The sequence below is a fragment of the Phodopus roborovskii genome, unplaced genomic scaffold, assembly GCF_943737965.1.
Source record: "Phodopus roborovskii unplaced genomic scaffold, PHOROB, whole genome shotgun sequence".
Classification (NCBI taxonomy): Eukaryota; Metazoa; Chordata; class Mammalia; order Rodentia; family Cricetidae; genus Phodopus; species Phodopus roborovskii.
In genome coordinates, this window is record NW_026126460.1 from 29184270 (window position 1) to 29327373 (window position 143104).

General features: G+C 44.5%; 3 protein-coding genes across 19 annotated transcripts in view; 2 read left to right on the top strand and 1 right to left on the bottom strand.

Annotated features, from left to right (window-relative positions):
- Window positions 1-1997: 1997 nt before the first annotated feature.
- Window positions 1998-21281, bottom strand: Sp110 (SP110 nuclear body protein). Of its 3 annotated transcripts, XM_051190613.1 has the most exons (15): window positions 21051-21267; window positions 20549-20617; window positions 18685-18832; window positions 16858-17026; window positions 16060-16326; window positions 15505-15588; window positions 14325-14402; window positions 14145-14216; window positions 12989-13066; window positions 11708-11776; window positions 9985-10137; window positions 8493-8573; window positions 4412-4510; window positions 3811-3953; window positions 1998-2660 (listed from the first exon to the last, which is right to left on the bottom strand). In XM_051190613.1, exons 1-15 carry the CDS (start codon window positions 21071-21073, stop codon window positions 2613-2615), a joined length of 1581 nt encoding a protein of 526 aa, XP_051046570.1. In that variant the 5' UTR covers window positions 21074-21267; the 3' UTR covers window positions 1998-2612. The 3 variants fall into 3 exon arrangements, 2 of the variants coding, with proteins under 2 accessions (XP_051046570.1, XP_051046571.1); XM_051190614.1 differs by lacking the exon at window positions 20549-20617 and having other exon boundaries at window positions 21051-21263; XR_007834886.1 differs by lacking the exons at window positions 1998-2660; window positions 3811-3953 and adding an exon at window positions 5270-6495 and having other exon boundaries at window positions 4452-4510; window positions 21051-21281.
- Window positions 21282-23285: 2004 nt separating this feature from the next.
- Window positions 23286-91385, top strand: LOC127226522 (nuclear body protein SP140). Of its 14 annotated transcripts, none has more exons than XM_051190619.1 (17): window positions 23288-23379; window positions 29284-29446; window positions 30351-30519; window positions 32638-32721; window positions 36845-36928; window positions 40447-40551; window positions 42532-42585; window positions 45677-45742; window positions 48424-48513; window positions 51219-51320; window positions 51962-52104; window positions 55879-55926; window positions 64865-64980; window positions 66054-66159; window positions 66430-66507; window positions 66708-66851; window positions 87247-91385. In XM_051190619.1, exons 1-17 carry the CDS (start codon window positions 23348-23350, stop codon window positions 87343-87345), a joined length of 1683 nt encoding a protein of 560 aa, XP_051046576.1. In that variant the 5' UTR covers window positions 23288-23347; the 3' UTR covers window positions 87346-91385. The 14 variants fall into 14 exon arrangements, 12 of the variants coding, with proteins under 12 accessions (XP_051046583.1, XP_051046576.1, XP_051046577.1 ...); XM_051190620.1 differs by lacking the exons at window positions 66054-66159; window positions 66430-66507; window positions 66708-66851 and adding exons at window positions 85160-85265; window positions 85536-85613; window positions 85814-85957; XM_051190621.1 differs by lacking the exons at window positions 64865-64980; window positions 66054-66159; window positions 66430-66507; window positions 66708-66851 and adding exons at window positions 83979-84094; window positions 85160-85265; window positions 85536-85613; window positions 85814-85957.
- Window positions 91386-97309: 5924 nt separating this feature from the next.
- Window positions 97310-143104, top strand: part of LOC127226524 (nuclear autoantigen Sp-100) — a 49059-nt gene continuing 3264 nt past the window's right edge. The window contains exons 1-17 of one of the 2 annotated variants that reach the window (XM_051190628.1): window positions 97310-97426; window positions 107235-107394; window positions 109327-109495; window positions 110339-110410; window positions 112044-112109; window positions 113674-113763; window positions 115066-115140; window positions 115560-115640; window positions 118026-118169; window positions 118979-119050; window positions 121109-121162; window positions 130894-130944; window positions 133023-133127; window positions 136022-136164; window positions 137688-137726; window positions 137977-138015; window positions 141141-141256. In XM_051190628.1, coding sequence (XP_051046585.1) covers window positions 107242-107394; window positions 109327-109495; window positions 110339-110410; window positions 112044-112109; window positions 113674-113763; window positions 115066-115140; window positions 115560-115640; window positions 118026-118169; window positions 118979-119050; window positions 121109-121162; window positions 130894-130944; window positions 133023-133127; window positions 136022-136164; window positions 137688-137726; window positions 137977-138015; window positions 141141-141256 — 1469 coding nt within the window. In that variant the 5' untranslated portion in view covers window positions 97310-97426; window positions 107235-107241. The remainder of the gene's footprint in view (window positions 97427-107234; window positions 107395-109326; window positions 109496-110338; window positions 110411-112043; window positions 112110-113673; window positions 113764-115065; window positions 115141-115559; window positions 115641-118025; window positions 118170-118978; window positions 119051-121108; window positions 121163-130893; window positions 130945-133022; window positions 133128-136021; window positions 136165-137687; window positions 137727-137976; window positions 138016-141140; window positions 141257-143104) is intronic. The other variant, XM_051190629.1, reaches the window with a different exon arrangement.

Consider the following 143104-nt stretch of genomic DNA (forward strand, 5'->3'; position numbering starts at 1 on the left):
AACAGTCTTCCCCTCATTAACATGGTGTCCTCTGTATCTTATTGCTGTGTTAGAGTGTGGTGAGTCATCATGCTGGCCTTTTTCAGATTGGTGCACATAAGACGTGAGTATGGGGTGTGCACAGGCGCGTGCGCATACACACACACACACACGCACATGCACACACGCACACACACCCGGAATTAACTTGGACTTGCCTTGTTCCCCTCCTCCCTGGGTCCTGTCTCTGGACAGCCTGTGTCAAGCCTGCTGCCCTGATTATACTTGGCTGGAATGTGACTCTTGATGCCTGCCTAGGAAGTGCAGAGGGGCTCTCTCCTGTGTGGACTAGCCTTGCTTCAAATCTAAAGCCACAGAGCCCACATGGATGTCCTGAGAGGGGGTTCTTGTGGGGGAGCTCAATACATTTGGGAAATATTAGACAAGCTTACACAGAACTCTCGAGTGAAGACTAAAACCCTTAGTTCAGGCTCATTTGGGATCTTCAAAGGGCTGTGCCATCTTTACCCTGGCTGGGGTGGGGACGGAGAGGATCACCTGACTACCTTTGATTCCCCTTCCTCGTGTTAGTGTGTTAGTGTGTGTGTGTGTGTGTGTGTGTGTGTGTGTGTGTACATATATGCAGCACCCTGGAGGCCAGAGGGCAGTGTAGGATCACAGAATTCGAGTTGCAGATGATGTGAGGTCTCTCACTCCCTAGGCAGTTTTTAGGAACCAAACCCAGACCCCCCCAATACATCACTCTCTCAATCCATATCCTGCTCTTTGACTTTTTAAGACGCACATCTCACCCAGTCCAGTTGGTGCTGCCCATGAGCTCAGGGCTGTGGGGCCATCTGCTTGAACAGGACAACCTACTAGTGGCCACACCCCCAAAGAGAAAAACAACTCTTCTTCCCCTCAGGGCTCATCAACTGGCAATGGCTTGCCCACTGCTGAGTCTCATTGGATGACACAGAGAGAACCCTGGTTCATCTGTATCCCAGGGCCAGTCCCCTCACACACAGTCTCCGCTCAGTCTCCGCGTCTGAGCCCCCATCTGTTTAATGGGCGACCCTTGCCTTTTTCCTTGTGAACGATACAGTCCCTGCTGTTCTTGACCTGCCTGTGACTTCTCCAGCCACCCCATCCCACCTCCACTCTTCACCCTCATCCACGCCCTTGGTCCACAGGTCACTCACTCGGTGTGCTCACATCTTCCCCGGGCATTCACCTTCTCAGGTGTAACCATAATCTTGTCCTTGTACCCGCCCCCTTCCTGGAAGTTCTGGAAATGTCCAGGGGCTGGTCTTTGGGTCACTAATTAGATACACCCTGTTGATTTCCTCCATGGATGCTGTCATGTCAGGAAACCACTTTTTTAAAAAAATGGTTTCTAGTTGATTGCTTACACTTTACTAATGAGGGGCTATAAGTCAGCTGCTACAGTTTCCTAAGTGCTAGGACTGCACGGGTTGGGTACCAACCTGACCTCCCCACCTTCTTCTTATATAGGCACAATCCTAAGAGATGAGGATCCCACCTTCACAGCCTCGTTATCCTCAATTACCTCCAAATACCATAAGTTGGTGGTTCTCAGTCTTCCTAATGCTGCAACCCTGTAATACAGTTCCTCATGTTGTAGTGACTCCCAACCACAAAATTATTTTCATTGCTCCTTCATAACTGTAATTTCGCTGCTGTTATGAATTGTAATGTAAATATCTGATATTTCTGATGGTTTTAGGTAACCCCTGAGAAAGGGTTGTTTGACCCTCAAAGGGGTCACGACACACACAGGCTGAGAAACATAGTCATAAGTGGATTAAGCATCTCTCTTACTAACTCATAATAGAGATTCAGTTTCAACATTTGTCTTGGTAGGGAACATTAAGACCATAGCAATGCCTACGGAATTTTATATGTATGTGTTTTAAAAGTTTACCCCATACGGGTACCAATATATTTTACAGTATCAGTGGAATTTGGTAGCAACTGCACACCAAGCATCCTGAATCCCAGTGTCTTGCCATCAGCATGAAAAAGAATGGTTTATATTATAAGTGACACTGAGAGTTCTTTGCTTTGAACTTTGAAGGAAACTGGCCAAGGTTCAGGTCAGTCTCCCAGGCAAGGAGACACAGTATCGCCTCTGCTGGGAGGTCTCATCTGAAAGGAGCTCACAGAGGAGACCAAGGTGGAGGACTCTGACCTGGAGACATGTTTGTGGCTGACAGGTGATTACCATGTACCCTGGATCCCCGGGATGAAGGCACTGTAGACAAAGCCCATTTGGATCACTGTCCATGCTGTAAGCAATAAGCATGTGGCATTGAGCAACACTTGGCATCATATTTGCTTCTTGCACTAAAGCCTTCTCTTCTGGCACCTTTAGTTTGTACTCATCCTCATCTCAAGACCATTTTCTAAGGTGCATAGACACCACAGCTTTGCCTTTAATTGCCAGGATCCAGGTAGGTTTCCATTGCATATCAGCTGTCAACAGAGGCATCATGAGTATGTACCCCAGTGCTGGACCAGCCATGATGAGTTGCCTTGACTGACTCAGGGGCTCAGGTCAGACACCAAGAGTCCGTGACACAGCAGCTGAGCATGCGTCAGGAGTTCATCTGCTAGTCACCTTTGTGGTTACTGCTAGAGGTGCAGAGCAAAAGTCCTTTCTGAAAGAAAGAATGTTGACAAGTGAGATTATTCTGGAGGCTGCTCTTCCGTGAGCATCCATGCTCACCCCTTTTAGGAAATGCCTGTACTTGGACATCAGACTAGGAAACCAACAGTGTGGGGGCAGAAATGAGCTTCTTCCCCTAAGGGTTAGGGCCTAACTGCTTTCTCTTTTAAATCCCTTAGTGATAAAATAATTTTCCCCTTTAATTAAGCCCAAGACCCAAGCTCTCCCCTTAGTCCTCTCCCACTTTCTCTTTCCATTCTTTCCCTCCAGGTAAAATCTTTACACATCCATCCATTCCTGAAATGTTTGAAGTTTCTTAAAAAAAAAAAAAAAAAAAAAAAAAGCTTTATTATGGGGGTGAGCACATGCGACAGAGCACTCACGGAGGTCAGGGGCAATGTTGTGCATTCAGTCTCTCCTTTCATATTTACTTGGGTTCTGGGGATTGAACTCAGGTTGCAAGGCTTGCACAGAAGGCACGCATATTTACCCACTATTCTTGATGCCCCCCCCCCATGATAATGGTTTGAGTATTACTGGGAAGCTCTGCCCAAGAATCACAACTCATGCCTTCTGAAATTGTTACAGGCTAGAGAGAGAGAGAGAGAGCCACAAAGGTGTGTGTGTGAACCTGCCACAGTTGAGGTGGATGAATATGTCTCACAGGGTGCACATGAACTAGGTCTTCTGTAAAGGCTTAGCAGATGGGGACACAGGGAATTCTTTGCCTGCGGTTAATTTCTTGCCAATGCAGGGCGAAAGGGCCAAGCTTTGTTTCTTTCACTGGCTCTGGTTTCAGGGTCAGGGTGGCTCTGACTGGCTGGTGGTCTTTGGTTGGCTCTGGTTTCAACCTACCTCCCTACCTACCTAAACCCACTAGGCCAAGGTTCTCAAATCTCACTTGAGCACAAAAAACTTGGCCTGCATTGAAATTCTCTGCCCATTTTGCTTGTGCTGATGGTCTTCATCTTGTGCACCCGTGTTTCTAACTTGGTCATTTAACAACTTTTTCTGTTTGAACATCGAGCGCTTTGTAAGTCATGCTGTTGAGTTACAATGGGAATTTGTCCACAGTTTTTGCTAATGAACTTCCTGCTCACTCTTTCAGGATTTGAACCCACTACCCTTGGCCATTATAATACCTGCTCCAGGAATCTTAATGTCCTCCCCTTGCACCGTACAACATTCTTCCAGTCTTTTGACTTGGGCCTTTCTCCTTCAATTAAAAATTCCTTTGGTGTGAGCCAATCCCCTGCCTCATTCTGAATGCATTTTTCTGAGGGTCCTGGAAGAAAAAGACAGCCCATTGCAGGCCCCACCTGGATCCTCAGTGAATTTACACAGACCTTTGAGTCTCCTCATTGTGGCTTTCCACCTTTGCAGGTCAAGAGATTTGTTAGTGGTAGAAGCAGAGGCAGGGAAATCTGGGCTCTTCTTTCAGATTCAGGGGACCACAGACACTACAGGACATGAGGGGATGGGGCAGAATCTGCATTGTTCTGTGACTCATAGCAAGGACACAGGTGTCCCTCTTACAGGGCCAATAGATGACTCATGTGGTTTCCAGACATACCTATGGAAACGTCTGGGAACTCTTTCCTGGAAAGCCTTTTTGTTTTTGTTTTTCCCTTGCAGCCTGGCCAACAGGGTCTGTTCCCTGATGAGCTGCACACAGGACACTCCCTTCCCATCCAGCCCACTGGGCCTCCAGGCAGCAGAGCATCAGAAGAGCCAGGCACTCACCTTGCTTCATTTTCGCCTTGAACAAAATCCCTTTGGCCTTACCGCAGGTCACAGGAAGTGTAGGAGAGAGAAGGTCCACAGCGTCATCTTTGGGCTTTCCTGGAAGTGTGACAACGGACAGACTTGGGTGAGAGAGATGGCCAGCACTGACAGTGTTGCCCATCACATCACCTGCTGCCACTTTGCACTTTATAGGGTCCCTGTTTCTTCCTCTGCAAACTGAAAAACAATAACTAACTAACAAACAAACAAACAAACAAAAAACCCAACTCTGGGTGATTCTAGACGAATCTGCAGACTGCACCTGGGGAGTTCTGGCAGCTCGGAACCTCAGAACAGGTTTCTCAGGTTCAGGCTCCAGGGAAATAATTGTGAAAGAGTTTAAAAATAGCTGTCGATGGTTCCTGCTTCCTTCCCCATTCAGCCTTGCTCAGGGAGAGTTCATGTAGGGTTGTCTCAAGTGCAGTAAATGTCTGTGTTGAGTTAGAGGCTAAGCGTAAGATAACAGCATTGGGCTCAGCTCTCTCTCTCCTAACATACTAACAGAGTAAAAGAAAAAAAAAAAAAATGTCTACTTCCCTTTCCCATTATTGGGCAAAGGAAAGAATGATGTTGACACGAACATGCTAATTACCATTAATTACCTTGGAGAGGTGGATCCTGGAGTCACACTGTGGGAGGAGGGAACTGAGGGCATGGATATCCCAAAGGGCCCCAAAGGATGTTCAGCTTAGGAGGAAACAGGCTGGCATCCAGGCTAGCATGTGGATAAAGGTGTGGAGAGGCCTGCCCACCCCCTGTCTCTGGGCTCCTCTCAAATATGGTACAGTAAATGAGAATCTGGAGTCAGAGGCAGACCTGGTCAGAGGCAGAATCTTGGCTCTGCAGTTTCCTGCAAGGACCACTGATGTTGCAGTAGTGTTATCCAATTTGAGTGGGAGATTGAAGCAGTCAGGTCTTCATTTGAGAGAGAAGCAGAGTTACAGGTAACATTGAATTACCATTATAATCCCCTCCCCCGGGGGAGAGGGGCGGCGCAGGTAAGCACAATGTGGGGATCTTCCACAGTTCTCTATCTCCATGGAAACATCTTTGCTAATTCCTTGTGGTAAGTATAGCTCTAAAGCAGACAGATGTCCTGGATATATATGCCTACAGCAGATGAAGGGTCAGTGGGGGGTTTGAGGGTGCTGTGAGCATCAAGCTAACATGCAGGGTCAGGCCATAAGCATCACACTTTCACCTGTTGTAGGTACCCTTGTACTTCAAATGTGATGAACCCTTAGACCCAAGGACTTCTAACGCCATGTACCCTACCCCTAAGGGCAGTTCGCTGGTGACTTCTCAGTGGTGCCTAGTTTGGCTTAGCCTCCTTTGCCTAAGGGAAGGCCTGTGTGGCCCTCAGCATCAGCTGGCCCCATTCTAAGGGAGCTAGCTATAGCAGCTGATTTAGAGCCTCATTAGTGTGAGCAAACAGCCAGGAGCCTGCAAATAAGCAATTAAAGAGAAAAACAATTTCCTGAAGAATAGAACCTCTGTGGAGGGAGCCTGATAGGGAAGGGGAGTAGTGGGCTGACAAATAAAAACCTAATTAGCGACCCCAAGACCAGCTTCTGGATACTTCCAGAACACAAGGAGAAACACAAAGGTAATGGTTACACCTGAGAAGATAGGATGCCCAGGGAAGATATGCACACTTCACAACCTGTGGACCCAAGGGCCTGGGTGAGGGCGAGGGGTGGCTGCAGAAGTCACAGGCAGATCAAGCACATCAGGAATTGCATCCTTCATCCTCACAAGCTGAAGGCAAGGGTAGCCCATTTAACAGATGGGGCGGAGGTTCAGAGGTAAGGAGACTGTGCATCAGTGACAGTGTGTGAGGGAGCTGGCCCTGGGATGCAGATGTGCCAGAGAGTCTTTGCTTTGTCCCCGACATGCCTCAGCAGGAGCGGCTGGAAGTTGATGGGGTGCCCGTGGCTATTATTAGGTTGCCCATGCTCCGGTGGCTGGTCCCACATCCAGCAACTGGACCAGTGTGCACTGAAGATGGGAGGGAGATTGCCGGGCCTGGAGGGCAGGGAAAGCTGTAGGAGGGAACAGGAGGTGGGCACGATCAAAGCACATCGTTCGCTTACATGATGACGTTTTAAAAGAATAAATAAAAGCATTTTTTTTTAAGTCAAAGTGACTCAGCAGTGCTCCTAATAGCGCAAGCACAAGCACTCAGGCCAACTCAGAATTGGCCCAGGGTGGAGGGAGGCTGAGCTGAGGGACAGTGCTCAGCATGATCTGGGTTCCTGCTCCCTCAAGGGGTTTATAAAAGGGCATTTGGGATTGTTCACTTGCTTTTTCACTGTAAAGAACAAAACATTTAGAAGGACCTACGTGGATTTTTAGCTCATTTGACTCTTTTAACTTTTAATTGAGTCCAATCATGACGACCAAATGACCACATAAAGGGCAAATACTTTGTCAATGTACCTACTTGTCCAGGCCTCTGCATAAGAAATAATCTACTGTAGGCTCAGTACAAGGATATTCCAGCAGAGGGCAGCATAGACCCAGATATGGGCATTCTCATTGGTGTCGATTCCTTTGTGTTCTGATTTGTTAACTAAGTATAAACAGAGGCACGGAGGAGCAGGAAGCAAGGCTGATTCACCCCCTCCCCCGACCTCACGTGTCACTCACACAATAAACTGGAGGTACACCGACGACCAGTGACAACTCTGAAAGAGCCAAAGAGCTACAGGGCTTCCTGGGGATATGTCATCTGGGAGACCTGTGCCCCTGACCCTGGACAGATAATGGAGGCGATATTTATTTAAAATAATTCCTCCGAGTGTGGAGCAGACAGGGGGCAGGAAGACGGGATTTATTTTGGGTGTGTGTGAGGGAGGAGGCCCTTGGGAAGGAGGAAGGAGGGAAAGAGGAGGAGGAGGAAGGGGGAAGCACATAGCGCTCCACCGCCCCGCTCCTCAGGGAATAATCCACAGCTTGTTTTATGAAAGGGCAATTGCAGGGCTGACTAAGGAAAACTAACCCGAAGGACTGGAATTTGCAAAGCAGCGAGGCGCTGGCTGCTCCTGGGAGCTGGGAGAGTGCGGGTGCCCCAGGAAGGTATAGAACATAAAAGAGAATCGCCAGTGATTTGAACAACCTGGGTCTGAGTAAAAGAATTAAAAAAAAAAAAAAAAAAAAAAGGAGGGTGGGCAAAGGGAGAGAGAGAGAATGGGGAGGAGGGGCAGAAGAATCCAGAACTCTGTAGGGGATCGTTTTTTTTTTTTTTTTTTTTTTTTTTTTAGACAAGCAGCAGCTGTGTGGTGGGGCCTGGCAATCCAAGTTTGATCTACAAGGAGGGAACCGCTTCCACAAAAGTCATTCTCTTTCCTTCACACGCACACACGTTTGGCGCACGAGTCCTTTCACAACCAGGCAGGGCTGTGCATGCACAGTGTTCTGTTTGTATGTGCGTGCTCACTTTGTGTTTCTAAAATATTTAATCTCTGTGTAGTGTTTTGCCTGCATGTGTAGCTGTATACTGTGATCATGCTTGGTGCTCTTGGAAGCCAGAAGAGGCCATTGGATCCCCTGGAATTGGAGTTAAAGATGGTTGTGAACTATCATGTGGGTGCTGGGAATCAAACCCAGGTCTTCCGGAAGAGCATCCTGTTCTCTTAATCCCTGAGCTGTCTCTTCAGAGGGAGATTGGATTTCTAGGAACAACCATGACTCCTGGCTGGGCATTTTCAGGGTTTTTTTTTGTTTTGTTTTGTTTTTTTAGCATTCAGGGTAAGCAATATTGTCAAACACAGATTCTCAGTGGTGGTGATATTGCCCCCACTGGGGTAAAAATGGCTTCTTTCATGAAGGAGGGGGAAATGATGCTATAACACACACACACACACACACACACACACACACACACACACACAGTCTATGCATGGTTATACATAAGTGATGCTAAGCTATCATGGGAAGGTTGTGGTGAGGGTATATACCTACAGGGCTCCTTAGGACAGTGAAAGCCTGGCTTAGAGAGGGCAGCTCTGACTGTGGCTGCTGCTGGCTGCATCCCTACCGAGTGAGGTTCTTGATGGTAAGCTGGACATCCTCCGAGGCCTGCTTCTTGCATTTGTTTTTGAAGCCCCATGGCTGATCTCTAGAAAAGAAGAAGGAAGAGGAGGAGGAGAAGAAAGATAGGCAGACTTCCTTGCCTGTGGAAGCTCCTGACCCTGGAAGGACCTTCAGAGCCGAGGACATACATCAACAGGTCACCTCCTCACCCGTGGGTGGGAAGTAAATATAAAATACTTCTTTTCTATTTGGAAATGCCAGTTGTCCCAAGAAGAATGTGTATGTACTTGTGTTGCTAGCTCACTACGTAGTTCAGCACTTCCCAAATGTCCGAGACATGATAAAATCTTATATGAGCAGAAGATCCACTGGCGATGTAAAAAGGGAGCCAGGTGTGGTAGCATACACCTTCAGTCCTGGTACTTGGTAGGCAGAGGCAGGTGTATCTCTCTGAGTTTGAGGCCAGGTTGGTCTACATGGTGAGTTCTAGGCCAGCTCTCCCAGGCTGGCTTCAAAGAGCTTAACCTCAAAGACATCCACCTGTCTTCATTTCCCAAGCACTGGGATTAAAGGCATGGGCTGCCACACTCAGCTGGTATAATATTTTATTGTAACAGAACTACAGTGACAAAGATATGGAATCAGCGTCTACCCTACTGCTAACCACTAAGAGTGACTGCGCTGGGGCTGCTTAAGAGCTCTTACAGAGGACTGGAGTTCAAGTCCCAGCACCTGTGTGGCTTGCAACCCTCTACAACTCTAGCTGCGGCATCAGATGGTTCTGGTCTTCACATGTACCTGTGTGCATGTGTATATACCCCTTCACCCTCATAATTAAAAATAAAATATATCTTGAAGAAACTATGAGTTTATGTAAGTTTATATAGTGTTAGAGATGTATGCCCAAAGACAGCCAAAGACAGTTTTTGCTTCAGAAATACTTTTTGTTGTTGTTTGTTTTCCCAGACAAAGAGTTCTGTCTTGGAACTCTCTTTGTAGACCAGGCTGGCCTTGAACTCAGAGGTTCCTCTCCCTCTGTCTCCCCTAGTGTTGAGATTAAAGGTGTGTACCACCATTGCCTGGCTCAGAAATATATTTTTATATAGAGTTATATGATCAAACAACTTATTTCACTCTAAATAAAGATTTTTAAAATTATTGGTTTTAGCTATGAATAATGTACAAATAGGTAGACACAAACAACACAGACACAGACCTTTGGAAATTCTTAGTAATCTTTAAGTTGTAAAATTTGAAGGGTTGAGACCCTCTGACTTAGGTCTCTGCTGAGGTGACCCGTGGCTATGACGTTTCTTTAACGAAAATTCCTCGGCCACAGTAGATCATTGCCTCTTTGCCCTTCTCACACCCCATCCTCATTCTCTGAACTTCTCTCTCCTAATATTGAGTTCATGTATCTCCCCACCCCTATGCCAGCTCTAAGAGACCCTGCCATACTGAGCCTTTCCAATGGCAGGTCCTACCCTCAGCCTTACCCCGTGATCTGGATGTCTGAGCACATTCAGTCCTTGCCTTCTGAGTCCTGGTCACCACCTTCAAGTTCCTGGTTGAGGAAGTCCTGGTCTTCAGAGTCCTCTCACCTACCACTTTGAGCTTCTCTTGGACTCCGTGTCCAGATGAGGCCACCCCTGGGCCAAGAGAGACTCGTAAATGGAGGTCCCCAGTGTTAGTATTCAGGGCATCAGTACTGGCCTGTCCTTGGGGTTCTGACAGGATTCGCCCTCAGCTGCAGCCACTAAGAGCACCACCTGTGTAAATTCACTATGTTCCCTTTTAAAAGGGCCCTGCCCACCTCCAATCCCCCCCTTCTCTGCCTGTCTCTCTGTCTCCCCACCTCTCTCTGCCTCTCTCTTCTCTCCTGCTGCTTCTGTCTCCAGAGACCAGTCTCCCTTCTCCCCTCCCCCTTCCCATTCACTTTCCCCCAATGAAAAGCCCTTCCACCCAAGCTCTGTCCCATGGCATCTTTCTCTGACTTGTCGTTTTTTAAAATGACAACACCCAGTGAACCTTTCCTTCTTTCACAGACTTCCCTTCCCATCCCATCCTCCCTCCCAGACCTCTGTACCCACATGTCTCACTTTGCTTTTATTGCTTGTTCTAGAAGAATTAAACAGAGAAATATGGGAGGACTTTTTTGGGGGGGGTGCTTTCTGTTTCTAAGACTCCTGAACCATGAGGTGGACCCATCAGAGCTGAATGGCAAAGCCTGGGGATTCTTCAGATGGGGAGGGAGGACCTTCCATGTAGTACCCATGTGCAGAACAGACACCACCCAAAAGGCACCAGGCACCTCTTGTGGGTAAGGTGTACAGAAGGGACAGGTGTAGTGCCTGCCATGAAGGCAGCTCCCAGGAGTGTGGCTGGGGCCCTGAGGCTCTGCAGTGTCAGGGCTGGTGACCAGTGGGCTTCATCGAGGAGGAGGACACAGTACTTTTCATTGCTAGGACTTTGGAAGCTGATGCCCACAAGGACAGCCACAGTCCACTGGCACAAGGGTACCTCTTCAGTGTTCTATTCTTCTGGGGTTTGTCCCTGTGGTGCTTTGAAAGAAAACGCTCCCCAAAGAGAGTGACACTAGTAGGAGGTTTGGCTTTGTTGGAGTAAGTATGGACATGTTGGAGAGGAAGTGTGTCACTGTGGGGGTAAGCTTTGAGGTTTCATATATGCTCAGGCCATGCCTGCTGTCTCAGACCACTTTCTGCTACCTGCACAGCAAAATGTAGGGCTCCCAGCTCCTTCTCCAGCACCATGTCTGCCTGCAGGCTACTGTGTTGTGCCATGATGCTAAGCCACCCCACTTAAATGTTTTTCCTTTATAAGAGTTGCCATGGTCATGGTGTCTCTTCACAGCAATAGACACCCCAAGACACTGCCCCTCAGGGCTGGGACCCAGGCTCTTTTCCATTCCAAGTAACTGAGTTGTTTACTCTCCCTTTGGTTCGGTTGTCATCCTCGTGAATATAAAGAGGAACCCTGGCACTCTCCATCCTTCACCTTGAATTGTAACCTGCCATCAGAACAGAAGGATTCCAGCATGTTCTAGTTTACCAGCTACTCAGTGGAAAAACTGGTGTGGTGAAATTTAAAACCAGATCACCACACTCCCCAGACAGAGCTCAGTGAGTTCTGAGCAAACTCCACCCTTCTCCGCCAGATCTACAGCCCCTCAGGGGCCTCCAACGGCCCTCCCCATCTCACCTTGAGGGGGTCTTTTCTTCCGATGTCTTCTTTTGGGAGATGACGAGGTGCATCTTTTGTTTTTCTTTGCTAAGAAGAAAGGACACAAAGTCTTTTGTAGTCACAAATAGATCCATCAATGTTTTATTTTAAAAAATTAAATTATTTTTTTCATTAATTGTGTGTGCGTGTGTATGTGTGTATTTATGTGCATGTGTGTACATGTGTACTTATGTATGTGTGTGTGCCTGTGTGTGTGTGTGTGTGTGTGTATGTGCGTATGTCTTAACCTTGAACATCTTTCCATGCTCACCCCTATCCTTTCAAAGGGTTAGCTGGAAAGGAGAGATCGGAGCAAACTTCAAGGACAAGTGTTAAAATGAGAGATCTTGGATCCATTATTGGGGAATTAAGCTAGACTCAAATATGGATGGCTTTGGGGCAGGAGGAGACAAGAATCTGTGAAGAAAAAAATCACCAGATGTGAGGAGATAAAGGCTTAAGAAGTTGGAGTACTGGGTGGGTTGCCTGCTACCCATGATGCCTTGAAGGCACCAAGCACGATGACAGAGGGTGGAGAAAATTAGGCTTAGGAGGCTTCCAGGCAGCAATGGGGAATCCAATGGATGACAGTGCCAGAGAGGTCACAGTGTTTACTACTATCACTACTATTGTTATTACACTACTATTATTACGTTTATTGGCGGTGGGTGGTCACATGTACCATGGTACACATGTGGAGGTCAGGAGACAACTTGAATGAGTTGGTTTGGTTTCCCTACCTTATGGGCTTCAGGGATCAAGTTCAGATCATCAGGCTTGGTGGCAGGCACCTCTAGCCAGTGAGGCTTTGCGCCGAGCCAGTAACAATGCACGTTTTAATTGAATGGTGACACCTCAGAAAAGGAGCTGGGAGAGCCAAGAGTGAGATAGGGAATAGGTGGCCAGGAGGACATCCAACCTGCTTACCACCATGGGGTGTAAGTGAAGGGTGGCAGAAGTTGCCTGAATGTGACTTTACCGGGAAGCAGTGTCCTCCTGGGAGACCAACTGTGGTTAAAGAGGTTAGTGGACAGACACTGCAAGCAGCTATGGGATAGGAGTCTTGTGATTCTGAGGGATGCTTGGTTCAAATGTCTAAGTGGCTGCTTGTCACCTGTCATTTTCATAAGCCCTTAGAGGAAGGGGGAATGAAGAGAGGAGGCAGAAAGACAGCAATGGCAGAAACTGGTTGCACCATAGGTGCTAGGATATGGTACAGCTGGACACACAGACAGCATCTCAGGGGCAGGAGGTCTATACCTTTCTTCTTGGCAGGTGTGCTGGGTGCTTCCTGGGGCATCTCCAGGTCATTTGGTGCAGGGGGCTCATCTTTTACTGCTGGCAAAAGAAAAAGAACCCATCTCAGAGCTCAGAATGGATGGAAGAGGAAATTCGGAGGGAAATCAGTAGAACTTGAATGGTAGGGAGTGAAGGCAGGGATCTGATAGCCTTCATCTGACCTTGTTATTTTTAAATTTTTTCCTGTATGGATGTTTTGCCTGCATATGTGTCTAGTGCCAGCAAAAGCCAGAAGAGGTATCAGACGCCCTTGGGGCTGGAGTTACAGAATGTTACAAGCTACTAGGTACTTTGAATTAAACTCAGGTCCTCTGGAAGAGCAGCCCATAATCTTAGCCACTCAGCCACCTCTCCAGCCCTGGCCACCTTTTTGTTGTTACCTGTGCATCTGCAAACAGCAAATATGTTTTGAAATTCTGCCAACTTTGATGCAATAAGAAAAACAAAGGGACTTAAAACCATTAGAGATAAAGGTCCATCTCCTTAAGGCTGTCTGCTGTTTACATAACACTATGAAAATTGTCTTAAATTCTGGCCTCTTTAAAGTCAGGTAACTAAGGCACACTGTAAATTGTCTACAGACTTTTGAAGTAATTTCTTTCTTTTCATATCTTTTTAATAACATATATTCTTAGTATTCCATTCTATGTAGAATTGACCAGCAACAAAGGACTGTTTCCACAATCAGGGTGACAAGGCTAGCCACACTAGTTACATCACCCACCACTGGGGACACATGGGATTTTTCTTTGTCTGTCTGACATTTTGTTAGCGCCATTTTGAGCTTACATATTGCAGTGACTTCATCACAGCAACAAGGTCACATAGTCTAGCCCTGCCTTGTCCTCTTCTCTCCTGGAGGCTACCACAGTCCCCTGTGGCTGAGGAATATTCTCTGTTTGCTGACACCTTATGCATTTTAGAGTCTATCAGGTATGACCTCTGTGATTGGTTCCTCCAAGTCTACCTTTCCAGTCCTGACTCCTTGCCTCCTCCTACAATTCTCCCTCCCTTCAGGAGTACAGGTCTACTGTCTCCCCAATCATCCAAGGAGAGGTAAGTTTAGGTTATCTAAATCAAAACTACTAGGAGTTAAGTCAGCCTTAACCAGCATTACCTTGCACAGAGACAGGCTGTCCTCCCGAGTCTTCTTTCTCTTTAGCCTTGGGTGTTAAGTTGTATTTGATCACTGGAGGAGGAAGGGAGATCTTGGGTTACCAGATTTAGATCTCAAGGAGGAGGGTAGATAGTGTAAATGACCAGAAAAGAATGTACACTAAGGCCAAAGGAAGATTACCTGGCACGGGGCCTGAGGGGCTGTGGGGCATCTCTGAAGAGTCATCTTTGTCATTTCTCCAGGGATCCTTGGAGGACTCTGAGCAAAGGGAAGAAAAAGAATTGAGGCTTTCAGGATGAGCAAGTAGGGACCAGAGTAGTAAAGAGAACAAATGTGATTCTAACTACACAGTAAGGAATGCAAGGGGCCTGGGTAAAATAGGGTAGAGAAGGAACAGCAGTCACTCTTAATTAGAAACTCATTAATTTAATAGCAGTATTTTTTCTTTTTGAAAAAGTGGAAGATGAAATCTTCTGTTGTCTTTAGCTTTCTGATTATGTTAAATGTATTTGAGGGGCATGCATCAGAGGAGTGGAGGAAATGTCACTGAGTTCAAACAGGACTCCTTTATTCTCAGTCCTGGAGATATAATACTATATCGTTGACAATATCAATAACACATCCTGCTGTAGTTTATGTAATTAAACTTCATTACAATACTAATGATGGTTTGGGGATGGCAAGTGTCATAAGTCTGGAAGCTAAATTAGGTTCAATAGACCTTTAACATTTTTATAATATTTTCTAATAATTTTAATAACATATATCTTGGAATCTAATTCATCTAAGAATAAATAAAGAGGGTTGGGGGTGTAGGTCAGTGTTTGTCCAGCATGCAAGAAACCCTGGGATGTACTCTTAACACACTATGAAATAAAAGAGAATGAATAAGGTTGAAACTCGAAGGCTTCTGTAGTCAGGGGAGAATCACCACTGTAAGTGGTGTCGATTCACAGCAGGGAGTGGGGTTCTATATACTACAGACCACTGTAAGTGAATAACAAACTATGTGTCGATTTACAGCAGGGAGTGGGGTTCTATATACTACAGACCACTGTAAGTGAATAACAAACTATGTGTCGATTCACAACAGGGAATGGGGTTCTATATACTATGGACTGAACCTGGGAGTCTTGCATCTATAAGGGGAGTGATCCTCCAGCAAGCTATACCCCTAGACACACAACATTTTTGAAGGTTTCCTTTGCAGTGTGAGTCTGTGGAAAGCTCACCCCCCTTCTTCTCTCCCCATCCATTGCCATGCCCATCTTCTCATGCCTATCTGTTTCTCTTGAGGTTTCAACCACAGCCTTCCATTTGGCATGTGTATACTCCCCCTCCACAGCCCAGTTAGTGTTACTTTGCACAGTGTCAGGGGACATGCTGGACATCCTTTCCGAGTCTTCTTCCTTATCAGGTGTAGCTGTTAAGTTGTAGCAGGCAGCTGAAGGAGGAAGGAAAACCATGGATTACAGGATTGGCTATAAGGAGGAGAGTGAATGGCCTAAAGTAGCAGTCTCAACCTGTGGATTTCCATCCCTTTGGCAATCCTTCATCTCCAAAGACATTTACAATTCATAACAGTAGCAAAATGACAGGTATGAAGTAGCAATGAAAATAGTTTTATGATGGAGCATCATCACAACGTGAAGAATTGTATTAAAGGGTAATAGTATTAGGAAGGTTAATTGCTCTAAGAGCTCAGGGAAGGCCTAGTACCAAGGCCAAGGGCAGAAGTTGGGGTGCCCAGGTGTAGGAAGAAGGTGGTTCTAGGACTGAGCCTTCCCTGCCACTGGTAGGTGGGTGCATAGAAAGGGACAGATGAACAGAAGGCAGCAATTTGGGGTTCTAAGTGGCAGGGAGCAAGCATTCCTACGGAGGATTACAAGTTGAAGGAGAAAGATCTGTTTCTTGCCTGGAGTAGTCTTTCCTTCCTGAATGAAGCCAGGGGGAGGCACAGCTGGGTGAGAAGGGCTGGTCTGCTCATCCAGGATCTCAGTGATTTTCTGTGAGGCTGCTCGGGGCTCACAGACTTTTGGTGCAGAGGGCAGATGACTTGGTGGAGATGGTTGGGGTGGGGGCAGTGACAGCAGAGCCTGGAAGGAGCACCCTTCTGCTGGGTCAGTTGGGGCTTTGTGGAGGGCCTGAGCAGTTCTTTCATTCTCTCCATAGGCTGTAATAACTGGAATTAACAAAGGAGCACACATCGTGACCCTGGGGATTCAGAAGGCACCTGGCAAATAGGATTGCCTAGTGTATCTTTCCCCACAGCACAGGAGGCAGAGTTACTGATTTTCCCCAGGTGCGAGAACCCTAATGCACCCACAGGTCAGTGCAGCACTCAATCCCCATCAGAGAAGCTTCTCCTTGCAGGTGCTGTGAATTAACACAGAGCTCACCATCTGGACAACATTCAGAGTGGGAGATGTGTTAGTTAGGGTTTCTATTCCTGCAACATGACACCATGACCAAAAAACAAGCTGGGGAGGGAAGGGTTTATTTGGCTTATACTTCAACATCGCTGTTCACTAAAGGAAGTCAGGACAGGAACTCAAATGGGGCAGGATCCCAGAGACAAGGGCTATTGTGAGTGTAATTTACCTTTACACAGGAAAAGCAGGCAGTGGAATGCATATTCCCACACTGGAGACAAACCCAAGCTTTCACTGTGGCAGGACTGCACATGTAAACAGTATTGGAGAAACCACATTACCGTTTTTGAAGCGTCTGTAAATTGTCACTAGGCTGGGATATTCGCAGAGGTTGACGTGGCTGAACAGTGTCAATAGCACCGATAGGTCGAAAGTTCGCTCTAGACTGGTGAGAACATTGTGCACCACTTTGGATAGAGGGACCAGATTTTGACAGGCTTGCAGAGATTCCTTCAAAGAGTGGAGCAAGGATTGGTGTGAGCAATTCTTTGTTGAGCTGAGGGCTCTGTATTTGTGGTTTTCTATGTTGTAAGAGAGCTACTTTTGGGCTGCTAAGGATGGCTAAGTGAGTGGAGGAGTTGACCATGAAGCCTGATGCCATGAGTTTGATTCCCAGGATCCATAGGGTGGAAGGAGAGAACAGATTCTATGAGCTGCCCTTTGACCTTCATCTGCCCATCATGCACTTACCCACCTCTACCCCCAATCAAATAAATGGTTGTAATTAAAAAAAGAAAAAGTAAGAAGCCAGGCTTGGTGACACATGCCTTTAATCCCAGTAGACAGGTAGTCAGATCTCCAGTGTTTAATATTTGAGGCCAGCCTGGTCTACAAAGTGTGGTTCAGAACAGCCAGGGCTACACAGAGAAACCCTTTCTCACAAAACAAAACAAGACAACAAAATTTAAGAAGTCTTTTTTTTTTAATTTAAGAGGAAATTTAATATGAAATGGAGAATTAAATTCTCAAACAGAAGACATAGGAGGAGAGGATTAATTGCAAAATTCTTCCAGCGAGTGTCTTTCAGGCTTGGTGAGCTAGTCCTTAGACACAGTGATGGGGCAAATTAGAGTGCTGCCCAGTGGGGCCTGCCCCGGTGGGAGCACTGTCTAGGTAGAAGCTTTGGCCAGATGGAGGAGGAGGACGTCCAGCCCTGAACAGAAACTCAGTAGAGCCCATCACTGAGAACAGGGCCATAAAGGAAAACATGGGAGTCTCAGAAGGATGAGTGGGTACCCTCCTGAGCAACATAGTGTGGGATATCTTGTGATGAAGGGAGCTGAAGCTGCCCCAAGGCTTGGGAACTGCTGCTGTAATTTTCCTGATGCAAGATGATGTGTCAGGTAAAGGCATCTGCTGCCAAGCCTGATAACCTGAGTTCAATCCCTGGGACCCACAAGGCAGAAAGAGAGAACCAGCTCCCACAAGTTATCCCAAGGCACATGTGTACAACAACACACTCTCATTCACATACCCACACCACAAAAACATATAATTATTTTTAGCATGACCTGTGAGCCCCATGTTCTTATGCATTAGGATAATGCCTGTGATGGGCTGAGCAGCATCTTAATGCCAAACAATACATCCTTTGGAGCTTGAGAGTGTGAACTTATTTGGAAAAAGGGTCTTTGAAGATGTAACTGAGGATGCTGATACTATCCGGATTAGCTCAGTCCCTAAACACAGGTGTCCTCATCAGAGGAAGGCAGAGAAGACAAAAGAGAGAAGATGACGCAGAGAATGGAAGAGACTGCAGTGAAGTATTAGTCTAAGAACCCCAAAAGTTGCCAGCTGCCACCAGAAACTAAACAGAGACAAGAAATGGATCCATTTCTGAGCTTCTAGAAAAAACCAACTTATCATTTGGGGCCTTCTGGTCTCCAACTTCTGAATTCTGGTTTGTGGTCCTTTGCTATGGTAACACCTACATATACCACAGCCCCATGGCACCCTTTCTCCTAGACAGCTCCCTGCTGCAATAATGATCACAGTCAAGTTGGGCCTTTCATGTTCTAGAAGCCCTGGACAGTTGTGGTCCTAGATGTAAACAGTAGAGCATACTTATGGAGGAATGGACTGCCTTGTGGAAGGTCCACAGGCCTCACCTTGTACATTTTCTCAGTGATGATGGAGTTGTCCCGGAGGGCTTCAAAGAAGGGGAACGGCTTGTTGATGGCATAGGCAATGTCCAGCTTTGTGTATATGAAGTGCTGGAGAAGGGCCTTTTGCAAGGCCTTGCTGACAGTGAACATCCTAGGGAAAGAAGCAGGCTGAGGAAACAGAGGCAAAGGCTACCAGGAACATGGGGGGTTGCTCTAGCTGCAATGGGTACTTGAAGGTAGACATCCTAGTCCTCAAGCATCCCTTAGCAACCTGCAAACCCAAGTCTGGCTTAAATATCTGTGGATACAGCAAACAAAGGCCCCAGCAACCACAGGGGCGGAGGGAAGGACAATAGCAAACTACCATCCTGAAAGGGATTTTGAAAATATCCATATTCACCAAATGGTTCCTATGACCAGTGTTCTTTCTGAGGGTTTCATAGGTAGTAACTTACTGAGTTCACAGAGTGTTGCAGGATTGGTCACTGTCATTGCAACTATGAGAACTCCAATGCAGACAGAGGTGGGGTAACACTCATGCTAGATTATATAATGTGGAAGGGGCAGAGTAGGTATCAACTCCGACTTCCTGGTTACTGGTTTGCAGTTGAATGAGTGCTTGACTACACCAAGCAGTGTTGGAGCAGACCACCCACATTTAGACACTGAGAAATCACACATTTTGTCACAAACAGGCAACACAAAAATAAAATCAGGAAGGACGTGAAAAATAGGATTGGTCAAAGTGACATCACCATTTGGACTTATGAACACATTTCATTCTTCAGGACAGACCTGTGCCTTTCCCCATCTCTCCCAGTGCGTGAGAAAACAACCGGCCAGTTATAACTGTAGAAAACTTCCAGGTGACAGTCTTGGCAAAGTGTTGTGACAGGTGCCATGCTCTAGGGGGCGCTTTTGTTGTTGTTTGGCAGTACTGGAGATTGAGCCCTTGGGCATCTTTGATAAGTGCCCTATTAAAGCTTTCTTTTCTTTTCTTTTCTTTTTTTTTTTTTTTAAGCACAAAGCACACAAGGATTCTTTCCCCCTTTCATCTTTTGTTAAATAAAATATTAAACTGTAATGAGTGTGTATTTCTAGGAATTTATTCCCAGTGGCAAATTAAGCAGTCCTGTTCATTTCTGCTAATTTCCAAATTCCTTAACCTTGGCAGGAGAAAATTTGAAGAAAGAAGGAGGAGGAGGAGAAGGAGGAGGAGAACCCACAGCAGTTTGTTTGTGTCGTCAGCAGGCTTCAGTAAAGTCATGGGGGTGGGCGAAGAGACCAAAATGGACACAATCTCTGGGCTCTGTTTAAGATGACTTACTATATAAAAGCATACAGAATAAGACAGTGACAGCATTCACATTCACCATCTGCCACGGTTTCCAAAGGGTGAACACTAGGCCCCAGAGGGGGTAAGTAACCAAGCCCAGGGAAACCAATGGCACGGCAGAGTCCGATGCTGATATTTTGTTTCTCACTGTGCAAGATGCTGTGTCTCAAGCCTGGCAAAATGACTAACAATCTCTGTGAGTTTGAGACCAACCTGGTCTACATATTAAATTTCAGGACAGAGATGCATAGTGAAACTCTGTCTTGAAGTAAAAACGGGAAGAAAAAAAAATACTGTATCTCACAGATACCTGCATTTGGGTTTTTATTATGTTAAGGGGTCTTACAAATAAATTAGGGAAAGGTAAACACCCAGTAGGAAAGACAAAGCCCAAACATGAGAAATCAATAAAATAAACTGCATGTACAAAAAAAAAACAATGCATTAAGTGGGAGTAGCCAGAAAAGTAGGAACGACTTGACAGTGCATATTCATACCAAAGTGATCTACAGAGAAAAGTAGCAATAATACCTGATAATGGTAGAAAGGTAAACCAGCTCAAGTGTTCCGTGCCTCATTTGGTAATCAGTGTTATGAGCCCTAAAATACAAATCCCCTTGAATTTTCATGCACAGGAATGTATTTCAAGGAAACGAACATAAATTTGCCAAACAAACGAACGAACAAAAACCTCGTGACATGCTACAGAGAAGTAAGGACGCCCCTCACTTTCTCTTTCTCATTAGCTTCAAAATTAGGCAGATTCCTGGTAGATGATGAAGGCACTGCCCACCATAGGCAAATGCAGGGTTTAACCTCGGGAGCACGCACAGGACACTATCCCCAACAGCCTTTAACTTTCAGAAAAGGAACTGTGTATAGTTTCCACTGCACTCCCCTCCATGCCCCTTATCCACCTCCTAGGCACCGTCCTTTGCCGAGAGCGAGCCTGGGGACCCTAAGGTCCAGCAGATAAAAGCCGATCCCCAAGAATGAAGAGTCCAGCGCTGCAGAGCCCAAGAGCAGAACGCACCTGTCACCCAGGCAATTGATCATCTAAGGAGATCCTGGACCCTGCTGGGATACGCCTTCTGTGTCCAGTCTGGAAGTCCTAGTGCCCTGGTCACGTCGCGTCAGATTTCCAGAAAAGAAAACCGAAAGTGATCTCCGCACACAGAGCAGGAAGCTGGGCAGCTCCCAGCGCGCCACTTCTGCTCTCCTCCCATGGTGGGGCTGTTAGTAGTTTGGGTTGCAGAGGCGCTGCTGTGAATCCAAATCCTACTGGAGTGGAGTGACAGGCGGGGGAGGCTAAGGACCGACACTGGGGAGCCTAGGAAGGGGATTTCCACTGTCCTTCTCTGCCCATCTCTATTTCCCTAGTGGCCCCATGCTAACTTTTTTTTTTTTTTTTTGAGGACTGAAATGTTCTCAAACTGGATTGTGGTGAAGGTTATACTGAATAAGTTTGCTAGCAATTGTCAAATTAAAAAAGCCACAGCTGACATGTTTGGCATGCCTAGAATTGGTCAGGGGAAACTATAGGAGAAAATTGAAATAAAAGACAAGCAAGTGAACCCCACCCTACCCCATCCCCCGCAGGTGAAGCCTGTCAGACAGTTGCTGCACAGCCCTTCAAAGATCCAAATGAGCCGGAACTGAGAGTTCTGTGTAACCCTGTCTAATATTTCCCAAAAGTATTGACCCACGAAGAACTCCCTCACGGGACACCCAAGAGAATTCTGTGGCTGTAGATTTGAATCAAGGATAGCCCACACAGGAGAGAGCCCCTCTGCACTTCCTAAGGAGCTACCAATAGTAACCTTCCAGCCATGTACAGTCAGAGCAGCAGGCTTGACCCAGACTATCCCAGGGATGGGGACTGTGGGAGGAGGGTGTGTGTGCGCCCATGAGCATGCTTGTGTGCCAGAAAAGCCCCTCACCCCCAAGGCACCTTTAAAGCAGGAAAAACTATTAAATCAGACAGATGTGAATCAGGACAAAAGATGTTATTCTATGACAAACATACTCAAGGATACAGTAATCATGGCAAAACCTCACCTGTTAATTCACACCAACTGAGAGCCCAGTAAGATTTTATTTTAGCACGGTTTTATAGATATGTAAAATGCATTCATCTAAAGTGATGACTTTAGTGAATTCCACCAAATAACATCATGCCACAATGAAGACATGAGCCACCCCTACCCCAAGGGGGAAAAAAATCCCCCTATTCCTGGCAAAGAAAACCCCTCCCGCATTCCAGTTCTGGGTAACCACAGATCAGCGGTTACCCAGCTAAGTTTGACTGGTATGAAAATGTCATATATATATATAGACTCATGAAATGTACTTTTTGGCCTGCAGTTGGTTTCCTTTGCTCACCACTTGGAACCTGGCGCTTCTGGCAAGGACTTTTTCTCTTTAGCAGAGCTCTGAGCCTTGAACTCTGCGCAGGCCCTCAGCCCCATCACCTTGCCTTTGATGATCTAGTTTGCGTGTATGTCCAGTCCTATGCTTGTTTGTCTTATTTGCATTTTTACTCCTGTTTCATTACCTTCCCACTTCAAACTAGTTTTCTAACTTACAGAATGCGGGGTAGGTGTAAGTGGAAAGGTTATGCAGAATAAATGTAGTGCATCCATATAGCCCTAGCTAGAAACCCCTTCCTCATCCTACAAGAAATCTTTTGTTCTTAAGACCTCGGTGAAACCACTGGAACCCTTTGTTGCCTACGTCAAGGACACTTGCTCAACCTGTTCTGCCTGGATTCTCACTGCCCTCGGTTGAAGGAGGCAGGCTTCTGTTATATTCAGAAGCTCCAACACTTTAGGAAGCCACACTTGCTGACTTTTCCTAGTCTGGGGCTCAAGTATCAGGTCCACCTCCTTGAGCTCTGGCTCACTGGGATTCTGGGACAGCCACAGTCAGAGAGATTGTGGACAACCTACTCCCCCTTGTCCTACCAGGCACCACCCCAGCCACTTCCTTCCAGTACTTCACAGCCAGCTCTCCCCAGAGGACTCTGAGCCCTGAGCTGAAACAGACTCATCCACCTTTCCTTGGAGTGAACCAGGGGTCCCAGGTTTCTAGGGACTTGGGCTCTCTTTGCTCCTCCCCTCTGGGGCAGAGATTGGGTGGGGGCAGGATGTGTGTGCGGGGTGGGGGTGGGGGACAGGGGAGGATGAAGGAACAACACACTAATAGTGAGTGAGTGCAGCCACATCACAGCTGAGCAATTTCACTTTCTATTTCCTTCTGTTTAGAGGGCCCTCTAGGAGTTCTCTCTGCCCTGAGTCAAGTTCAGGGCACCTTCAGGACTGTATAGAGAGGATGGCAGGAAAGGACAAGGGATCCAGCAGCAGGTAAGTCCATTCTCCTCTCGGCCTGTGTGTGTGTGTGTGTGTGTGTGTGTGTGTGTGTGTGTGTGTCTGTGTGTGTGTGTGTGTCTGCTAAGCTGCTAAGATCGATGTTTTTATGAGTTGCTAGGGCCTCCCAGGCTGGGGCCACAAGGCCATGGGTACTTGAGACAATGAGATCACAGGGAATTAAGAACCTGGATAAGCAGTTTTCACTGCCACAGGCTAGCTGTTGGAGTCCTGTGGTTACCCAGTGCACCTCATTTCATTTCCTTGCCCCTGTCACATAGCTGGGCTAACACTGTGTCGACTTCCTGGGAGCTCCTGTAGGAACAGCTGGTTCATTGGGACTCTGACCTCCCATCTCTCCCTCATTATCATTTTAAAAGACAACACTGCCCCCACCCCAAAAAAAGACCATTTAGAAGAAATTCAAACCTGATTCTGTCTGTCACCAACCTTTTCTCAGTCTGTAGTTGGGGACAGTTGAGCTGGGAGTCCATTTGTGTGGTTTAGGTCAGCTCAGGAGTTTGATCACTCAAATGAAGGAAGTGAGAGGTGGTGAAGACCAATGACTAATGGGGAGCGGGTGGGGAGTGGGTGTTGCCTTTAGCCTTCCTTCCTTCCTTTCTTTCTTTCTTTCTTTCTTTCTTTCTTTCTTTCTTTCTTTCTTTCTTTCTCCCTTTCTTTCTTTCTCCCTTCTTTCCTTCCTTCCTTCCTTTCTCCCCCCCCCCATCTGTGCTGGTTACAGAGCTGATTAGAAATAGTTCAAAATCCCTCCCACACACACAAACACACACACACAAACAGTGGGAAGATGCCCAGTGGTTAAGAGTCCATGATACTTTACTAGTGGGCATGAGTTGGGTCCCCAGCATCCATCCTGGGGCTTCCAACTGCCTCTGACCCAACTCTAGGAGATCAGACATCCCCTTATGTCCTCCACAGACACTGCACTTACATGTAGTAAACACACACTGAGACAGACCCATACACATACAATTAAAAAGGAAAACAGAACAATTAAGCCAGAAGTGTATGGAGCTAATCAATCTCTAATGGAGACTCAGTCAAGGCTACTTCTGGTCCTGAAGAAGTCCTAAGAAAGTATCATTTCTCCAGTGAAATTTGGTCAAATCCATTAGTGATACCAACAATTTGATGTCTCTTTTGAGACTGGGATGGCATTAATTAGAAGCTCAATTTCTTTAATACAAGCCTGTTCACATGATCTGTTTTTCAGAGAGTGAGTTTTGGTAGCTTTTGATTTTTTAAAACATTTAGTCATTTTTGTTGCTGTTATTATCAAATCTGCAAATCTAGGGATGGTTGTTTTATTTAGTCTTTGCTGTCCTTTCAATGTAAGAGGAATTTATAGCTTGTGTCTTTTTGTTTATTTTTCTTTGTTAGCCTGAATAGAGATATAATAATAAAAAAGATTAAGATAACAACTTGGCTGCTCTTTCCAAAGGAGTAGTTTTTGGTATGATATATAATCATACCTCTTTGGTATAAGTATAATGCCAACTCATTTTAATTTTATGGGTTCTACTTGAATTTTTATTGCATCATTTGTTTTAATTGGAAGGAAATTGCTTTTCTTATTTTTCCTGATTCTTCAGAAGATTTTCATATAGGCCTCTCAGCTTTTGATATACACATTTAATGCTATACATTTCCTAGCTACTGCCTTTGTTGCATCTCAGTTTTAATTTTTTTTTTTATATTTCAAGGTTTTATAGTGCAGGAGAAAGAGCCACAGTTTTACCTGTCTACACCCATAGTTTTTTTTTTTTTTTAATTATGTTCATTTATTTTTTGTGTGCAGGTGCCACCCAGGCATGTTGAGGTCAGAGAACAACTTTTCTGGAGTTGGTTCTCTTCTTCCAGCATGTGGGTCTTGAGGACCAAATGCAGGTCCTCTCTCAGTATTAGTGCAGGGCCGCTATACACCAGCCCCCAAAGTGGCTCTCTTTTATTTACCACACTAGCCACAGTTTTCAAATGTATTCTGTTTTAACTGTTATATTTAGACCATTCACATTTAGACTGATTATGAACACAGGGTAACATCAACCATGTTTGTAAATATTTTCATTTCATTTTTTTGGTCTTCCTTTTTTTTTTTTAATGCCTTTTGGTTTTAGTCAACAAACATTTTATGATTCTCTTTTCTTTTTTGAATTTCAAAGGACAATTTATTAAGTATAACTCATAATGAAGTTATTTCTTAGGAAGTTGGTAATATCATTAGAAAAACAAGCAATAATTAGTTAAACAGTTACAACAATGCAAGATGTGTTATTCGAGAAAGAGCTATATGCTACAGGTTTCACTATAGCATGTTATGATAAATCAGAATTTATGACCCTTCCAGAGGAAGACGGGGAATATAGAAAGCATGCAATAAAAACAGACTCTTAAATACACCATGATTAGACATGACAGCAGCCAATATTAAATTATTCTGCAGTTTTTCATCAATAAGTGGTTTAAGTAACTTGAGATGTCATTTATATGGCGTTGGCAGCATTTGTCCATTTCGCTGAGTATTCACAAACACTGAAAGATGAGTTTCTTTGACAGGCAAAGAATACTGTGATATGAAAATGTGGAAGGGAAGACGTGCCTGTAAGACAAAGAGGAGTTAGTATAGTTATGTTTGTTGAGTGTATACAAGGATTGAAGAAGAGGATGCATATATATATATATGATTCTTTTCTCATGAATTTCTTACTTTTTTTTCTTTTGTCTTGTTTTGTGTTTGTTTTTTGGAGACTGAAGAAATTTTGTATCTTATGTCTATTTGTTTCTGCTAAACTGTTTTTTTTTTTCTCATTATTTTGTGGCATTTTTAGCTTAGTTTTGACATCTTGGCACTCTTGGGTTTCTGATTAATCTGCTATATTTCTCTAGGTGAGTTACAATATCAAATGTGAAACTTCACTATTTGAATTTACAGAATTTACTGTTTGAAATAATGCAGCTCTAATTCCAGTTTTTGAATAAGTTCACTTATGAGGAGCTGAGTTCAGATCCCCAGAACTCATAAAAGCTTGATGCCATGGTGTGTGTCTTTAACTCCAGAATTAAGGGAACAGACACAGTTGGATCCCAGGAGCTCGCTGGCCAGCTAATCTGGCCGAATTAATGATATTTAGATTCAGTGAGAGACCTTGTCTCAAAAAATAAGGCGAAAGCAATTGGACCCCTCACCCCCACCCCCACTGGGCACATACACACATGAAAACACCCCCCAAACCTCCTTAAGTTTAAGATATGAATTATTGTATAGTTTTGTCATGTTATTACATGTGGAATACAGATTCTTTTTAAAAACACAAATGTTTCTCAAGGTTTTGGTAACATAAACTTTGATATCTTTTGTGTTTGTTTGTTGTGTATCCCTGACTAGTCTGGAGTTTACTATGTAGACCAGACTGCCTTTGAATTCATGGTGATCCTCCTGCCTCCCTCTCCAAAGTGCTGGGATTAAAGGTGTCTGTAACCACACCCCTTCCCCCCCCTAAAAATTATGGAGAATATCCAAAGCTAGCATTTTGGGTTAAATCTAATGAGATTTACCATTAATTATAAATTAAAGCTTCAGACATTCAGAATATTTATCCTTAAAAGTAGTAGCAATGAACTTATCACTATCACAAGAAACATATTTTTAGAGAAAATAACAATATCTTCTAAAATAAAAATAAAGGGAAGGATGTAATCTTGCTTTATCTTCTTGCAAATGCCCTTATTCTCCTGCTTAGGCAAAGTCACCAGACTCCCCTGTTTACTTCTGTGTTTAATCTGCTGCGATGCCACAGCTCAGGGAACCTCCGAGAATCCCTCTGAACACCTTTGGGAGGAGGAAAGAGATAGAGGCCAATCTCAGAATTAGTATGAGAATAGTTTGTCCTCAGTGACAACTGAAAAAGTCTTGTGCAGTGTCAGGGTCCCTCAGGCTACACCCTGAGAGCCACCATTCTCAATTATTTAGCATTTAGGTGACATTTTAAGTGGAAAAAAAAAAAAAGTGACGGTACCAGTTAATGTGCTAGTGTGGATGGGAGGAGCAGAAATGATGTAAATACAGTATTCATGTATGAGATTTTCAAAAAAGATTATGAAATTCTAAAGTAAGCAAAAAGCAAAAAAGAAAAATGAGCCCTATTTTAATTTTTTAGTTTTATTTTTAATTAACTATTTAGGCTAGCATACAAAATGATGGGTCTTATCATGGTGTCTTCATACATATGTATCATATTTTTACTCATCTCCTCCCTCACTTTCAGGAGTTGGTTCTCTCCTTCTACCCTGTGGGTTCCAGGATTGAACTTGCATCATTATACTAGAAGGCAAGCACATTTATTTATGCACTGAACCATCCCACCAGCCCTCCTGCCATTTATTTTGTTGTAGAAATTTGCTGGTACTGATTTATTTTCATTTTTTGAGACAGGGTCTTGCTACATAGCCCAGGCCAGTCTTGAAGTCACTAGGTAAGGGCTAACAAAATGCTTCAGTGGGTAAAGATGCTTCCCGGGCAAGCCAGGCAACCTGAGTTTGATGCCTGGGAAGTCTGGGAAGTGTCCTCTCACCTCTACATGTGCTAATACTATAACAGTACTAATACTAAATAAAGTTAAAAGCTCCAGGCTGCCCTGACTAGAGCTTCCAGGTTGCCATGACTACAGACAGGTGTACTAAGCCCAACTTTCTTGCTTCTGTCATTGCACTATATGCCATAATTTGTTTCCATCTGTGTGCCAGAATGGAGTCAATAACATGAACAAACAACTCCCATGTCTCCTTGGGCTTCTGGGCCTTCCTTTCCTAAAAGATGCTCTCCCTGCACTCTGTCTCTGGGTAGGGAGCAGTGGCCACCTGAGATGTCAGTCAGGCCTGGCAGTGGAGGACAGCATGGTTAAAAAGTGCTGGTTCTGGGCTGCTAGAGAGACCCCATCACTGCAAGGAGATGGGGGATGGGAGAGAAGAAGGCTTATGGAGCAATGGAGGATGAGCTGCACTGTGTGTGTGTGTGTGTGTGTGTGTGTGTGTGTGTGTGTGTGTGTGTTTTCACAGCCCTGAATCAAGTACTTACCAATTTTGCCTTCACACATAAACTGGAAGAAGAGGGTATTTTGTTTGTTTGTTTATCTGTTATTGTTGTTTTGTTTTTCCTTTTACCCAGAAGTCTGTAGATTTTGTTCCAGTTTCATTTCTGTTGCTGTGATAACATGTGATAACATACCCTGACATAAAGTGACTTGAGCGAGAAAGAACTTATTAGCTCACAGGTCCATGTTAGAGTCCATCATTGCAGGGAAGTCTAGGACTTGAAGGAGGTAGTCATATCCACAGTCAGGAGCAGGGAGAAGTGAATGCAAGAGTGCCTGTCAGTGCTCAACTTGTTCCCTACACTTAATGCTGCCGAGGATCCCCTACCTAGGAATTGGTGCCTCCCACAGTGGGCTGGATCTTACCATATTCATGAAGCATAATGAAGACAACCCTGGACAGATGTACCCATAGACCACCTTAATCTAGACAGTCCTACAAGACTCACTCAATCCCAGATTATTTTAGAGTATGTCAGGTTAACAATTAAAACTAATCATGTTGGCCGTGGTGGAGCATGATTTGAATCCCAGCACTCAGGAGAGGCAGGTGGATCACTGAGGCTAGCCTGGTCTATATAGCAAGGTCCAGACAAGCCAGACTTACAGGCTGTCTCAAACAAATAAAACCCAAAGCATCACAACTTGCACCACGATTTTAGATGTTTAAAGTTTCAATTTTACTTCAAAAGTTTTCTTTTAGAGGACCATCCATCATGCCAGAAATTATTCAGCCATTGGTAGCATCTTATAAGCTAGTTTATGCTTCTATATGGAATCTGTCCCCTAGGTCAACCACTGAAGATGAGAGCAAAGAGGAGTCAGCTGAGTATGGGCTCATTTTCAAGCGCTTCAAAAAAAATAAGGTGGAAATCGCAAGCGCCATCACAAAGCCATTTCCTTTCCTCATGAGTCTGCGAGACCATGACTTCATCTCTGAGGAGAAGTTCCAGGTGAGTGAGGAGAATGAACTCAGCCCTGACAGTAGGCCTGCCCCACATTGTATTATGCTGAGCCTGTGGATGATGCCAACAGGCTGAAGGGCCTCCAGGGAGGAGGGACCTTCCCTTCTTGGAAGTCAGAGGTGACATGAGAAGCAGGCGTCACAGGGAACGCTCATATCCATCTCTGGTGTAACCAAGGCTGAGGTACCTGGTGACAGAGGATGGATAGAAGTGGGAAAGCTCTAAAAGGCAGAGCACCCCAGGTTAACATGTGCAGTGTAACATCTGAAACTAGGGTGTGGGTGGACATGTCCAAGCTGGGCTTCCTTACAACCTGCTTATTCCAAATTCTGGAGCCTGAGCGTTAAGAAAGCCACAGGCAGTTGGATCAAGTGAAGCTAGAACCGGAAGTCGTGCTTGCTTCTCTCCTAACTGTTCCTTGTTCCTCAGGCACCGCTGAGGCCCTAGAATGTAGTAAAGGTCAGTGATGGGGTCCCCTGGGCACAATGAAGACAAGCCTTCTCTTCTTTGTGCGAAGTCTTTGCCTTGTGGCCAGGATGCTAACTTGGTTGCCTTGAGCCCTGCCGACTAGGTCAGTCTCTGGGGAGTTACTGTTTGGTCCCCAGACAGCCTCTCATGGCCTGTTACAGCCACCGTGGAGCATCTTGGCTTGGCTCTTACAGACACATCATTGGATTACTTTCCAGAATACTATTTCCTGTCAATGGTGTGTGAGTATCAGAGATGCTCTTGGACAAGCACGGGTCGTCATTAGAGAGGACATGTAAGATATCACCTGATATCCACAAAATGCAGATACTTCAGAAGCAATCAAACGGTGTTGGAATCACTCTAAGCCTCTCTTCTAATTCATGAATCCATTATAACATAATTTCCACTCAATATTTTTAAGATTTCTAGAAAAAAATGTGAGAACCCGGATGCAGTGAGAAATGAGGTGTATGACATCCTCTGCGACCTGCAGAAGGACTTTAGCCTGTCCCTTCTGGAAGTGATCTTCAGCCCAACACATCTGAAGGCCTACCCAGACTTAAATGAGACTGTAAAAATCTTCCGAGATGGTAACTATAGCTCTAACCTACTTCTGGGAATTCAAGACAATTTCATTCATTAACTTAATCACTCATTCTTTTTTTCCGTGATAGCTGACATATAACTTATTGAGGGACTATGACATGCTAAGCATAGGGGTAATGTAGGAAATCAGGAGCTCACACATAGGCCAAGTAACACAGAAGTGAATGTTTAGCCCACACCCGAGTTTCATGCTATAAAACACACTACGAATGGTGAGCTTTCTTAAGAGGAGCAGGTTCTCTTAAACTTGCAGACATGTCCAACAGTCAAAATATGTCCTTCGTATCAGAAAATGTATCATTCGGTGGAGTCCTATATCAACTTCCTTCTCTGAAGAATAGAAAAATTACAAGGGAAGCCCAGCATGGGCCCAGGTACCAGGGAGGACAGCTTGTGTCAACTTAGAGTATGAAAAGAGAGTGGGCTTTTAGAACCAAGGGGCTGGCTCCCTGAAGTCAGCAGGTCCTGGGTAGAGCAGCCTCTGTAGCTCCCACTGGTCCTCTGTGGTCTCACCCTTCCTGCTTTCGTCCCTCTAAAGCCTCTCTCTTCCAGAAGGAACACCAGCATCAGACTTCTTGTGAACAATGTTTCTGTATTTCTTGGTCTTTTCCTTTTCCCTCATGTCCTCTGGGGTCTTGTCTCTCCATCTGTATCACTGTATGACTTGGTCACCTTGAAGTGCAGGGTTGGTATTTCCCTCCTCACTTGCCACCCGAGGGTCATTGGCTGTCTCTTCCTGTGTCGCCTTTCAGAGCGTAGTTTTTCATTTCACTCCACCCATCTTGCCTGGAGAAGCACTGCATCCTTTTCAGGTCTGTATTTCTCTGTAACCAATGTCTTAACTTCCCTCTCCCCCTCCCTCCTCCCTTCCTCTCCCTCCCTTCCTCTCTCTAAAACTTACTTATACAGAAGTCCCTTGCCTTTCCTGCCATAGCCATGTCGCTTATAAATGTTTTCTACCTTTGCTTTAACTTAAAATTGGCTTTCACTTTCCTCTGACAATTTTGAGGAGATACAAACCGTGATTGCTATGCTGCCTGCTCCCCCCGCCACTGCCTGCCGTCTCTAACTTCCCAGGGTACCAGAAGGAATAGGAGGTTGCACAGAAACTCCAGAGTCCAGTGTGCACCTGGACAGAGCACCCTGAGATGCAGTTTAGCTCACAGTTGAGATCCCTAATTGCTTTTTTTCCCCCGCTTTCTCGCTGGTTCATGTCTCCTTCTATTACCCGCTCTGCATGGAAACAGCAGCCCAGCTGAGGTTCATCACCCACAGAAGCCTGTTGAGCAGGCTAGTTACAGCTTGCTAAAACCTTCTTTTTATATTGAGTGGTTACTCAAGGAGTTTCTGCAAATCGATTCATTTATCTCCACAAGCTTGAAAACAGAGGGACAAATTCTGCTTCATTCCATGTTATATGTTAAGGAAATGCATAGACATGTGTAACTTTGTCAGGCCAAAGTCAAGCAGGAGCAAAAGCTAGCCTTCCCATCACCCTCCCTATGGAGGGGAGGGGGAATAGGATGGAAGGGTGTGAGGGAGGGAGGGAGAGGGAACTGGGATCGATATGTAAAGTAAGAAAAAAGTTATAAAAATTAAAAAAAAAATAAAAGCAGGACACACTGTGGTGATGATGTCTGAGGTTGGCAGAAGTTCGGGGTGGCCAGGAGCACTGAACAGTGTTCTCATGGGAGACCTCAGGGACATGAGGAGTGTGATGAGCCTGATACAAAGGAAAAACAGAGAGAGATAATAGATTGGAGCCTGTTCCATGGAGATGAGATCTCTAGCGTCAAAGGAAGCTCAGAGGTACAACTAGGATGAGCTAAAGAACATTGAGATCAACAAAGCAGAAAAGGACTGAGGCATGTGGGATGCCTTCTGTTGTAGAAGAACTGCATTGGGGTCCAAAAGATGAGAAGAAATTGCCAGGGATGAGCAGAGAGAAAAGAGATAGAGCACAGCTCTGAGTGGGTGGGGGTGAGCATTTCAGACAAGGTGAAGTAATTCACCTGTGTGCTGAGGGCCAGCATTCAGTAAAAGTGCATGGAGATCTTTGCCTCATCACTGTCTGATTCAGTCATTGTCATGTTTCTCTTCAGTTTCCAACAATCACAGGACTCTCCATAGGATAAATGGAAGACACACTGAAGAGAGGCCCGGACTGCCAGAAGTTGTTAGAGAAGGTGATTATGTTCTTAGATTACAAATTACCTCACTGAATCAGTATTCTTGTCTTTACCCTTCTCTCCTCATCACACACACACACACACACACACACACACACACACACACACACACACACACATTTTTGTTCAGCTTGTGGTTGTTGACCCCAGTGGGAGACAAGAAGGGAAGGAGTTGAATCTCTTAACAGAAGAGCTCCTGGGTAATTAAAGGATGCAAAGTCATAAAAACGAAGATTAGAGGCAGGGATAGGAGATTCCTAGCAGACTTGAGTTTATCTAAATCAACCTGGCTTTGCATATAGTCATGTGTCACTCAATAATGGCAATGAATTTCTGAGAAACGTGCTTTGAGGTGAGTTCTTTATTTCGTTGACACACTGTAGAGTGCCCTGCCACTAATGATCCCAGTTATCAGGTCACTGCCCATATCAGCCTATGTGATGTCTATCTTATATGTGATCCATCCTGGGCTGAAATGTCATCAGGTGTCACATGAATGTATTCTCAGAATGGAGTTTGATAAGAAAGTGAAAATTTTAAACATGCTTGCTGGAGGTCACATAGGAACAACAAAATGTGGCATTAAGTGAAATGCAGCGGAAGGGGGTATAAAAATAAATAGATGATTGGACAAGAGGTAAAACCTTGTATATAGAGAAAAAGACAGAAATGGAAAGATATTGGAAACAATCAGCAAGAGAAAGTCAAATCAATAAGCTCCATAAACAGACGCATGGTATAGAGACAGCAGTGTGGGAAGATGGTGTTGGAGACGGGAAAAGGAGATGGGGCCAGGTAGGTTGCTCAAAGAGATTTGTAAATCTTGGAGGTGCAAGCATGCTCACTTTAAGGCAGCAACTTGACACTCTGTCAGAGTCCAACCCATTTACATCAGGATGTATTCAGGTCATTACCAAACTATCTTTCATGGTTTTCCTTTCTTCAATGTCCCAGATACCCTCTTTACAAATGGTTGGAGGAAGAAAATCATAAGTACAGAATGTGATACAAATTCAGTGACCTATTTTCTAAGTAGCTTTATCTCTCAGTCATCACAGAGAAGAACCTCCATTCCTTTTACCTCCTTCCCTGTTCAGCAATCTGTCATCCATGAATCCACTCACTTATGTACCAATACAACCATCTAGCCACTCATCTACTGCCAGTCTATTCATTCATCTATCCACCCGTCTATTGACTCACCCACATACATCCATTCACCTCCCTATCTATCTATCTATCTATCTATCTATCTATCTATCTATCTATCTATCTATCCATCCATCCTTCTAACCATCCATTCTTTTCTTCTACCCCTCCCCACAGATGGCCAGATTATGTTCAGCTTTTGAATTGCTTTCAGGAGACATAAGTGATATAGAAGTCTGATTTCAGACTGGTTAAGATTTTGCTGAGTACAGACCATACACCAAGAGAGGGAATTTGAGAACTCTGGATGGAGCCATCAAATCTTGAGCTCTGAGTGGCTGCCAGTTTTATCTACATAGACATGGAACCCTAACATCACCATGTGGAGGACACTGCTGAGGAGGACTGGTCACCTTTAGCTACTTTCCCTTTGGTTGGGCTAGTATAGACACGATGAGTACAGCTGAAACTGAGACTTTGGAAGAGGACTTGGAGAGGGAATCTACTCCTTTGTCTACAGTGAACAAAGACTTCATGACTTGAAAGGATGATGAAACAGAATATACAGAAAGGGCAGGAATGAAATGTTTGCATTCAAATTTAATTTGGAAAAAAAAAAATCAGAAACAGCAAGCTAACTAGAGAAAACAGACTAAGCTAGAGAAATGAGAACAATGTGGCGGGGCGGGAGCGGGAGTTAGTCTCAGTGATAAAACTAGAGTTTAAAATGTGAAGAAAATTATGTAAAGGGGAGTGTGTGAGAGTCACCATCCCTACATACAGAGAAAAGACAGAGGAGAATGGATTAAAAAAATAGTAGAAGGCATTTGCTGCCAAGCTCGATGACCTGAGTTCTATCTCCAGGACTCACATGAAGGAGAGAGAGCTGATTCCTACTAGTTGTCTTGTGACCTCCATGTATGTGTCACATTATATGAGGCACTCCTGTAGTGAGATAGTTCTGTGACACTGACCACGCCCATTGGGGGGTGGAGCCATGGGCGGATACACTCCCCTATTCCAAAATAAGCATGACAGTGACACTAACAACAACAAAATTTTAATTCAGTTGAGAGCAAAAATTATCCTCAAGGAAGAGAGAAAAAGGGACTGAGTTACCAGCCAAAACCAACTTCTGGCTTAAGGTGAATTCATTAGTTGTGAGTTTTCAGATTGGGTTGTCCCCAGTTTTTAAAGTAATTTGGAAAACATGCAAGGGTGACCAGTCTCTCCCAGGCATTCTTATCTATCTGCTCGGGTCTCTAAGTTAATGATCCCCAAACACAAACCTGCAGACTTGCCTGTCAACCTCCTCATCTGCATGCCTGAATGTCTTCCTGCAGCTGCCTCAGAGACTTCTCTATCCAGATGTTTTTCAAGAACATCAGTGTGAGACGCTTGCAAAATTGCATGTGATATCTGTCTTGACAGCAAGCCTGCCTCCTCGGTCTCTGTCTTGGCATGGGACACTGTTTCTCCATTCTCAAGCAGGGTTGTTACTGACTGCCCCTTCCCAGTGTAAATCAGTCTTCCATGCATCACCCCTGTCCACTTTCTCCTTTTCCAACAGAAACACCAAATCAGATCTCTCGTTCTTATTTTAGGTATTGAGTGTTTTGCCTGCATCTGTCTGTCTGTCTGTCTGTCTGTCTGTCTGTCTTCTGTCTATCTATCTATCTATCTATCTATCTATCTATCTATACCACATACTTGATTTGTGTCCAAAGAGGTCAGAGGAGGGTGTTGAATCCCTTGGTCCCGAAATTGCAGTCAGTTGTGAGCTTCCATGTGGCACAGGGAATCGAATTTGAGTCTCCTGGAAGAGCAGCAGACCCTCTTAACCACGCAATCCTCATCTTTCCAGCCCCGCCCCCTCCACCACATCAGGTTTCTTGTTTCACCTTAGCACCACAGAAACAACTGTTTCTGTCTTGTTCCATCAAATTCATCATCTCCAATTCAACCAGACAATCAGACTTGAGGTGGGCACACCTTACTCTCTCTCCCCTTCAGTCCAACAACTTCCTGCTATTGTGAGGATTGAGTCCATCTTCCTCCCTAAAGTTTCTGACTTCCTGTCTGCCTCTTTTGTTCTTCAAGAAAATAGTTTATATAAAAGTTCCTTAGTTCCTTTGATTCTCTGGTCCTTCTTGGATCCTTTATCTTTTGTGTGAGACAGGCAGAAATATTTGTGACTCCTGTTTGGAATAACCTGATTCTTATGGGTAGAATATGTGGATTCTTAATTTTTTATTTTTTAAATTAACTTTTATTTAAATTAAAAACAATCTTATTTTACATGCCAATCCCCAGTTCCCTCTCCCTCCTGTCTTCCCATTCCCCCCACCCTCCCTCCTTGGGATTCCCCCCAATCCCACCCTCCTTTCACTTCTGGGGGTGGTGGTGGGTTCTTTATTCATGTTGAACTAGCAGTCACTGGGAAAAGACAGGGTGTTGCTCTTCTCACTGTGTTACAAGATAGCTTGTACTCCTGACTCCAACTGAGCTAACTGAGCTCCCTCTGCATAACTTGTTGTATCTTTGTTTCCCTTCAGCACGCTGTAGTCCCAGAAATACCCCAATGACTGGTGAACAGGCGGAGGGGATGCATAGCCTCTCACAATGCAACGGAGATGGTCAGCTAGTGAACCTGTGAGAGAAAGTCCCTTCCCCCACTTATCCTGTTCTTTATATCCTCAGAGAGAAGAAACCATAGAGGCAGCAACAAGGGTCTGAGAGAAAAGGGGGAAATAAAATGTGCAGAGAGGGAACCGATGGGTGGCCAACGTTCTGACTCTGGTGGCAGAGAAGGAGTCATGTCAGCCTCCCCTTCAGAGTCCCAAAACAGAAGAAGCATTCATTCTAGGAGACACTAAGCCAGTTTGACCTTCTTGGCTATCTCAGATGGCTTCTCCTGCTGTGATTTTCCTTGGCCATGTGAGTCCACCAGGCCTTTCATTCTTTTCTACAGAGGGAAGTAGTTCTCATGAACGAATGTTAGATGGACAAGAGCCCCAGGATGACTTATCCTCATCACCGCTGAGACCACAAGCAGGTGAGCAAGGGGTGTGCTGTGTGGTCTTCAGGGGTTCTTGGGGCTGAATTCTGAGCTGGTTTTCCTGCTGTGTTTGCTCTCCGCACATCATGATGTTCAGGCCCTGGCTAATGTTCTTCATATTTGCCCATGGCATTCTGGGGGGATTCAAGTAGGAAAAAAGTGTTACTTGTAGTTAGGTGCTCACATATCACTTTAGGAGGAATGTGCTGGGCCAGACAATACTTGTTGCCTTTGTCTTTTCAAAACCACTTAGCCCATCGAATATTGAACCCATAGGACAATTTCTTGCTCTCATCTCTCAGTCTCCATGGAAATCAAGAAGCTTATAATTTCTATGCAGGTTGATCATTTTGTGTTTTTCATAAACTTGCTAAAATGCTCAAAGAGGGCTGGAGAGATGGCTCCACTGTCAAAGGCTAGGCTCACCAAAAATATGAAGCACTCAATGAGGAAATAGTGGATCATCTGGTGGATGTATTTTAATGAAACCCAAAGCTATATGATCAATATATTTCATGTTATTTGGATTATATACTCTTCCTACACTCTTTGATACATGTGTCATCCCTTTATTCTTAAAGCTCTTAAGACTTTGCTCGGGGGGGGGGGGATCATTACAGTTTTAGCTCTCTAGAAACATAAGAGTGAATAAGTTGCTGGCATGTTACAGAACTTGACAAAGACAAGGAGCTAAGAGGTCCAGTTTCTGGATGGTTCTACCTGGAATCAAGATTTGATGATGGTTAGGTTCCTATGATCTGAACCCAAAGTGCAAGTTCAAGGGTCTTTGGCTAATCAGGGGAGCCTGCTAGGGTTTAGTGGAAAGAGGCTCTAGTTAGCAAACAGGGATGCTTAGGGAGAGGAGAAGAAAAACCATTGCAGAGAATTAGAAAGTGTGTGGATATATTACATGAGATAGGGGAGACCCAGAAGAATCGAGCTAGGAAATATGAACACAATGGCAATACAAAATGTAGTGCATACTGCAGAGATGAAGACAGATGATGAAGAAGACAGTAAACGCCAGGGAGAGACAGTGAGACTACCATGATTAGGCGAGGCACTTTGGGGAAGGGATGGGGCCTTTGTCTACGTCACACCTAGTCGGGCTGCTGGCTCAGACCGATTACACAAAGACAGGTGCGGGCAACACATTTCAGGACCTCTGAATGACGTCTGTGTTTGCTTAGCCTGGCAGTTCCTTTTTTCTAAGTGATCTCAGCCTCATGGTTTGTCAAAGAAAGCCATGTTTCCCAGAGAATGGTCTGCAGTGACAGCTACTGGTGGGAACATGAGAACACTGGAGACTTTCTCCCTTGTTTTATAAAGTTACCTGACAAACATGTGAAGTCCCTCCATCGTGAAGTGGATGGAGTGAGATCCTGCCGTTTATTAGGTGCAAGAGGTAGAGTCATTATGAGAGTGCCAGGAGGAAGTGTAAGTTCCTCCTTTGACTCTGAGGGAAGGACCCCATGCTAAGTGGAAAAAGGATGCTTGGTTATAAGGGTGAACAGTGTGTTGCCCTGTGTGGAGCACTGGGCTTCCTGAGAGAAACAGAGGCTAAAAAGGGATGTGTGATTGTTTCCATGACAGTATTTGACTCGAAACTACATACACAATGAGAGAAATGTCTTATTACATAGACTGACAAGTCACCATGTGTCTTTGTGAATGTCCCAAGATAGAGTAGGACCAAGAATCTTTGCACAGTTTGGCCACCGACTGGTGGATCCACACTTATTATCTTTTGAGATCTACTTGGCTTGGGGACTTGTTAGACCTTTGTTTCCATCTGTTGGGGGAGGTGTCATTATCTTCCAATATTCAGAAAGAATGGGAGAACCAGAGGCAGACACAAGATAAAGACTTTAAAAGTTGATGAGACAAAATAAAGCAAGAATAAACAGAGAGAATATTTGCTAAATGCTATACCTACGAATCAAGATAGCAATTTATATTTATTTATTTTACATAATAAGCACAGTTTCTCCTCCCTCCTCTCCTTCCATCCCATCCCCCACTTCCCTTCTTCACCCCCCCCCACTCTTCCTCTATCTCCATAGAAGGGGTAAGGCCTCCCATGGGAGTCAATAAAGCATTACATACCAAGTCAAGGCAGGACCTGCCCCCCCTCCCCCTGCATCAAGGCTGGATGAGGCATCCCACCACAAGGAATAGGTTCTAAAGAGCCAGCTCACACAGGCACAGGTCCTGGTCCCACTGCCAGTGGCCCCACAAAAGACCAAGCTACACAATGGTCACCCAAATGCAGAGGGCCTAGGTCAGTTCCATGTCAGCTCCCTAGCTATCTGTCCAGAGTCTGTGAGCTTCCCCAAGCTCAGGTCAGCTGTCTCTGTGAGTTTCCCCAACATGATCTTGAAGGCTCTTAGAAAGCAACTTCTTTATACTGAATTACACGTGCATCTTTGACTAACATAGCTCAGAAATAAGAGCATAATGAAACAAGTTGCTGTTGAGACTGAGTCTCTTGGCAGTGGTTTGGGAACACCATCTGAGTTGTGCACAAGAGGTCTAGAATTTGCACCTGCAGGGCACTACCAGCAAGTCTTCAGATGACCTGGTGGGATACTTAGAAGCTAGAGACCATCACTCTCAAGCCTGAAGCTGACACTTGCTAAGTGAAGGCCCTGATGGGAGTGGGAGGAGACACTGTGCTCAAAGCACATGGCTCCTAGGCTACAGCTTGTTTCACCTGGAGCCTTGAGAAGCAGGTACCAGCTTGCAGAAGTGCTTAGCACAGGCTGCTATGGGGCCATCAGCCAAGCATCTGGAGAGTGACTGCTGCCGATTGGCTGGGTTTCAAATTTGAATCACTGCTCTGACTGGCTAGATTTCAGAAACATGTTTAGCGATTAGGCAGTCATTGGCTAATTTGGGACAGGTTCGAAACTCACAAAACTAGCGAAAGTCATCCTTTTCTGTTTTCAAAGAAAAGTTTTTTTTTTTTTTTCTTCATTATGGAAGATAAGAACCTTAAACATTTCCTTACAGCTACATGCAGCAAATTAAAGGTGGGAAAATGGAAAATAATGTACCTGGTGAAAAGACAAGAGTTCTAATTGTCCTTGGGTGTGATTGTTAGAACAGCTTCTGTTCGTTTCTTTGCTTCCCCAGAAAATACTTCATCTGCCGTTCAGTTCAGAATCTAGCTAGCTCGCCGTGCCGTCAGAGAGCAGTGGGGGCTCTCATTTGTCTCTGTTTCAGGATCCACCGACAGCCATTTTTTGGTTAGAATTGCTATCCAGAGTGCTAGACCACCAAGTGGACAATGAAAGGGGCTAGAAGAGCGTGCTTCTGGCCTGCTGTTCCACGACAGACAAAGGCTATCCAGGAAAATTAGTTGGCACCATGTCTGTAACTGAAACATAAAGAAAGCATGTACGGGTACAGCCCAGAGGCAGACTGCTTGCCTAGCACAAGTGGGGCTCTGAGTTTGGTCCCCAGTATTGCGAAATTAAATAACAAACAAACCAACACCCACAATTTTGATCCAGGAGCAGAACAATCCACGAATGACAGCAAGATGTGTTCCTGTGTCCTGTGTTCCCCAGCACGCAAACCAGAAGACCAAGAAGCAAGGATGGGAAACAGCCAAGCAAGTAATTAATAAATAAGGCTGAGCAAGGGTCATGGGTTAGGTTATGGCTCAGGGAATACTACAGCCTCCAGCTTGTGGTCCAGTCCATCCCTAGTTCTTTGCATTTGCCCAATGGGAGCTGGAGAGAAGCAAGAACCCTTTACAGAGCCACGTTTAAGAGGATGGAGTTGGTTGCTTTCATGTGGATGAAGTAGAAGAAATTCACTCTTAAAACTGGTTCCTATCTATGTCTGAGATCCATATATGAGTGAGTACATACTGTGTTTGTCCTTTTGTGACTGGGTTACCTCACTCAGGATGGTTCCTTCTAGTTCCATCCATTTCCCTTCAAATTTCAGGATTCCATTATGTTTTTCCGCTGAGTAGTACTCCATTATGTAAATGTACTATATTTTCTCCATCCATTCTTCATTTGAGGGGCATCTAGGTTGCTTTCTGGTTCTGGCTATTATAAATAATGCTGCTATGAACATAGTTAAACAGATGTCCTTGTTGTATGAATGTGCATCTTTTGGGTATATGTATAAGAGTGGAATTACTGGATCTTGAGGTAGACTAATTCCCATTTTCCTGGGGAATCGCCATACTGAAAAGCTAGGAAACAAGGATGACCCTAAGAGAGACATACATGTTCCCCCGGAGAAGGGAGATATCCAGAGCAAATTGGGAGCATGGAGAGAGGGGAGAGGGAATTAGGAGAAAGAGAAGGGGAGAGGTGGGCATGAGGGAATAGGAAGATTGAGACAGGGAAAGAATAGAGGAGAACAAGAAAAGAGATACCATAATAGAGGGAGTCATAGATTTAAGGAGAAATCTGGCACTAGGGAAATGTCTAGAGATCTACAAGGATGAACCAAACTAACAATCTAAGCAATAGTGGCGAGGCTACCTTGATAATGAGATTGATGACTACCTTATATGTCACCCTAGAGCCTTCATATAGTAGCTGATGGAAGCAGAAGCAGACAACCACAGCTAAGCACTGAGCTGAACTCCTGGAATCCAGTTGCAGAGAGGGAGGAGTGATGAGCAAAGGGGTCAAGATCAGGCTGGAGAAACTCACAGAATCAGCTGACCTGAACAAGCGAGTGCTCATGCACCCTAGTCTGATAGCTGAGAAACCAGCATAGGACCAACCCAGACCTCCAGAATGTGGATGTTACTTAGGAGGACTGGGCAGTCTATGAGGCCTCTAGTAATGGATCAGTATTTATCCTTAGTATACAAATAGACTTCTGGAGCCCATCCCACATAGAGGGATACTTTCTCAGCCTAGACACATGGGGGATTGCCTAGGCCCTGCCCTAAATGATATGACAGACTTTGAAGACTCCCCATGGAAGGCCTCACCCTCCCTGGGAGCAGAAAGGGGATGGATGGGATGGGGCTTAGTGGGGTGGGGCAGAGGAGGATGGAAGGGTGAGGGAACTGTGATTGACATGTAAAATAAGCTTGTTTCAAGTTTAAACAAACAAACAAAAAACAACTGGTACCTATCTTGTTTACTACCTTGATGTACTGAACGGTACCTATTGTTCCCTGCCACCCAAGACAGCAGGTGAATGTCTGCAGCCAGATAATGCAGTTGTTTTGTCGTGGCCTAAGGAAGGAGTGTGAACGTGCTTCTGGTGAGGAGGAAAGAGTTTAGGCAAACTGTTTTCAATCCACTGTGGATTTCAACCAGAGTCCTCCAGAGTGTCACATAATTAATTAGGGCTTGGCCAGAAAATATCCTACAAAATTGTTATTTTATCCATGCAAAAATGAGTTAAGATTTAAAATGTCCCCTGGGGGGGCAAAAATGCCCAGGGCCCTCCCTGGACTCCTAGTTCTCAGTTTGGCAGCCTTAGGTACCTCTACAAGGAGGAAAGGAATAATAGTCCAAACCCCTAGGCAAGCAAGGCCTTTATAGAGTGATTGGTCCTAAGATTGTAACTTGTACTTGTTATTTCTTCCCTCATTGCTATTTATTGTTTTCTAGATACCGTGGAGACTGGGAACAACACTACTGTAGGAAAATCCCAGGGGAAGAGAAGTAAGGAAACGAATGAGAGTTTATATGCTTTCCATGTCACTGATAAGTTATCTACTGCTCGAATTATTATTGTTATTGTGTGTGACAATGGGGTAGACTGTGGTGACCTCCCCTGAGTTCCTCCTTGCCCTTGGAACCTGTTATATTAATGACAAAGACATGCCACACATATGGTTAAGGTAGGACCTTGATGGGGAGCATTGTCTTTGACTGTTGGTGTAGGGGTGGCCACTCTGATTTTATGGGTCTGAAGAAAAGTGGAACCTTTCTTAGATGCAGAGAGAGGAAGTGGAGAGCTCTCTGGAGAAAAACATACACTCATTCAGCTTATACTGGCTTGAGTATTTGAATATATGGCCATTAACTAGGGTTTAATGTCTTTTGCAGTTCTTATTTAAGATAAAATGTAAAGTGGAAGACAAATCCTAAGCACACCCTTTGGTGAACCCTGCTAATTGCATTATTTTTACAATAAAAACCTTATGGGGACACGGAACATGAGCATACGCCTGTGAAGGGTCTCTATGCCTTTTCTGCTCCTTACCCATCAAGGCAGCCACTTATTGTTCAAGGATGACTTAATTTAGGTTGATTTTTAAGTGCTTTGTAGACAAGATTTCCTAGCATGTTCTTTACTGTGAGGTTTCTCTCCCTTCACAGAGTGACTCTGCAATTTACTCACTGTGAGGGACACAGTGCCAGTTGGCATCTTCTTATTGCTAAGGAGTAAATACGTTGTCTGAATAGCCCAGATTCATTTGCATGTTCTCCAAATGCTGGGTTCTTCAACGTTTCCAGCTTGAGATGCTATGAAGATGCTCTTAGGAGCATCCTTGTAGGAGTCTTCTTGAGGCCCTGTGCTTTCATATTCTTAAAGACGCTTCTAGGGGTGACATTTGGTACATAGGGTAGGTGTCTTCTTTTCATCTGCCAAAATCTACAAGGACTGTGATTTGCAGAGGCCTGGTGTATGGTGCACACACTGGTCCTGGTGGCAAATATGACCTTTTTCCTGTGGCATTTGACAAAGTTTATAAAATATAATTCCTGATTATTGCTAACAGCTCACTAAAATGTAGCTCTGTGTGTTTCCAGAAGGGAGGTATGAGAATGCCTCACTTTCCCCACAGGCCCTAAGAAAACATGTCCCTAGAAAAGAAGTGTTTATAATAGTTGGACACCTGAACAGAACATCCTATTTTTAAAGATTTATTTATTTGTTTATTATGTATAGTATTCTGTCTGCATAAATCCCTGCAGGCCAGAAGAGGGCACCAGATCTCACTACAGATGGTTGTGAGCCACCATGTGGTTGCTGGGAATTTGACTCAGGACCTCTGGAAGACCAGCCAGTGCTCTTAACCCCTGAGCAATCTATCTCTCCAGCCCTGAACAGCACAGTCTTTAGTCACCATGGAGGTAGGCAGTGCCTCCAGCATGGCCTGGGAATATCCAGCTCCTTGCTTCATGTTTAGTCCTTGATTGAGGAAGGGTTACAGACTGTGGGGTGACCATCCTATCCACTCTCTGCCTATTACCTTGACTGAGTGATGTCAACTCAGGATTCTCAGTTGGGGATAGTACACCAAAGTGAGGGTCTGGCAATTCTGAAAGAATGTCATGCATGCACAGGCACGTGCATGGCTGCACTCACACATACACACACACACACACACACACACACACACACACACACTCACACACACACACACACACATACACACACACGAACATGCATATACACACATCCTATATACCAACACACCCATGGGTTAATAAATAATAATAACAATCCATCACTGTCATCCTTAGACCAACTTTCCATTCCCCCAGAGCTATGGTCACGTGAATTTGGATAATTCAAGAGAAAGCAAAATTATAACGCAGAGATCCTACTGGGCTTCCTTAAAGTTCCCAGGCCCCATCCCAGCTAGTCCTGTACTAGATTAAACATGTGAGAAGTTTCATGCTACACTTTAAGAGAACAGGGATTTTAAAAAAATTATATATATATTTTTTTCTTTTTTTTTAAATTTTCATATAGATCCCAGTTCCCTCTCTCTCCCTTCCTCCCATACCCACCCCAAACCCCCTCCCCACTCCTCAGGCAGGGTGATGCCTTCCAGTAGAGATTATCAAAATCTGTTAAGTCATTTGGAGCAGGGTCTAGGCCTTCCCTCCTGCCTCTAGGCTAAGGTGCTCCCAAAATCCTTTTGTGCACTAGGGATATATCCTGGTTCCACTGTCAGAGGTCCCTTAGACTGCTCAGGCCTTCTAACTGAGACCCATGTTCAGGAAGGTCTGAGTCAGTCCCATGCTGGATTCCCAGCTATCAGTCTGGGGGGGGGGTATGAGCTCCCCTTTGTTCAGGTTAGCTGTTTCTGTGGGTTTCTGTACCCTGGTCTCGCCCCCATTTTCTTATCATTCCTCTCTCTCTGCAACTGGATTCCAGGAGTTCAGCTCTGTGTTCAGCTGTGGGTGTCTGCCCAAACAGGGATTTTTTTGAAATAATGTATTTTTATTTTATGTGCATTGATTGGTGTTTTGCCTTTTTTAAATGTTCATGTGAAGGTTTCAGATCTTGGAGTTACAGGAAGTTGTTAGCTGCTACATGGGTGCGGGAGATGGAACCAGGGTCCTCTGGAAGACCGGTCAGTGCTCTTAGCCACTGAGCAGTCTCCCCAGCCCCAAGAACAGAGATTTTGTTTTTAAAGAAAAAGTCTTCACGTGGAAGTTGAGAGCGTTCTTCAACTTCCAGTGTAGCATGGTCTCTGAATTTTACGGTAGATACATGCCCTAACACTTATCCTTCAATCAATTTAAGCCATGAGCAGGGGTCAACTTTCCATTATTCAAAGGTGTTCAAAGAAGGCACTTTCCTCTAGCCTCCAAGGTCATAGCCCAAGACACCGGAATAACTGAAATTTAACTCTGCCATCAACTTTCACAGGACTAAACTGGTTGTTAAGAATTTTGCCTCATTTCTAGGATCTGAAGTTTGAAAACAGTATCTGAATACGGCTGCCATATAAGGCTTCTTATGTTACATTCATATCTCTGAACGATTAATTTTATTTTTCTTGTTTTGAAGGAAAAGAGAAAGGCCTCACCTGGTCTAAAGCAAAACAGAGAAAAGCACAAACTGCACAGGCAAAAAGTAAGCAAACAGAGGGACAGAGTTATAACTGTTGAATTTACGAAGGGGTTGCCCATTGCACACTTGTAGGCCTGTGAGTGTCTGAGCCATGATAGTGTGTGTGTTGTGTTCACACTTGTGCGTATGGCTTCACATACTACACCCACATGTATAGAACTGGGGAGGGTGTTGAATGTCCTGCTTTTCTCATTCTTTACTTTATTCCTTTGGTAATTGTCTGCAAACACCAGAGAGCTTCTTGTCGCCAGTCCCTTAACACTGGCATTACAGGTGCTCACATATGTATTCTTTACATGGATGCTAGTACCTGAACTCAGGTCCCCATGCTTGCACATTAGTTGCTCTTAACCACTGAGAAACCTCCCACTCCCATAAGAGTTTTATAGCTGCTGTAAGACATGGGTTAAGAGGCTGTAACAAAGGGCCCCGATACTACAATGTCTTTCACAAATCGTTTGTTTCTGGTGCATGTGGTCATCCAGAGGTAAGTGGTCCAGTGTAACAAGTACAGCTTTTCTGCCCGCCGCCTGGTCTTGTCCTGCCGCTGCACCAGCCCCAATTAACACACAGAGACTCTGTATTTGATATTATGCTGTTGGCCAGGTGCTAGTTTCTTATCGGCTAGCTCTGTCTTAATTATTAACCCATTTCTATGTATTTCCACGTGGTCTTACGGAGAGCGGAGGAATGGCGGTTCTGTTCTTTCCAGGCTCTCCATCCTGACCCTCCTTCCTACTTCCTATTTCCTCCTTGTCTCCTAGTCCCGCCTATCTTGCTTTCCTATTGGCCAACAGTGCTTTATTCATTAACCAGTATGAGAAACATATACAGAATAACATCTCCCATCAGTCCAGAGTTGAAAGGGAGGTGCTGTCATCCTTAATATGAAATTTTTATTGGTTTGGAAAATGTTGCAAGGAAGGATGAATGAAGCAAACAGGGTGCACGTGCATGTGTATGTAGAAATGTGTTTATGTGTGTGTGATAAGAAAGTGTATGTTCACATGTACCTATGAAACTGTAGTTTTTTGTTTTTATTCTTTTGGCTCTTTCTCTTTGGGGGGGGGGCCCACCACTCAGCTCCCAAATAATCACACAGAATCTTTTTATTACTTATAAGTGCCCAGCCTTAGCTTGACTTGTTTCTTGCCAGCTTTTCTTAACTAATTGTCCATCTACTTTTTGCCTCTGGGCTTTTACCTTTCTCTGTTTCTGTACATCTTTTCTTTCCTTCTTATTCCATGTCTGGCTGTGTGGCTGGGTGGCTGTGTGGCTGGGTGGCTGGACCCTTCTTTCCTTGCTGCTCAATCTCCCTTCTCTCTGTTTCTCCTTTTATTGATTCTCTCTGCCAGCCAGCCTCACCTAGCCTTTCTCCTGCCTTGCTACTGGCTATCCAGCTCTTTATTAGACCAATCAGATGTTTTAGACAGGCTAAGCAACACACCTTCACAGAGTTAAACAAACACAGCATAAAAGAATACAATACATCTTTGCATCGTTAAACATTCCGCAGCATAAACAAATGTAACACCTCTTAAAAATAATATTCCACAATGTAAAACCATTCATTTTTGTTTATAACTATACATCTGTCTAGAGAGGGAGATGTCCTTAGATATAGAAAAATGATTGACAGCCCATTTGCACAAATGTTCATTGAAGGTCTGGTGAGATGGCTCATTGGTAAAGTGCTTGCCCAAGGACCTGAGTTTGGATCCTTAGCACCCACATAACAAGTTGGACCTGATGTACACATCTGTAATTCCTCACTGGTTAATCCCTTGGATTTGTTGACCAGCAAACCTAGCCACCCAAATCGTGAGGTCTAGTTTTAGTGTCAGAGGTGGAGAGCTACTGGGGATCTCTGGCCTCTGCACACATTCAGGCACACCCACACACGTACATACAAAGAAACACAACAAAATGCAGTATGTGTGCATTAATTACATTTGGCGATTGGAGTAGAAGTGATGTCCACATTTTTATTTGTGTTTTTAAAATATTGAGCATGCTCAGCCTTTGTCATTAGAGCGGTGAGGGAGGGATCAATCTTAGAACATTTTTGAGCAAGTTAGTCACACACATATCTACATGGTAACATTTCATATAATCTTATTCCTGTAAATTGTGTATATTTACAAACAGCACCCTGACATCTTATTTTAGTAATGGTTTAAGGGATTCCTTCTTCCTGGACAAAAGCTAAATGTCTTTTTTTCTAAATGATTATCACTTTCGCATCAGATCTGTGGAGTAGTCTTTGAAATCCCACTCAATATTGATTTCACAAACTAAGAATCTTACATTATTGACAATGACCCAGCTGTGCTGTTGACTGATGTGTACATTTTTGTTTTGAAAGGAGAAAAAGGTAAAAGGTAGTTGTGTCCATTTTTAATGTATATTTTGAAAACCACATTACTCAGGCTGAGCATTTGAAAACATTTTCATTCAAGTCTCTGTGTGTAGACAGGTTTCTTTCTAAAGTGTCAACACAACAGACTCCTGCACAGGCTTTAACTCTGCCTCCTGACTGGTCGGTTGGACACGGCTCCTTGTCCACGAGCTCTCACCACCGTGTATGGAGAAAGTACCCTGATGTAACCAGGGTGCCTCCCTTGCTCCTACCCATTCTCAGCTGTAGTTTGCCTCAACTCTGTATTTGCCTGTGCCTCTCCTAGATAACAGCAGAGCTCGTGGCCAGGCAGCTGTCAAAAGAAGGAAAACAAAAAAGAAACCAGAAGGCTCTGCCAAGACTGTCAAGCGCAGGGGTAAGTAAGATGGCTTCCATAGATCTTTCCCTTTGCCCCCTGGGTTCTCACAGAGTTTTGCTAATGTTTGGGGGAATCTAAAACCTTAAAAAAAACTACTCAAGCTTACTTGTCAATTTGAGAGCAGCAAAATCTAAAAACAAAACTTGCAGCAGTTGTGAACTGTATTTATATCATCAATCTTATCTGTCCTAATTTCTTCCTTCCCTTTGAGTTGAACCTGGTTTTTATGGAAATGCTTTTCTCTTACACATTGTTTGTTAAATGTCTATATAGAGTGAATTGTAAACAGAAAGCAAATCTACTCTCTCATAGTCCTTTCCCTCCTCCCTTCCAGTGAGCTCTTTCTTGTCTTGAGTAGGCCTGTAGCTTTCCAGTTCCATTTTAGCAGCAACAGCATTCCACACCAGAAGCTGAGTGCCATTTCTGACCTGATGTTCAGTATTTGAGACATCAAGACCCTGTCTCCAATCTAAAGCACCTCCTCTCCTTCAGCCTGGGCAAGTCCTAGACTAGGACATGAAAAAGCAGGCCTGTAGCCACCTAGTCTTCAGTGTTCTCCTGCAGCTCTGCCTCTATTCAACAGCAGCTGGTATGGGCCCATCCAGGTAGGGGAGGTTGAGGAGAATCGCTATGACTGGGTGCTTGTGTAGTGTCTTGTTTGATGGGCCTAGCTGTGGAATGATGCTCGAAGTAGAGGATGCACTCTCTCCCATGGGATGCTTCCATCACATCCAAAGTAGGGAAGAGGAGGGCCAGATACCAGGTTGGCCTCATTAAAATAAATGCAACTTTTCTTTTGGGGCCTGGTGTAAGGGTCCTGTGCTGTCCTGATCCAATCCCACTAATGTGTTCTGTGGTCACAAGGATGGTTTGGCACTTTGCCTTAGGATGTGTATCTTTGGTCCTCAAGGCACCAAGTCAATATGGTTGTCTGAGCCTTTCCAATCTTTACCACCATAAGAACTATGTCCTTTGTTCTGAGGAAACTGACCTTATTTGGCATTTACTAAATGGATCCCAGTGATTGGACCTTCTATTATAATGCTGAAAAAACAACAGGGCATCAGTCATAGTTCTAAAGTTTAAGACTGACCAAAACAATTATTTTAAACTAACTTTAAATTGGGTTTTTGTAATGGATTTCATGGTATTACACGGGCAAAATAGCCTTTGGATGCAGCAAGAACAGAATTTTGCCTTGCTCAGCTATTCTGCTTGGAAGTAAAATGTAGTAGGAAATAAAATGTATCCATATCTAAACTCCAAATCTCCCTATACTAACTTACTATACTAACTATTCTAGTTACTATACTAATTAGAATAGATAACAGTGTGTTCCCTTTTTCTTCCCATAATGCAAGGCCTAAACATATTTGATGAAAGGTAATCCAACAGATCCTACAGTCCCAAAAAGAATATACACACAGAGTTAGGGAGAAAAGAATTCTGTATTTGCTGGACTGGCTGAGCCTGTCACCAGAGCTGGAACGGAGGAGGGGCAGATGCAGAAATAAGTCACATGAAATCTTCCCAGTGGGCTATCAGTGTGGACCGTCAGAAGAACAGGGAGGAAAGAGGTATTCTCAGGCATGCTTTACCCTTTCAGAGTTCTGGGAGCAGCTTGGGTGAGAGGGAAGTGGAGAGTCCCTTGGACAGTCATTTGTGAGTGGAAGACCTGCTTCTGGTGGTCTCACCATCCACAGGGAGGAAGCAAGAGTGTTAGCTTCCACAACAGCTTTATATAGCTGAATTAACAGCCAAGACACTTCCTGTTTACTCACTGTGTTTGAGAAACAAGAATCTCAGCGGTGCAGCTGAAATAAGATCCAGAGTCCTGGACCACTGCAGTGATGCCTCCATTGACCTGGAAGAGTGGAGACAACCCCTTCCATGCACAGTATCACCCACCAGTGATTGTGCATCAAGGTGACCCAGACAAGTGGGTTCAAGCCTTCTCTTCTATGACTACACAGACTTGGGCCCATCTCTTGGCTCTTACTTCAGTTTCTTTGTTTCTAAAGAGTAGGATTTATGTCAACCATCCTCAGCACAATGGACAGCCCTGCTCCTCCCCCACCCCCAACCCCAGGTCTCTGCACCGATAACAAGCAGGGGAAGCTTAGCTTCTCATCTCCCAGATACTTGGTTGGGAAATTTTCATCTCTACTTCCATAGAGTTGCAGCTCTACTCTACATAAGAGTTTTCAGATTATTCTAGAACTTTCTGGGATTCTCTGTTACAGGCAGAAAATGCTGTTGTGAGAGATGGAGCAGAGCAGATAAACAGAACGATGCCCACCCAACTCTGTTACTTTGCCCCTCACCTCTCCTTGCTTATCTAGTCAGTGCTCAAATGGGGAGACAAGAGGACTGTCTCTGGCTGCCATCTTTAGTAACATAGAGTTGCTAGTAACATAGAACAGGTCCTGTTCCGTGGTCATGTAGCAAACTGTGGTGGTCACTAGAGTGAGAATCAGCACAGTTTTACCAAGGTCAAAATTCTCTTCCAAAGTTTACTGTTAGTTCTTTATAAATTTAGAGGTAAATATTTGTCATTATGTATCCAACATGCCACTTTGAAGAAAGACTTAGAAGCAATAGATCTGAGCATCAAAATGTCGATAGTGTTAAAGGGATGACCCCAAAAGAGAGGAGAGGGCACGCCCACCTGCAGATGAGACAGAAGAAATCTTCTTTTTCAGTTCCGAGAAAGCAAGAACAAAATGAAGATTTCAGCGCTGCCTTGCTTCCTGTGACTTGTGGTGATGCGAAAGGGGTGTTATACAAGGACAAATTCAAGCAAGGTGGGTTTTATGGCTTTTAGTTTGCAAGTTCTATATTTAAAAAAAAACACAAGCAATAATGGAATTACTTAAGGAATTGGGGTGTGTGAATTGAAGACAGGAAGGGATCCTAACATGCTATTTTCACCCCTGAACAAACTATACTGTAGCAATAGGCAAGCTTCTGTTCAACAGTCTCATTCACTTGGGTAGACAATGAAGTCACAGAACTCCAGAGCTGCAGAAGCCAGCTGCAGGCTCAGCTGTGCGCTCAGGACCCCACCTCCACCTTGCCTGGGGTCTCCTGAGGTTGTTCTCCAGCCTGAGAGTCAACATCAGGTTGAAATCCACTCACCCTGTGCCCTGAGTCACGACCTTGTCCTATTCTAGGTGACCTTGAAGTAGTTTTAAAAGGCGTCTGTTGGTGCGGACTGCCATTTTCTTCATGTATAAAAATCAAATAAACATGCCTGGCTTCAGCAAAGCACTTTAGGGAACTCCAGGGCTGAGCTGGGACTCCTGAAGGCAGAGAGGAGACCCTACTCTTCCACTATGGACTCTGAGCACAGCTTGGGTGGCTCCAGCTCCAGTGTGGTGGGAAGACACAAATCTGAGCTCTAGGGACAAAGCAGACTCACAATCAGCCTACTGTGTTCTTACAGGGATCTCCATGAAGTCCATACAGAGTGAGGATGGGGACTGGCACACACCCCCAGAATTTGAAGTCTTGGGAGGCCATGGAGGATGGAAGAACTGGAAATTGAGTCTGCGCTGCTACAATAGACCCCTGAAATTGCTGATCCAGGTATTGCCGTGGAGGGGAGCGGGGTGCTGGTGCTTCTTGCACTCTTTACATATCAAATAGATATGAGATGTGTGAAAGCCCTGATGCTAAAGATGTTTTCCTGTCACTTAGGAGAGAAGCAGCCCACATCCATAGCCTCATTGCCATTTTTACTAAGTTTATCCTACCTATCCAAGGTACCATTCATCTGGTATTTAATTTCTTTTTTTAAAGACACACTGTTCTTGGTATATAAGTCTTTCACTTGTTTGGTAAGTGTTATGCCAAGATACTTTATGTTGTTTGTGGCTATTGTAAAGGGTGATGTTTCTCTGATTTCTTTCTCAGCCCCTTTATCGTCTGTATATAGTAGGGCTACTGATTATTTATTTATTTATTTATTTATTTATTTATTTTATTTGGGTTTATCTTGTATCCTGCTAATTTGCTGAAGGTGATTATCAGCTGTAGAGTTTTTCAGGACAGTTATATAAACTATAATGTCATCTGCAAATAGTGACAGTTTGACTTTGTCCTTCCCAATTTGTATCCCCTTAATATACTTTTGTTGTCTTATTGCTTTAGCTAGAACTTTAAGTACAATATTGAAGAGATATGGAGAGAGTGGGCAGCCTTGTCTTGTTCCTGATTTTAGAGGAATCGCCTTAAGCTTCTCTCCATTCAGTTTGATGTTGGCAGTTGGTTTGCTGTATATTGCTCTTATTATGTTTAGGTATGTTCCTGTTATCCCTGATCTCTCTAAGACCTTTATCATGAAAGGGTGTTGAATTTTGTTAAAGGCTTTTTCAGCATCTAGTGAGATGATCATGTGGTTTTTCTCTTTCATTTTGTTTATATGGTGGATCACATTGATAGATTTTCATCCCTGTATCCCTAGGATGAAGCTTACTTAGTTATGATAGATGATTTCTCTGATGTGTTTTGTATCCAATTTTCCAGTATTTTATTGAGTATTTTTCCATCAATGTTCATGAAGGATATTGGTTTGTAGTTCTCTTTCTTAGTTGTGTCTTTGTGTGTTGAAGTCTCCCACTATGAGTGTGTGAGGTTTTATGTAAGCTTTGAGTTTTAGTTTACTAATGTGGGTGCCTTTTTATTTGGAGCATAGATGTTCAGAATTGAGACTTTGTACTGAAGGATTTCTCCTATGATGAATGTGAAATGACCTTTTTCATCTCTTTTGATTGATTTTGGTTTGAAGTCTAACTTGCTAGGTATTAGGTTACCTACACCTGCCTGCTTCTTGGGTCCATTTGATTGGAAGATCTTTTCCCAACCCTTTCTCCTGAGGTAATGCCTGTCTTTGAAGCTTAGATGTGTTTTTTTGTATGCAGCAGAAGGATGGATTCTGTCTTCGTATCCATTCTGTTAGCCTGTGTCTTTTTATAGGCGAGTTAAGACCATTAATGTTGAGGGAAAGTAAGGACCATTAATTGTTGATTCTTGTTTGTTTTAGATTTGTTGTTGGCAGTAGTATTGTGAATATAGTTGCTCTGCTTTATCCTTTGGATTCTGGTGAAGTGGGACTATCTATTGCCTATGTCTTTGTGAGTGTAGATAACTTCCTTGGGTTGGATTTTTCCTTCCAGAACTTTCTGTAGGGCTGAATTTGTAGATACAGATTGTGAAACTCTGGCTTTGTCATTCAATACCTTGTTTTCTCTGTCTATAGTGATTGAGACTTTTGCTGGGTATAGTAGCCTGGGCTGGCATCCGTGGACTCTTAGTACTTGTAGAACATCTATCCAGGACCTTCTGGCCTTGAGAGTTTCCATGGAGAAGTCAGGTGTAATTTTGATAAGTCTGCCTTTATATGTTACCTCTCCTTTTTCTTTCGCTGCTCTTAATAGTCTTTCTTTATTCTGTATGTTAGGTGTTTTGATAATTATGTGTCAAGGGGTCTTTTTCCTTTAGTCCAGTCTGTTTGGTGTTTGGTATGCTTCTTGTACTTTCATGGGCATGTCCTTCTTCAGATTGGGAAAGTTTTGTTCAATGATTTTGTTGAATATGGTTTCTGCACCTTTGAGCTGAGCTTCTTCGCCTTCTTCTATGTCTGTTATTCTTAGGTTTGGCCTTTTCACGATGTTCCACATTTCCTGGATGTTTTGTGTTAATGATTTGTTGGATTTAAGATTTTTTCTGGTCGATGAATCTATTTCCTCTAGTTTATCTTCAGCACCTGAGATTCTCTCTTCCATCTCTTGTATTCTGTTGGTTATGTTTGCATCTGTAGTTCCTGATCGTTTGCCCAGTTTTCCTATTTCCAGCATTCCCTCAGTTTGTGTTTTCTTTACTGTCTCTATTTCAGTTTTCAAGCCTTGAACTGTTTGAGTTGTTTCCTTCATCTGTTTGATTGTTTTTTCTTGGCTTTCCTTACTTTCTTTAAGAGATTTGTTCATTTCTTGCCTTTTTTGCTTGGTCTTTTCCTCTATTTCTTTCAATTTTTTTTTTGTTTTTTCTTCCATTTCTTTAAGAGATTTCTCATATTTTCTTTGAGGGCCTCTATCATTTTTATGAAGTTACTTTTTAAGTCGTTCTCTTCTGCTTCATCTGCTTTGGTGTGTTCAGGTCTAGTTGGTGTAGAGTCCTGGATTCTGGTGGTGTCATACTGGTCTTTCTATTGTTGGGTGATTTCTTATATTGCCATCTTCCCATCACTTCTTCCAGTGGGTGCAGGTGGAGTCTTTCTCTCTCTACCCTACTTTCCTGGTGGGCATAGGTGGGCCAGGAGTTCCATGTCTGTATCCCTGGATGGTCCAAGCTCTCTAGGAAGTCTCTCCTCTGGTAGAGGACCAGTGATTGGGTCCAAAGATCAGGCAGGTGGGACTTCAGGGTAGTCCCACGTTCATAGGCAGGTCCAGTGTGCTCAGAGCAGACACAGGAAGTTCCACAGAGGTGGAGGGCTTGTTGGACCCACACTCTGGACCAATGCTTAACCAGAGCAGTGAAGCATGGGGCCCAATAGGACACAGGGTGGGGGGAGCAGGCTCTGGGTGGTATATGGAGCAGAGTACCAGGATTGTACTATCCAGGGCCAGGATATAGGGGAGAGTGAGATTCATGGCTAACCCAGGGAGTTCCCAGGGAAGAGTGTGGGGGAGATTTGGCCTGAACTGGTCCCAGACTCACCTCTGGCAGAGGCCTGGCGATGGGGTTCAAAGATCAGGCAGGTCGTTCTCTGTGTTTTTGGATGTGCTGTATGCCTTTAATCTAAGTACTGCTGACACAGAGGTGGGTAGATCCCTGAGTTCAAGAATAGCCTGGTCTACCATGCAAGTAGGATAGCCAGGGGTACACATAGAAACCCTGTCTCTAAAAGGAGAGAAAGACAGAGACAAAGAAAAAGACAAAGACAGAGAGGCAGAGTCTTTCTTCCATGAGCTTTCTCATCTACTCCACCACTTCCAGGTTTGTGTGCTCCAAATTCATCAGAGTATGTGACACCCTATATGCATGCAACAAGTCCTGGTATGGAAAGTCAAACTGAAGGGTATCAGGTGGCAACAGAGACATGTAATGGTTGAGTCAGTGATAGGGAGGGAAAATTTCAGTACTTCAGGAAGAGGGATGTAAGGAGGTCTTTCTGGCTTCCACAAGCCAGAAAGTCTGTAAGTTGTAGGTGATGAGAGGGAATTGGAGTCAGTCAGACAACGTGGATCTGAATAAGCCATAGACGATCCAGGCAGAACTTCTGGGAGGAGGTTGGCAATGCCAGACTCACACCATTGAAAATCAAATCAGATAATTACACACTTGGGTCCTTCTATCTTGCAGAGAAAAATTTTACCCTATCCTCCAAGAACAAATGGCAAGAGGAAAAAGGTGAGTTCTCAACTTAAACTTCTTATTTCATGGTGTCTCAGTTGGGTTGTCATACTTCAAATCACCTCTCATTCCTTTCTCCACGTTTTCCTTTTCTTGTTTCAGTCTGTGTTCCCACTCATGCTACTACTGCACTGTGTGCAAGGCTAGGTCTTCCTTCAGTGTTGGCTCCTTTGAGTTGGAGATGATAGAGAGCCACGAACACAGACTTCCTAGACTTCAAGATATCACTCCTAACTGGGCTTCATGGCTCACTGAGAATTTGGACTTTGGGCTTGTGTATTTATTACTTGTCATTTGCATACTTGTCTGGCTGGTTTGAACTCTAAACCTCAGTTTCCTAGAAGGAAACTACCACACAACCTGGTCAGTGAATACTGTCAAGCCCATTGTCTCTACCTTCCCCCAAATGCTAAGAGTATCTTGTACTGGATCACTCACATGAGGTAGATATGTCCAACCCACACAACCATCCTTATTCCTGGGTGCAGTGCTTCATAGTACAAGGCCCTCTTGCCTCTTATTTTGAGTCTCTGTTTCTAAGAACAGAATTCCCAGAGAAACAGAAGCCAAGGTCCATTTCCACTTTCATGAGTCTCTCAGGGCCTTTTCATCTGCTCAGAGCTATGGATTCTGGGAATTTCCATGTCACTGTCAGCATCCCATGACAACTTCCCAGCTCATGCAGGACCATTGAAGCTTCCTGGTGATGTCTGATGTGTGTCAGACCATCTGGTATGGTCACCAGAAGCATCATTCCTGTTTGCTGACACCTGGATTGAGACACCTGGATTCTCTTTCCAAGCAAAATATATTTACTCATCTGTGTAATACACAACCACCAAGTATACACAGAGCATCCAAGGATTCTAGAGAAGCTAGACATCAAGGGACATCAAGGACTGTGTCCAAGTCACTGTCTCCATATCAGAATAACCAACAGTGTGAAGTGGGAGATTCTAGAACAGTGGACAGTGACAGCACCCTTTCTCAGATTATTGTACTCCAGGTCATACTTGCCCTGGTCATCCGTGGCCCTGGACTGGAGTTAAGAGCTGAGACTGCATGGGCCAATGAAGGGAAGGGTGACTAGGTCATTCTGACGGACATGCAAAAGCAATGTGAAGTCCATCATTGCTTCTAAATGTGCAGCCAGCCTTGAATTGTGAGTAGAGTGGCAGAAGGCCATTAAAATGATGAGCTGCTGTAATGGGTGCCTTGAGGTCATTTAATTTTCAGGGCTATGGCTCCCAGAGAGCTTCAGAAGGTGATAGACTTCCTCTAGGTCACCGGTCTCTACACCTCTTTGTGCCCTATGTGTTCTGGGATATGATTGGCATGCCAGAGCTTCATTCTCACGGCAGTTACTCTGGGGTGCAGTGCTGGTGGTCATGGCTGATACACCCTGGGTTGCCAATTTGAAGGAGAATGGCTGAGGTCCATTAATGTTTGAGGACAGATAGAATTGTTCAAACCAGCCTGTAGAAACCAGACCCTGCTTATTTGTATGAGTCAACCAAGGCTTCCTGAGGACTGAGAGCCAGAAAGTAGAACTTGCTTTGGGTCCAACAGTTGTCTGATGACATCTCTCTGTAGGGATGCATAGGTCCATAAAAATATATATGGAAAAAAGTAGCTATGTTAAGAGAAGTCAAGAGTAAGTGCCTGTCAAGTGGGGTTCCTGGGGAACCTCTACAGGTGCATGAGGCTTCCAAAGGCTGAGGTAAAAATGAGGTTGAGAAACACATTTGAGTGGTCATGATGGAAAGCCCTTGTGTGAGAGAGATTAGGTGGTAGCTTTATGTGGCTGAAATAACCCCTTTGTTTTTGCTGCTGGCATTAGGCTTTAATTTGATAGATGGGAACTTGAAGCATGTGTGCTGTTCCTACCCAGTAGACTCTCAGTAATAATACTAATTTTAGCTAGGGATGATGGCACATGCTTGGAATCCCAGTCAGTACTCCATGCTCCATACAGAGAAACACAGGGTTCTCTAGAGTCACAGATCTTATAAGAAGGAATATCCCTCCTCCCTCTCTCCATATATATGTGAATAAATTTCATATATGTTTAATAAAATATATACGAATAGGTTTCAAATATATGAAATTTATTGCAATGACTTATGGACTGCAATCCAACTAACCCAACCAAGACTTGCCGTGAATGGAAAATCCAAGAATCTAGCAGTTGCTCAGTCCCATGAGGCTGGGTGTCTCAGCTGGTCTTTTCTATATGCTGGAATCTTTAAAAGAAGGGCTCCATTGCCAGTGCAGGAATGGATATGCTGGCAAGGCAAGGGCAAGCAGACAAAGAACAAAGCCTTCCTTGCTTCTTCCATTGTCCTTATATAGGCTCCAGCCGAAGGTGTGGCCCAGGTTAAGGGTGTGTCTTCTCACCTCAAGATCTGGGCCAAAGGCATGTTGTCTTGTTTCAAGATCTGGACCACAGGTGTGCCCTCCATTTCTGGATTGTAGTTCATCCCAGATATAGTCAAGTTGACAACCAAGAATAACCATCACAATCCATTCCTTGTCAACTGGACACACAATTATATCTCTTTATGTCATAATTAATTTCCAAATAAAAACATCAACCAGGTCATGATAGTGCCCAAAACACAATATAACTATGCCACATACAACTGTAAGCACAGTATATATTTATCTAGGTCATAATTACACATAACATGGTAAAACTATCTCCCATAAACCACAAATGAATAAGTGTCCCTTGAGGGATATCTTATTAGCATTCTCTTAATTGTTGTTTTAACACATGATGAGGAAATTGAGAGAAAACATGAGTATCTGTACAAACACATTTTTTTTTTTTTTTTTTGTTTTTGTTTTTTGTTTTTTCAAGAGAGGGTTTCTCTGTGGCTTTGGAGGCTGTCCTGGAACTAGCTCTTGTAGACCAGGTTGGTCTTGAACTCACAGAGATCCACCTTCCTCTGCCTCCCGAGTGCTGGAATTTTTTTTTTAAACAAACACATTCTTAACAAATATAGCAGAAGCACTCATGTCTGTTATAATGCTCATTTCTGCAACTGGTCCCGTGGCCTTAGATGGTCTTTAGAACTACCTGGCTCTACTGCCCATTCTCTATTTCCTCCACCCTAGGCAAGCACCCCAACATATCTTAGCTCTTGTCCAAGAGAAGCAACCCATACCTTCATTCCTGATGGACCTGTGCCCTTTGTCATCCTGTGTGGATTCAGCAGCTGTAGTTTCCCATTAATCACAGGCACAGTAGCACCAAGAGGCACCCTAAAGGCTCTCCTGCATTCCAGACATAATCTTCCTTACCTCCATTGTGGAGAGGCAATCCAATTTTCCCTTGGTAATCTGGATCAATTACCCCTCCTAACACTGTTAGTCCTTTCTTAGCCTATTGCTTTAAGGGCATTTGTAGCCCAAAGCAGCCAGGGAGAGTCTGAGTCTTCAGTTCAAAGGAATGTTTGTTATGGCTCCTGGCAGGGCACTCCCCACCCCTGGAACCAAAATGTCTAGACCAGCAGAACTTAGGGTTGTGGGTTACTAGCGGTGATAGTGAGTGGAACTATTCCATTTTCCATCCCTTGATACCTGGACTTGTGTATCCTGGCTATGGGAGAAACAGCACCATATATTGGGTGCTGATTCAGAGCATAATACTGCCTTCTAGAGACCCTGCCACAGCCCTTCATTCTTCTGCCAGCTAATTGGCACTGTGACTGTGTCTTTGAAAGGCCAATCCATCTTTCTATCAGATCAGGATGGTGGGAAAGATGGTAAGACCAGTGGATTTCACAATCATGGACCCACTGTCACATCTCTGGCTGTGAAGTGAGTTCCCTGGTCAGAAGCAATACTGTGTGGAATACCATGCTAGTGGATTGGGCATGTCAGCATGGATGGTGGTTTTGACAGAAGCATTAACAAGAATAAGTATCTACTCCATTAAGGACAAAGCATTGTCCCCTCTATGAAAGAAGTGATTCAATGTAGTCAACATGCCTCCAAGTTGCTGGTTGGTCACCCCAGGGAATGGTACCATATCTGGTGCTCAGTCCTGGTCTCTGCTGTTGGTAGATCTGGCACTCAGCAGCAGCTATAGCAAGGCCAGCTCTGGCAAGTGGAAGCCCATGTTGTTGAGTCCATGCATAACTCCCATCACAGCCACCATGGCCACTTTGTTCATGTTCCCATTGGGCAATGACAGTGATGGCAAGAGACTGACTGTCCATAGAAAGAAGAACTGGAGAAAGGTTAACTGGAGAAAGGTTAGGTATTTTATCATGATCCTTCCTCAAGGGAACCTGGCTATCCTTTCATTCAAGGGGTTCTGGGTCTGCAAACTAGCTCATCTGAAAACTGATTCACTAGCCAAGATTACCTTTTGCCATGATCCAATGGTGGCCTCTCTTTTATTTGTTTGAGAATCTTTCCGCTTATACAGGCCAAACAGAAAAGTAGGTTTCTTATCTATTTCACAACTGGAAACACCATGATTGATTAGCCAGGACCCAAAGTTCTATATCAATCATGTCACTATAAAATTCACCTTGTCTGACTGACCATTACAGGTTAGGCCATTATGAACATTGTTGGGTCTACAGTGCCCATTATGATAGCCACAGTCACCTGGGGATAGTCTCTGTTGATTCAATGCTGCGAACTGGCCCAATTAAACCCATTGCATTTAATTCATCCAATTAAGCACCAGCATCTCCAACCCATCTGGCACAAGGAAAAGGGCAGCAACAAAACTTTTCAAATGTGCTGGTGCTCCTCTCACCACGTTTTGTCTTATAGGATTAGTGAAGGGCATGTCTCTGGGCCTTCCCATTGTGGAGGATTATGTTTTACATTGCACTCTAGCATTGCAATCTCCCTGAGCCTTAAAATCCCCCCATCAACACTAAGCTAAGGGATATCAGGCATCTCCAGCTCCTTTTCAGTAGGCCATCTTTTGATAAATGCTTCAGCCAACCATTCAAACAAACTTTTCACAGATCTAGCTTTATGTTCCTTCCACCGTTATTCCACACCCTTAAATTCGATTCCCACACATATCCCCCAGACTTCTGTTTAAATGAAGTAGCGAACTCATTAAGCTCCTTAGTAGTGTAGCATCATACTTCCTCATGTACTACACTCTCTACCTCCCCTCCAGGAGCCTGCTTTGCCTTGAGACTAGTTACTGGTCAAGAGGCAACAATTGGCGGGCCTTGAGAGACATCAGTATTGTCTTGTCTGGCATGTCCTTCAGAAAAAGTCACTGCTGGTTCACCAGACACTGAAGGATTCATTTCTTCAGTGAAAGGTGAAAAGAGCAATGTGAAAGGGGTGGGGCTAGTGTGTTGGTGGCCACACACCATTAATCCCAGTACTCGGGAGGCAGAGGCAGGTGGATCTCTGTGAGTTCTAGGCCAAGATGGTTTACAGAGCAAGTTCCAGGACAGGTTCCAAAACAATAGAGAGAAATCCTGTATTTGTCAGGGTTCTTTATAGTCACAGAACTTATGGAATATCTATCTATCTATCTATCTATTGATCTATCTATTTTCATCATTGTCGTCTACAATCATCTATCTATGAATCATCTATCTATCTATCATGCATCTATCTATCATCTACCTACACATAAAGGAACTTTATTGGAATGACTTACGGACTGTAGTCCAACAAGGGCTAGCTGTGAATGGAAAGTCTAAGAATATAGTAGTTGTTCGGTCCCACGAGGCTGGGTGTCTCAGCTGGTCTTCTGTATATACTAGAATCCAGTACCAATGAAGGAATAGATGTGCTGGCAAGGCAAGGGCAAGCAAGCAAAGAAGAATGAATGAACCCTTCCTTCTTCCATTGTCCTTATATAGGATCCCAGAAGAAGGTGTGGCCCAGATAAAAGATGTGTCTTGCTGCCTCAAGATCTGGATTAAAGGCCTGTGTCATTCTGGATCAAAATCCTGATCAAAGGATCCTTGTCTTCCTGCTTCAAGATTGGAATCATTCATTTGCTTCTTTTCCAGAGTGTGGAAAGACTATAGTGCAGAAAGGCATTAGCCTGCCAGTTGATTTGAAATATTACCTCCTGTGCAGGGCTGTGTACATCCTGCTAAGTTGCATTCTATTCTGTACTGTGTACAATAAAGAAGCTTGCTTTTTTTAAAAAAAAAAAAAGATCTGGATCACAGATGTGCTCTCCTATTTTGAAGTATATAGTTCATCTCAGATAGTCAAGTTGACAACCAAGAATAGCCATCACATCATCCTAATTCTTCTGGTCCTGTGAATGTTCTATGCTCACCAGCATCCTTGTACTTTGTAGATCTTGCTAAGCAAAGCAAAATTTTAAATAAACTTAAAAATTAGTGTTCAGAGGACAAGGAATTAGATTTGGGAAATGAGAGATAACACAGAAGCATCCTACTAAGAAGCAGGATGAACTCCTAGGTTCATGTATGGAGCACATTATATAAAAAAGGAAGTGCAAAAGAAAGCAGGGTACAGTAGGTCTATGGGCTATAGTTCAACAGGATTCATTTGAAGTATATCTACAGGGCCCTAGAGGAGACACTGCTGAGCATTAGGACATGTAGGGATGCAGAGAAGTGATGAGGTACTCTGAGCTGAGAAGACAATGGGAAACCTTCCCCTGGAGAGTTACTCTGATCATGTGGACAGAATGTGGCTAAGGATGGCATCTGGAAGACGAGAAGGAGAAGGAACCAGAAAGGAAAGTGGTCCAGCAGTTTAGGTGATAGAGCAAAACCACCAAGAATGATGCCACAGGCCAGGCTTCTCCCAAAGGCAGAGATGATGGAGGACACAGAATGATTGACCCTATCACTTTATCTACTTTTCTGTTGGGCAGTCCTCAGGCCCATCTCATGTTTGTACCTTAGATAGTCACAAGAAGGTAGAATTTTCCCAACAGCTCATGGACTACATGGGAGTTTTTTCTTTCACATCATCCCTCCTCTTTCCCTCCATCTCTTCCTTCCTTAATGTTTTTGAGATAGTCTCATGAAGACCAAAATGACCTCAAACTTGCTATGTAGCCATTGAAGGCCTTGAACTCCTGGTCCTCCTGTCTTGTTTCCAGTGCTTACATTCCCGGAATGTGCCATCATGTTAGACTTAGGAGTTTTCTATATGGGTACAGGGTCACCACCCAGTTCTCACCGGTTAACCATTCTATCTGAAGGTGGCACCAGTAATGCATGTGTTCCTATACACAGGATACACTTTCTGGTTCCTGCGTTAACACTGATAATAGGAAAATCACACCAGCATCCCAAGGATTGTGAAGTTGTGAGGAACATCTCTGGGTGACAGTAAACTGAAAACTGCCAATCAAAGATGATAGGGGTTGTTAGTTGTGGGGCTTCACCCATAGGAGCAGAGTGATGCAGAGAACTTACAGACCACTTTAGCCCTTTCAGTTACCTGTTTTTGGTACAGAGGTTTCAAGTTGTCTTCAAACTCATGATTCTGCTGCCTTAATCTCCTGAGTGGGATGCCTTAAAGTACCCCACCTAAACCTTCCAACTTTTCTAGATATCCAAGCAGTATATGAAATTGAGCCTTAATTTTGGTGTTATGCCACTCTTCCCTCACAGCAGTGGCTCAGTCATACACCACGTATGCGCCTTGAACATACATGTGTTTGTATACCATGCAGTGGATGTGTATTGGTCTCTTCCTCGTTGCCCTATAATGTCTATTGGTTTTAATAAATAGACCTTACTCTATGGCAACAAGGCACAAATATTGTCAGAATTGAACTTCTCTAGGTGAAGACTAAATTTGACTTAAGGAACTCTGTGTTAGGCCTGGCAAGAAGCCCAATCTCTGTTAACTTAGGTGGATTTATCTCTTTCATAGAACAGAGCTGTCTTTTATGCTTCCAGAAAACGATGTCAGAGCTTTGGTCTCTCTGCCTCAGTTCCCTTTCCTTCCTGTGGCTGTGATAAAATACCCTGGCAGAGGCAGCTTAAGAGGGGATGGGCTAGACAGGCTCACAGTTCTAGGTTCCAGTTCATCCTTGTAGGGGTGTTGGGGGGGGGAGAAACATAAAACAAGTGGTCACATCACATCCACCATCAAGAGCATATAGCAATGAGTTAATGTGTGTGATCACAATTTCTCCACTCACACATTTCAGGAACCCACTGCGGATGGGTTGAACTATAATAACATAATCTCTAATTTCAGAGGTTCTTTATATCAAGTTTACAACTAAAACCATCTTTAATCTTGGGTGGTTGCCACGACTCTAGTCCTTGTGTTTTAGTGGCGGTGACTCCATTCCACACATGCCCATTTTCTTTGGTCATGTGGAATCTTCTACAAGATTCCAAGAGCCACAGAGTCTTTGCTTCTTTGTACCCACTTGGTTGTCATCTCAGAGGCCCCACCACAGGCTCAAGTTTCTCTAGGTACAGAACCCAATGTCCAAAAACTCCTCTTCAGACTTGTCAATTCATGGCTTGCTCATGGCTCAATTATAGAATGTGGTACTCTCTTAGTTTATTCCTTAAAATTGAATTCCCAGTACATCTCTCTATAATAAGTTGATGTCCTTGCTGTACAGGCAAATGAACTTAATATATTACTTCAGAAATTAATTTTATCTATATGATATAAATATTATTCAGATTATGTAAAACCTTGCTTTACTGCTGGTCTTTCTGTGTCAGGCTCTTTGGTTTTAAAGAAAGATTGGTTTGGGACTGGTTCATGGCCTTCTTCTCTCAAATATCACTGAAGGGCACAAAGACTTATTTTGCATTTGCATCAGATGTTATTCCTTAATATCCAAGAAAGAGGCATCCATGCCCCTGCAGATCCATGTAAAGGCCACTCCTTGAGGATTGCCACAGTGGTAGCTCTTTTTTTTGGGGGGGGGCGATGTCTCATCTTCCAGTGATGTAAATATTCTTCTTTGTAGATGCAGAACTCAGATGAATGTGAAGTGTGCCGGAAAGGAGGGACACTCTTCTCCTGTGATACTTGCTCCAGAGCCTTCCATGAGGAGTGTCACATCCAAACAGTGGAGGCTGAGAAGTGAGTGAGATGTGGTCCACGCTCTGCCTCCTCCTACACACCCTCCCCTTGTCAGACACATTACCCTTGGAGATTGTTAGCTTGTGCCTCAATGGGGGATGAGCAAGAGCTCTTCATAACAGACACCAAACAGGAAGATGCAGAAAGCTGGTTGTCAGCAAGAGGGTGCTGTTCTCTGTTAGGGGAGGCTTCTCTCCTGATACAAAGGCTGGGCCTTCTGTCTACACACTGCTACTGCCTTTTCCTCAAAGTTGTTCAGCAGAGCCTCTTGTCCAAAGCACTGAGAGGGGCATACGCCAAGCTCTTCCTTTTGTGTTTCCTCATGAAAGAAGGGAGCATGGGTGCTTTGTGCATTTCAGCAGGCCGTACTGGACCCATCGAGGTCCAAGGTTCCCAGAAGTTGTGGAGGACCATTTTCTGTGTGCAGACCTGATAGCCTGGCCTCTCTGTGCTCCCAGAACTCTCTGTTGGGAAATGTGGATCCCACCTCTCACTGTAAATTCCACTTTTTCCAAGGACTGGCTCCTGCCATGACCCTGATGGGAGTACTGGCAGCTTCGGATCTTACATGGGGTCCCTCAGAGCCTGGGGTCCTCTCCCTGAGGTGAGACTGTCAGCCATTCCTTAAATCACAGAGGCAGGTGTACAACTATGGCTGTTTTCAAGTCTTGTTAACTGCTCATTTCATGTCCAACCTTTCAGAACACTGTGGAGTTGCATTTTCTGTAGGATGCAGTCCTCAAGAAGCCAACAGAATCTCCCAGAATCTTTGTGAGCTCTTTCTGTTGGGTCAGGGGATCCAGTAGGAAGAGCAAGGAAATGCTCCAGTGGTTCTTTGTATGTGTGAGTGTATGTGTGTGTGTGTGTGTGTGTGTGTGTGTGTGTGTGTGTGTGTAATTGTCCCCAGCAAACACCCATTTATCATTTACCTTGGGTCCAGTGATATAATTACATCCTTGCCTTCACTCTCCCCAGATGAGACTGTCGGCCATTCCTGAAATCACAGAGGCAGGCATAGGATTGTGGCTAGTTTCAAGTCTTGTTCCCTGCTCACCCCATGTCTAACCTTTCAGAACACCATGGAGTTGCATCTTCTGTAGGATTCAGTCCTTAGAAAGCCAACAGAGTCTTCCAGAATCTGAGATACTACAGAGGGAGATGGTGCCGCAGGAACAGTTGGTGAGCTCTTGTGAACCCCTCACTTTCTCCTTTCCCCTGGAAGAGCACAAACAGCTTTGGAGCCACAAGAATAACACCCAAAGGGAGCCTGCTCCTCCAAGCCACGCTCCATCATGCTGCTATCACAGCATAACCCATTGACATAGAAACAAAGTCAGTAACCAAGAAACACTCAACTCCCAGATGGGTTTGAGTTGTTCTTTCCTCCTGGGCATGTGTACGGACTCTGCCTTTCCAAGTCACTTTGACTGGGTCTCTTTTTTCTTGCAGAAATGTGAGTTTGTCCTATTGAGTGTCTATTGCTGTTCTGAGAGCTCCTTTTTTTCCAAGATTCCATATTATTATTATGTGAGTATTGGTGGTGAACCCTCCATCACTGGCTGCCATGATGTCCTGTGACTGTGTGTGGGGGACATTTTTAGGATTGTGATTGACTCCCCCAGGACCACCAGCTCTGTTATATTTCTGCTGGACTTTCTGGGGTCCTGTGGAAGGTAAATGCTGAGCCATGCCAATCATTCTCTCAGAACTGCTATTTCTGTTACCAGTTTAGAGAGACGCCTATGGGTGTGAAGAAACCTATGTGGTTGGACTTGATCAAGAAAAAGCTGAGAGAGAGAGGTTACACCCATGTGGAAGAGTTTGTGCAAGACATGAGACTCATCTTCCACAATCACAGGAGCACATTTAAGGTCAGCATCCCTCTCTGGCTGCATCTCATCTTCTTTCCACTGGGTTACTCTTCCCTCATTTTCTGATACCTAAGAAGTCTAGTTTCCCCACATCTCCCCATAATGAAGTTGCATAAGCAAGAAGTCAGAGATTCCAGACACAGTGGTGCATGCCTGTGATTGCAGCCTTCAAAGGACTGACTGAGATAGAAGGGTTGTCTTGTGTTCAAAACATGCCTTATCTACAGTAGAAATTTTTTTTGGTTTAATATCTAAGGTGTTTCACTAACAGAAAGGACTCCAACACCACAGAGTTCATTTCCTCTTCATTCTATGAGGCCAAAGGGCAACACAAATGACAACGAAGCTACGGTTTTCAGTATAAGAGCATTTATTTTTTTGATTGCTTGATTTTTAAAACATATATGCATGTTCACTCTGGGTGTGTAGCTAGACTTTCTTCGGACCATTAGCTCCCAAATAATGACTTGGAGACTTATTATTAATTATGAAAGCTTGGCCTTAGGTTAGGCTTGATCCCACTAGCTCTTAAGACTTAAATTACCCACTTATGTTAATCTATGTTCTGCCATGTAGCTTGTTACCTCTCCTCAGTACAGTGAATCTGACTTCTCCTCATGTGGCTGATGTAATACTCCATTTCACCACTTAGATTCCTGTCCCATGTTCCTATCTCTACCTAGGTACCCACCAACCCTCTTCGGCCTATCTATTGGGTGTTCAGCTTTTTATTAAACCAATCAGAAGTCACCTTAGGCAGATGAAGTAATACAGAGACACATCTTCACAGTGTACAAAGAGATTCCCATAACACTGGCCATGGTGGCACAGGATTTTAATTCTACTGTGCCTGGGTGCTGAACCATTTCTTCAGCTCATAATTAAATATCTCTGTGTGTGTATATATGTGTGATGTGTATGTATACATGAGTGTGTGTATGTTCATGTATGAATGCAGATGCCTGTGTGTCATAGTATACATCAGGATCAAGTTAGAGCCCAACCATGGGTAGTATTCTTAACATTAAACCTTGTTTGAGACAAGGCAACCTGTTGATTATCACTGTGGAGTGCTGGGATTACAAATGTGCAGTTTTCCTTAGGTTTGGGGATCTGAACTCAGGTCCCCACACTTGTGAGGCAAACATGACTCACTGAGTCACCTCCCCAGTCTGAGAATTTTCTGCTTCTTACATTCTCCTAGGCACAATTCTCAGAAGTAGCCAAGTCTAAGCTTCCTTACATGTGATTGAACCATGAGGTTGAATGATTCCCCCAGAGGGTAGAAGTTTTGAGAAGGGGGAGATAATGAGTCCCATCATTCTTGTCTTTGTTATTTTATTTTTTATTTTTTATTTTTTTTATTTCTAGGACCTGAATTTTGGTCAAATGGGACTTAAGCTGGAGTCTGAGTTTGAGAAGAATTTTAAGGAAGTGTTTGCTATTCAGGACACAAATGAAAACAGTTGACAGATGTCACAGATGCTGCTGGTGTCCTGGCACCATGTCCTTTTCTGGCCAGGTCTTCCTACCTGAATCAACAGTGAGAGTTTTGTACTGACTCCATCAGCCCCAGAGGATCGCCCTGGGTCACATGGACACACTGACATCTTCTGGCTTTGTGGTTGTGCCTCCAGCTGCAACCAAGGGTGTGAGAGATGGCTTCTCTCTGTTCCCCAAGGGTCTAATCTGGAGTCTGTCTCCATCTGGCTTGGCTCCCTGTCCTCTGGGACAAACATGTGGCTGCCCGTGTCCCTCATGAGAGAGTAATTAACCACAAGCTTACAAGACTTCAATTCGTGTGGTGACACTCCTGTAGCCCCAGTCCTTGGGAGGCTGAAGAGGAGGGCAGCTACAAGTGTGATGCCTGCCTGGGCTACATTGTGAGTTTCAGCTACTCTGGCTTATAAAGTAAGATCCTGGTTCAAGAGCAAACAATTCGCCAAGTAAGACAAGAGAGGCCTCAACTCTGGGTCTTTCTCTAGGAACCTCACCCGAAGATGACAGTTCTGGAAGCAAAGCCTCAGGGTGGGATTCTAGAGTTGGGTCACTGTACAGCCAAAAGGTGATTGGTGGGAAGTCAGTAGGTCCTCAGGTGTTAGGCCAGCACAGGAACCAAATTTTAGCCTGTAGAAAGGCAAAGTGCTTCCACTGTAAGGATGATGGGATTTGGTGGCTGTTGGTACATTTTGCTAATAGATTGACAGCAGGTATTGACAGGCTTAGTGCTTCCACTGTAAGGATGATGGGATTTGGTGGCTGTTGGTACATTTTGCTAATAGATTGACAGCAGGTATTGACAGGCTTAGATGTAGAATCCCAAGTATTCTTGGGAGAGAGACACCCAGTCCTGTAGCTGTATTTTCAGATGGCAGCCAAGGCATGCCCCAGGCCCTTACATTCAGAAAGACAGAACTCCAGCAAGACTGGGTTCTAAGTTAGGAAATCTCTTGTGCCAAAGTCAGGTTCCTGACACTCAGACTGGGGGATTGAAATAGTTATTTGGGAGAACTGAAAACTGGGTTTCCCCTGAATCTACTTGCTTATTAAAGAATCCCTTCACTCTGTCTTGGAAAAAAAGAGTCACCTTGTTGCATGAACCAAAGATCCAGAGACTGATTTTTTGGGATCTGAATATCAGAAAAGCAAAGCAGTTGGCCACTATTTTCTTACCTCTACCTGAGACTGAATTGGCTGATCCCGTCTTTTTGAGTTCTTCCCTAGCCTCAGACTGTAACCTCTCCTCAGCATGCCTGGAGAATGAATGCCTCCTACTGACTACTGAAGACCCTGCTTCTGTCTTTTATATCCCTCTAGTGCTGGGATAAAGGCATGCGATCTGTGACTCTTTTAGATTGATTATTCCTGTGTATTCCTGGGTGACCTTGAAATCAGTGAGATCCATCTACCTCTTAATCCTGAGTCCTAGGATTAAAGGTGTGTATCACCACCTCCTAGCTTCTGGATTCTTGGATTAAGGGTGCCTGCCTGTCTTCTCTGGCTTGTGGCTGACTTTGCTTTCTGAATCCTCAGGCAGGCAAGCTTTAATAAATTGTAAATAATATAACACTGCACCACATCTGTCCCCTGTCTTGCTTGAATGAAGACTGTGTGGCCTTCTAGGAAGGCTCAAGTGGACAAGCCCTGGATGGGACTGGAAGCTGTGAGAGAGGGATTGCACATACACCAAAGGAATAGAAAGCTCAGCAGACAGGAGGGACAAAGAGGTTGTGTTTTGGGGGTGGACACTGAATAAAGAAAGCTGAAATACTAAACTGGCTAACAGAATTATCATATCAATACTGATGTGTTCTTTTTTATTTTAAATTTTTTATTCATTTTACATATCAAGCCCAATTCCCTCTCCCTCTCCTCTTTCTGCTCCCCTCCCAACTTCCCACCTCAGCCCATTCTCATCCACTCCTCAGAAAGGGTAAGGCCTCCCATGGAGAGTCAACAAAGCCTGGCACATTAAGTTGAGACAGGACCATGCCCTTCCTGCCCTGATTCAAGGCTAAGCAAGGCATCACCCCATAGGGAATGGGTAACCAAAAGACAGTTCATGAACCAGGGCAAGTCCTGGTCCCACTGCCAGGGCTGTCTCAAATAGATCAAGCTACACAAGTGTCACTCACATGCAGAGGGCCTGGGTCCCTTGCAGGCTTCCCTGTTGCCAATGTGTTCTTGTGTGCCAGAGTCCTATCCATCTGCTGATGTCTAAGGGTATTGATTCTAGGACGCCCCTGGTGGCTGCTGCAGGTTCAGCATAGCTTCAGAACATTCATGAAATGGATGTAGAGCTGCTGGAATGATGACAGCCGACTAAGGCTACAAACTGAATTGAAATGGTGAGATAGCTCTACTCTCCAATACTGGAAAGTGCCTGTGGTGCTCAGGGCTACTCAGAGGCACAGACTAGAGGAGGCGACAAGAAATACATTGCTGAGGCCAAGATCATTCTGGAGCAGCTCCTCAGTGACTGCTGTCTGTAGGATGGAATGATGGTAGGACCATTTCACAGTCCTGACCTCCATAGTAGCAATGGGAATGAGGTCTCAGAGTAGCAGAGACCAGGCGGAGGCTCACAGCTTCAGGAGCCAGACAAGGTAATTTCCTCTGAGAGACATCCGGAGACCTTGCTGGCAGGTGTCTGAGGAGACAGCTAATGGGATGAAATGTTCCTACAGTCAGGACAGTGGAGCAGCCTGTAGTCTACTCTTAATATTTCATCAAAAAGAACAGTGGAAATAGATGGGCCAAGCATTTATCCAATAAAATCTTGGGAGTCAGATGTTGGGGTAAGAATCTGAATGATCAGAGACGCAACCAGTACCCTCTCTTTCATTCCTCTGTACAAAAAGTGTGAGACCCTTCTCTCGGCTCCTTCCTACTTCTTCCTGTGTCTCTCTTTCCTCAGTCCTCCAAAAACTCTATTGCTAATTATGGTCAGCTAGTAGCTAGCTAAGCCCTATGTTTCAAAGTAAAGTTAATGTCAGTCTTGGGAGTGTCAGTGTGTGATCAAAATATCCCACAACACATGGACACATGGTGAAAGCCAACTTTCCCAATAAAAATTTAGATCCTTGTCATTTTCCCAATTTGAGTCAGTTGTAAATGGGACTCAGAACCCATTAAAGGAATGAGGTTCGTTTCTCAGTAGAAGAAACTTTGCAAATGTATATACAGTGGTTCACTTCTTTCCCCCTGAGGGATCTCAGAACATCTGTTCACATTGTCCTCTGCCCTTCTTGATTCTGTTTAATCCTCTGAAATGTTTTAAATCATCATGAGTAAGAACTATATTCTTGGAGGAGACTCCAGGTCACCCCACAAGTCTTCAGGGTGAGGGGCTCAATGATTTGTCCCCCTGATGCTCACAAGCAGAATGTAGGTCTCCAGGGATAAGGATGGGCTTTTCTAGGAGGTGAGGATGAGCCAGATTCACAGTACCTCCCTGACAATATGAACCATTAGTCTCTGTATAGGCCAAGATCTCATTTAGGCTCATGGATTATCAATTATTAAGATTATCAAAACTCAGAACTTCTACTGGCAGTCCCAAGTGTTTCCTGGCTCTTGAAAAGGATTTTTGGTTCCCATCAATGGCAGTAGAATCCAGGTCTAATGTTACTACTTACTACCTGCAAAAGCCACTTGGGGAAGGAGGTTGTATTTTTAGCGAAAGCCCACCCTGGCCAGAAATTGGTTACAGCTCTGACAGTGCTGACTCAGCGGTTAAGAGCACTGACTACCTTTCCAAAGGACCCTGGTTCAATTCCCAGCATCACATCATGGCTTACAACTGCGTGCAAGTCCAGTTCCAGGATATCTGACACCTTCATAAAGACATAAACACAGGCAAAACACCAACACACGTAAAATAAAATAAAAAGGAATAAAATCATTGTTAAAAAGAAAAAAGAAAAGCTAGGCAGTGGTGGTGCACGCCTTTACTCCCAGCACCCGGGATACAGAGGCAGGCAGATCTTCATTACTTCCAAGACAACTAGGGCCCAGAGAATCCTGTCTAGAAAAAAAAAAAAAAAAAAAAAAAAAAAAAAAAATAGAAGGCACAAAATGAGAGAATCTCTCAGTCAGTTTCACGGCTGCATCAAAACATCATGCCGAAAGCACATGGGGCAGGAAAGGTTTTATTGACTTACACTTCTATATTGCTGTTCATAATAAAAAGAAGTCAGTATGGGAAGTCAAACGGGGCAGTAACCTGGAGGCTGGAGCTGATGGAGATCCATGCAGGGGTGACTTTCGGCTTGCTCAGCCTGCTTTCTTACAGAACCTAGGACCAACAGCCCAGGGGTGGGATCACCCATAATGTTTTGGGACCTCCCGAATTCCTCGCTAGTTTAAATTAGCTGAGTGTTGGTGGCACACACTTTTAGTCCCAGCACTCGGGAGGCAGAGGCAGGTGGATTTCTATGAGTTTGAGACCAACCTGGTCTACAAGAGCTCTAGTTCCAGGACAGGCTCCAAAGCCACAGAGAAACCCTGTCTCGAAAAGGAAAGAAAATGACTTGCATCTAGATCTTGCGGAGGCATTTTCTCAATTGAAATTCCTCCTTTTAGATGACTCCTTTATGTGTCAAGTTTACATAAGAGCAGGCCACACAAACTGGGTGTGGCGGCAACGCCTTTAATCCCATCATTTAGGAGGGAGTGGCTGGTGTACCTTTGAGTTCAAGGCCAGCCTTCTCTTCAGAGTGAATTCAAGGACAGTCAGAGCTACACAGAGAAACCCTGTTTTGTCAAACAAACAAACCGATGAGCAAGCACGGAGAGGAAAGTCAGCAGTCATTTCCTTTCTGTGTGTTGTGCACATGGCCATCTGGCCATCTCAGTGGCAGGGGCCTGTGGAGGAAAGGCATGTGTGACATCAATGGCTGCAGTGTCTCTGGGTCTCACACCTGTACGCACGGCACAGGGACTCTCTGTCATTGTCCACTTGACACAGACGCTAAAGTGAAGGGCTGTGGTGATGATGCAGACTAGAGGTGGGGACTCCCCCCGACATGAGGCCCTGGACCAGCATCCTGCATCCTCCTGAGCATCATCAGGACCCTGGGCTTCTTCAAAGGTGTTTCTCATGGATAGTCCTCAGACCTTCAGGAGATGGCCAGGTGGGTCTCCTGTGTGTCCTTGTCCTTAACCTCTTCCTGGACTGTCTTGGGATCTCTTCCCATTCTCACTTCCTGGTAGAGATATTCATGTTTCCTCCTGTCTCCCCAGCATCTCACAAAGGTCAAAGCCCATGACATCCAATATTCACACAACCCTTAGCTTACTCCTGAGGTTCTAAGCAGAGGTCTGATTGTTAGGGGCACTTAATGATCGTTCTTGGTTGTCAACACCTGGAACTAAAACCGAAAAATGGAGAGCATTTTTGTGAAGGATTCTTTGCTTGGTTTGATTTGGGTGGAATGACTTCTATTCTAGACTTTTAAGATAAGAAGGCCCATGCCTTTGTTAGAGATCTTGAGGTGGGAAGACACACCTTGAATTTGGGCTACACCCTTTGCTGGAAATACCCGGAAGAGGGAAGCTTTTGGTTTTTGCCTGCTTGCTCGAGTCATGCTAGCACATCCATTTGTCCACTGGAGCCTGCTTCTTCTGGATTCTGGTGTACACTAAAGACCAGCAGAGACATCCTGCCTAGTGGACTGAGCAACTACTGGATTCTTGGACTTCCCATTCATGGCCGGTCATTGTTCCATTAGCTGGACTGCAGCCTGTAAGTCATTCTAGAAAAACCCTTCCTATTGAGAGTGACTCAATCTGTAAACCCTGTTACAGATTGTTAGGGGTGTTATGGGGTATTAAGCTCAGTCTCAGCACAGTCTCTCAGAGTTCAAAGGTTACTACCCAGAGTCCACCAGCCCTGGGGATAATTGCATCATGATCATGGATTGCCAGGGCTTCCTGCTTCTGTACTCACCTGGTTCACAGGTAGAAGGGAAATTGGAAAAAGAAACAGGCTCAGGCTTAAACAGGGTTAGGGACTCATGGCCCCAATTTGATCATTTTCCCAAGCCTTGGTTCTAAATCATCTGACAGATAGGCAAAAGGAAGAGACAACATGGGAATCGAAATACCATTTAGGGGTAGGGATGGCTCAGCGGTTGAATGCAGTGTGCTCTTACAGAGGACCTGGGTCTGGTTCCCAGCACCCGCATCTGGTGACTCACAATTGCTTTTAGCTCCAGCTCCAGGGATCCCACACTGTCTTCTGGTATCATCAGCCGCATGCACAGACCCCCGTACGCTTCAGAATGTTTTATTCCTGCTAGAAGTAGAATTGGAGGCCTGGCGAAGATGTGAGTGTATGGAAGGAGCCCTGAACTCTAAGCTCAGGCACGGCCTCAGGCTCTGCTGCCAGTCACACCCACTCCTGCCCCATGCCAGCCTATCCCTGTGCATTTGAGCCAATGGGTGAGAGTAGAGCCATGGTCTGTGCAGGCAGGGAGCCTGCTGGGAGACCTGACAGGGTGAGGCTCACCCCAGTCCTCCAAGTTCCCAAGAGAAAGTCTTCCCAGGAGGAAGAGAGAGGGAGCTGGTGTGTCCTCATGATCCCTGGGGGCTTCCTAGAAGGACTCCCTGGAGGCGTCTGCCCATCTCTCTCCAGGTCCACATCTCAGTCTGCCCATCTCCCCCCAGGTCCACATCTCAGAAGGGTGGACAAGTTCTTTGTCCCTGACGGCCATTGTGGCAGCTTCCTCACACCCTTGAGTTCTAGACTGTGATGACAACTCCTCAGAGACGGTACTCTGACAGAGAAGTGTCTACCAAGCTGGGGTATTCCCCACCACCCACTCCAGCCCCAACTACACACCTGACATTCCTTTGAGGTCTTAGGGAAAGCTTCTCTTGGTCAGGATCCAGCTCTGGGTTCTCCTGCTAGCCTGAGAGATAACGTGAAAGTTTTTGCCCCTCCCTCCCCATCTCTCTCCCACCCAAACCACTTCAAGTAGGGATGAGACAACAAAATGGGATTTACTGCCAACCCCAGGTAAGCCGCTACTCCTCTGGACATGGCAGTCATTGAAAACAGCATGGGTTTGAGTACTCTTTGGTGTTTTTGTCTGGGACTGACTCTGCTTGTCACTGCTGTGCCCTTTGTAAGCCACCTGGTCACCTTTTCTCCTCCTTTGGGGACACATTTCAGGGGTGGAGGAAAGGACTGAGTCTCACAGCAGCACACTGAGATTAGGGACTTTTGCTTCTCTTTTCCCCATCAGGGCGGAGCCCTCCCTGCTGAGTAGGGCAGAGCCCTCCCTCTTGAGCAGGACTTCCTGCTCTCAGTTGTGGGCCACAGCAGACAGTCTGGAAGCCTGTGAGGAGACCCAGGATCAAAGCTCTCCCTCCCAAGCTCCTGCCAGGAGTTGGAAGATGAAAACTAGCAGCAGAAACTCATCGCCAGGTGGGTCTCTCTCCCTCTAACTTCGCCCTCTGACAACAGGGTGATTTTGTGTCTTGAGCTAAGTGGCTGCAACTTCAGTCAGGCAAACCCCTGGACATGGAGTAGCTTTGAACTGTAGTAAGAGAGGAGAGACAAGAGAGAGGGAGGGGGAGGGGGAAAAAGAAAGAGACAGACAGACAGAACGTCTGTCGTTTTTAAAACAGAGTAAGCTATCCGCTGGCAAGCCCAGCTTGCCCTAATGCACAGTCGCAACTTTCTTGTTTGTGACCACTGCCAGCTGTCAGGAGCAGACTGTGGCCACAGCTGCCAGGGACTCCTGGGGACCTCTGTGACATGGCTCTGTTATCTCAGGAGCCCTGGGTGTTGTCAGTCCCTCTGCCTCTCTGCTTTCTCTCAGTCAGCCCAGGGAAGAAAGTCAAACAGCAGAGGCTCAGGGCGAACAGCTGCCCCTGCCCCACCCCGGGCTCCTGCCTCTCTGGCAGGACTTGTCACCTGGGAAGCTGTCCCCAGGCTCACCCCTGGTCTGAGCCCTCACTCTCAGATCTTGATCCAAGGGAGGAATGGCCCTTGGTAGCAAAGGCCAGGGCAAGCTGCGGGTTTTATTTTCACTTTGGTGTCCTGTCCTAGGCCGATGATAGCTCTGACAAAGAGACGGTAGAGCTCTGTCTGCTCCTGCAGTGGTGATTCAGATGTGCTCCTCAGAAATAACACAGTCTGTGTCTGTTGCCGCAAAGGAAGTCAGACATCATTTTCCAGTACTGCAGCTGAACCCAGGGCCTTGAATATGCTTGACTATAAATCTCTATATATTTTAAAATCAAGGTTTTGCTATGGGTCTCAGGCTGACCTTGAACTTGAACTTCTGATCCTGTTGTTACTAGGGTTACAGTCCTGCACAATAGAATTATTTAGAAGTTTGAAACCTTGTGAAAGTATAGGAAGGATAACACCACTTCAGCTGTCGCCATGCACATTCTCCACAGCTCCTAGTCTTGAGTTCAAGCCCTCTCCCTCCCTCCTTCCCTTCCTTCCTTCTTTCCTTCTTTATTCTTTTCTTTCTTTTTATTTAAGACAGGGTCTCTTCGTTTTTATATTACATAGTCTAGGCTGTCCTGAAACTTGTTATGTAGACCATGCTGGCTGGGACTCAGAACAAGGATTCCCTCTGTTTCTGCCTCCCCAATACTGGATTAAAGTTGTGAACCACCGTATCTTACAGTTTTTAAGATATTTACTCTGCTCTGTCTCTGTCTCTCTCTCTCTCTCTCACACACACACACACACACACACACACACACACACACACACACACACACACACACACACACACGGGAGGGGGCAGAGAGAGGGAGTAGAAGAGAGAGCCATTAGGGCAGGTTCCTTTGGAGGCCAGAAAAGGGTGTCAGATCCCCTGTAGTTGGAGTTATGGATGATTCCGAGCTGCCAGACATGGTTGCTGGGAACTGAACTCCTATCCTTTGGATAAGCAGCCAGTGCTCTTAACTGCTGACCTAATTCTCCAGTCTCTTTATCTTTTCCTATGCTTTTTTGTGCATGACTTGTCTTCATAAATGTTTATTTCTTTTTTGTAATATTTTTCTGTTTTGAACATCAGCTTGATTATTATAATAAAGTAGAAACCTTTAGTGAAGTCCTCTCCACAATACCTATACATTTACATTATTCTTTTTAATTAATCAGAGGACTGTTACATGAACCGAGAAATGGACATTTTTTTAATTATTATTCTATTCTTGTGTGTGTCAGCTGTGTGTGCACCATGGATTTAGGGGCAATATAGAGGAGTTGGCTCTTCCACCTTGGGATTTCTGGTGATCCAAGTGACGTCATCAGGCTTGTTGGGTCTTATACCAACTGAGCCGTCATGCCAGTCTTTACCATGGGTTTTAAACCAGTCTGGTTTTGATGAACATTTAGGTCACTACCACTGTTCACTGTCACCAACAAGCTGTAAGAACAGTGGCCATATAATTCATGTTGTTCAATCTCATTATGCGTCATTAGTCTTGTGCCTAAAACAAACGAAATGGAGTAACTGAGTCAAAAGGCATTAGTCATCACTTGCTCATAGATGCTGCCAAATGTCCTGTGAGGAGGCAGATTAATGCACTTCCCTGACAATAGCTAACGAGATGAGGAGTCTTCTGTCTCAACCAAAGGATGCAAAGGCCACAGAGATGTGTGTTCATGTGCATTCTCCCTATTAAGTGAGGAATGGGTCGCTTTTCCTGTGCACTGGCTGGTAAGTTCTCTTTCCTACCACTGGTTTAGTTTTCACTAACCTTAATCAGATATCAGTTATCCCTTCTTCCGTGCTTTTACAAAATATCCTGGGGAACTGTGGGTGTCATGCACCTCCTGTGGATCTATTGCAGTGTGTTTGCCGAGTTCTGTCTTTACAAAGCTAAAATTTGAATTTTGGTATTGATCTAAGAATGAAACATCTGCAAATAAAGTGGCACCAGAAGGCACTAACTGACTGAAGCCACAGCCTACATGCATGGCAACTTTGGGGTTTGTTTTTCTGCTCTCAGTACCTCTTATGAGTGAGAAATAGAACGGAGTAGACAAACAGAGGAAGTAGAGATGATTCCATTTAACTCTGTTATGTTGCTCATCATCTCCTCTCTCTATTTACCCAGTCAGTTCTCAAATTGGGGAGATAAGACAACCATCTCTGGCTGTCATCTTTAGTCACATAGAGCAGCTAGAAAGGCCCTGTCCCATGGATATGTAGCAATCCCTGGTGGTCACTAGAGTGGAAATCCCCAAAGTTTTATCAAAGCCAAAATTCTCTTCCAAAGTCTTCTGTTAGTTCTTTATAAATTTAGAGGTAAATATTTGTCATGTATCCAACATGCCACTTTGAAGAAAGACTTAGAAGCAATAGATCTGAGCATCAAAATGTCGATAGTGTTAAAGGGATGACCCCAAAAGAGAGGAGAGGGCACGCCCACCTGCAGATGAGACAGAAGAAATCTTCTTTTTCAGTTCCGAGAAAGCAAGAACAAAATGAAGATTTCAGCGCTGCCTTGCTTCCTGTGACTTGTGGTGATGCGAAAGGGGTGTTATACAAGGACAAATTCAAGCAAGGTGGGTTTTATGGCTTTTAATTTGCAAGTTCTATATTTTAAAAAAAAACACAAGCAATAATGGAATTACTTAAGGAATTGGGGTGTGTGAATTGAAGACAGGAAGGGATCCTAACATGCTATTTTCACCCCTGAACAAACTATACTGTAGCAATAGGCAAGCTTCTGTTCAACAGTCTCATTCACTTGGGTAGACAATGAAGTCACAGAACTCCAGAGCTGCAGAAGCCAGCTGCAGGCTCAGCTCTGCGCTCAGGACCCCACCTCCACCTTGCCAGGGGTCTCCTGAGGTTGTTCTCCAGCCTGAGAGTCAACATCAGGTTGAAATCCACTCACCCTGTGCCCTGAGTCACGACCTTGTCCTATTCTAGGTGACCTTGAAGTAGTTTTAAAAGGCGTCTGTTGGTGCGAACTGCCATTTTCTTCATGTATAAAAATCAAATAAACATGCCTGGCTTCAGCAAAGCACTTTAGGGAACTCCAGGGCTGAGCTGGGACTCCTGAAGGCAGAGAGGAGACCCTACTCTTCCACTATGGACTCTGAGCACAGCTTGGGTGGCTCCAGCTCCAGTGTGGTGGGAAGACACAAATCTGAGCTCTAGGGGCACAGCAGACTCACAATCAGCCTACTGTGTTCTTACAGGGATCTCCGTGAAGTCCATACAGAGTGAGGATGGGGACTGGCACACACCCCCAGAATTTGAAATCTTGGGAGGCCATGGAGGATGGAAGAACTGGAAATTGAGTCTGCGCTGCTACAATAGACCCCTGAAATTGCTGATCCAGGTATTGCCGTGGAGGGGAGCGGGGTGCTGGTGCTTCTTGCACTCTTTACATATCAAATAGCTATGAGATGTGTGAAAGCCCTGATGCTAAAGATGTTTTCCTGTCACTTAGGAGAGAAGCAGGCCCACATCCATAGCCTACTGCTGGGAGGCGGTTGTATTGACAAATGATAGATAGAGAACTTCTGAGGAGGGAATGACCATTCAGGATTCGGGTTCTTGCAAAGAAATTTCTGCACTGAAGCCAAAGGAAGAGCAGACTATCCGATAAGTGAAATAGAATCTATAGAAAGGACACACAAGCAGCTGCACCAAAGGCAGTTGTGTGGATATGGAGGGGGGGATGAGCTGTGGGGCCTAAGCCATTTATGTTGTTTGAGCAGGAATTTAATGCCATCCTAATTACCTCAAATTCATAGTCTGGACAAGGACTCAGTGATGTCCTTGAGGGTAGAAATGACAGTTAAAATATCTGATCATCTTCATTGTCACCATTATTTGGTGTGCAGTGCTGAACCCAGGGTTTCTAAGCTAAAGAAGACATCAACTCTGTGCCAACCTCAGCCTCTGGTTCTGCTTCACTTGCTGTGTTACTGTGATAAACACTGACCAAAACAACCTGATGAAGGAAAGGGTTTATTTGACTTACGGGCTGCAGTCCATCATGGAAGGAAGCCAAGGCAGGAACACAAGGGAGAAACATGGAGGCAGGAAATGAAGCAGAAACCACAGAAGCACAGTGCTTACTGGCCTGCACCTTGGCTCATGTTCAACTGCCTTTCTTAGTCAACTTAGGTCATCTTAACAGGGATGGCACCACCCACAGTGGGCTTGGACTTTCTGTATCAATCCATGATCAATAAAATGCCTCCATAGACATGCCCATGAAGTAGACAATTCTTCAACTGATGTTTGCTCTTCTTGGTTATGTCAAGTTGACAACCAAACTAACCAGGACACATCTACAATGCTATTAGAAACAGATTGTCCTAGACATGGTTTCCTCATCTCCCTATCCAGAAAACCAGTAGTTTTCATATTTTCCTAGCTCAGATACCTCACCCCTACCTGACTGTCCTAGACTCTCAGCTTCCAGAGACCCTTCTTACATTGTCTGAGATTGATTCTCTGTGCTGGTGGTTGTGGCACAAGCCTTTAATCCAAGCAATCCTGTGGCTGAGGCAGGTGGATCTCTGAGTTTGTGGCCAGCCTTGTCTACTGTGTAAGTAGGATAGTCAGGGCTACACAGAGAACCTCAGAGAGAGAGAGAGAGAGATTTCTCTCATGAGCTCTCTACTCTATCTCCCCAGGTTTGTGTGCTCCAAATTCATCAGAGTATGTGACACCCTATATGCATGCAACAAGTCCTGGTATGGAAAGTCAAACTGAAGTGTATCAGGTGGCAACAGAGACATGTAATGGTTGAGTCAGTGATAGGGAGGGAAAATTTCAGTACTTCAGGAAGAGGGATGTAAGGAGGTCTTTCTGGCTTCCACAAGCCAGAAAGTCTGTAAGTTGTAGGTGATGAGAGGGAATTGGAGTCAGTCAGACAACGTGGATCTGAATAGGCCATAGAAGATCCAGGCAGAACTTCTGGGAGGAGGTTGGCAATGCCAGACTCACACCATTGAAAATCAAATCAGATAATTACACACTTGGGTCCTTCTGTCTTGCAGAGAAACTTTTTACCCTATCCTCCAAGAACATATGGCAAGAGGAAAAAGGTGAGTTCTCAACTTAAACTTCTTATTTCATGGTGTCTCAGTTGGGTTGTCATACTTCAAATCACCTCTCATTCTTTCCTCCAATTTTTCCTTTTCTTGTTTCAGTCTGTGTTCTCACTCATGCTACTACTGCATTGTGTGCAAGGCTAGGTCTTCCTTCAGTGTTGGCTCCTTTGAGTTGGAGATGATAGAGAGCCACGAACACAGACTTCCTAGACTTCAAGATATCACTCCTAACTGGGCTTCATGGCTCACTGAGAATTTGGACTTTGGGCTTGTGTATTTATTACTTGTCATTTGCATACTTGTCTGGCTAGTTTGAACTCTAAACCTCAGTTTCCTAGAAGGAAACTACCACACAACCTGGTCAGTGAATACTGTCAAGCCCATTGTCTCTACCTTCCCCCAAATGCTAAGAGTATCTTGTACTGGATCACTCACATGAGGTAGACATGTCCAACCCACACAACCATCCTTATTCCTGGGTGCAGTGCTTCATAGTACAAGGCCCTCTTGCCTCTTATTTTGAGTCTCTGTTTCTAAGAACAGAATTCCCAGAGAAACAGAAGCCAAGGTCCATTTCCACTTTCATGAGTCTCTCAGGGCCTTTTCATCTGTTCAGAGCTATGGATTCTGGGAATTTCCATGTCACTGTCAGCATCCCATGACAACTTCCCAGTTCATGCAGGACTATTGAAGCTTCCTGGTGATGTCTGATGTGTGTCAGACCATCTGGTATGGTCACCAGAAGCATCATTCCTGTTTGCTGACACCTGGATTGAGACACCTGGATTCTCTTTCCAAGCAAAATATATTTACTCATCTGTGTAATACACAATCACCAAGTATACACAGAGCATCCAAGGATTCTAGAGAAGCTAGACATCAAGGGACATCAAGGACTGTGTCCAAGTCACTGTCTCCATATCAGAATAACCAACAGTGTGAAGTGGGAGATTCTAGAACAGTGGACAGTGACAGCACCCTTTCTCAGATTATTGTACTCCAGGTCATACTTGCCCTGGTCATCCGTGGCCCTGGACTGGAGTTAAGAGCTGAGACTGCCTCAGCCACAGATGGAAAGTGTGACAAGTCCTTCCAATGGAAGTGTTAAAGCAATGCCATTTCAAGCTTTGCCTCTTAACATTGAACTCTATTTGGCATCTCGGCGCTGAGTTTTGAATAGATGGTGAAGGATTTCCTCTTTGGGATTACTTGGACTCCAGGACTCTGAGCCTTATGGGTTCTCAGATATAATTGTGGTGACTTCTTCTGTGTTGTTCTCATGGCAGCACCTGTATAGCTGGGTGCTGGTGGTCATGCTTGATGTATTCTGGGTGGCCAAATTTAAAGAAAATGGTTAAGAGCCTTAAATGTGTAGGAATGGTAGAATTATTGAAACTAGTCTTGAGAAAACAGACCCTGCCTCCTTGAATGAGTCTACCACTGCTCCTTGGGATCCAGGGCCAGGAAGGAGATCTTGCTTTGGTACCAAAAAACAGTTCAATGACACCTTTTTGCCTAGTAGATGTGTATGTTCATAAAAATAGGTTGGGGGGGTATTCTAAGATAAAAGCTTTAGGCAGAATGACCTAAACCAGTATTTTCAGTCAAAGAACTCAAGAGTGAATATTCTCTGTCAGCAAATTCTAGGATTCCCCCTGCAGGTGCCCAAGGCTGAGTGAAAGTGAGACTGAGAAACACATTTGGTTGGTCAGGATGCAAAGTCCTCAGTGAGAGACTATGCCTAAAATGTCTCCTTTGATTTTGCCTTGCATTAGCCTCTAATTTGTTTGGGTGTGAATGCCAAACCCTTGAGTTGTTCCTACCCACACGCCTCTAAATAATTAAGTTTTATCTAAGCAAGATGGCACATGGCTGGGATTCCAGCACATAGCAAGTCCAGCCTTGGCTAGATAGCAATTCCAAGGCCAGCCTGGGCTAAAGGAAGACATACCTCAAAAATAAGATTACTGCTGGTGATGACAAAAACAAATTTAAACAACTATCATCTAACTCCTTGAATGAATAACAATTTTAAATTTGATGTTTAACATTGTCACTCAAAAAAATGTGGATAGTTCCCCAGGTGACCCTTGTACCAACTCCTAACTACAATCCCAGAAAAGCCCAGTCCTTAACCCTTCATGCATTGCCAATGTCATAGTTCCCTCTGCCCTTGAAGGGGCTCACTCATTTTGGGTATGCTGCTCTGGGTGCTGAGCCATCATTACTAGAACTCACCAAGCCTGGTAGGAGGAACCAGTCTGGGTGTTTGGGTCAGAAGAATCCTACCATGTGTTTCACCATGTGTTCTCATGTCCTCATTTACCCTAAAGGTGAGGGAGACAGAGCACTAGATCTCTGGGGTCCCTGGGCCAGAGGCCGGAGTGGCAGTGGGCATGACTGCCTGTGGACAAAGGGTGAAGAGCAATATTCCATGCTGTAATTTAATATCCCAGGAAGAGGCATCCATGCCCCTGCAGATTCATGTAAAGGCCACTCCTTGAGGACTGCCACAATTTTGCTCTGTGGGTTTCATGGCCCAGTGATGTAAATATTCTTCTTTGTAGATGCAGAACTCAGATGAATGTGAGGTGTGCCGGAAAGGAGGGACACTCTTCTCCTGTGATACTTGCTCCAGAGCCTTCCATGAGGAGTGTCACATCCAAACAGTGGAGGCTGAGAAGTGAGTGAGATGTGGTCCGCGCTCTGCCTCCTCCTACACACCCTCCCCTTGTCAGACACATTATTACCCTTGGAGATTGTTAGCTTGTGCCTCAATGGGGGATGAGCAAGAGCTCTTCATAACAGACACCAAACAGGAAGATGCAGAAAGCTGGTTGTCAGCAAGAGGGTGCTGTTCTCTGTTAGGGGAGGCTTCTCTCCTGATACAAAGGCTGGGCCTTCTGTCTACACACTGCTACTGCCTTTTCCTCAAAGTTGTTCAGCAGAGCCGCTTGTCCAAAGCACTGAGAGGGGCATATGCCAAGCTGTTCTCTTTTGTGCTTCCTCATGAAAGAAGGGAGCATGGGTGCTTTGTGCATTTCAGCAGGCCGTACTGGAACCATCGAGGTCCAAGGTTCCCAGAAGTTGTGGAGGACCATTTTCTGTGTGCAGACCTGATAGCCTGGCCTCTCTGTGCTCCCAGAACTCTCTGTTGGGAAATGTGGATCCCACCTCTCACTGTAAATTCCACTTTTTCCAAGGACTGGCTCCTGCCATGACCCTGATGGGAGTACTGGCAGCTTCGGATCTTACATGGGGTCCCTCAGAGCCTGGGGTCCTCTCCCTGAGGTGAGACTGTCAGCCATTCCTTAAATCACAGAGGCAGGTGTACAACTATGGCTGTTTTCAAGTCTTGTTAACTGCTCATTTCATGTCCAACCTTTCAGAACACTGTGGAGTTGCATTTTCTGTAGGATGCAGTCCTCAAGAAGCCAACAGAATCTCCCAGAATCTTTGTGAGCTCTTTCTGTTGGGTCAGGGGATCCAGTAGGAAGAGCAAGGAAATGCTCCAGCGGTTCTTTGTATGTGTGAGTGTGTGTGTGTGTGTGTGTGTGTGTGTGTGTGTGTAATTGTCCCCAGCAAACACCCATTTATCATTTACCTTGGGTCCAGTGATATAATTACATCCTTGCCTTCACTCTCCCCAGATGAGACTGTCGGCCATTCCTGAAATCACAGAGGCAGGCATAGGATTGTGGCTAGTTTCAAGTCTTGTTCCCTGCTCACCCCATGTCTAACCTTTCAGAACACCATGGAGTTGCATCTTCTGTAGGATTCAGTCCTTAGAAAGCCAACAGAGTCTTCCAGAATCTGAGATACTACAGAGGGAGATGGTGCCGCAGGAACAGTTGGTGAGCTCTTGTGAACCCCTCACTTTCTCCTTTCCCCTGGAAGAGCACAAACAGCTTTGGAGCCACAAGAATAACACCCAAAGGGAGCCTGCTCCTCCAAGCCACGCTCCATCATGCTGCTATCACAGCATAACCCATTGACATAGAAACAAAGTCAGTAACCAAGAAACACTCAACTCCCAGATGGGTTTGAGTTGTTCTTTCCTCCTGGGCATGTGTATGGACTCTGCCTTTCCAAGTCACTTTGACTGGGTCTCTTTTTTCTTGCAGAAATGTGAGTTTGTCCTATTGAGTGTCTATTGCTGTTCTGAGAGCTCCTTTTTTTCCAAGATTCCATATTATTATTATGTGAGTATTGGTGGTGAGCCCTCCATCACTGGATGCCATGATATCCTGTGACTGTGTGTGGGGGACATTTTTAGGATTGTGATTGACTCCCCCAGGACCACCAGCTCTGTTATATTTCTGCTGGACTTTCTGGGGTCCTGTGGAAGGTAAATGCTGAGCCATGCCAATCATTCTCTCAGAACTGCTATTTCTGTTACCAGTTTAGAGAGACATCAATGGGTGTGAAGAAACCTATGTGGTTGGACTTGATCAAGAAAAAGCTGAGAGAGAGAGGTTACACCCATGTGGAAGAGTTTGTGCAAGACATGAGACTCATCTTCCACAATCACAGGAGCACATTTAAGGTCAGCATCCCTCTCTGGCTGCATCTCATCTTCTTTCCACTGGGTTACTCTTCCCTCATTTTCTGATACCTAAGAAGTCTAGTTTCCCCACATCTCCCCATAATGAAGTTGCATAAGCAAGAAGTCTGAGATTCCAGACACAGTGGTGCATGCCTGTGATTGCAGCCTTCAATGCACTGAGGCAGGAGGATTGTCTTGTGTTCAAAACCTGCGTTGTGTACAGTATGACACCCTATCTTAAACAAACAAACCCCCAAAATAGAAACCTGCAAGTGTGGTGTTTTGTTTTTCAGTGTCAGATCTAACAGGTGCCTAGACTCCATGACGTTCCCCAGAATCAAAGGCTCATACTTCATTTCATTCCCTGTCTACAGGCGCTAGGAGCATCAGAGGAGAGTTAAGCCATCCTTCCCATATACACATGAGAATGCATTTCTATTAACTAACTAAATATGTATATGTTTAATCTGGGTGTGTTAGCACAGTATTTTAATCCTAGCTTATGAGAGGCAGGCAGATCTCTGAGTCTGAGGCCATCCTGGTATACTGAACAAATTCCAGGACAGCCAGCGTTATACAGAGTAAAATGTGTGTGTGTGTGTGTGTGTGTGTGTGTGTGTGTGTGTGTGTGTGTGTGTGTGAAGGCATAGTGTATGTAGTTGTGACTGTAGGTGCCTGTGAATGCCAGAGGTGTTATATCCCCCAAAGCTTATATTACAGCTGCCGGCCATGAGTGCTGGGAATTAACTTGTGTCCTCTGCAAGAACAATATGCTCTTAACTGCTGAACCATTTCTTCAGCTCATAATTAAATATCTGTGTGTGTGTATATATGTGTGATGTGTATGTATACATGAGTGTGTGTACGTTCATGTGTGAATGCAGATGCCTGTGTGTCATGGTATACATCAGGATCAAGTTAGAGCCCAACCATGGGTAGTATTCTTAACATTAAACCTTGTTTGAGACAAGGCAACCTGTTGATTATTACTGTGGAGTGCTGGGATTACAGATGTGCACAGCTTTCCTTAGGTTTGGGGATCTGAACTCAGGTCCCCACACTTGTGAGGCAAACATGACTCGCTGAGTCACCTCCCCAGTCTGAGAATTTTCTGCTTCTTACATTCTCCTAGGCACAGTTCTCAGAAGTAGCCAAGTCTAAGCTTCCTTACACGTGATTGAACCATGAGGTTGACTGATTCCCCCAGAGGGTAGAAGTTTTGAGAAGGAGGAGATAATGAGTCCCATCATTCTTGTCTTTGTTATTTTTTTTTTTTTTATTATTTCTAGGACCTGAATTTTGGTCAAATGGGACTTAAGCTGGAGTCTGAGTTTGAGAAGAATTTTAAGGAAGTGTTTGCTATTCAGGACACAAATGAAAACAGTTGACAGATGTCACAGATGCTGCTGGTGTCCTGGCACCATGTCCTTTTCTGGCCAGGTCTTCCTACCTGAATCAACAGTGAGAGTTTTGTACTGACTCCATCAGCCCCAGAGGATCGCCCTGGGGCACACGGACACACTGACATCTTCTGGCTTTGTGGTTGTGCCTCCAGCTGCAACCGAGGGTGTGACAGATGGCTTCTCTCTGTTCCCCAAGGGTCTAATCTGGAGCCTGTCTCCATCTGGCTTGGCTCCCTGTCCTCTGGGACACACATGTGGCTGCCCGTGTCCCTCATGAGAGAGTAATTAACCACAAGCTTACAAGACTTCAATTCGTGTGGTGACACTCCTGTAGCCCCAGTCCTTGGGAGGCTGAAGAGGAGGGCAGCTGCAAGTGTGATGCCTGCCTGGGCTACATTGTGAGTTTCAGCTACTCTGGCTTATAAAGTAAGATCCTGGTTCAAGAGCAAACAATTCGCCAAGTAAGACAAGAGAGGCCTCAACTCTGGGTCTTTTTCTAGGAACCTCACCCTAAGATGACAGTTCTGGAAGCAAAGCCTCAGGGTGGGATTCTAGAGTTGGGTCACTGTACAGCCAAAAGGTGATTGGTGGGAAGTCAGTAGGTCCTCAGGTGTTAAACCAGCACAGGAACCAAATTTTAGCCTGTAGAAAGGCAAAGTGCTTCCACTGTAAGAATGATGGGATTTGGTGGCTGTTGGTACATTTTGCTAATAGATTGACAGCAGGTATTGACAGGCTTAGATGTAGAATCCCAAGTATTCTTGGGAGAGAGACACCCAGTCCTGTAGCTGTATTTTCAGATGGCAGCCAAGGCATGCCCCAGGCCCTTACATTCAGAAAGACAGAACTCCAGCAAGACTGGGTTCTAAGTTAGGAAGTCTCTTGTGCCAAAGTCAGGTTCCTGACACTCAGACTGGGGGATTGAAATAGTTATTTGGGAGAACTGTGAACTGGGTTTCCCCTGAATCTACTTGCTTATTAAAGAATCCCTTCACTCTGTCTTGGAAAAAAGAGTCACCTTGTTGCATGAACCAAAGTTCCAGAGACTGATTTTGGGGAGCTGAATATCAGAAAAGCAAAGCAGTTGGCCACTAGTTTCTTACCTCTACCTGAGACTGAATTGGCTGATCCTGTCTTTTTTGAGTTCTTCCCTAGCCTCAGACTGTAACCTCTCCTCAGCATGCCTGGAGAATGAATGTCTCCTACTGACTACTGAAGACCCTGCTTCTGTCTTTTATATCCCTCTAGTGCTGGGATAAAGGCATGCGATCTGTGACTCTTTTAGATTGATTGAATCTTGTGTATTCCTGGGGGATCTTGGAATCAGTGAGATCCATCTACCTCTTAATCCTGAGTCCTAGGATTAAAGGTGTGTATCACTACCTCCTAGCTTCTGGCTGCTGGGACTAAAGGTGTGTGCCTGTCTTCTGTGGCTTGTGGCTGACTTTACTTTCTGAATCCTCTTAATAAATCCCTCCTCTCCTCCTGCTCCCCTCCCAACTTCCCACCTCAGCCCATTCCTATCCACTTCTCAGAAAGGGTAAGGCCTCCCATGGAGAGTCAACAAAGCCTGGCACATTAAGTTGAGACAGGACTAAGCCCTTCCTGCCCTGATTCAAGGCTAAGCAAGGCATCACCCCATAGGGAATGGGTAACCAAAAGCCAGTTCATGAACCAGGGACAAGTCCTGGTCCCACTGCCAGGGCTGTCTCAAATAGATCAAGCTACACAAGTGTCACTCACATGCAGAGGGCCTGGGTCCCATGCAGGCTTCCCTATTGCCAATGTGTTCTTGTGTGCCAGAGTCCTATCCATCTGCTGATGGCTAAGGGTATTGATTCTAGGCCGCCCCTGGTGGCTGCTGCAGGTTCAGCATAGCTTCAGAACATTCATGAAATGGATGTAGAGCTGCTGGAATGATGACAGCCGACTAAGGCTACAAACTGAATTGAAATGGCGAGATAGCTCTACTCTCCAATACTGGAAAGTGCCTGTGGTGCTCAGGGCTACTCAGAGGCACAGACTAGAGGAGGTGACAAGAAATACATTGCTGAGGCCAAGATCATTCTGGAGCAGCTCCTCAGTGACTGCTGTCTGTAGGATGGAACGATGGTAGGACCATTTCACAGTCCTGACCTCCATAGTAGCAATGGGAATGAGGTCTCAGAGTAGCAGAGACCAGGCGGAGGCTCACAGCTTCAGGAGCCAGACAAGGTAATTTCCTCTGAGAGACATCCGGAGACCTTGCTGGCAGGTGTCTGAGGAGACAGCTAATGGGATGAAATGTTCCTACAGTCAGGACAGTGGGGCAGCCTGTAGGCTATACTGTTCATATATCATCAAAAGAGCATTGGAAACAGATATGTACATGGTGGAAGTTAGCTTTCCCAATAATTTGAGCCGGTTATAAATGGGACTCAGAACCCATCAATAGGAAGAGGTTTGTTTCTCAGTAGAAGAAACTTTGCAAATGTATATACAGTGGTTCATAGATCTTCCCCCAAATGGATCTCAGAACATCTATTCACATTGTCCTCTGCCAGGGAAAGAACATATGGCTATTTCAGGGGATGTTGGATACAGTGTCTGAGCTGATGGCTGATATTTGGGAAAGCAAGGCTCTATCACTTTCTCCTGAGAGGAAGCCATGAAGTGGTAAGGTAATGTCCTTGTCACAATGAGTCCACCAGCTCTCCAGAAACACCCAGTTACCATTTCCCCTGTTCCTAGATGTACGATCAGGGTAGATACAGCATTAGTTGAGATGACATCTGTGAAATGGCAGACAGTTTCACAAAGACCAAAGAAAAGGCATGGTAGACACTGAAATTTCCCATGGGACAAATAGTGAAAGCAGCATCCCAGCACAGTCCAGGGAATGACAGGTGTGGTGCCCCTTGCAAGGATTCTTATCCCCATTGCACCTCCATTCTGTTCATCTGTCCACAGTCTGCAAACGCTAACAGCAAGAAGTGCCAACTGTAGTAGCATCAGATGCATTGTTTGTTTGCTATGTGTATGGGTGTTTTGCCTTCATATATGCCGGTGTTTGGTGTCCAAGGAAACCAGATGAAGGTGGTGGATCCTAGTACTGTTGTTACAGATGGTTTTTAACTGCCATGTGAGTGCTGAGAATCAAACCCGGTCCCTTGAGCAGCCAGTGCTCTCAACCTTTAAGTCATGTCTCCCACTTGGTGTCTTTATTGTAACCCGGAAGAGATGTGCAGCCTTTAATATGGAAAATCTACCTGAAGTCATAGGTTAAAGAGAATTGACTGCTGCATGGATTGGATAACAGTATACATGTACAGTGCACTGTTGTATGTATAGTGCACCTTCGTGGAAAGTGAATTCTGATTTCCACTCAGAAATACCCTCTCTGGTAAGACTGTTGGTGTACACCTTTATTTCTAGCACCCAGGAGGAAGATAAAGGTGAGCTTCATCTATGTAGCAAGTATTGGCATATTCAGAGCTACATAATAGAGCAACCCTGTCTCAACAAAACACACACACACACACGTACACGTGCACGCACGCGCGCGCGCACACACACACACACACACATGCACGAAAGCGCACACATACACACACACTCACGGGGGTGGGGCGGACCTGCCTGTATTCTGCCAGACATTATTGCTGTCCTCCGTATTGGTAACTATATGTTCTTTGAATCTGATGAGCAAGAATTTTGTGTATTTTGAGTACCTGGTACGTCATAGGAACCTTTGGTGTTAAGGGATAAACCTTACAAAGAGTCAGATGTGTGATGTATAGGTGAGCATCCAGGAGTGCAGGGTTTGAGTTGCCAGGATCTCCCTTGCACAGTTCCAAGTCCTGTGCATCTCCTATAGCTAAGAGCACAAACTTTAGAAGTCAGCTGCTGCCCAGCAGAGGGAAGGGGCAGCTCCAGCCAGTCAGAAGGTCAGGTGCCAGGAGCTTAAGTCCTTGAGTCTGCTGGAGGAGATGAGAAAAGTGACCATGGTTGGCAATCTGAAGAAAACTATTCAAGGCTGTGTGAATCGTGTGTGTTTGGGCGGGTGGGAGTCGGGGCAGAAGATATGCTATCTTAGCAAAATGTGCTCATCACTGTTTTCTATCTAATAATGAACAGTGGGTACACTCACCAGTAAACAGAAATGTTATGCATATCTGAGGTTTTGCCTTTCATCTTCTTGTTTATAGTCGGCTCTTTTTAGTTAATTTTGGTAGGGTAAGCAAGAGTTGCTTATACTCATAGGCACACACAAGCAAAGCCTCTGAAGTCAGCCCATGTGGATGGGAACTCAGGTTCACCAGGGCTGGCCTTGTGTCCTTGGGTAAGTTGCTTGCCCTTGTCTCATCTGTATCATGAAGATGCTAGATGTATGTAGGTCATGAGATAGTTTGCTTTATATTAATCATGCATTTATAAAGTGATCAGCCCTGTATGTAATCTAAAAAGAAAAAAACAACCAACACAAATTTGCAAAATTCACACAAGCATCCTTTGATGAGCCAAGATTCATTACCACCCAGAGAGACTTCATTTTTATAGATTAGACAAAGGGGGGCATCACTGATGAAGTTCATAATGGTGCAGAAAAGGGCCAGGAAGCCTGGGTGCTGAGATGGCAAACAGCCCAGGAAGCAGGATAGCTCTGGGCATTAACACCAGAAACACCTGGGATTTCTTGTTAAATGGCCTGATGATCAGGTACATGCTGTTAAAAAAGACAACAACAGCAACAAAACCTCTTTATAACTCTTCACTTCAGTGTTCAGGAACTCCCTCCAACACACACAAGACAGTAGGATTAGCTGGGATTACTCAAATGTGTCAGCCAGTAAACCCTCTACACATACACCAAAGGAGGACAGCTTGTTCACCCAAAGGTACCACTAGAATATGGATGCATGGGAGGCTGGATAGCTGAGGAAAACATGGCTGAGGGATGAAACTAATCTGAGGAACATCCAGGGTGGACCACAGCTGCCCAGTGGAGGGATGGGGCAACTTTAAGCCAATCTGAAGGATGAAGAGCCAGCAGCTAAACTCTCAGTCTGCTGGAACAGAATCACTGTTTCATTGCCCTTTGCTGTAGAGGCAAAGGCTGAGTTGGTCATTGTTCTAGAAGGGAAGATGTCTACTCTACTGGACAGGATAGTCAATAGCAATGAAGGAGACTAAAGCTGTTAGTCATCCTTCCTGAATTCAGGGATTTAGGTGTTTGTTGCAAGCTTGCAGATCCCAGATGTATGCTTACTTTGCTGATTGTGAAGTCCTTGGAGCTACTGGAGGGGCCTGCTTGTCGGGAACTGAGTGGTCAAGGTCTCTCATGAATGACCCCTAGCCTGAATTTCCCACTCCTCAGTATCAGCTGCACTGGGAATAAACAGTTTACATCAGGAGCTCAGGAGATATGTTATAATTCAGTGGTTCTCAACTTCTGGGTTGTGACTTTTTCATAGGGGCCCAATATCCTGCACATCAGATATTTGACATTATAAATTCATAACAGCAGCAAAATTACATCTGTGAAGTAGTAATGAAATAATTTTACGGTTGGGTGTCATCACAACATGAGGAGCTGTATTAAAGGGTGGCAGCATTAGGAAGGTTGAGAACAACTGCTCTAGTTGTTCCCATGGAACACATCCATGGGGATGACCCTGTGAGGCTTCCCAATACCCTGATGCCCAAAAACTATTAGGTCGAGTTCTCTAGTCCTGGTAGACTATGATTTCTTATCTAGTTATGTGCTCAGGATAGACAGCAGGAGACTGAGAGAAGGCTGTGTTGGGTCTGGGAATCATCAAATACTGGGCCTCATCAAATATGAGGCCAATGATAGATGAGAAAATGCATCTTTATTCCATAGCCACACAGTATCCAAAGTTATGACTACTTAGGGCCATGGGTAGATCGGGTTCATGGGTATGTCTCATGCTACTGGGCAGGGGCGCATCTGTCCCCTGAGTGGGTGAAGACTCTCAGATGGCTTTGTCTGGAACTTCTCATGACTCCAGGACCAGGCTGGGTACAGGAATGACCAGGACTCCCATGCTGCTGTTCTATGAGAAATAAAAAAGCTTGGCTTAGTGTTCTTAAAGATGTACTTGACAAGTAGGCTTTTACTCGGGTAGTGATTCTGGATGCTGTGCAAAAACCCGAACGGCCTGAGGCCTCGGGGATTTTGGAAAGAAGTCAGAACTGGTGAGGCAGCTGGCCCAGAATCAACCTCCTGCTTCCTACTGCCTGACCTTTCAGCAGCCACAGTCTCGTTCATGGCAGACTGAACTTTGGTAGGAGACTTTCTGGAGGGTAGGGTCATGGAGAAACAAAAAGCAAAGCAAATAAATGAGCAAACAAAACCCAGATCAACCAGGATTTCTTGGGAGTGAAGGGGAAATTTCAGAAGAGAGAAAGCCAAGGGCCTGGTGATGTCAGGCAAATGGAACTCCATCTGACTGAGAACAAAGCCTTGTCCGTTGTACACAGACTGCTTGCCATCTGAGCCATTATAGCACGTGCTCCCTCTGTGGTAACAAAGCCTTCCAGTTCTGGCTTAAGCAGGACTTGGTAGGTAACTGCCAACCCAACCAGTCTTGACCCAGAATGGGCCCCCAGACCCCAGAACCATTTTTTGCCCACCCAGTGCCTGCCAGATCTTTCCATGGAGTGCTCAGACTTCCTGATCTGCAGTCTCCTATCTGACATGCACCCTCTTCCAGGACTGCCTTAAACTGGAGCTTCCTCTCCTGAAATCTTCATCCCAGCTCCCTTCTAAGCCCCATTGTGTGTTGAAGTGTTGGCTCATTTTGGCAAGTGTGACAGTCAAAATTATGTTTTGTTTTAATTACCGTGACAAATAGATCCTAGAAACTCAAACGTTTCTAACCCTTGCTCAATAGTTAGAAACAATAACTACTCTTCCAGAGGACCAGGGTTCGATACCCAGGACCCACATGGCAGCTCACAACTGACTATAACACCAGTTTCAGTGTATTTGACACCCTCGTAGTGAGATAAATGCTGGGGAAACACCAATGCATATAAAAGAAAGGATAAATAACAATAACAATAATAAGGTACTTCCTGAAATGCTGGAAGCTCTTTATAGGACATAATAAGCCACAGTTTTCAATCCTCTAAACAAGTTTGTTTGACCCAACTGCAATGTATGTGTTTGATCACATGTGGTCTGGAGGTATGTAGGCATGAAATATGTCAGGATGTATGCTTGCCCCTGATTGGACATGATGGGAGTTGCCCTATGGAGTTGCCTTTTTAAGCCTCCGCAAACTGAGACACATTTTTAAGCTTCTGCAAAATGTGACTCTTTGTTATTTTCTGGGAACACAGAAATGGGCCTGGATAGGGTCCATCATCCTGTCCCATATTAAATGAAAGCTTGCTTCAAACTGGGCTCAAAATTATGGCAGTGGTCTTATTTTCCCCTGGATAGATTAACACAAGGCCAGAGTATTCTAGATTCCTGTGTCAATAATCGTGCCAATATTGTAGATAGAAACTTGGGTGTGAGGTATTCAGGGAAGGGGAGGCCTTTCATGGTGTCCTGCCAGAGCTGCCTTGGGGTAAGTGGGTGGGGCCATATGCTCTTCCCTATGCACCCGACCTCCTAGGAGTTACACCTGACAGACTAGGAGGCGGGGGTTCACAAGCTCCTCCTTGAGGAGGTTGTGTAGACCTAGTTGGTACCCTGGCCAGAAAGTGGCTACTGCCCTCAGATAGTGATGATAGCTCAATAGTTAGAAACAATAACTACTCTTCCAGAGGACCAGGGTTCAATACCCAGGACCCACATGGCAGCTCACAACTGACTATAACACCAGTTTCAGTGTATTTGACACCCTCGTAGTGAGATAAATGCTGGGGAAACACCAATGCATATAAAAGAAAGGATAAATAACAATAACAATAATAAGGAGAGGAGAAGGAGGAAAGTCTCAGCTCTTGCCTTGCAGTGTGGTGTGTGGTCACCTCAGTGGAGGGAAGGCATCAATGGCTGCAGAGTCTCTGGGTCTCACAACTGTATACAGGACACAGGGACTCTCTGTCATTGTCCACTTGACACAGACGCTAAAGTGAAGGGCTGTGGTGGTGATGCAGACTAGGGGTGGGGACTCCCCCGACATGAGGCCCTGGACCAGCATCCTGCATCCTCCTGAGCATCATCAGGACCCTGGGCTTCTTCAAAGGTGTTTCTCATGGATAGTCCTCAGACCTTCAGGAGATGGCCAGGTGGGTCTCCTGTGTGTCCTTGTCCTTGACCTCTTCCTGGACTGTCTTGGGATCTCTTCCCATTCTCACTTCCTAGTAGAGATATTCATGTTTCCTCCTGTCTCCCCAGCATCTCACAAAGTTGGATGACTGTGACATTCAAAGCTTCACACCCCTTACCTTACTCTGTGATGTTTAGGCAGAGGTCTGTCTGGCTGTTACTTGTTTTGACTCAGTCTCAGCAGTCTCTCAGAGTCCAAAGGTTACTACCCAGAGTCCATCAGGCCTGGGGATAATTGCATCATGATCATGGATTGCCAGGGCTTCCTGCTTCTGTACTCACCTGGTTCACAGGTAGAAGGGAAATTGGAAAAAGAAACAAGCTCAGGCTTAAACAGGGTTAGGGACTCATGGCCCCAATTTGATCATTTTCCCAAGCCTTGGTTCTAAACCATCTGACAGATAGGCAAAAGGAAGAGACAACATGGGAATCGAAATACCATTTAGGGGTAGGGATGGCTCAGCGGTTGAATGCAGTGTGCTCTTACAGAGGACCTGGGTCTGGTTCCCAGCACCCGCATCTGGTGACTCACAATTGCTTTTAGCTCCAGCTCCAGGGATCCCACACTGTCTTCTGGTATCATCAGCCGCATGCACAGACCCCCGTACGCTTCAGAATGTTTTATTCCTGCTAGAAGTAGAATTGGAGGCCTGGCGAAGATGTGAGTGTATGGAAGGAGCCCTGAACTCTAAGCTCAGGCACGGCCTCAGGCTCTGCTGCCAGTCACACCCACTCCTGCCCCATGCCAGCCTATCCCTGTGCATTTGAGCCAATGGGTGAGAGTAGAGCCATGGTCTGTGCAGGCAGGGAGCCTGCTGGGAGACCTGACAGGGTGAGGCTCACCCCAGTCCTCCAAGTTCCCAAGAGAAAGTCTTCCCAGGAGGAAGAGAGAGGGAGCTGGTGTGTCCTCATGATCCCTGGGGGCTTCCTAGAAGGACTCCCTGGAGGCGTCTGCCCATCTCTCCCCAGGTCCACATCTCAGTCTGCCCATCTCTCCCCAGGTCCACATCTCAGAAGGGTGGACAAGTTCTTTGTCCCTGACGGCCACTGTGGTAGCTTCCTCACACCCTTGACTACAAGCTGGAATGAGAAGTCCTCAGAGAGAATGCTGTGACCCAGGTGTCTCTCAAGGGCGGCATCTCCCTGTTCCACCCTAGCTTCTCTTCAGGTCTGAGGGATAGCTTCTCCTGGTCAACATTCAGCTCTTGGTTCTCCTGCTAGCCTGAGAGATAACTTGGAATAGTTTGCCTCTCCCTCTCCACTTCTCTCCCACCCAAGCCACTTCATCCAGAGACAACACCAAAAACGATGGCAGGCAATCCTGGACAAACTCTGCTTACTTAGACACAGGAGTAACTGAGAACGGTTTGGGTTTGAGGGGAGGGATTTTGTTGCTGTTGTTGTTGCTTTGGTTCCCCCCCCCATCTCCCTATAAACGAGGTTACTCCCAGGAAGTGGCCATGCTTGTCACTGGAGTGCCCCTTTGCAATCCTCTAGGTCCCCCCCTTTCTCCTCCTCCTTGCCAATACATTTTGGGGAAAGAAGGAAAGGACAGTGTCTCATAGCAGCACATTGAGATTACAGAAATACTTTCATTTCTCTTTTCCCCATCAGGGCGGAGCCCTCCCTGGTGAGTTAGACTTCAGGCTGACTTCCTGCTCTCAGCTGTGGGCCAGACCACGCAGTCTGGAAGCCTGCGAGGACACCCAGGGATCTGAGCTCTCCCTCCCAGGCCCCTGGCAGGAGTTGGAAGAGGAAAGGTAGCAGCTTCAGCAGCAGGTGGGTCTCTCTCCCTCTCTAACTTTGCCCTCTGACAACCTGGGTGATTTCCTGTCTTGAGTTGAGCGGGGCTGCAGCTTCAGTCAGTCCAAACCCACAGACATGAAGAAGCTCTGAACTGTAGTTAGGAGAGATGAGAGAGAGAGAGAGACTGAGAGAGGCAGAGAACACCTGGAGTTTTTAAAACAGAGTAAGCTATCTGTGGGCAAGGCCAGCTTGCCATTATGCACACAGTTGCAACTTTCTTGTTTGTGACCACTGCCAGCTGTCAGGAGCAGACTGTGGCCACAGCTGTCAGGGACTCCTGGGAACCTCTGTGACATGGCTCTGTTATCTCAGGAGCCCTGGGTGTTGTCAGTCCCTCTGCCTCTCTGCTTTCTCTCAGTCAGCCCAGGGAAGAAAGTCAAACAGCAGAGGCTCAGGGCGAACAGCTGCCCCTGCCCCACCCCGGGCTCCTGCCTCTCTGGCAGGACTTGTCACCTGGGAAGCTGTCCCCAGGCTCACCCCTGGTCTGAGCCCTCACTCTCAGATCTTGATCCAAGGGAGGAATGGCCCTTGGTAGCAAAGGCCAGGACAAGCTGCGGGTTTTATTTTCACTTTGGTGTCCTGTCCTAGGCCGATGATAGCTCTGACAAGGAGACGGTAGAGCTCTGTCTGCTCCTGCAGTGGTGATTCAGATGTGCTCCTCAGAAATAACACAGTCTGTGTCTGTTGCTGCAAAGGAAGTCAGACATCATTTTCCAGTACTGCAGCTGAACCCAGGGCCTTGAATATGCTTGACTATAAATCTCTATTTTAAAATCAAAGTTTTGCTATGTGTCTCAGGCTGACCTTGAACTTGAACTTGCGATCCTGTTGTTTTGATCTTCTGAGTGACTGGGGTTTCAGGCCTGCACCACCAGGCCCGTTTCATACTGGAATGCGGTTTATAAGCTGTCAAACCTTGTGGAAATATAGAAAGGGTAAAAACCACTTTAACCCTCCCAGAGCTTCTAGTCTTTGGGTCTGCTTTCATTTATATATTAGACAGGGATTCTTGGTGTTTTTTTTTTTTTTTTTTCAATATAGTCTAGGCTGTGCTGAAACTTGTTATGTAGAGCAGGCTGGCCTGGGACTTACAACAGAGATCCCCCTGCTTCTGCCTCCCCAGTTCTGGGATTAAAGTTGTGCGCCACTGTGATGCTTGGATCTTCCTTATCTTCCAAAAGGTATTTACTCTCTGCCTCTCTCTCTCTCTCTCTCTCGTGTGTGTGTGTGTGTGTGTGTGTGTGTGTGTGTGTGTGTGTGTGTGTACGAGTGCTAGAATTCATGTGTGCTTTGGTACATGCGTGCATGTGTGTGGGAGAGAGAGATAGAGACAGAAAGACAGAGACAGACAGAGATACAGGGACAGTGACAGAGAGAGAACTATTCAGTCAGGTGCCTTTGGAAGCTAGAAGAGGCGTCAGATCCCCTGTAGTTGGTGTTACAGGTGGTCATGACATCTGTATGACAGCTGCCAGACAAGGGAGCTGGGAACTGAACTCTAGTCCTTTGGGTGAGCAGCCAGTGCTCTTAATTGCTGGCTTAGCTCTCCAGCATTTTTATCTTTTCCTATGCTTTTCTGCGCATAACTTGTTTTCATAAATATGCAATGTGTATCTTGATTTTATAATATTGTTCTGTGTTTTGTGCCTTAAAGTATTTTAAAAATAGGAACCTTATCGATGTCTTCACTATCATGCACATACATTTATTTTATTCTTTTCTACCAGCTACCTGCTGCTCAGAGTACTGGTATATGAACCGGGAGCTTCATAGTTTATGTTTACTTGTGTTTGCATGTGTGTGCATGTGTCACAGGAGTCGGGACAATGAAGAGGAATTGGTTCTTTCATTCTGCATTTTGGTTTCTGGGGATCCAACCTAAGTCATCTGCTTTGGCTGCTGGCTCATTTATTAACTGAGCCATCTTGCCAGTCCTTACTATGGGTTTTAAACCTGTCTTCTTTGATAGACATGTAGGTCAGTACCACAGTTCGCAATGTAAAACCAGCGGCCATGTAATTCATTTTGCTTAATGACATTAGTCTTGTGTCTAAAAGAAACAGAGTGTAGTTACTGAGTCGAAGTGACCACTTGCCTGCATATATGTCCAGGCAACACACCATGCCTGGTACCCCAGAAATCCACAAGAGGGTGTTAGGTTCCCAGGAGTTCCAAACACTTGTGAGTCATCATGTGGTTGCTGGGAACTGAACCTGGATCCTCTGGAAAAGCATCCAGTGCTGTTAACCACTGAGCCATCTCTCTATCAGCTAATTTCTAAGTTTTAAAGGAATAGATTGTGAACTGGGTGGTGGCGGCACAGGCCTTTAATCCCAGCACTTGGGAGGCAGAGGCAGGTGGATCTCTGTGAGTTTGAGGCCAGCCTGATCTACAGAGCAAGTTCCAGAACAGCCTCCAAAGCAACAGAGAAACCCAGTCTCAAAAAACAAGCAAACAAACAGAAAATAAAAACAAAAAAGATAGAAAGGAAGGAAGAAAAAAAGAAAGAAAGAAAGAAAGGAAGGAAGGAAGGAAGAAAGAAAGGAAGGAAGAAAGAAAGAGAAAGATTGTGGTGGAGGGGAAGATGCATCTTATGCGGAGTCCTAGGTTGTCAGCATGCTTTTGCAAGCTCTTCAGTAGGCTTCATTTGTTAACTTCCTGCCCATCTTCCCTCCATTTACATCAGTTCTTGAGCTCTAGGAGGTGCTTTTGGATAGTTTTCTAATGTCTTCTGGTCTTCCTTCCAGGCAGGGTCTTCCAGTCTCCTGTCCTTTATTTGCTATATGCTTACTGTGGTTTGCAGTCCACCTCGCTTACCCTTGAACCTGGGCAGCTCACACCACACTGAGCTTCCCACAAGATGTAATCTGGGCTGTTTCCTGCCCAAGGTTTCATTTTGATTCCTATTGGTTTCTAAGGACATCATTGAGTCTGGTGGTTTGAATGAGGATGGTCCCATGGGCTCACAGATTTGAATGTTTGGTCTTCAGGGAATGGTACCATTTGAAAGGGTGAGGAGGTGTGACCATGCTGGAGAAAGTATGTCATTGGGGGTGGGCTTTGAGGTTTTAAGCCCAGAGAGTCTCCCTGTTCCTGCTGCCCTCGGATCCACATGTAGAACTATCAGCTTCCTCTCTGGTGCTCTCTGACCTGACCTCTGAAACTATAAACAAGCCACAATTAAATGCTTTCTTTTGTTAAGAGCTGCTGTGGTCATGGTGTTTCTTCAGAGCAATGGGAAACTGACTGGGACATCCTATGTTTATCTGTGGGATTCTTTTGCTGTCCCTAAGCTGTAGCAGCACAGAACACTTCAAAATGCAGTCAGGTTGACAGAACTTGGAGAAAACCACTGAACTTATCAAGAAGCAATTCCAGCCTGGGCCTGCCCCTTCCTGGCATTGACTGTGAAGATAGATGTGGTCTCTGACAGTGGTAATAGACTGCCATCCTGTGTGTCTTTTGTTTCTGTTTCTGTTTCTGTTCCAAATACCTATTAGACTCGTCAGACCCTGAAATGTAAAAATGGCTGGGTTTTTTTTTTTTTTTTTTGTCTTTTTTTAAGTATAAAGTTGTTTCCCTAAAATTAGATTTATTGATTTTACTCTTCACATATCAGTGTTTTGCCTGTATTTATGTGCAATGTACCATGTATTGTGGTTTAATAAGAATCTGGAGAAACAAATAGGTGGAATAGATGTTTATTCAGGGAGAAATAACTTACAACCTAGACAGATGAACACCAGCAGGTTCCTGATGCCAAGGATGCCTCCGGATGCTCTTCTGTCCCCGTGCTGCAAGCAAGAGAAGGCTCCGGGGCCCCTTCCCCAGACCTAGTTCCCCCAGGTAACATCCGCCCCTGTCCCCACTCACAATGGGCGTGGTCAGTGCTACAGGTGCAAACAAAGTGAGTATCTCACTACAACCATGAATGTCCTTGTTGTCCTATACCACGTAGATGTCAGAAGAGGGCATCAGATCCCCTGGAACTGAAGTTGTAGGTTGTTATGAACCACCATGTGTGTGTGAGGAAGCCAACCCAGGTTCTATGCAAGAGCAAAAAGTGACTAACCACCGAGTTTTCTCTCTAGCCTCTGACTCAAGTCTTCTGATTTTTGAGTCTTATGCTTCTCTGTCTCCTCTCCCTTGTCTTGTTTTGTTTGTTTTTCCCCTTTGGTTTTTTGAGAAAGGATTTCCCTGTGTAGCTCTGGCTGTCCTGGAACTTGCTCTATAGACCGGGCTGGCCTCAAACTCAAAGACCTTCCTGCCTCTGCTTCCCAGTGCCAGGATAAAAGGTGTGTACCATTACCGCCCACCAGCCCTGCTATTTTAACGTCTACAATGATTTAAACACGTTCTTCTAATGCTCATGCCATGTACGTTAGGTTTTTCTCAATAATGATGAGAGGAAACAGTAGTTGCCTGAGTCTGTCCTCAGTACAGCCCTCATGGCTGTCAACTGATTGAAGCCCCTTTTCATACTTTATGGCTTGAGTTCTGGAAAGAACTTTTGAGCTTTTCTCCTTGAGATTTTTCTCTTACATTTTTATTGAATTCTGTCTTTTTTTATTGTCGTTTATTTTATTAATCCCATATAGACTTTCCTGAGTTTATAGGTTGATGTCATTTGTCCATTTGGAAAATCCCCAGTCATTATTTCTCCATATATTGCTTTCTTCTATTTTGGTTGTGAGCCTAGCCTTTAACGGCCGACCCATCTCTCCAGCCCTTTATGTATTACTTTCTTATTCCTTCTATTTCTGTGTCTTCCCTCCTTTCTCCTTTCCTGCCTCCTTCCTTCATTCCATTGTCTTACAGAGTATTAGTTTCCTTTTCTTTTGAAAAAAAAATTAATTATATTTTATGTGTATGAGTGTTTTACCTGCATGTATGTAAGTGTACCACATGTGTGTTTGTTGTCCATAGATGGCCCAAGAGGGTGTCAGATCCCTTGACACTTGAGTTATAGATAGCTGTGAGCCCACCATGTGGGTGTTGGTAATTGAACTCAGGTCCTTGGAAGAGCAGTCAGGGCTCTTAACCACTGAGCTATCTTTCCATCATAGAGAGCAAGTGGTTTCATTCTGACATTTTCATGCAAGTAAGTGTGTCAGTGTTTACCTCTCTAGGATTGAAGTTTCACGTTCAGACTGGCTCTTAGGTTCTTTCCTGAATTATTTTCATTTACAGTTTTTTTTTTCATTATACACCAACTGGATGTTTTCTATTGCTCTGTCTTCTGTTTTGTTTTACCAGCCTTGTTCTTAAAACCTTCTATAAGTTCAAGAAATCAGAAAGCTGAAGAGATAGTTCAGCAGTGAAGAGCACTGGTTGCTCTTCCAGAGGACGTGGGTTCAATCCCAGCACCAGTATAGTGGTCCACAGTAGTCTGCAGCTCCATTTTCCAGGATTTGGGACCCTTTTCTGACCTCTAAGGGTACCAGGAATGCATGTGATGCACTGACATTCGTGCAGACAAAGCACCCATACATGTAAGATAAATATATATAAAATAAAAACAATGATTTAGGAACTTGGGGTTGAACTCTGAGTGTCAGACTCAGCAACAGGCACCTTTGCCCATCAGCTCTTTTTTCTTTTTAATTGAATGTCAGATATTATGTGTGAAGTACATGGATCCTCCAGGTGTTATACTTAGAGAGTCCTCTTTTCTTCTGTGAGGCAAGAACAATAATAGTGTGCATCACCCTAGCCAGCCAGAAGCTGAAATGAGTCAAGATTAATCTGCATGGCTTCACTATGATCTGCTAGAGCTCTTATCTGCTCTGATCTTAGGTGGGGACATTTAGGAACTTTAATGACATGGCAGTCAACACTTCTCTGTACGCTGTACGTCAAAGGCTTTGTGTCCCGTTTGCACCCTCTTGCTTTAGGCAGATTGAAAATTAAAGTTCTTGAGAAGAAAAACCATCGAAGCCTATTTATCTCTTAACTGGCTGGTTTTGCATTCCATGCCCTACAATGCTAGAACATCTTGTTAGCTTGTCTGTTTTCCCGCTGCAGATGGTGGAGATGGTGGAGTCAGCCGGACACTTCCTTTGCAGCTATCAAATGTGGAGCCATGTTTCTGGGGGTTGACTATATTTTTTTTAAGCATAGAGGCCCATAGGTTATTCTCATATTCTTTTTTTTAGAAGCTTTTGATATAGGTATCTAGCCTCTTACTAAAATTTTTACTTTTCTATTTTTGAGAGAAGGGAAGGTCCCGTGTCTGTGTGAGTATATACCTGTGAGTGTGGGTGTGTGAGAGACCAAAGGAGAACTCCAGATCCCCTGGAGCTGAAGTTATAGGCAGTTGTGTGTGTTGTCCAACGTGGGGGTTGAGAACCTTGGTCAGGTCCCCTTCTGCAAGAGTTGAGTGCTTTCTTCTTTCTTCTTTTAGTCTTCTCTCATACAATGCATCCAGACCACAGTGTACCCTCCCTCTATGCCTCCCAGTCCCTTCCCTCCCTTCTTTCCCAGATACGCTGCTCCCTTCAGAAAAGAGCAGGCCTCCCAGTGATAGCAACCAAACACAGCACAACAAATGCAATAAGACTAGGTGCAAACCCTCAAATGGGAGCTGGACGAGGCAACCCAGTAGGAGTAAAAAGGTCCCACGAGCAAGCAAGAGTCAGAGATGGCCCCACTCCCACTGTTAGGGTTCCATGGAAGCCCCAGGATAAACTTCTACAGAGTGTGTAGAGGGCCTAGCACAGAACCAGATAGGCGCTGTGATTACCGCCCCTGTGAGCCCTGCTTAGTTGGTTCTGTGGGCTGTGTTCTCCTAGTGTCTTTGACCACTGTGTCTCCTGCAATCCCTTTCTCCTCCTCTTCCGTGAAGTCGTCTTAACCACTGAGCCATCTCTCCAGCCCAGCCCACTGTTCTTTCTCCTCTTGCCTTGAACAACCCCACCACGTGTGTCCAGGAGACCGTGTGTCTCCAGCCCTGGTCTCCAACGTCCAAGCTCGTGCATTCCTTGACTGCACTAGCATTAACTTTAAAAAATGATTTTGTTTCCTCACTATTTCAGAAATGATCTTTTATCTGTCTTGAACCCCTACCCTTGCTTGATTTGTGTAGTTCAGAGCCAAGGTGACTCTATAATCGGCCTCCATGTTCCCATCTTTACCTAGCCTTTGTCTTCCAGGTGCCAGGCTTGCTTACTAGCTGACAACTTCTCAGCCATTCATCAGAAACTTGGAACCCTTATAGTCTTTTAAAAAAAAAATCTGTACTTCACTTTCATATTGGAATGAGTGATTAGAATTATTTCAAATTGACTACTCATGTTTAAAAATTGAAAATGTCATTGTCTTTCCACATTGAGTTTTTGTTGTTGTTAGTTTGAGACAAGTTTTTTCTTTTTCTTCCATTCTTCTCTTTGTTTTTATTGAGCTATACATTTCCCCCCATTCCCTTTCTCTCTCCCCTTCTTGCTCCCCACCCTGCCCTCCCCCCATGCTGCTAATTTACTCAGGAGATCTTGTCTTTTTCCCCTTCCTAGGTGGGTCCATATGTCTCCTAGGATCCTCTGTTACCTATGTTCTCTGGGGTTGTGGCCTGTAGGCTAGTTGTCCTTTGCTTTATGTCTAACATCCACTTATGAGTAAATATTATATTTGTCTTTCTGGGTTACCTCACTCAGGATGGCTTTTTCTAGTTTCATCCATTTGCATGCAAATTTCAAGATTTCATTTGTTTGTTTGTTTACCACTGAGTAGCACTCCATTGTGTACATATACCACATTTCCCTAATTTCATTCCTTGGCTGAAGGGCATCTAGGTTGATTACAAGTTCTGGCTATTATGAATAATACTGCTATGAACATAGTTGAGCAAACGTCCTCGAGACAAGTTCTTTCTTGTGTGTCACCCTGACTGTCCAGGAACTCACTCTGAAGACTAGGCTGGCCTTGATCTCAGAGATCCACCTGCCTCTGCCTCTGGAGTTCTGGCATCGAGGGACGATGTGATCCAGTAGTGCCTGAGTCATCACATCTGCTGTTCCCCTGGAGGTGGGGAGGACAGGAGTCAGGAGATGAAGGAGCTTTTATGAGTGGGCATGTGGGTGAAATCAGCCTGCCAGTACATGCCCAGTTGGTGTCCTCAGAACTCATGCAGGGGCTGGCAAATTGGGAGGGCCCCCTGTGGGTTGCGCTTGGCACTCTTTTCCCAGGAAAATGCAGGTACTTGTAAAACAGCTGGAGCAGATTTTTACTTTGGTGTCACAGCAAAAGGCTATGGCTTTGGGTTAAAAGGCATGAACACTTTACTCACGGCCTGGTTTCAGTCTGACGAAGCATACCTTAAGTCTAAATTCACTGAGCAAAAGAGGTTGAGTGAATGGAGGAGGAGGGAGTGGAGCATGCCTGCAGAGTTCCTCATATTCTCTAGTGCTAACCTGCCCCTGAAAGCTGGGGCCAGTAAACTCCACAGAAACTTAAGGACTCCTGAACTCTGTAGTCGGTGCTTTATCAGTTCATCAAAACCGCATCCATCAATGCTAAAACACCGCATCTCTGACGTTTCCTTTGAAACCTGCTTATCCTGTACCTTGAAGCCTGTGAACAATGCATAGCTGTCTGTACCTTTTATTCCTGTTTTGTTTGTCTTGGGTTTGTTGTTGCTGTTTTGGTTTTTCAAAACAGAGTTTCTCTGTGCAGCTTTGGAGCCTCTCCTGGAAACTCACTCTGTAGACCAGGCTGGCCTGGAACTCACAGAGATCTGCCTGCCTCTGCCTCCTAAGTGCTGGAATTAAAGGTGCTTGCCAGCACTGCCTGGCACCTGTCTGTACTTAACTAATGAGCTACCAAGCTGGCTGTAGCCTTGGTGGAGGTGGTTAGGGAGAGCTCTTAAACTGGTAAGGCTGACAGTACCCTAGCTAGCAAACACCATCAGTTCTGAGAAGGATAGATTTAAGAAGAAGGAAGACAGCTTTCCAGATACCTAGGTCACTGTCCCAGGTCTCTCCGTGGTTGTTGGGGACAGAAGTCTGGAAAGCAGTACTTGTCTTCAGCTGGAAAGCCCAGAAGAACTTACCTGTGTGGTAGGAATTTGGGGAGAATGACCTACTTGGACTTGGCAAAGCTGGGCAGTTTCCCCGTGTCCTGTCCTTGCAGTCTGGACAGGGTCTTGGCAGCTGTTTAAAGTGCTTCTCACTGCATGGTTTGCTTTGCCAGGTGGGAGTTCTTTGACCATCCTTCTTCCGAGGAGATAGGGGTGTGGCCAGGAGCTGGCATGTCTCCCTATGATGAGAAGCTTTTTATTAAACGCCATATTCTCAGGTCTCAGAAGGTGTTTGAAGATCAGATGATCATGACCTGTTAAGAATACCTGAATTAGACAAATGTTGTTTAGGCTTCACTTTGAGAGTTAATAAGTTAATCTGGACATACAGTTTACCCAGTCAGTTACAGCTTACCAATGTTAGTAAAAGCAAGGAGATTGGGAGGAATGTATCAATGTCTAGTTTTCAGCTGCAGTCCTGAGATATACTCATAAGGCAAAACCAAGTTTTAACATTGTAAACTATTTTGTAAAATCATTATCAAGGGTTTTGCTCTTAGGTTACAAAAATCTGTCTGTCAGCAAGATACATTCTTGTGTATGAATGCATGGAGGTGTAGCTTTAATACCTCAGCAAACCAGCATTGTTTTAAATTGTACCGTTTATAAGCCTTGTTTTATAGTCTTTCTTTCATATACAAAACTGTACATTTTCCCCAAGTGTGTATTCCCATAGTCCTGATAACCATTTTCCCATGCTATTCCCTCCAGGACGTCCATGGAACAGGAGGACACAGAGAGGAGACCCTTTGAACGCGTATTCCTGTACTTCAAAAAAAATAAAGTGAAGATTTCAACAGCAATAAAAAAGCCATTTCCCTTTTTTGAGTTCCTCCGTGACAATGAACTCATCACCAATAAAATGTATGATGTAAGTGAAGTTTGTTACATCCTAACCTGGTAAACAAGTTCCAAATTCAGTTACACTTTGAGATCTTGGAATCAAACTGGATGACTGTCAGGTTTTTAAGGTTGGACTTAATTTTTAAAGAAAGATTTCCTTTCTTACTTTGCTTGTGTGTGTGCATGTGTGTGTGTATGTGTGGTGTGTGCATATGCATGTGTGTGTTCATGTTTGTGTCTATATGTGTGTGTGCCCACAGAGTCCAGAAAAAAGTTCCAAATTCCCTGGAACAGGAGTTCACAGGTAATTGTGAGCCATCTGATGGGGGTTCTGGGAATGGAACCTGGGTCCTCTACAAGAGCTACACATACTCTCAGTCACTTAGGCATCACTCCAGCCCAGGACTTAGTTTTTGACAAAGAATTATTGACAAAGAATTCATAGCACTTTATACAGATACTAGCTACAATAATAACGTTATCAATTATGAATCAGAATTCTGGACTCAGGTTTAAAATCTGGGTTTTATGTGAGAGAAAGCTACCATATAAATGTTTCTGGAAGTGTTCTCTCCAGGTTTTAAGGGAGAGAAGCACAGGCCTCAGGAGATGGTCCTGTGAGGGGAAGTCAGGGTGAGTATTGCTGAAGATAAGCCAGATCAGAACAGGGGCTCTCCTCTCCGTACGTGTGCAATGTCTCAAGCACCACACAACATGTAGTTCATGCATTTAAAACTAAACAAAAGAAATGAACAAAATAGAAATCAAAAGTTATTTTAATATACTGTTGGATTATTTTATTGAACTGAATTAATAAAATATTTCAGTGGGCACATTTTATTTTAATAAACATCCATCTTGAAACCCTAGATCTGAGAATATTAATACCTATAGAGTGTCTTATTAGAACAATTTTTATACATCTTTATTTTTATTACATGCGTATGAATGTTTTGTCTAAATGTATCTATATGCACTACCAGTGTTTCTGGTGCCTATGGAGGTCAGAAGAGAGAGCACAAGATTCTGAAACCTCTGCAGGAACAGCAAGTACTCTTAACCCCTGAGCCATCACCCCATGCTCTTTGGATTTTTTTTTTTTTTTTTTTTTTTTTGCCTTATGAATATGTTGCCCTCCTGTAGAGATAACAGTCAGAGGAAATGGACACCTCATTTCCTATAGGCCAAGTCAGTAGTAGTGGAAGGACAGGATTTGTCCAGTTAGTAGAACAGCTTTGGCAAATGTGGAAAGTTAGTTAACCTTTATGTTTGTCTTTCAAGAATGAACCTATTTTTATTTTTATGATGTGTACCAGTATTTTGCCTGCATGTGTCCAGTGCCCATATTAGCCAGAAAATCCCTTGGAAGTGGAGTTACAGGTGGTTGTGAGTTGTTAGTGGGTTCTGGGAACTGAACCGGGGTTCTCTGAAAGAGCAGCATGTACTCTCGAGTATGAACTAATTCTCCAGTCCCTCCACACTTAAAAATATTGCATTTAACAAATATTTACTTATGAATATATGTGTGTGAGGACATATGTGTATGAGCCTGCTGCTGTGCACATGTGGAAGTCAGGGGACAATTTGTGACAAGTTGGCTCTCCACTTTCACCATCGAAATCCCAGTGACTGAACTCAGGCCATCAGGATTGGTGGCAAGTGCCTATAACCCACTGAGCTATCTAACCAGCCCCATTGTTAACCCTTAGTCCTAGTTTTCCTTCCTTACAAAAAGAGGCCCTTCTTACTTGTCATATAGATGAGGGACGGAGCTCAGAGTTATAGCGAGTATTTTCAAAGAGAAATATTTACTCACGTCATGAAGTAACCATGCAACTATAAAACTTTTCACTAGAAGATATGTATGTAGGGGACGAGGTACACTAACTGTAATTGTCTCTTAGGGCTCTGCTGTGACTTGGAAGCAAACACTTAAATTTTCTCTGCTATTTTTTTTAAGGATTTTCAAGATTCCTATTCAAACCTGGTCCCTTTACAAAAAGTGGTCTACAGAGCCCTGGAAGAGCTGGAGAAGAGACTTGACCTGGTGGTCCTGAGGGTGCTGTTCAGTGAGGAAAACTTGAGGGCATACCCTGATTTGGAACTCATTCTCCAAAGCTTTGAAAATGGTAATTTTCTTCCCCCTCAACAACCATATAGTAAGCATCTACCATGCGTTACATACTGCACAGTGCAATTGGGGACATAGGAGTTAAAGAAAAACTAACATGTTTTGCATCATCACAAAACTTGTGTCTAACAGCTGTGGTCGACACCCTCCAGAGGTCTGCCAGGCTGGGGATTTAGATTGACAGGACACAGAGAGCCCCACCAGCATCAGGCTATGTAGAAGAGGACGGAGCACTGCCGTGTCTCTCCAGTGGAGCCCTGATGATGATACACAGAACGGTCCATCGGGTTGACTACCGTCCACCCTGAGTGACAGCTCAGCTGTGGGTTGCAGGATATTTAGTACCACATGTGAATAGAAATCAACAATGTGTGAGACAGTGCTTCAACCCCATCCTGCTCATCTTTAAAGCTTGCCCATCATGAAGCCTCCCTTTAGTATGTGCTAGATCCCAGACAGTCTACCCAGGAAAGTCCCTCTTTCTTCTCACACTGTGACAGCCTGGAAGACGTGTTTTGCCTCTGTGTTTTTCTGTTTTGACATATGCCTTCCTTGCCCTCTGAACACTGGAAGAGGAACACCGCTCATAGTGTGTATTCGAAGTTTTTATTCTTGAACTTGAGTGTCTCCTCTCTGTATGGAAAGCATAAAGTCTCCCTTGTGAGCCTTCTCTGTCCCAGGGCATCATGGGTGAACTTTGTCATGTGGGACCCACTGAAGTTGGAGTGATGTGGGGGGGGGGGTCTGGAAATTCCTTTATGTGTAATTTGGAAATGCTGCCCCTTGTCTCTGCTACAGATCTCTAACAGTCTCCTCTTCTTCCCTCTCTCTCCCATTTCAGTCTTACAGAACAAACTGTGTTCCCACGAAAGTGATAGAGGAGACCCGAACTCCCAGCTAAGTCTTGAACAAGGTAATTACACCTGCAGAAAGTTTCTTATCACCACAGAGAATAGGAAATAAAGGTGATCATCAGCAGAGTGTGACTGGAGGAAGAAATGGGGAAGGCAGCGGGGAGAGTTGGTGTGAGCCTAGTGTTAGCTTTCCTGCACTGGGACAAATTACCCTGGAGAACCTGGACACGCAAAACTCTGAGGCAGGAGGATTGTGTGTTTGAGGCCAGCCAATTTTACATAGCAAAACTCTCTCAAAAACAAAACAGATACACAGTTACCCAAAAAGTCAATTTATTTGGGTTCATGATGTTAGGAACTTCAGCCCAGATGGGTTGACTTAAGTAAGGCCTATGCTTGGTCATTAAGTCAAATAAAGGGATTGGGGGAAGCAAAGCTAGTCACGTCATGTGACCAGGAAGCAAGGAAAGGGAGGATGTGGTCCTTCCAGGCTTCACCTCCAGTGGTCTAGCTTCCTTCCACTAGGCTCTGCCCATTAAAGGGACCACTATAATGCATTAGAGCCATTCTGAGGGGCAGCCCTCCCATACATGAGTCTTGGAAGGAGGTTGTACTTGAGATCCAAACTAACCAATCTCTAGTGGGATACAGGACCCTGGCAGAGCAACCATGACAACAGATGGTCAGCCTGGTACCCGAAATGAAGTAACCTGAGCCCAACATCAGTATTCCAGGTTGAAAAAGACTGGCTATTCAGAAATAACACTCTATGAGAGATGCTCCTGTTTTGTGTCCTTACACACACTGGTCTCCAACACCAGATGTGCGGTGAGTGGGGTTTTCCCACACCAACCAACTCTCCAGACAGCAGCAGGGCGCCTTATGATGTAATTACATTCAGATAAAGGGTTCAGTGCCTTGAGACACTTCTAATGCTGCTGTACAAGTTCCAGGCTGTGACTCTTGCTTCTGGTCAACTGGCCATAAATCAGAGTTCCCCATGTCCTCTCAGGCTGCAGAACTTTGAGAGACAGAGAAAGGATGAGGGAAGGAAATGAAAGAGAGCAGAAAGTCTAAAGGACAGTAGCAGAAACTGTGACGCTAGTTTTTTGCTTTGGCTACTGTCTACCCAAGCTGGTATCAAGGATTGGTATCACTTAGGTACCAAGTTTAAAGGTGAGGAAGCTGTGTTCTCGACCATGTACTGGAAATCGGATGAAAAACATGAAACAAAAGTGGGGGAAACGAAGAGAGAACACACAGAAAGGAATAGCAAGAATGGGAAGAAATTAAAGCAAGTGATCACGGACTCACATTAGAAGGCCAGCAGGGACGAGCCTTAGATATATATGGGAGACTGTTTTGTGAGAGGAGAAATGCTCCAAAGACTGCTAGAAACTCAGGTAAGGCCTCCAGGCAGGGAAGCTGTAGGGACACATTCAGGCAGCCTTTAGGCAAGGTCACCACCTGATTGTAGAGTGGCCCAGGTGGGACTTCTCTCAGCTAGAGCTGACCCTTTCTTTGCTCTACTCCCGTGCACCAAGTCTGACCTCAAAGATCGGGGGGACTTGTCAGCTCCAGAGGGTCTCTGGGTTGTGCTTTGAGGGACCCTTCGACTCTTGCATCATATAAAGACAAAAGAGAATAGCCTGTTTCTGATCCTGAAATAAACATCTAATTTCTGTTCCTTAGGACGTGATGACAGCTCTTCTCAACAAAGCCTGACCTGGTCACCCTTAGATCCCTCCTCATCTGATGGTCTGTTCTTGTTGACTACAAACATTGCTGTCTCATCCCATGAGTCCAAGTTAGCTTTCTGTTGCTATGATGAAACACCATGACCATGTTTCCTCCATGGAGGAAAAGATTAAGCTTATCTTACAGCTTAGAGTCCAACATGAAGGGTTGACAGGTTAGGAACTTGAGGCGGGAACTGGACCAGACACCATGGAGGAATGCTGCTTACTAGTTTGCTCCCCATGGCTTGTTTAGCCTGCTTTCTTATATATCTGAGGACAACCTAAAACAGGTGGCACTGCCCAAAGTAGGTTGGGCCATCCCATGTCAATCATTAATCAAGAAATGCTCCCATATATTTGGCCACAGGCCAATTGGAGGCAGAGATTTTTCTCAATTGACTCCCTCTTCTTAGATGATCCTATCTTGTTTTGTTGACAAAACAAAACCAACCCACCCAGCACACATGTGAGTAGTTTCTCTAAGTTCATGGTTCAAATTATCAGGGTCTTGGTCCTCATGGTTGCCTAGAAAGTTTTCCTCTTCTGGATGTCTTGCCCATATTCCTAAATTCACAGTTCTCTGCCTCTGCTTGCTTGGCTGACTGGATACAGTCTACATGCTCTGATTTTATGTACCGAGGTGGGTAGAGAGGTATGATGGCCATGTTCCTTCCATGGAGTAATGAATTTTTTCCTTTGGGTTCAGCTCCTAAGATCATGACACAACTGGACCTCTTACATGGTACCTCTATGCCATCACTAAGATAATAGGTTGAAACTCCCTCTCTAGATAAGATAGACCACTGGAGGAAAAGCCCTTTGATGTTTTGTTTTTGTATTTATTTGTTTGTTTGTTTTGTTTTATTGAGACAAGGTTTCTCTATATAACCCTTCCCAGTCCTGAAATTGGCTCTGTAGACCAACTGGCCTTGAACTCAGAGAACCACCTGTCTCTGCCTCCCGAATTAAAGGCCATACCATGGCATGGCTCTCCCTTTGATATTTTAATTAAATCCTTGACCTTCCTTAATTTAATAAACGCTAAAACTATCTCTTATTTAGAATAGTCTAAATTTCAGGCATGAGCTATAATAATTTTTTTCTGATATATTGATACAGGTATTCTTGCATTTATTTTCTCAATAACTTTAAAATGATGATGTATCATCCCATTTTTCACAAGATACAAAGTTCATTTCAGGGGATCTAATTTTTTCACCCAACTAAATGTTTGGGTTTAATAGTGCTTTAAGACCCTGGCAGATTAAGAATGTCTGTGTTGAAATTCTGCCTCTGTGATTCTAGACAGGTTATCTAGCCTCCCTCGGCCCTGCTGTCATCTCTTACAAAGGGATGTGACAGTGGTATATGCTCCAGATGGACATCAAGTGACATCGTGAAGAGCATCCATACTAGTGTTTGGTGCTTCATCTCCATTGTATGCATTTCTTGTTGCTGTTACTGATACACTTATCAGTGTCATTTGTGTCAGAATCTCAGCTTCTCACATCCCATCAAATGGGGATTTTCTTCTCTCTGGATATTTAACATGGATAGTCACTATTAAATCAATTATTCCTCAGGCCAGAGAATTAGTGAAAGAAGAAATGCCACCATCATCCAGGGAAATCAAACTGAGAATCATCAGTCCACCAGCTTTCAGATTGACAATGGTATTTATGCAATAGTATTTATTTCTTTATTTATTACTCATGTTTAGAAACACATATCTGGCACTTTGGAAGGGTGACTGTGTGGCTTTCAGGTGGGATATGTCATTTAAGAAGAGATTTCTTAAAGTTAACAGTTTACTTAAAAATGCTTTCAAAGATTTACTTGTTTTTGCTGTGTGTGTGTGTTTTCTCTATCTATTTATACCATATGTATCCCTGGCGCCCTCAGAGGCCAGAAAAATGTATAAGATCCCATGAAACAGGAGTTATAATAAGTTGTAAACCACCATATGGGTTCTAGAAACCATATCCAGGTCCTCTACATGAGCAGCAAGTTCTCTTAACAACTGTGCAGAGTGACTTTTGAAATATTTGTTATATAACTACAATATTTCATTCAAAACTTTTAACATTTGAAAATATAACAATATACAAGAGTCTGTATTGTTAATTGTTCCTCTGCAGGTACAGAGTGTGGGAATAAGAAGCAATGAACGGGTTGGATTGTGGTTAGTGATGAGAAGAGGGACCAGGATACAGTGGGGAGGAAGGATGCAGGAGAAATGGGTGAATTCTTCATGAGTCTGTGTGGTCTGGAGCAAACCAACCTGAAAATGATATTCTAATGAAGCTAGTGACAGGGATGGGTGAATATACAGAATATCAACCCACCACGGAGATGGGCCATTGGGTCAACAATGGGATACCAACACACATGACCCAGCTAGGACTGTAATCAAACCCATGGCTTCAAAAGACATGGGGTCTAACACAGGTCCGCATTCCATGTTAAGAGTTCTATAACTTTCCAACTATGTGTTTCTATAACTTAATTTGTGTAGGAAATATTAAATGAAAAACATGAAACTATACTACATAATGTATTATTCATTCACACACCGTTGAGGTTAGTAGAGTACAGTGGGCTGAGTAGACAGAATCCCCCATGAATCAGGGAGGTTACCCGTAGCAGAAGACAGAATATCAATCCTGAATTTGTTTGCTCTGGGACTTGTTCCCTACCCTGCCCATGCTTGCCCCTGACCCTTACTTCTGACCTTCTGCCACTGCTGTCTTCCATGACAATTTCCCTTTCTAGCCAGCTTCCTACAGTATTCCTGGCAAGAAGCCATTTGCAAAAGCTCATGGAGAATAGAGAAAGCAGAGTCCAGGATTCCCGCAGCCCTATGTGGGGCTCAGGCTGCAGGGTCTCTGTTTTCAGGGCTCAGGGGGATTTCTCTTTTCCTATTGGATCCTGATGCAATGGGCGAATAAAATCCTATGAAACAAACTCTGTTTTAGTCATGAGTTTACAAGAAAATGGACTCTCAGAAGACCAAGCAACCACACGTCAAGGACCAGATTCTGAGCCAGAGGGTAAGACAGAGCATGAGAGGCTCTGAGTGGGAACAGAGGAATGGGTTGGGGTCTGATATATATACATATATGATATATATGTATATATATACATATATATATCAATCAATAAATAAAACTATTTAGGCCCAAAGAGACAAAGATGAAACTTGATGCACTATTGAGGAGGGAGTAGTTGGAAAAGAAACCCCAAAAGGTGAAGAGTTGGAAAAGCCTTATTGGGGAAAAGGAGAAGCTAAGAATCAGAGGGGTTGTCTAGGGAGTCACAGAGTGCAAATACCTTCCAGGGTGGAGTGGCCATACGTGCAGATGGGACTACAGGTACAAACAAGACATGAGCAGCAGGGTGAGGGAGGAAGACGGAAACTGGGAAACAGCAAGGCTCTGTGAGATCTCACCTGTGGCCTTTCCATCTTCAGAGTCCTGTGAACTAGAAGTCCAACTGAGTAACAGTGATCCGTACCTGGAGCCTCACAGCCCATTGCCCTGGAATGAAGAAAGTAACTAGTGTTTATCTTCCTGGCTCTGATTTTCAGATGCTCTGTATGTGTTTGGTACAGCCTTGCTTTGTCTGTTTTTTTTTTTTTTAAATGCTAACCATTTTCAAAATTGACTATTGAAAGAAATATTATGTATACTAGGGAGTGTAGGTCAGTGGTGGCAAGTTTGTCCAGCATGTGTGAGGTCCTTAGTTTAATCCTAGCATCTTTCTCTCTCTCTCTCTCTCTCTCTCTCTCTCTCTATATATATATATATATATATACATATATATATATATATATATATAACACACACACACACACACACACACACACGTATGCACGCATGTACCCACATGCATACATGCCTCACCACACACACACACTTAACCTCAGGGACAGGACTCTGTTTTAAATATTCACTGTGAAATGGCTACATCACATACATTTTTGTGGTAAGAATGCTTAAAATGCATGACCTCAAATATTTCTCCAGCTCTCAATATACTGTTAATCTTGCCACGTTGTATAATGGAAGTCTTGAGCTTGTTCTTTCTGGCTGGAATTTTATGTTCACCGTGGCCTCAGCCCCCATCCTCACTCTGACTTCACTCTCTCTGACTCAGACCCTTTCACATGGCGCCTAAAGTGAAATCGTGTAGCTTTTGCTTTTCTGTGTCTGGCTGCTTCATGTGATGTTCTTTCTTCATTCACACCGTCTCCGCTGACGCTGTCTCCCTCATTTTAAGGCTGACTGGGCGTCTATCCTGTGTGAACCGCACATTCTCCCCAGCTGCTGGCAGCTGTTTAGGCTGACTCCACAGGTGGAGATTGCTAAGCTGTAACAAGTGCAGGCACCTCTTTAGCAGGCTGATTTCAGTTCTCTGAGATACCTGTGCAGTAGAGAGGAATGTCTAATCACAGGATGGTTCTGTTTTCAGGGTTTTTGAGGAAACTGCAAACTGTTCTTCCCTACTGGCTGTAGGCATTTACAATCCTCTCAGGAAATACAGAATCTCCATTTTTTTTCCCCAGCAACACCAGCACTGACACCCTTTTCTGACCTTGTCTGACACTGAATGCACAAGCTGCCACATGGAAAACACTCATCTACATAAAGTAAAAATAAAATAAGTGCAAACCAGTTTGCATGTCTAAGAGTCCAATGCCTTCGGCAGCTCTGGGCACTTGACTGCACCGTGCTGTGACAATGACGCTTGGTAGCCAAGCTCCTGCCCCTTCACTTGCCTTTGGCTAACACCACACCCCACCACACTTCTCTCTTTAGGTTCTTGCATTTGCTATGCTCTCTTTGATTTCTGTTATTTCTCCAAACCATGTGATCTGGGGGAAACAGTTGGACGTAATCTCCTAAGTTTGAAAACTGAGACAGGGTTTCTCTGCATAGTCCTGTCTGTGCTTTGTACACCTGGCTGACCTTGAACTCAGAGATCTACCTGCCCCTGCCTCCCAAGCACTGGGATTAAAGTCGTTCATCACCATTGCCCAGATTAGTCAGCCTATTTCTGTAGCAACAAAAATAATGATACAGAAAAGACTCACAAACATATTAATATATACTAATATATACATATTAGTTATATACACACATGTGTACACATATAAATCTGGGAGTGTTTGGAATATTTGAAAATAGAGTAAAGATAACATGGTCATAATTTCCATTATATTGGTTACATAAGTAGAAAAAATGATCTAGGTATTGAAACTGGAGATGCTGGTTGACTTTGAGAATGTCCTTTAGAACAGCAGAATGTATCACCCAGAGGCCTCTGGGGTGTCGGTTCTTCTTTTTTATGCAAATGATAGTTTTCCTTTACAATCATTTAAACCCCACTTTTATATATGAATGTTATACTGCAGCTAAATTTTAATTTTTCCTTCACTTAATGTCTTAGAAACAAGGTCTTGCTATGTATCTCAGGCTGTCCTTGAACTTAACATTCCTCCTGTCTTAGCCTTCCAAATTCTGGGACTGCTGGTGTGTACTGCCTTGCCTGGTTACTTTTGTCTTTGAATATCAAAACCAACTGTCTCTCTAAGGAGTCAGTGGGTAGAAGGGAGAGAACAGGGTGGGAGTGAAGTTATAGGGATAGGGTCAATCATGGCATCCGAAATGATCTTCTAGAGAGTTAGATGTGAATTCTGTGTGTACTGGTCGGTATGAACATGTGTGCGGAGGCCAGAGGTCAACCTCTTGCTGTCTTATGCTTTGCAGTTATCTTACACTTTTTTTTTTTTTTTTTCGTTTTTGGCCTCGGTGACTAGTCTAGACAGGCCAGTGATGCCCTGGGATCCATCCTCATGCTTATACAGCAAACACTTCACAGCCTGAACTGTCTCCTCAGTCCCTGAAAATAATTCATTCATTGTAATTTGACCCAGGAGCAGAAGTACGAAGCCAGGGAACCCAAATTTATCCTTGTTCCGTGCATCTGGTAGATATAAAGCAGGAAAAGTCATTGTTTGTCTCAGGTGGTGAAGAGACCGAAGCAAGGACCAGCCACAATCAGGAAGATGAGGTTATAGGTAAGGACCACTGAAAGCCATCATTTCAGGTTCCCAGGCAAGGGCCTTAGACATGCCATCAGTGTCCTTCAGGGCAGCCAGGGGGAGTCAGGAAGGGAAAGAGGGCCAACCAAAGCGAACCTCCAGCTTAGCAGAAGGACTGGGAAAACTGAAGGCAGAAATGAGAAATGGGGGTTAATTGATGTTGAGGCCAGGTTTGTTTTTGTAAAGAAAGAGAAGGCAGCTGAATGTGGCAGGGTGCTGGTGGGGGGCAGCAGGAGTTAAGAAGACAGAAAAAATCAGGGAACCAAAGGTCTACACAGGAATAGATAGACAGGGAAAGATATCAAGGACCAAGAGGTGCATCACCAGGTACAGATGAAGATGAGGACTGATGGGCAGAGACAAGAAGGAAGCTAAGGAGCAAATTAGGAGTGAAAGAGGCAGGTGAGGGTGTGGGGAAGTGAGAACCAGAATGAGGGTGCAGACAAGATGCATGACTGGTTTAATAAAGAGCTAAATGAGTAGTAGCTAGGCAGGAGAGGATAGGCGGGACTTTAAGGCAGAGCTAGGAACTCTGGGAAGGATCTGTGAGGTGGGGATTCACCAGCCAGATGCAGAGGAAATTGGATGTACTGTACTGAGGAGAGGTAACGAGCCACATGGCAGAGTGTAAATTAACATAAACACGTTAATTTAAGTTTTCAGAGCTGTGCTAAGGCCAAGCTTTCATAATTAATAAGACGTGTCTATGTCATTATGTGGGAGCTGGAAGGCCAATAAAGTCGGATTACACTAAGATGCTTAAAGACATTCTTTTCTTTGTGCAGTCCTCAGCAGCGAGGATTCCAATGATGGAAGCAACTGCTGGGAAGAATCCACCCCAGTCATCTGCCAGTCAAGTAAGGAAGCCCAGAAAGCAAGACAGGCTGTGGGCATCTGAATCTCAAGCCATTATTTCATGATGGGTTTTGTTCCACGTCTGTTCTGTGTGATGGAGCCCTGGGACCTGTTCTGTGCATTCAGTTTTACTTGGTCTTTGGGAATTGCAGGGAAATTGTTGCATACAGTGTGGGGATCAATCTTGTCAATCAATGGATTCTATTATTTGATATAGACAGCCATTGTTAATATGATAGAAACAGGTAGGTGTGTGTGTGTGTGTGCGTGCATGTTTGCATGCCTAGGTGCATGCACAAACATCATGTCCATGTGTATTTGTAGAGGCTGGATGTCAATATCAGGCGTAGCTCTTAAAGAGACATTCACCTTGTTTTTTTGAGAGAGGGTCTCTCATGGGGGCTAGATCTCATTGATTAGCCTACACTGGCGGGCCAGTGAGTCTCACTGATGCCCCACCTCCTGTCTAGCTCTGGGATTATAGGTGTGAGCCACCATGGGTTGTAGAGATCCAACCCAGGTCTTCATGCTTGTGTGTCAAGAACTTTACCAACTGAACTATCTCCTCAGGCTCTTCAGCATAAGACTTTCAAGGTTTCCCTAAAAGATACACAAGGGCAAAGATGCTGGGAATTCAGAAAGATGAGTGGGAGGTGTAAGAAAGTCTCAGAGAAAAAAAGGCCAAGTGATGTCAGGCAGCCCCTCACCAGTAAATTGCATCTGCCTTGGGGATCAAAATGGAGTTTCACTAGCCTACTGTTTTGGTAATTTAAAAAGGCAGACTCATGTGGTCTGGATGGGGACAGGCTTTTTAAGAGGTTTCAGAGTACTTCTAAAATTTCCTATTAGGGAATTTCCTGCTGAATTAGTTTCTTGCTCACAACCAGGGGATTCCAAGGAAGTGTACTATTTTGTACAGTAGTCAATCTCCTTGGCATGCTAGAATCAAAGGGAGGAAAGGGTCCTTAGCAGCCTTGTACTCAAGACAGTGGATTACCAGTTAAGATGGTTAGAATTGCAACTTCTGGACTATGCGATGTCCAAATTGAACTGTAATGTCCCGAACTGTAATCCAAGCATTCTCCACAAGCCTTGATTCAGCAGCTCTAGGGTACCACTTCTTGCATTTTTCTTCTCTGGCCTGAAAAGTCAAAAGTCATCTGTTATGAGTAGTTTTTCCCTGCTGACATCTCCCATCAGTCATCACAGAATAGTTTATCTGGACAAACCTAATTAAGAGATAAAATTAAATATAGCAAAAATATACTAGGAAAAGGACACTGTTTACTCCATGGCATTGTATCTATTAATGCTAGAGTTAAAACGGGGCATTTAGTCTCTGCCTTGGCTTCATAGTTTACAGAGAACACTAAGGATGAAGTTACTCGGTTCATTGATAATACTGTTATCTGTCATTAGCCTAGAAAGTCTACAAAGAATAATCTGTGCTATTACATATTAAGCAGATAAAATTGACCTAAGGGCTGGAGAGTTGGCTCAGCAGTTAGAAGCATCGGCCGATTTTGCAGAGGAGTCATGGTTTGGTTCCCAGCACTCACATCAGATGACTCACAACTCTAACTCTCTCTTCAGAGCTGACATCCCCTTTTGACCTCTGAGGGCACCAAGCATGCATGTGATGAACATACATGCAAACAATCACGTCTAAAATAAAAAAGTTACCATAAATCCTTTATTTTTAAAGCAAGTGCAGATACCTGGTAAAATTATGGTTAGGATGTTGGCATACCTTTTAAAATGGATTTTAAAGAAGAAAGTAGTATGTGGCCATCACAGAACCTTAACAGGGAGGCATGGTAACTAGGTTATTGCTCATTTATACATGAGAGAACCAGAGTTACCGGTGCTCAAGAGCCATGTACCTATGTCCATAAAAAAACTGAAAAACAATCCAGGATAGGTCCCAGTCTCTGGAACCAGATTCAATAGAAGAGGAGCATTCTTTCAGACTGTCCTAGGACCACAGGCTCATTTGATGTAGAAGTCACAGAACTTGACTCTGAGTACAAATAATGGTTTTTCTCCCTTCTATCTTACAGAGTCTGTGGATTCCAGGAAAACTTTCACATTCAGAAAAACACTCAGGAGAAGAGGTAAGAGAAAATGTGGACTCCTCAAGACAGATGAACTGTGTGTTCAACAAGAGATTCACTCTTGTAGGCTCTAGATTTCAAAATACAACACAAATTTGCTTTTCAGTTTAGGTAATTACTCCTTTGCTTTTATATTGATCAGGCAGGGTAACTGCTATAATGGATGAATCCAAAGGAGTTAGTGATTTCACATAGTAAATGCCTTTTAATATTTAATAGAAGTTCAACTTTTTACCCTCAATGAACATTCTATTATCATGCCATGGGGGAAAGAGAGCCCTTTTCCCCCCCCACAGGTTTTCTTCCCCCCCCCTCCCCCCCCTAATCTACAGAATAAGTTCCAGGACAGCCAAACTTATCTTGAAAACAAACAAACTAGACTAAAAAGAAAGAAAGAAAGTGATTCTTTCAGAATCCTGGAGCTCAGTACTGAGCAGTGAGCCGGGGAAAGCATAAGGCTGGCTCATCTCCACTCTAGGACATCAGAGTCTGAAAGCTCTCTGCTGTGGTTTATTCTGACCACACAGCACAGCATACCACCGGCCACCTGGGAAACCATTCTCTCATCTGGACATTTTTTTTTTAAATAAAAAGAAATCTACACTGTCTCAAAGAAACCCAGGACAAGTCTCACTCAGGACCTGTGGCTCCTCCCAGGCCGTCTCGCCTCCTTTCCTCGCTCCCCCCCCCCCAAGCTTCTGATTCTATGTAAGCTTAGCCATCTTGGGCACTCGGTCTCTTGCTCTCTTGGTCTCTTGGCCACTGCTTGACTCTACTTCTGGATCTCCACCCATCCCCACCCTACCCCAACCCCATGACTTGGTTCAGTCTGGACCCTTCCAGATGCTTCTAGCTGTTTTCTTCCTGTAGGCAGAGTTTCTCTGTGTCTCAGCAAATGACCATTCAGAAACTTATAAATATAATGCTGGCCCAATAGCTCAGGCTGGTTACCAGCTAATTTTTACATTTAAATCAACCCATATTTTTTATTCACCCTTTGCAATGTGGCTGTGCATCTCCCTCAACTTTTGAGGCTCTGCCCTTCTCCCTCCCAGCATCCTGTGTCTGGCTGTCTGGCTGTCTGGCTGTCTGGCTGTCTGGCTGTCTGGCTGTCTGGCTGTTCCATCTATACCTCCTGCCTAGCTACCGGCCAGTCAAAACTTTTATTAAACCAGTCAAAAGGCACCTTGGCAAAGACATATCTTCACGGTGTACAAAAAAAAAAGATTATTCCATAATATCTTCCTTGTATAATAAGCCTCCTCCTCCTCAACCATACCTAGAAGCAGCCATGTCCTCTGTAACTAAAGTTTAGTTAATATCCTTCAGAGTGAAAAAGCATTAGCCTGGGATATTAGACCATTCACATAGAGCATTTTGGTTCAGGTGAGTTTAAGCTATTTGGGTATGGCACACAGGTCTCAAGATATTCAATAAGTACAAGCTTACTTTTCACCCAAGAAAAAAGGATGGAGTTGATCCTGCGTGGAGAGTTCACTTTGTTTCACATGATCTAGGGCCCTGAGATCTTAAAGACTGGTTTTGTCACCCACCATGCACAATAAATCTCAGAAAGGGCATGAGATCTAAGAAATGATCACAGAAGAGAGTGACCACCATAGCAAAGTTGGCCTCAGCCCCAGCACTAGGGACAGTTCTGGAACAAGTTTAACTGACAGCTCAGATAAAGGCAAGGTTGGCCTGCTGACAGGATTGTCTTTTTGCCTCCCCAGTAGGTTGCAGGTTTGTCCTATCCTTCCCACATAGGCTGCAGGATTATCCCAATCCCTACCCATCCCTTTCCATCACAGGCTGGCAGGACTGTTCCTCCCCATCCATCCTAGAGCCTTCCCACACACTGATGCAGGTTGCTGTTTGCAAGTGTGTGTTCCCTTGCTTGTGTAGAGGCCAGGAGTTGATTTTAAATATCATGTTTAATCTCTCTACCTCAGATTTTGAGACAAGGGCATCTCATTGAACCTGGAACTAACTGATACATGAGGGTGGCTGGTGAGATGCTCACTGCTGTATTGGGGATCTGAACTCAGGTCCTTATGTTTAGTGGCAAACACTTTACTGATGGAGCCATTTCCCCAGCCCTCTTTGCCAATCAAGAATCTTGCCAGATTGGTTCCTAAGACTGGAACTGTCAGGACTTTTCCTTCTTCCTGCAGGAGTATACAGTAGCTCCTCTTCTGAAATGAGTGCTTTGGAGGAATCTCAGGAATACCTATGAAGTGGATCAGGTGTAGAAGATTAGGATGCCCAGCCTTGGTCTGCAGGATGTCAGCCATCTGATGACTGAAAGTCACTGTGACTAGATGCATTTTATCCTAAGTGTCATTGCTGCTGTGTATCCTTCAGCTATCCTTGGAGCTCCGTTTTAATTTTAGAAAGTGTAGGAGACAGGAAATGACTATGAACTCATGTTTAACAGGCTGAATCCTATCAACTAAATGTACATACTTATATATTGCTGATGTTACAGAAATAAATAGCAAAATAATGGTATATATTTTTACACTCACTCTCATGCCTACTGTGGTTGTTTGAATAGGAATGGTTCCCATAGGCTCTTATATTTGAATGCTTGGTTATTAGGATTAGGGATTAGAGGTGTGCCCTTGTTGGCATGGGTGTTGCCTTGTTGCAGGAAGTATGTCATTGGGGAGTGGGCTTTAATGTTTCAAATGCTCAAGCCAGGCCTAGTCTCTCTCTCTCTCTTCCTGCTGACTGCCAATCTGGATGTAAAACTTTTTAGCTGCTTCTCCAGCATCATGTCTGCCTGTGTGCTGCCATGCTTTCTGCCATGATGACAATGGGCTAAACTTCTGAAAGTGTAAGCCAGCCCCAATTAAATGTTTTTCATTATAAAAGTTGCCATGGTCATGGTTTCTCTTCATAGCAATAGAACACGGACTAAGATACTACTAACACAAAGATCTTATGTTCCTAAGGTCATTTGTAATTGTAAAAGATGCAAAATACAACAAGCCAAACATTGTAATTATAGACACAATAAAAGTTTCAGACCAACCATTACCAAATTTAGCATAGTTTTTTGATAGATAGCCTTCACTACCTAGTTAGATTATATCATGTTATCTCAATGTATTTTTGGCAAGATCATAACAGCCTTAAGATTCAGGCAGACTATCTCTTGCTATTCCCACTTTGTGTAGAGGAAAGTAGTATATAAATGTGTAAGAGTTTTTTTTTTTTTTTTAAAAAGATTGAGATCTAGCAACCCATGTGTTTCTCACTCAAAGGCTATTGTGTATAATAGGAGGAAGAAACCAGTGTTTCCACGGTCAGAATCCAAAGAGGTAGTCAGGAACCCAGAACATTCAGTATAATGTTTCCCAACCTTATATAACCAATAAAACATATTTAATAACATTTCTTTAAAAAATCTAAGGGGATAGGGAGATGGCTCAGTGGATTAAAGTGCTGTGAGAACTAGTGTTCATATTATTATCAACAATATTAAAGCCAGGTATGTGTGGCACTGTATGGGAGGCAGAGATGGGCTCTGCTGGACAAAATGGCTAGCTAGACTAACTAAATCAGGCAAGTTCCTCAGTTAATTGAGAGACCACACATCAATAAATAATGTCGAAAATGATGGAGCACACCAGTGTCAACTTCTGGCCTCATTGTGTATGTGCACATACATTAACACACACACACACACACACAGAGAGAGAGAGAGAGAGAGAGAGAGAGAGAGAGAGAGAGAGAGAGAGAGAGCGCTAGGGACAAGGTTCAGTTGATAAAATGCTTGCAAGTTCCTGAATTTGATCCCCAAAACCTTGTTTGGAAAAAAAACTGTGCTATATGTGTATAACCCCAGCTCAGAGGGGGTGGAGATGGGAGGATCCCTGGGGCTCACTTCTCAGCCATGTTCTCTTACATGGCAAGTCCAAGGCAAATGAAAGATTCTGTTCTGAAAGGAGGAGTATATGACTGCAGAATGTCACCCAAGGTTGTCCCCTGTTCTCAACATGCAATCCAATCTCATATATATCCTCCAGCATACATGCACTCACACAGATCCTTGATATATATCACATAATATAATATTTTACATGTGTTGGGGTGGCTGTGGCCTTGTTGGAGGAAGTATATGTCACTTGGGGTGTTTCAGATGCTCAAGCCAGGCCCAGTCTCTCTCTCTCCATGCACATGCATGAATATAACATATATGGAGGTGGTATAAAGAGAAAGAATAGGAAAGGTGTACCTCTCTATTATCCTGAAACAGGGAGATAAAGTCTGAGACTGACAGGTGTGCAGCACAGAATTAGCACGGGGAGCTGGCAAAGCTGGCAGAGATGGTTGTGTATTCAGTGTCAGTCTTCAGCTGGCGTTGGTTACTATGATAGTAATCTGTGAGGTGAAATAACAGATATGATGGAAACAGAGATAAAGACAAAGATTGACATGAATACAGCCCCTAAATTGAGAGCAGAGATGGAGGAGGATGGATAGATATAGACAAATAGATGGTAAACAGATTTATTTTCCTATGACAGCCTCTCATCCATGCTGTTTAAGCCTTTTTTCATATCTTGAGCTAATTACAAAATATGAACAATTGTCTCAACAGTTCAATGAGGACTCTCATTCTGTGTGTCTGTTCTCCTTGGGGCAAGCTTGTTTGTGTAGCCCAGGTTGACCTCAAACTTGTGGCCTTCCTTTCACTTGTATTTTTACCTACTGGATCACAATTTCAAACGGTAGACTTCATCAGAGGGTTATCCCATTATTATCATGAAGGGACATGGTGATATGCAGGCAGACATGGTGCTGGAGAAGGAGATGAGATTCCTACATCTAGACCCATAGGCAACAGGAAGTGGTCTGAAGGTATAGCTTGAACACAGGTAAACTTCAAAGCCCACTCTCACAGTGACATGCTTCCTCCAACAAGGCCACACCTACTTCAACAAGGCCACACCTCCTAATAGTGACATTCCCTGTGAGCTTATGGGGGCCAATTACATTCAAACTACAACACCCACTCCCTCTTGGGAGACTGAGGCAGGAGGATGTGCCTTATTAAAATCACTGAGACAGATCAGTAAGTAAACAGAAACCACATTTGTTCCTTTCCAAACCTGGTGCTCTCAAAGTTCTGTTCTTGCACAGATGAAACCATGGGTAAACCCTGGAGCTGTGCTTGGCCCACACTTGATATTAAAAAGCCTGAGCTGATGGGATCTTAAAACTAAAATGCACATAGTGGAGATTGGGATGAAGTCAGTGCTGTTTCCCTGGCAAAGACTCCCTGTCTCAGAGACATGACTTCTACTCATCCTGACTCCTAAAGTTTCCACCACTCTCAGAAATTCTATCAATTAGACAACAAGCTGCCAGCACACAAGTCTTTGGGGACATTTAAAGTCCAAACCATGACAGTCTCATATCGATGTCCTGCAATCAGCCAGTGCTAACGTGTTAATTCTCATCATTATTATTATCTTCACAGTGTCCCTTGGGATACAAACAAAACTGCCTGGGGTTAATTTTTAGTATAACATGAGAGTAAATTAACTGAATCAATGTCAAGACCAAGAAAATGACATTCAGGGTAATCCTGAGTATCTTAGTTTGGGTTACTATTGCTGTGATGAAATACTATGACCAAAAGCAACTTGGTGAGGGAAAAGTATATTATGCTCACATTTCCATGTAGCAGTTCGTCATCAAAAGCAGTGAGAGCAGGAACCTGGAGGCAGGAGCTGATGCAGAGGCCATGGAGAAGCACTGCTTACTGGCTTATTGATCATAGTTTGCTTTGTCTGCTTTCTCATAGAACCCACGACTGCCAGCCCAGGGATGGCACCACCCACATGGGCTGGACCATCCCACATCAATCACTAATGAAGAAAATACCCTACAGGCTTGTCTACAGCCTGATCTTATGAGGGCATTTTCTCTATTGAGGCTCTCTCCTCTCTGCTGACTCTAGCTTGAGTCAAGTTGACACAATGCCAAAACATCAGGATAATTAACAAAGACATGGTAATTACAAAGCTATGGGCTGTATATCTTTTACTATGTTCTAAACTTTTTACAAGTTACAGTAACATGGGAAGTCTGAAAAGCACTCTTGTGTACATTGCAACCTTTTAGAAGTATCTGTTTTTGTTTCCTACTTTCTCAGAGAAAAAGAAAGACATGGAAAATGCCTAATTCAGAACATCAAAATCCCCATGAACACAAGCTTCATAAAAGGTTAATCCATTTCTCTGACTGCTCGTTGTAGCCATGGTAACTGTTGAGAAATATAACCAATTTTGTCAGTTTTCAAAGTATGTTGGGGAAAAGGACAAAAAATGGCAGCCCCACAGACAAGTGACTTGATGTGTCTATGGTCATACAAGGTCACTACAGCCTCTACTGAACTTTCAATAGCAGAAAAAGCAGCACAGCAAAACAGAATGAACACCTGTGAGTGACAAATTACACAACTGCCCCGCCTCTGAATCAACCCCACGAGGTCACTGTACAGACCCGAGTCTGTCACTTCTTCCCTTCTGCCTCAGTTGGACTGTCTGTAAAGTTAAGTAACTCTTTGGGTGACTTTACAGTCCATAACTTCCCGTGCAATTTGGTAAGCACCATGGATAGCTGCCTCTCCGACCTGTGGGCATCTTCCCTGGCTCCTGGGTTAACTGTCTAGAACAGGAAGAACTAGTCCTTTTGTGGTCCATCTGAAGACCTGTACAACTGTCAGCTCCTCAGACCCTCACTTCTTCCCCCCACCGCATGCGTTCTATAAATTGCAAGTCACCTGTGCAATTTGCAAGTGATCCTACTGTTTGCCTGAGCTTCTCTTTCAGACACAGAAAAGTGCTGTGAAGAGAGTGAATTGAGCACAGAGGAGACAGGAGTCTGCTCCACTGAGACCACAGTCTCCCCTTAGACTCTGATTCAAATATGACAAGTTACCGAATCAGTATTCTAAAATGAGTGTTCGTTCTCTCTCCCTCACCCCCTTCCTTCTTTTCTCCCTCCCTTCCTGCCTCTCCCTCAATCTCTTTACCTTTCCCCCTCTTCCTCCACGCAACCTGCTATCTCATTATATGTGTCTGTATGTGCAAATGCACGTATGTGTCTGGCCATAAATTTCCTATTAGTATAGCAGAAACAGTGCCCAGTGTTGGTAGTGACTGACTTGCTTTGAAATTAAGACATCAAATGATCCTTCTAGAAGATCAAGAGCTTAGTGCTATCACTTTGGGCAGCATATCTCCCAAATACACCCATCAAGTTTCCCATCTCCAGAGTTCCTTCCGGGTTACTCAATGGTGTTTCTTCATAAATTCCCTTGCTGACTCTCAGCCCAACCACCAGCCACCACTGACCCCCTCTAGCCACAACCTTCATCTTTACATGACTTAGAAGTGAGTCTGATAGCCTCTCTTTCTCTGGCTTCTCCAGAGACCTGTCTCCTGTGTTGGTCATGTCAAACCTTTGGCTTGACTTGAAGGAAATGTCTGACAACTATGTTCGGAGAAATGTACCCTCTCTCCTAGGCCACAGGGCTATAAAGTGAGACCCTATCGCAACAAATAAAGAAACCACCACAACAAAAAGAGAATAGAAAAGAAACTTTTTCCAGAGGCCTGGAGTAGGGAAGGTTAATGCCAGCAGGACCATACTCCTTGTCCCCTTCTATGCTCTGTTTTGCTCTGTGCAGCATGCTTACACAAGAGCCTTGATCCAAGATTTGGGATCCTATAACACTGTTCATAGACATCCAGACACCTGCTGATATTCAGAGAAAGCCTAAGATTCATACCCTGAAAACCTCTCTCTCTTAGAATGATGAGTACTATTAACAAAATTATTTCGAATAGCATGTGGTGGTTGTAACTGAATTAGTATTTTAAGCGGTTGCTTACAGTTTTAGTACTATTAGGTGACTATTATGAGTAGATGAGCCAAGAATAGTTAAGCCCTACTTCCACCCAGGCATTTTACTTCCCAAGTGCAGTATAGCAGCAGGGAGTAGGAGCCAGACCACCAGCACATGTGATCTGGGACAGAGTGAAATGTTTTCTGTTTCTTTGCCTTTAAGTTATTTGCCTTCAATTGGTTTTGATTAAAAGGAGGACTAGCTAGCTCGCAAGTCCAAGAAGGTCTAAACCGAGAGAAACTGAGAGCAGAACCCACACAACTCATCTTGAGCTGTTCTGGAATACACTGGGGCTACAGCCAAGACCTGGTTCCAGCTTGGTCACTTTATGTGAATAGAAAGAGCAGCCAGAACACAGGTGGCTCCCAATGGGACCATGGGGTAGAGGGAAGGAAGGAGGGAGAAGGGAGTTTTCCCTGGACATATCTAGAACTTCAGCATCCTGATTGGTGGTGTCTCTCACTGAGCACTTTCCCAGTGTGAATAACCCATCACCCCCACCCACCACACAGCTATTGCCAAATTTGGTCCAATCACATTCTTGGACACTGATCAATTAATTTGCTCTGGGGAACAAACAAGAGGTGGTAAGAAAGATTTACCTATGTCTTTGACATGTTCATTTCCTCCTATTTTACCTGCTTCATGAAACATGGTTAAAAAACAAGGTGATTCTTCTTTTATGCAAATCTAGGAAACTCTCATTCCTTATATCTCCATGGTATCTTAATTAGCTCACTAAGGGTAATGGGTGAGGCGCAACACTCCAGTTTTGAGGATGCCACTCATCAATACATACCTCATGGGCTGGGTGAGTGGCTCACCTTTGCAAATCTCAGGACTAAGATGGCAGAGACATGAGGATTGCAAGCTTGAGGCCAACCTTGGTTGCACAGCGAAACCTTGTATCAATCTATCAACAGGAGCCTGGCAGTGGTGGTCCACGTCTTTAATCCCAGCACTTGGGAGGCAGAGGCTTGTGGATCTCTGTGAGTTCGAGACCAGCCTGGTCTACAAGAGCTAGTTCCAGGACAGGCTCCAAAGCTACACAGGGAAACTCTGTTTTGAAAAAAAAAAACAAAACAAAAACAAACAAACAAACAAAAAATCAGTAGATTTCATGGGGCCATTCATATCTCAACAGGGATTTTTTTTTTTTAAGGCTCTGAGTAACTGTTATGACCAAGACCCAGAAAATGAAATATAACTGATCTCAAGAATTCCTTACATTTCACTAAGGCAAAATTCTTTCCCAGTACTAGCTAGACATGAATTGATCAAAGGAAGGGGCACTTCTGACTGTGTACATGGAAGTTTTATTCCAGGGTCTACACTACCTAAAGCATTGCCTTGTGATGCCAGTTGTGGACACAGTCTGAGAAGGAACAAACAGCCTTCCCCAACTTTAACATTCCAGTAGATTTGGCCATTATAGTCTTAATCATGAAATGACTTCTTTTGGTGCGTGTTATAGCTAGTCAACACATAATCTCTGCTAATTACCATCTTTTATAATTAAATCTAGAACAGAAGTCAGCAAACTACAGCCCAGAGGGAAAACCTAGCTTGCTGGTTATTTATAAATATAGTTTTACTAGAACACATCATTTTATTTACATATAGTCTGTGGATGCTTCCTAATATGACTGAAAAATCTGAGGAATTATGAAGGAAATCATGGACCACAAGACCTTGGATGTGGCCTAAGCAGACTTCAGGAAAGTTAGTTTTCAATGGTGTTTTTTGTCAAATGTTGCTTGCAATGTGGTGTTATAAATAAGAGACTTGTGTGATGTTTACGCAGGTTACACACTGAGGCGTATCAACTCTTCTTCACAAAGAGGCACAAAAAGAGGTAAACAAAAATGTGATTTATCAACTCTTAAGAATAAGAATCTTTTTTTTTTTTCTTTTTAATCTTTTTTGGTTTTTCGAGACAGGGTTTCTCTGTATTGCTTTGGCACTTGTCCTGGAACTCACTGTGTAGACCAGGTTGGCCACAGACTCACAGATATCTGCCTGCCTCTGGCTCCCAAGTGCTGGGATTAAAGGCGTGCATCACCAACACCCAGCAATGAATACAAATATTAAGTGTTCTTGACCCAGGGTTTCACTATGCAAACCTGGCTGGCCTGGAACTCACTATGTAAAAGAATCTTACCTTGAACTCATAGATCCACCTGCCACTGATTTCTGGGTGTTAGGATTAAAGCCATGGCCACCATGCCTAGCCCTAGTTTGGGGTTTTTTGTTTGTTTGTTTGTTTTTATTTCTATACAAATAAGTCATTTCTATACAAATAAGAAGTGTCCTTTGATCATATTCCACCAGTACCACTGGCCCTCCACTCCCCGTTCCCTTTGGTCCTCTGTGTCTCCTAGACAAATTTGCTCCTACTTTTTGTTATCTGTGTCTCTGTACAAATTTGTAAGAGCCAAAGATGAGAGCAAACATGCCTTTGTCTTTCTGAGGCTCACTTAGTTTCTTTAATATAATGATCTCCAGTTGTATCCATTTTCCTGCAAATGTCATAATTATGATTTCTTATGGCTGAATAAAACACCACTGTGTACACAAATCAGCTTCTCTCCCTACTCCTCCATGGTGGGCACCTCAGGCGGTTCACAGAGTGCTGCAACAAATGTTGATGAAGTTCTTACTATGCACTCTGTTTGGTGAGTGACAAACTAGTTTTCTGATTTGCTGTTGAAAGCACTAACAAATCTTAAGATCATCATCAGTACTGGTCAATTTCAACAGCAATACAGATTGCTGATAACTCCCAACCCAGATTAGTTAGTTGATTTGGGAGGGATCCAGAACTGCATATGTCCTCATGTGCTGACCACTCTCGAGGGAGAAGGTAAAGTATGTGATCCACATGATATCTACCATACCTTTTCCATGTCCACATGGAAAGCCACAGAAACACACAGATCTTGATGGCAATACAAGACCAGTGCTCTAATTCCTAAAATCCTGTGTGCCTTTAGCCTGTTGTTTGCCCTTTTCTAACTCAATTTATCTCTCTGTAAAGATGGGATATAGGAGGGGCTGGGGAAGATGGCTCAGTGGTTAAGAGCACTGACTGCACTTTCAGAGGATCCCGGTTCAATTCCAAGCACCTACATGGCAGCTCATAACTTCCTGTAACTCCAATATCTGGTACCTGCACACAGACACCTGCCAGGGCCACTGTTGCTTTGATAGACTGCACTGAAGCGACCTTGGAATTCTCCATCCATGTTACAGCCCCTGTGTCTTTGATAGATCTCTGAACTGGCTGGGAGGGCAGAGCCACCACTATGGAAGTTCATTGTAAGGCCTTCAGCAACTGGTTCAATGGAACTGGATCCATGCACTCTGGGAGTCATGCTCTGATGCCAGGAAGAGGATGGCCTTGGAAGGCTGGAATATTGGAAAGGGTTTGACAAGCTGCAGGCAAATGAGACAGACATACTTATGCACTAGCACCCGGGCTGCTAGGCACCAGCAGGCACCCAGGCATGTGCGGCACACAGGCAGGCAGACTGAGTGAAGGAAGGCATAAGGACTACATATAGACATACACAGGCAGGCAAGTAGGTAAAGATGACCTCAAAGCCATATTGATACAGACCACACAAAAGTAGCACTCTGTCAGAACTCATTATCTAAGAGATGACATCACTATTTACTTTGGGGTCTCCGGACGACATCTGGTGTCAGCCGTTTTGGGCTAACTCATTGTCACCCCTACCCTCTCCTCATGCTTCCCACCGTCCAGTGTCATCCATGCTTTACCTGACTTATAACAGATTCCATTTCAGTACCATGATGTTTAAATGTAAACACCCTCATGGGAAAACCCAGTGCATTTTTAGCTGCAGAAACTGAAGTGGGTGGAGGAAAGGTGGTGCACAGTTCTAGAATAAAGTGAATGTGTCCCTGCAGGTCCGAGAATTCCCAGACAACACAATGTGGATTTCAGCAGCCCTGAGCTTCCGGTGACCTGTGGTATTGCTAAGGGGATTCTGTATAAAAATAAATTTGAGGAAGGTGAGTTTCTAAACCTTATGTGCTCTTCGCCTGGAAAATGGCACCATGTAGGGATTGGGCTCCTGTGTTGGGAGTGTCTCATCCCAGACCTAGTTTGCGACCTTGGGATACAGGCAATGTTACCCCCATTACTGAAGCTAAAGAGAGGCCAGGTTAACGATGAGAAGGGGGCATGAGGACAAGCCCAGAGGACCCAGAAACCTTTGATATTACGCTCCTAGTGGGGACACACTGAGTGCAACTAATTACCCCAGGTACAAAAGTGTGGAAGGTTTTCTTCCAAGGGCTTCTACCAGCAATGAGTTATGTAGGTACCTCTCTCCATAGCGCACACCAAATCCAGCTACCCATGAGGAAAGCAGGTCTTGTGTGTGAATTGAACTGTTTGTAAATACTTTCAGCATGGAGATATTACTCTTGTGTTTCTGAGAATGACAGGACCTCTCTCTCCCCAAAGGCACATTCGCAGACTCCAGCCAAAGGCTGACTATGCCTGATGGTATTTCTCGGGAGAGCCTCGGCCCTATCATGTTTGTTGTTTTCTTCACCAAACCCCAGGAAGACAGCAGGAATGAGGGCATTTCCCATGTTTTTCTTTCTTTGCCTCTCTCCTGTAGCACTGGGATTAAACCCAGGGCCTTGCATATGTGAAGCAAACACTCTATCACTGAGCTGTGCCCAAAGCTGCAGTTGTGTGTATTTAAATATCGCACATCCATACGTAGCCTCCTCTTCCCACCGTGAAAAAGGCCAATGAGATGCCCACTTAGCATCTCACACCAGAGTAAGCACTAGCACACTTGAATGGGAAATGATATGCCTGAGAAAGTCAGCACTAAACCTTGTGGGTCCATTAGCTGTAACCTCTGCCAAACTTTAGGCTAAGTAAGAAAAAACAGGATTTTGAATTGGAATTTGAATGCACTCAAACTTCAGCTTTCTTGTTGTATTAGTCCAGTGTTCTTTGCTCTATTGAAAATCCAAGTCAGGCTACTCCGTAAACTTAGAGGCTAAAAGGCCAAGATCAGGCAGCCTCATATATTGGCCTTTGGCGAGAGACTGGCGGCAGGTGGCATCCTGGCAGGGGCATGCCATGTAGGAGGAAGAGATGTCATCATAAGACAGGAGGCCAGACAGTCCCAGGAGAACTATCTTAACCCCAAGGCAGCACCCTCGATGCTGTAATGCCACCTCACACACCACGATGTCAGGCACCAGGTTTTCAACATTTGAACCCTGGAGGCGATGCGCTCAGACCACAGCTCAAGCACAAGTCAGTTTCTCTGTCGTCTGCATCAGTCTCTCAGATGTGAACTTCCCCTTAGGAAATGGGAATAAAACCTCTCTTGCCATGTTGCTATTAGAAAAAAAGACAACAGACATTAAATATTGTGAAAATGACAATTGTCACAGTACCACTGGTCATCATCTGTCACGACTGTCCTCCCTTCCCACAGCACAGGTCTCTGTTTCAGGTTGATTTTTATTTTCTGACTATGAGTGTTTGGCTGCATATGTGTCTATGCACTGAGTGTGCCGGGCAGCCGTGGAGACCAGAAGAGGACATGAGAGCTGGAGTACAGATGGCTGTGTGCCATCGTGTGGTCTCTGAGAACTGAACCTGGCTCTTCTGCAAAGGAGCAAGTGCTTCTAACCGCTGAACCATCTCCCTGGCCCCAGTACAGTTCTTTTGTTACAAACAAAGAAGTAATAAGTGTTTCCCCTATGATTAGACTGCCTACATGTAATGTAGCTATTCCCTGGAGATAACATTTCTAAAACCACTTTTAACATCAAATGGCATGAGTCTAAAGTATGAGAAATAAGCCCCCACCATGAACTGGAAGTGGAATGTCATAGAAGTAGCTGTGGTGACATCTTCCTTGTGGCTGGATTCACAGAAGCCTAGCAGAGAATTTTCTTCCCTCACACCCCTTTCTGAAATGCAAGCTGGTCCTATACTGGGTCATGGTAAAAGGATGAGAGAGTCCTGGTCATGTTCTAGAGATATTACTCTCTTTTTTTTTTTATCTTTTAACATTACAATAGAATGCTTTTAAAGGTGATGCCAAATGTTGGAGAGATGTGTTTGTGGTTAAGTGCACTGACCTCTTCCCAAGGACCCAGGCTCAATTCCCAGCATTCACATAGTGGCTCACAACCATCTATAACTACAGTTCCAGGCCATCCAATGCTTTTTTTTTCTGGCTTCTGTGGGCAGTAAGCACAGATGCTGTGCACAGGTAAACTTGCAGACAAACACCAGTACATATAAAATAATTGAATTCCTCAAAAAAAAAAAAAAAAAAACAAGTTTTAAGGGTAACTTCAGAGGTAGTCCTTTCTTTCCTTTGCCCATCAGGAGGAATGTGTGGCCCCTGATGACTGGGAGGGAAATGCACACCCTCCTGAGACTAAACCTGAGCCCCAGATCAGGAATGATGACGGGCCAAGAGCAGGTGTTTTCATAGCTGGCTCCTCAGGTTGTCTTGTTCTTACATGATGCTGGAGGTCCTTGTGTATGCTGCATATGTGTTGCTTTTATTGGTTGATGAATAAAGCCATTTCAGTCAATGGACAGGCAGAATTTAGCTTGGCAGGAATTCTGAACAAAGGCAGGGAAAGAAAGACAAAGGACAGTCACCATGGGACGCAAGATACCAGGACATCATCTAGGTAAGCCACAGCCTGGAGATACACAGATTAACAGCAATGGGTTAATAATTAGGAGGGAGCTAGCCAGTAAGAAGCCTAAGCCAATGGCCAAACAATTATAAATTTATATTAAGTCTCTGAGTGGTTATTTCTTAAGCTGCTGTGGGACGCAGTGGGTGGAGGAAAACTGGCCCAGCAGTTTCAAAATTGATGGAGAAAGTCTCATTTTACATTTATAGGCATCCATGTTAAGAGCATACGGAATGCGGCTGGGGAATGGTTTGCTCTCAGGGAGTTTGAAATCATAGGAAAGCGTGAACAATCCAAGAACTGGAAGCAGAGCATACGTTCCTATGGATGGACCCTGAAAGAACTGATAGAGGTATTCTGGTGGCAGATGGCTTCCATGGTCCCTGGGTAAGACAGTGGATTAAAAGCTTCTATGTGACAGGCAGCTTCATTATTTTGGGGTAAGACAACAGATTAGCAGCTTTTTCAGTGTGACCAGTAGCTTTAACTGTCATAACTTACTGGTATCAGCTATTAGCAGAATGACTGTGTCCACAATACCATCATGGCTCTTCTTAGCCAGGTTCCATGGCATGGGTGGTTGCCAGCATGCCACTCAGGTGTTCCCTTGGCTGGTTTACATTACAGCTGAGTCCTCTAAAATGCACTAACTTGCATCCTTTGGATGGAGGAGAAAGGACTGAACTTTACTGTTGACTCATTACATAAAATTTGTTGGCATGGATATAATTTAAATTAAATTTAACTATAATTTAAACTTGGAAGGTCAGTGATGAAAATGATGGATGATTACATGCCTGAAAATAAGGCGCCCCTATGGATGCCTGAGTTACAGAGTGCTCTGCACTACTTCTCCCGGTCTCACACACTTGCTCTTGAATAGCTGAGTGTGGTGGCCAAACCTCTAATCCCAGCGCTGTGAGACTGAGATAGGGAGACTGCTCAGAGCTCCAGGCTGGTCCAGACCCTGTAGTGAGTTCCAGGACAGCTTAGGTTATAGAGTGATAGCTTCCTCAACTCCATCTACTCAAAAAACAAGAGCAAATAACAGGAAAACAATTTTGAAATAAGTTCTTTGCTCTCCATTTATAATTACCCCTGAATTGGGACACTCAGGAGGTTTCCCTGGGAGCTGAACCATTTCTTTTGACTTAGGGTACACTGATCTTTCTGTCACACATCTCAGATGGCCTTTCCCTGTGTCTTTCTCTCTCTCTCTCTCTCTCTCTCTCTCTCTCTCTCTCACACACACACACACACACACACACACACACACACACACAAAAGCAAAAAATTGCTCATCCAGTATCAACTGAGCTGCATCTAAAGCCATAAGGAGTATGGTGTGAGCCCCTAGCCAGGGAGGGCAAGGCTGCCCCTTCATACCCTACCTGTAGTCCTACTGTGAGGGGAGATGACTGCAGGTAACGACTCTGCAGCTAAGGGGTAGCATGGCTATTTCTGGGTTTCAGATTAAAAACTGTCGTGGAACAGTCTTCACTGAGATGGATCATAGAGGACAGTTCTGATAAAGTGTAGAAAGGGACTTTCTGCACAGGGAAAGGAGAGCATGAGAAACCAGCTGTCAGTGTGTCAGGAAGCTATGAGCCATCAAGTGGCATCCCTTGCCTGAGCTCACTCTGAAAATCACCAGGGCAGAAGAACAGGGTCTAGATGTTTCCTTGACTTACCGGGGTGAGGGGATGGGGGGGGTGAGGGGTGTCCGGGCACATGGGGGTAATTTCCATGAAGACACCTTGTATTTAACGATGGTACATTCAGACAGATATATCTAGAAGGCAGTTAGAAATACCTTGCTCATAAACAAAAGCAAAGACCCACTCCATTATTAACATCTCTATCTCTGTCTTTCAGAGGGGAGCACTACCAAGCCCACCAAGTAGGAAGGGAAAGGTAATTATCCCAAGACCTCCTGCTGTGATGACTGGGCCTATTGTCTACAAATTGTTTGTTTTCCATCACCATACCCTTATAGGTTTTTAAACTGACTAATTTGGATTTAACCAATTTTGAATTTGTTCTACAGTGCTTGTGATTTTGCATAGTATAAGAGGCCAGGGCTGTTTAAGCATCAAAATATTTGAGATAAAAATGGGAATAAACCTTGGGAGCCATCACATGAGTGATCTCTTCTGTCTTTCAGAAGAAAAACACACCAAATCCACAGCGAACAAAGAGAAAGGTAACTACTCCATGACCTGATGTCTGAAGCTATCATCTACAAATTGTTAATTGTCCATCTCTGTCATGGTATAGTTGTGGAATTTGACTGATTATGATAAAAATGATTTGGTAATATGGTATTGTTGTGAATGATATTTTAAAATACTATACAATATAAAAGGCCAGTGTTCCATTTAACATTAAAAGGTTTGAGATTGAGGCAGGAACAAGCCTTAAAAATAGTAAAAACAATGGACTGGTGATATGACTCAGGAATTAAAGGTACTTGCTGCCAAACCTGATGACTGAATTCAATCCCTAGCAACCATATGTCCTTTGCACTGAGTGTCACATGAATGTCTATACACACACATAAATAAAGTGTAATTAAAAAAAAAAAAAACCTAGGGCCTGGAAAGATGGCTCAATGGTTAAGAGAACTAGCTGCTCTTCCAAAAGAATCAGGTTAATTCCCAGCATCAACAGAGTAGCTCACATCCATCTTAACTCCAGTCCCAGGACATCCAATGCCTTCTTCTGACCTCTGAAGGCACCAGATTTAATACAGCCATGCTTCTCTTGTTCCTTTGCTGGAGACAAGACATTCAACTCTCATCTCTGGAGTCTGGATAACTCATTGGATGACTGAGGCGGATGCTGAGGCTTCTGGTCTATGGACCACTGCTTCACATGCAGAGATCTCACTTGATGACTGCATTAGAATGAACCCCCGCCAGAATGTTTAAGCATCCAGTGCTTGACTCTAGGCCAGACTCGGTAATTGAAACTGGTGTTGATGAGAGCCTAGATACTTGGTTTGTTTTTCTCCCTCAGGGTTAAGGGTCAAACCTAGAGTCTCACTCATGCTAGAGTGAACATTCTACCATTGAACTACATTCTCAAGCCTGGAATTTTTCCTTTAAATTCCATGAGTGATTTTAGTTTATAACATGTTGATGATTACTACTAAATAAGAGAACAAATTTTCTGTTTTAAAAGGGGAGGGGGCGAGGTTGGAGAAAGGCTCAGCAGTTAAGAGTACTTGTTGCCCTTCCAAGGACCTGGATTCAACCTAGCATCCTCATGGTGGCTTGCAACCATCTGTAATTCAAATTCCAGGGAATCTGACTTTTTCTTCTATCCTCTGTCACCCCTAGACTTGCAAGTGGTATATAGATGCACATGCAAGCAAAAACATAAAATTAAACACATAAAATTAAAATAAAACTGAAAAACCAAAGGGGCAAGGGCATAGCTCATTGGTGAAGTGGTAGAATGCTTGTCTATCACACTCCAGGTCCCCTGGGTTCAAACTCCAGCACCGTGGAGGGATGGCCACTGAAAGGAGGCTGGAGGTGTATGGAGATGTACCTCAATGGTACAGTGATTGCCTAGGCCTAGATTCCATGCACACACACAAAAAAGATAAACCTCAAGCTTCCAGGCTTCTAGACAATGGAACACTGTGTAGATTTGCCAGTGTACTGCTCTTTCTCAGGAGTCAATTGCAGTGACTCAGAAATCTTGACCCAGCAGCCTAAAAATAGTGTTCAGCAAATATAGGCTCACCTGCTATTATAAAAAGCAAGGACTGTTGCAAGGTTTCCTGCCTCTGCTCCTTGTTAGAGATAGATGCCTCCAAACATGTCCCTCATGGGCCATTCAAGGTTCCTATAGAAAGATCCGATGAACCAGATTCATGTTTGCAGCCTAGAATTTGAACTTTGTGTGTAATTCTTGTGTCCTAGTAAGTGTCTGGGTGAAGAAACTACAAATTATAGTTTTATTCACTTCAGCTCTACCTTGTTAGATGTTTTCCTTTGCTGATATTGTCATAAGTAAAGAATTCTATGCCCTGACATAGGCCCTACACAAGCACAAGCATGAGGCGAGGCTTAAAACTTAGGATGAGCATGACTGGTGTAGGGCTTGGGTATTGGAGATGAGAAGAGAGCAGAGTCTGGGTTCACATCCAGGCTTCACATGATTGGAAGTTAGAGGATCATTGTTAAAGAGGAGCAGGTACAGGGTTACAGAACAGTAAAGATCTCCCTAGAGAAGCAGAGAGTGAATGCTGGAGGCTCAAAACAAAACCAGAATACAGACCTGAAAGACTAGAGGAAGAGTGGTCATGGGAGGAACTGTGAATATTGTGGCAAATGAAATGAGTTGAAGGCACAGGACAGAACCTGCATTCTAATAATAGAACCAGTTCTTCAACCCTAGGTAGTTCTTGGGACCACAGTCTTTGAACATTAGAAATGTCACCTTGGAAACAGAGTCAGGAGAATCAGAACTCAAGCTAGCCCTGGCTGCATGAGCCACATCTTTAAAAAAAAAAAAAAAAATGATGAAATTAACTAGGTAATTAATTAATTAAGCCAGAATAAGACATTATATTTTAGAGTTAGGCTTTCCTGAATAATAAACTTGTCAGGACGCCACGCGTTGGTAGCGCACACCTTTAGTCCCAGCACTCAGGAGGCAGAGGCAGGCGGATCTCTGTGAATTTGAGGTCAGCCTGGTCTACAGAGTGAATTCCAGGACAGGCTCCAAAAAATAATACAGAGAAACACTGCCTCAAAAAAACAAAAACAACAACAACAAAACTTGTCATGTTATCTTTAATTGTCTTTTTTGTTACTGTTGCTATTGTGATGGTGTTTGTGTTATTTCCACGTCAGAATTGCTACTTTCACATTGTAAATTTTTCTAGTATGACATGTCCTAGCAATTCCCTGAACTTTATTTCATATCAGAATGCCTTTTTCTAAAATCTCTGGTCAATAATAGTCTTCAATATTTTGAGGAGAGGGACTGGAGAGATATAAAATAGTTAGGAGCACTGGTTGCTCTCCCAGAGGACCCAGGTTTGGTTCCTAGCACCCGCGTGGCAGCTTATAGCCACCTGCAAATCCAAGGCCAGGGTATATGATTCCCACCTCTGGCCTCTGCAGACACCTACACAAAGATGGTGCGTGTATATGCATACACTCAGGGACACACATAAAATAAATAAATATTTGAAATAGACTTTGGAGTAAGGAGATTTCTGGGGCCACCTTGGCTTAGGCAAAGGCCACGTGTTCTAGCATTCTGGGGTCACACTGCTCTTGGTGATTTCTGGAACATTTCTTCTTGTAGCTGGAAAATTCAAAACAGTGTACAGTGTGCGGCCAACGACGGAGGTTGTACCATTGTACTATTTGTAGAAAATTCTATCATAAGAGATGTCACATCCCACCTGTGGAAGTCAAGAGGTTAGTAAGACAGCCCTGCCCCCACCCAACCCTTCTTCCTAGTGCACACTTCCTTCCTAGTGCACACACACACACACACACACACACACACACACACACACACCACATCCTGCTGGGTTGCAGTTTCCAGTTGGATGTGTCTTGAGACCCTTAGTTTCAAGATCCAAAAGTATCAAGAGCTGTTTTCTAGCACTCATAGCAGAAGATTAATGGAAAAAAATTAATATAAAGATTAATGGAGGCCTGGCAGTGGTGGCACACACCACTGTGTGATCCCAGCACTCGGGAGGCAGAGGCAGGTGGATCTCTCTCTGAGTTCAGAGACCAGGCTGGTCTACATACAAGAGTTCCAGGACAGCCTCCAAACCCAGAGAAGTGGGCCACTCTACACTCTGCCTCACCTCTGTGCTCCATTGGGGTGATGACACCATATAGTGGTTGTTGGTTTTAATCATGCATTCCTCTTCCCGCTATGGAACTGCAAAATTGATAAAGCTGGGCTGTGTCAAGCCTTCAGCGTTCTATCAAACTAGAGATTCTGGGTTGCTGAGCACATCATGAGAACTGTGTGTCAGCACCCTAGCCCAACCCCCAGCAGAGCACTCCTTTGCTTTATCTGTGTCTCTGGGCAGAGATAGTATGGGATACTCCGAGAGGTTGACAAGGGATTGCATGGCTTCTGGGAATGGTGTGGACAGAACTACTGTGACCTGGGGACTGCTCTCTATTAGCAATCCTCTAAGAGAACACTGCCCTCTGGTGACAGGAGGAGTCGTAAGCCCACCCACTGCTCTGGGGCACCATCTCAGTGATTTATTGGGAACCTCTTCTTCTGACCAGTTAGACAAGATACCAGGCACAAAATGACTCAGCTCTCTCACTCTGCCCACCCCACAGGCAGCTCCTAACACCCTGCTCCTCTCTTCCCCGCTCCTCTCCTTCCTGCTGTTCCCGTGGGGCAGGCAGGACTTTTCCTGCCTCCCTCTTCTCTTCCCTCCTCTCTCTGTCTCTGTGTCTCAGCCTCTTTCCTCCCCCACCCTTCACTTCCTAATAAAACTTCTCAATTATGCTCTGTCTGCCTGGCATGCTTGTCCCTCCCCCCTCAGTCACCCTTGCCTGCCGTGGAATCCACCAAGGTCCTCCACGAGCTTTTCATAACACCCACCAGGAGCATCTCAAAAAAAACAAACAAACAAACAAAAAACCACTGAATGGGAATGGACAAGGAGAGGCCGGTACTGTTAAGATGGATTGTTGAAATGATTGCAGCTTGGGGTGTCTTAGTAAAGATTTTTATTGCTGTAATAAAACACCACCACCAAAAGCAATTTGGGAAGGAAAGGCTTTACTTTATCTAACAGTTTGTAAGCCATCATCCAGGAAAGTCAGGGCAAGAACCTGGAGGCAGGAACCGATGCAGAGGCCATGGAGGAGTGCTGCTTGCTGGCTTGTTTCCCATGGCTTCTTCAGCCTGCTTTCTTACAGCACCGAGGACCACCTGCCCATGGGTGGCACAGCCCATAGTGAGCTAGATCATAGTGAGCACCAATCATCAACCAAGAAAATGCACCATAGACTCCCCCCCCCAGGCCAATCTGGTTGGGGCATTTTCCCCATGGACTCAAGTTGACATACAAATAGCCAGCATGTGGGGTAAAGTGAAAAATATCTGACACCATCAGTACATTTCCTTTCCAATAAGTTCCATCACACAGATTCTGGCTGTAGACCTGGCAATGTCAGATAAAAAAAAAAAAAGCCTGTAGCTTTTGCTATACTTATTCAACAGGGCTAAGAAGCAAGAGATGCTTTCTGGTTTCCTGATTATAACTCTTGTCTGGTTGGCTC

Excerpts from the sequence above, each read along its gene's own strand:
- Sp110 (XM_051190613.1), bottom strand. The coding sequence starts at position 21,073 with ATGATCAATTGCCTGGGTGACAG. Across the intron at positions 18,833-20,548 it reads TACCTTTCTACCATTATCAG|GATGTTCACTGTCAGCAAGG; the intron begins GTATTATTGCTA and ends TTCTTTCCCTAG. Across the intron at positions 8,574-9,984 it reads TCAGACATCCAGATCACGGG|AGATCAGCCATGGGGCTTCA; the intron begins GTAAGGCTGAGG and ends CTTCTTTTCTAG.
- LOC127226522 (XM_051190619.1), top strand. The coding sequence starts at position 23,348 with ATGGCAGGAAAGGACAAGGGATCCAGCAGCAG. Across the intron at positions 29,447-30,350 it reads TCTCTGAGGAGAAGTTCCAG|ATTTCTAGAAAAAAATGTGA; the intron begins GTGAGTGAGGAG and ends AATATTTTTAAG. Across the intron at positions 36,929-40,446 it reads ACCGCTGAGACCACAAGCAG|GAGCAGAACAATCCACGAAT; the intron begins GTGAGCAAGGGG and ends ATTTTGATCCAG.